This window comes from Sparus aurata, chromosome 3 (assembly GCF_900880675.1).
Source record: "Sparus aurata chromosome 3, fSpaAur1.1, whole genome shotgun sequence".
Classification (NCBI taxonomy): Eukaryota; Metazoa; Chordata; class Actinopteri; order Spariformes; family Sparidae; genus Sparus; species Sparus aurata.
In genome coordinates this window covers 13,872,373-13,996,162 of record NC_044189.1, presented here as the reverse complement: position 1 = coordinate 13,996,162, position 123,790 = coordinate 13,872,373, and the positions used below count along the sequence as shown (strand labels likewise).

General features: G+C 40.8%; 3 protein-coding genes across 8 annotated transcripts; 2 read left to right on the top strand and 1 right to left on the bottom strand.

Moving 5' to 3' along the window:
- Positions 1-5,272: 5,272 nt before the first annotated feature.
- On the top strand, positions 5,273-59,730 carry LOC115578458 (ras/Rap GTPase-activating protein SynGAP-like). 5 transcript variants are annotated; one of them, XM_030411421.1, is made up of 21 exons: positions 5,273-6,561; positions 11,463-11,560; positions 12,109-12,212; positions 23,353-23,441; positions 24,353-24,474; positions 29,894-30,047; positions 30,423-30,521; positions 30,667-30,927; positions 31,028-31,363; positions 31,471-31,615; positions 32,090-32,234; positions 34,512-34,748; positions 37,112-37,313; positions 38,936-39,126; positions 41,755-41,959; positions 42,740-43,321; positions 46,699-47,220; positions 47,457-47,612; positions 49,080-49,291; positions 51,525-51,597; positions 54,944-59,730. In XM_030411421.1, exons 3-21 carry the CDS (start codon positions 12,113-12,115, stop codon positions 54,980-54,982), a joined length of 3,870 nt encoding a protein of 1,289 aa, XP_030267281.1. In that variant the 5' UTR covers positions 5,273-6,561; positions 11,463-11,560; positions 12,109-12,112; the 3' UTR covers positions 54,983-59,730. The 5 variants fall into 5 exon arrangements, with proteins under 5 accessions (XP_030267281.1, XP_030267282.1, XP_030267284.1 ...); XM_030411423.1 differs by having other exon boundaries at positions 5,274-6,561; positions 30,688-30,927; XM_030411422.1 differs by lacking the exon at positions 11,463-11,560.
- Positions 59,731-64,051: 4,321 nt separating this feature from the next.
- LOC115579080 (relaxin-3 receptor 1-like) lies at positions 64,052-115,920 on the bottom strand. Its single transcript, XM_030412561.1, has 4 exons — positions 115,789-115,920; positions 114,271-114,345; positions 67,022-67,104; positions 64,052-65,681 (listed from the first exon to the last, which is right to left on the bottom strand). The coding sequence occupies exon 4, from the start codon at positions 65,551-65,553 to the stop codon at positions 64,345-64,347; it is 1,209 nt and encodes a 402-aa protein (XP_030268421.1). The 5' UTR covers positions 65,554-65,681; positions 67,022-67,104; positions 114,271-114,345; positions 115,789-115,920; the 3' UTR covers positions 64,052-64,344.
- LOC115579079 (zinc finger protein 516-like) lies at positions 72,326-92,707 on the top strand. Of its 2 annotated transcripts, none has more exons than XM_030412559.1 (5): positions 72,326-72,689; positions 83,439-84,980; positions 86,055-87,314; positions 87,441-87,505; positions 89,933-92,707. In XM_030412559.1, exons 2-5 carry the CDS (start codon positions 83,636-83,638, stop codon positions 89,981-89,983), a joined length of 2,721 nt encoding a protein of 906 aa, XP_030268419.1. In that variant the 5' UTR covers positions 72,326-72,689; positions 83,439-83,635; the 3' UTR covers positions 89,984-92,707. The 2 variants fall into 2 exon arrangements, with proteins under 2 accessions (XP_030268419.1, XP_030268420.1); XM_030412560.1 differs by lacking the exon at positions 72,326-72,689 and adding an exon at positions 72,715-73,042.
- Positions 115,921-123,790: the final 7,870 nt, after the last annotated feature.

Genomic DNA, 123,790 nt, shown 5'->3' with positions numbered 1-123,790 from the left:
CTCATTAAAGACAGTTTAAAAACAAATGATCAAATGCAACTTAGCCTCTGAGTGACACATTTGGAGGTAATATATCAGATTACGTGCATCTTCCTCTGGGGACCCAAAAGGCTTTATACTCCTTTAAGCCAACATTATTATTTCAATGGGGACCTCATCAAATGCTGTCACCTGGTCACAGGTGTAGTATGTAAACAGTAACTGCTACTAACTGATGAACTGATCTCCTCAAAGTAACATGGTAGTCAGACGGGAATATTATAAAGACCAAAAGGTAACATTTAAATTGAGCACTGTTCCTTCTCTTGTGAGGCCAACGTTCCTGTAATTAGTCAGGTGTAAAGGTCAAATCTGCTTCCCTTCTCGGGCAGTCAAATGGTCTTTGTCATGACACAAGCTTTAAGCCGGTGAAGTGAGGCGCAGAGGCGGATCAACCAGCTGGAAGATTTCCTGGCGGGCTGTCCGACGACTGATCTTACTTGCTCTGTGTTTGTCATACGCCGAGGTGACAGTGACAGACCGATTGTTCTTCCTATTAATCATGACAGCCTTCTTATCAAATGAACAACTAACGGCAGAAGACCAGACAAAGAAAATCCCCTCAGACTGACATGAACAAACACACCAAATTGATTGATTTTTAAAAAATGTTTTATATTAGTTATGCCATCAGCAGCAAACTATGCTGCTTTGGCAGTTAAACAAGCATTCAGAATGAGATGAAAAGGCCCATGGAAGGATGGCTAAAAAAAGGAGAGGTGGGTGTAAGCAAAGACACATTGTCTCAAATAATCTCACTATGGTTAAGATATAATTTAGCACACACTGTACACAGTAACGCCCAGAGTCGAACTGCATTCAGCACACTGCTATCTTCAATCATTTGGAGGATACAGATAAAAAAAAAAAAAAACATGCTGCACAAAACCATGCATAAAGGTTTTGAGTTGTTATGGTGTCACTTTTCATTTACACCAGCAGCAGCAGCAGCATAAATTAGATTGAAAAAGAACATTTGATCATGCCTTTTCAATTCCATCAACCTCAATACTTGTTCTTTGAAAGCAACGGCTGCCCACACAGTGCGCCACTTGCTTTGGCGAAGAGAGAGGGGGGAAAAAAACAACAACAGCAACACATTAATTCACAAAAATAACAAGTTAGCCCTTAGAGCGATGGTGATGAATTCAGTGTCGGGAACCTCAGCCGACGTCTCTTGGGTTGGATGGACGGATGTAACGTATGCAGTCAAAAATGTTTAGCCTGTAGTGTTTCTTTTTTTTTTTTTGGAGCATTTCTCATATCATCTGCAACAAACAGGGAACACTGCAAGCTTTGTCTCCCACATGCTGCACAGTGCATATGGTACAAATTGAACAGTTTTCAGAATAGGAAGAGCAGGGGAACTGCATTATCACTCGTTCTAGTGTGGTAGTTGCCATGGAGACGAGTGTAGGTGGTGTACTGTGCTGTACTCTGTGCTGTACTCCTTCCCTTGTCCTCTTCCCCTCTTCTGTTGCCCACCCTCTCTGTTCTGCTTTCTGCAACGTAACTTTCATTCCTTCATATTCGCTCAGATCTTTCTGCTGGCTTTTCCTTTTTTTTTTTTTTGGATGTGTGTGTTTGTGTGTGTTTGTGTGTGTGTGTGTGTGTGTGTGTGTCCTGTTGGGTTTTGCACAGTGTGAGCCGCACATTGGCCCTGTAATCAAGCCCCCCGTCCCCCCAAAAAAAGCAACAAATGGACAGAAAGTAAAATCAGGTTGACGGCTCCTCTCTCCATGGAATCAAAAGGTTTGCGTTTGCGTTCAGTCTTGTCGTCACAGCGCAGACATTTCACCCCACTCGTCATATTCTGTGACTGACGTGCTCCGCTTAGATCCCTCAAATCCTCCTGGATTTTTCCTCTCTTCCACAAATTTGTTTTCCTGCTGACCATCCAATTTCTCGTACATGCTTTGTCAATCGTTTTCTTTTTACAGACCAGCTATTCTTTTATCAGTTTCCATGGAGATGTGTGTGTTTCTGCGTGTGCGAGTGTGCATGCGAGTGATCGAGGGGTTGAGAGTGAAAGAGTGCGGATGTGTCATTTCCAGTTTGTGTTTTCGTTTGTGTATTTTTGAGGGCTGCCTGTGTGCCGTCCAGTGTCCCAAGTTAGTTTTTCTGACCTTCGCTGACGTTTGCTTCCACCCCGTCCCCCCTTTCTCGTCGGCTGCGGCTGGATTACACTTTTAGCAAAACCTGAGCGAACCCTAATTACTATAAGGATGATAAATGAAGAAATAGTCCAGTGACTCTAGCGCGTGGTGCATCGAAACGTTAATCTGATTTCTGTTTTAATGCAGCTGGTTTGTCCGCAACACACCCAACCCTTTATGATTCAGAGGATTTTTTTTTACTAGTTTAAAAAGGTCATTGTCGTACCCACGTCTTGGTTTCTTAGCCACAGTTTCCCAACAATCTCATGTTATAGAGACAGAGGATATTCAAAAAAAAAAAAAAAAAGAAGGAAAAAAACGTAACCGGGTTAGACCTTCATTATACAGGATTTATGTAACGCCTTCTTGATATATGCCCACGAAATGATCTATGACACATTCAGGATTCAACAATTAGCAGCACACATTTATGTAACATGTTTACATTGCAGATATCAATATAAAAAAATTCTTTGAAGCAGAACAATAGCTGGTGCCTACACACGTCTGCACCTATGTGTTGGACTGGGATTTATTTTTTCAGTGACCAGAATAAAACTGATTACAGCCTATTAAAATACAAGTGAGTCATCCACAGACTCTGATTCCTCCTGTGTTTATGGGGCTATTTCGGTTTCTTTTAAACACAAATTAGAATTAGTTTGGGTTTGTGCCTCCACGCACCAGTCAAGTTGCTGTTCCTGAACTGTGGCGATGAATAATGCCCAGAACATGCTGTCATGATGTGAAGTTGACTTTTTGGATTCGAGATGGCATCGCTTCATCATTTATCCTATTAGAATTGGTGTAAATGTTGTTGTAATTGTTATATGAATAGTTGAGTTTGTGATGTCACAGTGAGCTTGGCCTTTTACATTTGGCCACTGAAATGTAATCGCTTCATCCTTGAGTCAAAGTGGACGTTTGTGCCGAATTCGAAGAACTTCCCTCGAGGCGATCTTGAGATATTGCATTGACAAGAATGGGATGGACGGATTGACAACCGCGACGAACAAACGTCACTGCAGTACTTTAAAGGATAAGTTCGCAATTTTTTTGTTGTTGTCTGTTTTTAAACAAGTCTCACATTTGTGCACTGAAAGAGTGACTGCTTTTGATTCTTCTTCTTCCTTCTTATATTACTGTTGGGTGATTCCTTCCTTCCTGTGACAACCGTGTAAGAAAATCCAGTCCTCATCCTGTGCAAAGATGTATTCTAGAATTCAGCCGAAGCTAATGAAGGTTCAGCAGACAGCGTTAGTCAAATTCAGCGTTCATTCTCTGAAGTTACGGTATATTAAGCACAAAATTGCCTTTTTGTGTTACTATTCCTCCAAAGATCAAAGAGGGAAAAAAGGAGGCTTCACGCTAAAGACTGCAACTTTGGAAATGACCGGCTTCATTTGGGTAACTCAGACAGCTGAACACTTGCATTAGCATCGGCTGAACTTTAAGGCACTTAAGACTCTCCGCGGCTTTTATATATGAGATCTGAAGCCCCACAGTTCCGTCATTTCTACTGTGGCTCAGCTTGAAGGAAGCAATGCGATACAGTTGCATTATGGGAAATGTAGGATCTTTAAACTGGCTGCCTTCTATGGACTACAGATGCAGCTTTAGCTCTTAATTGAAGTGCTGTATCGTAGGCAACTGGACTTTTTTCAGTGTCTCGAAGATGTTTCGCCCTCTCACCCAAGAGGCTTCTTCAGTTCTAACTAGCTGGAGGGGAGTTTGCGGGGAGTGCAAACTCCAGCTTCCTTCATTTATTTGCGATTGCAACGGTGCGGGCTAACGTCGACCCAATCTGCAGAATAAACGTTTGTTGGAACTTTACATTTCTTTACGTTCTAACTTTCGTTTCTTAAGGTTAAACTTTCTATTGTGTCTTCTGACAGCACTGCTTATAGTCTAGTTAGGTTTAGACCCAAAAAAAACAACATGGTTAGAGTACGGAAAAAGATCACGATTTGACTTAGGGTTAGGACTTCATGTTAAAAATATCCATCTTATGTCGCCACAAACCCGGCCGGAAAATGTCCCGAGGTCTTCTTGAACATATCAAGTGTTCGAGACTTACAAATGTTGAAGCCGTGTAGCAGCCCACACAGTCCCCTCCACCTCCCCCAGCAGCCGGGCAATGCCTTGTGGTAGCGTTGCGTTCCAAGGGACGAGGCGTTGTGTCGCCCGCTCTTCACTTGCATAACGTTGAGGTCTGTGCTACTTAATGCAAATCAGGGGCCGCCTCTGGAAAACACTCTTTCAATGCATGTTTAGACCTTTTTAAAAAATCTGAACCCGTCCATTAATATGTTTCTGTGGCAGGATGAGCCTTCTAGGGGAATAATTCCGATGATATATGACACAGTAATCTAGGAGTATGCATCACGTATAAGCACAGCATCCTCTGACATGTATGCACCCATATCCCAATAGCCCCAAGCAATTTTGAGTAGTGTACACTTCTGACACCCTGGTGACAAGACTGGGTCCCTCATTGTGTCAGCTGTCCTTTAATAGTGTATATTATGTTCCGCAACAAAGTTAGAATTATGTAACCGCCAACCAATTTCCTCCGCAGCGGATCTGGGTCTTTTTTTGGTGGGGGGCCCTGGGGACCTTGTTACCAGAAAATGTGTGGAGCCAGTGACCAGCTGACACAGACTAAGCTGTTGTCGTGCTTCCTTCCCCCCCCCCTCCATAAGTTCCCTGTCCACCTTGCAGCTGCTTATTAAGACACCGTCTACCTGAGGTATTGCGCGGTGCATGTTCCAGCCTATGAATAGCTTCGCATCCCCGCTATAAATAAGTTTTATGGAAAACGCTGTCAGGTGTGCACACTTGAGCCTCATTAAAAGTGTGTGTGTGTGTGTGTGTGTGTGTGTGTGTGTGTGAGAGAGAGAGAGAGAGAGACATTGATCCTCTGACTCTGCATCCTGAGTCAAGTAACTTAAATGAACTTTGTTATCCTCTCCACCCTCGTCCGCCCGATCCTAAATATTCGGCGCAGTGGGCGGCCGGCCGTCATCGTGTCGTTTTTTTTTTTATTAAATTTTTTATTTTACAAACTCCAGAGATGGCACGGCGGCGCGGGGCGGACTCGGCTGCCTTTTGGAGGCGTGGGTTTCTCTCCCTCCGTCTATCTTGCGCACTATCTCCGCCCTCCAGGGAGAGACTTCTCCGCGCACCGAGCACCTTTCCTCGCGCGCTGCCGTTCAATCAAAATTAGGTGTGACGGAGTGCGAAGAGCGCAAAAGAAAAGGACGCGGCGACGATTTGGCACCGGACCCCCCACCCCCCTCACTTCCACCTCCACCAACATCACCACCACCACCACCTCCTCCTCCTCCACCTCCTCTCCCCGATATGAATTTCTGGATTATGGGGACGTCGTTATGCCGCGCAGGGTGAACCACAGCCGCTTTCCAAGATTAAAATCACCGGAGCCGGGAGCGCTGCACGAATCAGATATTGCTCCGATGCTGCGCGCCGTCGGGATTTCGCCTGTAAATACCTTTCGGGATGTTTAATTCTGCGCGTTTGTGGCGTTAGTGCGCGCAGCGTGCGGCGGGGGGGTTTGCGTGCTGCTCGGAGTTGGCACGGCGCCTTCATAATTATCCCCTATTTTTTTTATTTTTTTTTTTTTAAATATCAATACCGGTTTTGATTGATCTCCGTCTCTCATCTCTGGTAGAGTGTTTTAAAAAAAAAACGCGAGCGCAAGTGTGCCAAAAAAAAAAAATGAAGTGAATTCTGTGGATCGTCAGGAGTTCGCGTTATTTTCCCAGAATACTGAGAGCGACGCAGGTTGCAAATCTGCTTTGAGGAGCAAAACAATTAAGATGACAACAAAACCCGTCCTCACGAGAGATTGTCTTGATTACCGAGGAAGCCGCATTGGGATCACATCTCAGTTCCTGGATTGCGATAGAGTTGGAGGACAGGGAGCGGAGAGGGAGGCGAAGCAGAGGAGGGAGGAGAGAGCCGGGCAAGCTTTGGCCTCAGTGATGGACTGAGCTGAAGGTTGACAGCACAGCTTTCACACCTGACGGAGGCATGTGTGGACCCGCTGGCGCAGCATAGGTGAGAACAGGAGGAGCCCTGCCCCACGTCGAAGTGCAAACACACTGATGATTGAAGCACAGCTGTCTTTGTCAGCGCTGGCCTTTTATCTGGAAACCCACTGTCTCTCAGGTCTGCACAAACTGCTTCTACCTTTTGTCCAAAAAACAAAAACAAAAAAGCAAGTACACCTGGAACCTCAGCACCTTCCTAAGTGCCCCCTTCACCCCGCGCCAGATTCAGTCCGCATCCACAGATGTGACTAAGTTGTCAAGATTTCTTCACCAGGAAGTTCCGGTTATTTTGGGTAAGTGTTGTACGTGTCATGTCTGGGGTTTAAAGGGAATGGAAGTGCCAGAGGTATCTTCAGCTGGTTGTCCTCCTCGCAGCCTGGATGTTCTCCTGCAACGCAGGCAGCGGGTCGATACAACCGAGGGGCCCGTCGGTGTCTTGCTGAGCCTTTTGAGATGATGCAGTGCAGGCCCGATGACCTCTGATGGCACGGTGGCGAGTTCAGTGAAAGTGAGACGTCAGCGCGCACGTAGAGACATTTAGTAGGTGAATACCTGGTGCCTTCCAAGCGTACATTTCGTGTGTTTTAGGAAAAGTTGTGTCAGTTTGACAGACGTTCAGATTAAAATGTGTAGGCTGTTTGAGAACTTTGACACGAAAGCAAAAATGAGCCACTGTTGGGATTTGCTCGACTGTACCGGAAGCGCCCCCTCCTCCTCCTCCTCCTCCTCCTTCACCCTCTAGCAGCATTGGTCTGATGGATGTTTGATGAGTAAATTGTGAAGGGTTTCCTTGTGAGAAGTTCAGACTGTGCACCCTGTTCTCTGCAGAATATGAGGCCTTAAAGGGACAGTTCACCCCAACATCCTAAATACATATTTTGTCTCTTTTCTGTGGTGCCGTTGTGCTATTGAGATTCTTTTACTCTGAGCTGCAGAATTTTGGAGATATTGGCCATGACGATGTCTGCCTTCTCTTGAAGATAACTAAACAAGATGGCACCTGGCTTGTTGTGTTCAAAGGAAAACAAATATGAATAAATTAATGATTATAATGGGAAAAATAAGTTTGAAAAACTCAACAGCGATGTCACCTTTTGGAGGCCATCAGCGCTTGATAAGGTCTGTCTGCACCAATTCTCATTTTGCCATAGAGGGAAAAAACGCTCTAGCTTGTTGTCTCTTTAAACAGTCACAGTCGTCTTGGGTGGTTATAAACCCCAAGGATGCAGCGATGGCGCCCCTGCAAAATAGTGTGGAGGGGAACTTGTTTCGCACATGGGGAGGCCATCCTTTGCATTAAAATGGCTGACTCCCAGCCTAAGAAAAGCTAACAGCTGCTAGCTTGTTCGACCGGATTGGTGTCAGAGAAACTTGCCAATTTCAGCCTGTACGTTTTCTAGCCGGCTAGCATTGACAACAGTAACAGGACTCCTGAATGCCGCCTGAAATAAGTGCCCAACAGCTGATTTTATACCAGCTGACTACAGAAGAGACGAAAGTATGCACCTAGTTTGGTCGAGAGGCTAACTCACTTAGCAAACCGAGATAGCTAACATTACAGCTCAGTCCAGGCAGACACCCAATGTTTACATCCTGCACTTTCTCAAGCACGAGCATCCCGTCCATGATTACGTGCGCGCTTACTTCTGCGTTATGGTGCGGTTGAAGGGTGTGGTTTGCTTGAAAGAAAATTGTTCTTACATGTGAGCGCTCGCTAAAGGGCCTGTGGATCATCTTGTGGAAGCAGGTCATGATTTTTGGAAAGTGACATTCATGTCGTTCATGGCTGAGTTTTGAGCGCCATGATTTGATTGCTATATAGTTCCGTGGCACTCGAGAGGGCAGACATCTCTACGGCCGATTTCTCCCAAACCAAAAAAATCCTACGTGGATGAACACCACTACAGGTGGAGGAAAGTTATGTACACGTGTTTGTGATTTGGGGTTGAACTGTCACTTTAACTATCACATGCTCAATTTAGGGAATTCCTTAAAATGCATTTTATGCCAGCGAAATTATGTTTGCGTCCCAGGGGGTGCTCACATATTTTCCCTTGGAAGGCCAAAACTGAAACCTGGGCCAACGGTGGGGCCAATTGTGTGTATTGCATTGCTTAGATGCAAATGGTGCTAAAATGCCAACCCTTTCCTTAATTGATTGACTTCGGCATGCTCATATTATGAACAATTATAAATAATGAAGGGTGCTACATATTGAAAAAGTGTTTTACAAAACCAAAAAACCACACAAAACGGCATTATAGATATTATTTTTTCGCTATCCGGCCAAACTGAATCATACGATGGCCTAACTTCGGCCTTGCTTTGGGCAGCTTTGCATTACTCAGTAAATTTGTATGAATGCAGATTTGTCTGCATTTTTTTGCTCGAGCTATCTGCAAAACTGGCACAATGCTGCTTTCATGAGGTGTCACATTAGTTAATTTCGCTCCACATGCTTGATAATAATTGTAATAAATGACACTACATCTACCTGTACCTGCTTCTTGATTGGCACTCAGCTTCTGCTAACTTGGCCGCGTTATTTTACCATTCCGCACTGATCTCATTGGTACCTGTAGTTCGCTAATTAGCCATCTCTGGGTGTTGCACATTAAACACCTGCACAGACTGCGGGGAGGCTCCGCGAGCAGGGATATGCAAAGCAGGTATCACGAACTCATCTTTTTTCTCTCACTAAAATAGAATCAGCGCGAGCGTATTTGCGTTTGGGTAAGATAACATTTGCGAAAAGTGTCCCACTTTCACTGGACTGGTCCGTGTGTGTGTGTGTATTTTGGCTGAATAGATGAAAAATTCAGATACGCTTGCGTGGATTTCTCCGCTGTGACAGTTTTCCTCCATCTTGGCTGGTGAAAGCAGAACGCCTTCTTGATGTTTGGACACCGTATTGTAGTGCAGGTATGATTAGAGGCCACTATCTTTACAGCCCATGATATTGCACTGCAGGCTCTTGCATACGGTTCCCTTTCTCGACGAGAAAAAAAAAAACCCTAATGCAGCAGAGGGAGAAGAGCTTCAGTTAATGAAATGTCTGAGGCTGCACACTTGATAGAACAAGATAAGTCCGGCTCACTCTGACTCACTGCCCCTCGCAGGATTTCCTCGTCCTCCTCCGTATGAAATGCCTATAAAGATCTGAACTATCTCATACATCTCGTCACAGAACCGCTTTGGGTTTGGAGAGGCGAGAGTCATGACGGTCTCTTAATCTATCTCAGTTCCTTCGTGAACTGTTGACGATCTCGACTCGTCGCCCCGCTCTGCCACAGTTGCCAGCCGAGAGCCTGACAGCCGGCAAAGTGCTGACTCTACTCCAGCACCAAGTTTCCGTCATGATTCTGCGGCTCTTCATTCAGCCATCTTCAGTGCATCGCTTGGAGAAGGGGAGGTGGTGGGGGTTTCTCTCCCTGCCAAGGACAGAAAGGCTGTGACAGTCTGTCTGAATGTTCTCTAACAAAAAAAAAAAAAAAAAAAGAAGAAGCAGGAACTCCTGACAGCGAGCTCCCGTCCTGCAATCTTCTCAAATTGTTTTACTTTGCCACGGGCTGTGAATTTCTTCGCCATCCTCATTTTTTACCAACAGAGAAAACACTTTCACCCTTTGGTAAATCTTCTCCATCCCGAGCCTCTGTTCTCGAACATTTGATCTCATGATACTCACCTGTTTTCTCTTTCAGAACCGCCTAACAAACCTCCCCTCATATCCCCCTCCTCTTAATCTGTTAGCCACCTCTGATTTCTCAGTGAAGCAGGCACGCTAACCGGTTAGCATCTCGCACAGCTGTGAGCAACGGCACACCACAAACTGGGGTAGGCTAAATAAATGGGAGCGCATTGAGTGTTTTCCACGTTCATCAACATTCTGTCCCACCTTTCCAAGCGCAGAACACGGGATAGATTCTGAAGGAGTAGATGCTGGAATGAACACGCTGATGTGTCAGTAGGAATGCTTATCAATTAATCATAATAACAGCTTGTGGTTGAGCAGCATCGTGACATTTAGGCTACAAAGGGCAGCTATGATGGGTTGAACGTTGCTCCTGATGCGATTTACTGTGGGCTGCAGTTTTTCAGTTTTTTTCTCCGAGGCGAGTGAAATGAAGACGGGAAAGACTTTTTTTTTTTCTTTTTTTTGCAATAATCTGATTTCCGTCACGACCACGGACAAGTTCCTGAGTAGCCCATATTGTGCCTCCCATCTATTATCACTGGCGATGTTTACATGCACACCATCAGCAGTCTGGTAGGCTCAGATAGGGTGACATCACTTCACTGAAACGCAGCATTTAAAACCAGGAGAAGACAACACTTAGTTTATATAACTAGGGCTGCGCGATTTTGCCATAAAATCATATTGAATTGACAGATATTGCGACTGTGATATGATTCTCTGTCGGTGGGAATGATCATTTTTCCATCCCAGTCTTCATTTTACTTGCAGAATGAATTAAACTCATGATGTAAAAATTTTTTTACACATTTTTTTTTTTTTACATCCGGAGAGCAAGATTGATTGGCCAGAGCATCTCTGCAGCACCACAGTACTAATTATAATGCTGTTCGGTCACACATTTTACCTTTATCAGAAAAAGGCTCACTTCTTGTGTTTTTAGTTGGATTATGTTTGGATTGTGCACTGTATCACTACAACGATCTCATATCACAGTTTACCCCTCTTTGCCTGTTTGAGCTCAGCTCAATGCATTGCCCAGCAAACTGTTTGCAAGGCTCAGGTAGAGATGCACACCTGCTTTTAAACACTCTGAGAGACTTGGATATGAACAGATTTTGAATATCAAAGATGGTTGAACAAATGAAAGCAGGATGCTGTGTTTGTTCACTGGAGGACGCACGGCTGCATTTAAACAGGAACATGATTAAATTAGATATTTCTTTTCATACCCATTTAAACAAGAGCGCAACTCAGGCCGCGTTCCTCTGTCTAAACCCCGACTGAGTCTGACAGAGTAGTAACTGAGCCTGAAACGAACTCGACCGGCGTTCTGTTCTTTTAATGTCTGGACCCGTCCTGAGCCTGATGCGGTCGATGTAAGCTCATGCACTGAGTTTGTGTTAACCTGTCGTGGAGCTGTTGCCACGGTTACAGCTCGCTTGTTTACACTGGTATCACATGTCACTGATTTGAAACTATATCTATTTTCATCAAAAGGACTTGATGTGAACCGATTCCGGCCCCTTCCCTGGAAATCATCTCTACATTTTTTTGTCAGAAGCCGGCCCGGCGCTGTCGGGTCCCATCAGGTTCAGGTCCGTGCTCTGATTTTATACAGCTTAGCAGGAATATTATCTCTCTCAGAATATAGACAAAGTGCATTTGAGCCAAACAGCTAAATATCTTTTTGTTTCTGAGGCATGAATCCCAGATGAGTTTTGAGAAAACACTCAGACTATCATTTATGAACAATTAACTGCTGATTTTCCAAGATCTTCATCATCATCTGCATCTTTATTTCCCAAGTCGCGCCTCTTTTTACATATTCCAAACCAGTCTTGTAGCTGGATGTGATGTTTCTCTTTGCTTCATTTGTGAACCAAAATCATACCGTTGAGTTTCCACCTTTGGTGATGTTTGAATATTTTAATGTTTTCATCCATAAACACATGAATGCGTCTGTCTTACACAGTTTTGATTTAATTTTCCGTCCTGTTCGTCTATATTAACGTTAACTTTCCTTTACTCGTTTATTTCCATGCACAGTAATGTTTATTTTTCCTTTGTGTTAAAGTGTGTACTGGCCCGTCAGTCTTCCGAAACTAAAACCTGGCAAAACTTTACTTGTGTCTGTGCCATATAGCTGCATGGACACATCTTCAAAGACGTGGCTGCCGCATCAGAGTCAGTTTGGGTTGGTTGGTCAAGCGGAGGTTTGCTGTGGCGGACCTGGAGTTTTAACCCCAAGTGAGTCAGTTTAGCCCCCACTCGGGTGGAAGTGTCCTTCTCACGTCTGTCTAACCCTCACAGCCTCTCCTCCAGTCTGTCGTGGTCCAATAAGATTTATCTCTGTCATATATATGTTTTTATATGTTCCCCTTCAATGCACTGTTTTAGACCCCAAATGTTTTGCAAATATAACCAGATTTAACATACGCTTCGGCCTCTGCTGCGCCATTCTGCTCTGTATCCTCTGCCATGGCTTTTCCAGTCCTTTTCTCAGCTTTACAAAAGTATCTCAATATGCTGAGGATATCTCACCGCTCATTCCTCCACCAGAGCATCGCTCACCCTCTGAGCCCTGCTTTGTCGCACTCCCAGAGTTTTATTTTGACATCCTCCAGGTTTGATAGCGCCATTTGCCTTTTTACTCCGGCTTTGATTCACTCCAAGTATTCCTACTCTATGCTCTCTTTACTCTCCCCCCCCACCCCCAGATGAAAGCAGCCATTTCGGCTCCCTCCAGGGACGGGAAGGGAAATAATTTTTTGTTAGTTAGCGCAGCGTGTAAAGCTGTTGTTTCGTTTCCAACGGTAAGACCTACAGAGCGATCTTTTGAAGCGGAAGAAGAAGAAAGGTGGCTCACATCGTAGGGGGAGCCTTAGTCGAAAAAATCACCTGTGATACGTGTTGACTTAACTCAGGAGTGTCGGTGTTACGAGCCTCAAATTGACGCTCGATCTCTGAGTTCTATTTTACAATTCCAGCTGTTTCATTTGGCTCCTCTCATTTACAACCGCGGCACACAACAATGCCTCTAAATACATTAGTAAAAATGAAGGTGGTTTGACGGAGAGCAGTGCACAGGCAGCAAACATGTTCCTATGGTAACTAGGCCACACTCCCCTTGGCTAGCTCTCTCACTCACACACACACACACACACACACACACACACACGGGCAGAGGGACAGGCAGGAAAAAGAGACGGGAATGCTGGATATCACACGTGATGGAGAGCAACTTCAGATTGTTTATTTAGGTTAACGTTTGGGAAGCCTCCCTCCACCTGAGAAAAAGGGTATTCACGTTACAAACAATACAAGCGGCCTCGAGAAACGGCGGTTACATTCGCAGAACGTCGGAAGTAAACCTCGCTCTGCTCCTCCAAAAATAACCGTCAGTTCTGAAGCCCATCTCAGGTTCTTTCCCGTGGCTCCCTAACGCCCACACTGCCCCTGCTTCCTCAACCCCTCCTCCCACATCTGCTTTCAAATCCTGCAGCTCTACCTCTTCTGTGCATTTTACATTTACTCGATTGCAGCGCTGTTTCTAAACATAGCACACCAGGAGTGGCGCTGGACACAGTCAGAGGAGTCACTTGTCCCGTTTTCTTTTCTTTTTTTTTAAATTTGCTCGGCTTTTCTTCATAAAAAAACTTAAATAAAGCTCGATCTGAGCGTATTTTTAGTGCCATCATCTTTTGAGTGTATATGCAGGGCTTATGATCTAATTTGAATAAAGTTTGGCGTCCTCACTCAAAAGCTCGCTCAGCTGTATTAAACATCGACCCCGGCGTTTATCTATTCACCTTGCATATGGAGTTTATTCCATCAAGCGGCTGATTGTGTGTGTGTGTGTGTGTGTGTGTGTGTGTGTCTCCGTGTGCTCGGCATCTCAAATGTCATTCTGCGTTTTGTAAATCACTGCTCACACTCAAATCGTGTCAAACCTCCCGGGGCGACGCCGCCGGCTTGTCAAAGAGCCACAAGGTTGATCCGGTGAGGTTCGGCTTGTCAGTCACGCAGGCTGATTGCCGGGACAGCTCGTCGTTAGCGAACGGCATCAACTTTCTCCACACACTTGCACCGCAAGTGTTTTTTCTTTTTAGCAGCTGTGGCGCTGTGATGAATTTATGATGGCAACTGTCTTTTGACCAAGTGTACTTTTGGCAGTTGGCATATGGTGTTTCCAAACAAGCGTTATTTTAATGGTCCAGTGTGTAAAGTTTAGTGTCATCTAGTGGGGAGGTAGTAGATTACAACTTTACATTTCTTTAGGTTCAATTTTTCAGTTTTACCTTGTGACAGTTGTGTGCTAATCCTCCGGTTAGCTTCAGGCACAACCTTTTTTGGTAACGTGTGAATACTCCCCATCCATAAAAACAAAAATGTATTCAAATCCAGCATGCAGCGATCACAGAATTGCTAGATCGTTTCCTGGAAAAGCTGCTAGTGAAAGAAAACACTGAAGGCTGACACAAGAATGTGGGATTTACTAAGTCCCATAAATTGCATCTAGTTTCACATTTCCCCTTAAGCGCGACAACAAAATAAATTTTGCCTCCTTTGTATTGACCTGCAGAGGGAAATGTGAGAAAATATCTCAGAACCTGGGAACATGAAATCAAGACTCTTTGGCTACGTAGCATTATGGGTACAAAACAAAACAAAACCTATTTTAATGTAATTTACTTAAATTGAATATGTTGTGTTGATATCACAACAGTGTTGGCGCTGACTGTGAAATAATAAAGGAATAAAAATGAAGTGATTATAGCTCCGCTGTTAGTGGATTTCTGAAGCAGAAATCAATATTTAATTAACGCTGTCTTTTAGAGTGATTTCGAGACTTTGCAGGGCTCTTCAGGAGATTAAGTTAACAAACTCTACCTGTATAAAACAAAAGTGTCAGAGGGAAACTCACAGCTGTATTTCAGAAGAAGTTTGGATGGATTATTGTTAATTTCAGTGGAGGATATCAAGCTCAATTTTATGGAGGGAGGCTGGGAGAGTCTTTGTAGATTTTTCATGACACCTGATCATAAAAAAGTAAACACCTTTTGGCGTAAGATTAATTCAGAATTAGTTATTATATTTGGGACAAAAATTATATTTAAGTGGGATGAACTCCTCTTTTATGTTCAACGTCTACAAATATCAAAACAAAACACTCATTTGGAATCCTAAGTGTTGCTGCTAGAAAAGCAATTACAAGGAACTGGCTCCAGGCGGATGCCCCGTCTATAGAGAACTGGTAGATATTATTTATGCGTCTTACAGAGTGATGAAAAAATGAGAACAACGTAATAATATTCATTCATTTAAAAGCACATGAAACATAGACATTCTTGCAAGAGCTGCAACCACATTTATCCCAAGCAGGACTTTTTAGACACACTGAGAAGGTGTCGCCTTGTTATTTCTTTACTGCAGTTCTCTGCTGGTTATTGGTCCACACCGACATACCTGTGATAAGCTGCAGGTATCAGTCAGATTAATTACTGGTCTTGCTGTCATGCTGATGGAATCAAAAACTGGTGATTTGTGATCTTCAGTAAATAAAAGTATTATTTTAAAGCAGCCAGGTTTGTAAAATAACATATATGTGTAATTTTTTTTAACAGCAGTAGACGGCTGTCCAACAACTTTCATTGATAGAAAATGCAAAGATCTGATATTTATAGTCTAAATGTTAAAGGTCCACTTTGTAAGCAAGAGTCTCATTCCCGGCTCATCAATTACTGACGCTTTGGGACAGCAACCGACCCGACCTACAGTCCCATAACGTCAGTATCTAACCAGCTGGGAATGAGACTTAAATTACTTTCTTACAAAGTGGACCTTTAAGCAATTAAGTTTGACCCTTTTGAAACAGATACATGTAGTGGAATCTATGAACTGGCAGAAAAGAAGAGAAACTACTTTTAATAAGTTTAAAAAAGTTCACTCTTAATTAGTACACACACACACACACATATATGCACACACAGGCTGGAATACACACATTCATAGACCTGCAGTTGTTGGGGAGTGATGTCAGAGTGATGGGGCACATCAGAGGGTAGGAGTTTGGTCTGGGGCACCTCAGCAGGGCCCCGCAGGTGAACTGGCACGAAGAGTGCGAACAATGAGCGGCAGGGATGATGTATTTTTGAAAACTAACCCGAAGGTTAGCATTTCTCTGGTTCCCTCAACAAAAAGGGATGGATGGATTTTTGATTATTGCAGAAACCAAGCTCTGTGGCAGACACAACTGTAGTGATACTTGTTTTTCATGATAATCTTCACAGGTGAACACAACTTTTGTGATTTATTTTTTTAAGCATAAATGCAATTATAAGAAGTGAAAAGCTAATGTTAGGCTATAAACAAACTACGTTGCGGTGGAATGACTTCAACATGACCACTGAGCTTCCTTCTTATGGATCAATCTGCAAGTTATTGAGTAAGAGTTGTAATAGTTTGCAGCTCCTTTTTCTGCCTGTAAAGACGAGTAGATGAGTATCCATGTTTGGGTTGAAGACGTTTCAAGTACCCGAATATCTCGGTGGTCTCACTTAACCGCTTGTTTTAAGACCTGTAAACGCTTTCAAAATGCACAAGTAGGGTATATACTGACATATATTATGTGATGGAACAAAACGTGAACTTCTGTCCGGTTTATGTTAACCACAGACTTTATTCCAGGCTTACAAGAAACAGAAAACCCTTTAAAAAAAAACTGACTTTAAGACCAGAGAAAATGCTTACTCATGTCTTGATTTAAGGACCCCAGAATGCAGTACTCTATATCAGCTAAGATGCAAAGAAAACAGGTAAATGTACCAACAATCCAAAAACATAAAGTTAGCAGTAGTGCTACTACTATGTGCTGTATGTGCAATATTGAATCTCAGACTTGAAAAGTGTGAAAAGAAGGGACAAATAAATGCTTCAGCAATGTATTACTGGTTGCAGAAACTGTGCTGTGATATATATGGATGATCTATATGGATGTCAGTTATTTGTTGAAATTTAGTAAATCTTCAATTTAATATTAATATGTTCCCTCGGCATTCAACAGCTTCATGAAGGGCAGATTTAGCGGGATCACAAAGGCATCAAATTAAGATTTAATCAGTGTACCTTGATATATTGACGGTATGTTATTGACATAATGCAGCAAAAAAACAAAAACAAAAAAACCACAAATTCCCATCTATAATTACCAGCTGGTTGTTGACATGAACAGTATTTACTAGTTGGGAATGTGGCAATTACATATGACATGAATGCGACATCTGCCCCAGCAGGCCGGTCTGTGAGTCACCAGAGGATCCTTGTTGTCAGATGCTCCAGACCACACATAACGACATTGTGTGTGTGTGCGTGTGTGTGTGCGTGTTTGTGTGTGTGTGTGCGCAAGAACTATCTGTTACTGGAAACAGTGTCACTCCAAGATGAACTGGACTGTGCCATCAGCACTGCAGACAGCCACAATCAAAGGCTCCGCTTTAACCCTCAGTAAATGACTCATTAGACATAGTAATGAAGTTCCATCAAACACTGAAGAATGCGACACCTGTCGGAGAGCCCCAGGTGAACAATACAGATTCTCATCATGAGGGACAATGACCAGAGGTGCTTCTGTTTCTCAGCATAACCACATCGGCACGATTTGCATTTAAAACTGCGCTGCCGAACGCATTCCTTTGTGTAGCCATGCCGAAAAAGTGAGAGATCTGAGGTGTTAAATCCAGTACATAACACGAGTGTAATGACTTTCTGCATTATGCTCGTGTTCGGCCGCAGTTCGGAAAGTCACTGTAGTAGATAATATTCCCACCCTGACATCTATACTCCGTCCCAGCAGTATCTCCCCTGTGGAAACTTGGGCAATGCACTCATAGCCATGTCCTCCAGCAGCACTTGAGAGGACACAGTCGAACTTAAAAATAACTGTCTGAACAAATGTAACTGTGCCCGGCTGTTAACAGATTTTGTAATATGTGTGAAGACTTTCTCACATTGAATCTTGAGCCTTTCTTGTGAGATGCACTTTAAAAAGAGGAAGGCTCAAGCTACAAACAGGCACCAGTTAGGACTGTTCGGTATATAAGGATGCACAAATTCAATATTTTGATCTTTAGATACTGCAACTCAATTTTATATTTTATTTATAATAAATGTAATGTGTATACCTTCACTGGGCTGGCTACCTTTATGGCTCGATTGACGGCAGGGTAGGTCGGTCAGTCGATGTGTTGGTCCACCACTTTCATCTAGATAATCTTCACAACTTTAATACAGATTGCCTTGAAATGACATACAGACACTCATCGTTCCCTGAAGATAATTTCTAATGACATTGGGTATCCCCTGACTTTTCTTCTAGCACCTCTGTGAGGTTGATTTTCGAGGTTCTGAGTGGAATGTCCATTGGATTGATTGATTTAATTCAGTAAGGACGTAGATGTCCCCCTCAGGAAGACTTCTAATAACTTTGATGACTTTTCATTGAGCATCGGGTCTAGGATTTTAATTTGCCTGTGTCCAAATTTGATAAATATACTTCGGGTCGTGACAGAATGTTTGCAAAGCTGATGACATTTCCCATCTTCCTCAGCTTAAGCATTGCCGAAAGTGATAATTATGCAGCAGGCGAACACACTTAACTAAGATAGCGACCAGGGGAACGAATATCATTTGTGCAAGGTAGAGGGGCTAGGAACAAGGTAGAAGCTAACAGGAAATAACAGAAATCAAGCAACGTCAGATGTCAATCAAACTAAAACTTTTTTCACTGCCAGTGTGATGTTACGAACAGAAAGCAAACTGTCAAGATTGAATATTTTTGTTTCTCGACATTTTTCTGGAACAGTTACACCAACACGCATCATTTACTATTTTGCATGCTGCTAGAAACTCCACCCTTTCCTTTTTTCATTGCATTGTGGGAGTACAGAATCCATACACAGCACACTATAAATATACTATATATTTAATCTGCATATTGTCTCGCTGACCAAGGTTAATTTTTTTCTACTTCCAACTAGCTCAGGAGCAGTTTTGATTTGGGACTTTCTTTGTTACCAGCCTGGCGTTAGCATTTAGCTCAAACCTCTTCACCACTTAAAGCACTATGGAGCAGTGTTAGTGAAGTGTTGCTATGTACGGTAACACGTCCAAAGGGATAGCTATGGTGCTAAAAAATCTGAGTCGGTAGCCCGCTAGGACTGAATAAATTGACAGTGCTGATAGCAAATCCATCGACTGGAGTAAGTGTTGGTGCTGATACTGATCCGCTGAATCAGATCAGTGCATCCCTAATCGTAGTTTTGGTAATGATTGTGTGATGGTGGTTGAATTAAAAGTTGGGGTTTCATTAAGTGCATCTTTTTCATGATGAATAGCTGCTGGGAGATTTCGCGGTTATTAAAAAAACAGATGGATAATTTGAATCTGATAGGGCTGCTTATGTTGTGATCACTTAGTTTAAGAGATGGTGCGCTGTATCTCTACACTGCATCTGCCTTTTGTCAATAACAAAAAAAATCCATCCTGTGAAAAGAGTCATGATTTAATTCAGTTTATTAAAAAAAAGAGACGCATTCTCCAAATGTGTATTAATAGAGAGATATATGCTAAAGGTTGAGTATGTTTCTCCGACACCCACTCACAGTCTTCCTCTTTCTGTCTTTCTCTCCCTCTGTATCACAGTTAGCTAGAGGCTGTTGCCACCCACACACTCCACACACTTCATCCTGACAGCAATTTACATTCAGAATAGCCCATGCAAACGCATCCATGTGTTTTAATATGTCACGTTTACTTAGAGCAAGACGCGCTGCAGGTGACTGTTATAGTGGCGGTGGTGTCAAAAAATTGGAAATATGCTAAATATTCCTCTGCAGGGTCATTTAGTCAATTCACTGCAGCTCTGCCTCTGAGGTGCGTCAGGATTCAGGCCCTGCGTGAGCCACAAAAGAAACATTTCCTTCGGTTAAAGAAGATTTCCCCCGTGGGCAGCCGATAGGTCCGATCAGTTCACTCACACGAGTGGTACCAGAAACACAGTGTTTTGCAGCATGTAACTTGGTGTTTTTCATCATCTTTATTGTGCAGTTGTGTGCCAATATCTTCTCCAGTTCAAGTAGAAGCCCTTGGAGTTGTTTCCATGGATACCAAACAATTCATTCGATTCAGAATAGAACCTGGAGAGTAGCCTATTTAAAGGCTTTAGGAGTGAGGAAATCATAACGATGACAGTGTCTTGCTACTCTGTTGCAAAGTGAAAAAAAAAAAATCAGCTCCTTTGGGTAATTTTCTGCAAAAAGAAAAAAAAATTTGCTCCCACAGATCAATCACAGACAAAAATAGAGGAGCAGAATGAATATCAACCGGAAACACGATCACGTTCGGTGAATCAATGAGAACTGACGCCACACTTCAAAGGATCAGATGCATGGTTGGTGGTTTTGATTACACAACCTGCTTAAAAATGCATAAAATCCTGACAATGTATGAAGATAAAACAGAATGCGGCTCTGGCTTTAACCGAGGTGCCACATTTTCAAGGAATCACAGCTGCCCCCTCCTTCCTCCATTGCATCACCTCATGTATGTGCATACCAAGGCTCTCAATACATCATAAATATTGCAAATTTTCCGACTGTTATGACTGGAATATGATTCACAGTTAGAAGGAATGATCATTTTTGCATTACAGGCATCATTTTCATTGAAAAAACACTAAAAATCATGATGATGTGACATCTGTTGGGGTCTGTCCCAACTAAAAATGTTTTCTTCGATCAGTATGCGGTGTTTGAAAGGACAGGTTCAACAAAAGACCAAAAAAAACAAGTTGTCCCAAATTGATTTGAAAGTATTTTATTTACTCCCTTTTAAGTCAAAATCATCACTCTAGCTGCTAAGCTAAAAGCAGCCTGTATGAAGTGCTTGCACAAGCTCACCCGTGTGCTGAGGATGCACAATAAAAAAAAAAATGGAATCAATTTGGGGCCTCATGTTTATTTTTTGGTAGTTTTATTCCACTTTAAAACAGGTGGACTATAAAGTCGGCTTTCCATTGGTTTGGGGTGAGTGGAAGATGCTCAAAAAAATGAAGTAGATGACCAGCAATTTACTGCATTTTGTTTTTTCTTCTTTAAATCTCATATTGATATTGTTTTGGACTCTTCAATATACTAAAAAAGCAAAAAAGAATTTCTGTTCAAATTCTGTTGTGGCATTGATCGATCCCACGATTTTCATTGGCCCCATCTGACCACCCCAAGGGAAAGTTTAAGTCCATGTTATCTGATGTCATTTTAAACAAGGGGGTATTTTGTCATGATTTGGCCAAACCCCCCCCCCCCAGACAGAAAGTGAGATAAAAGCTGCAGCAGTTCCACGTATTTCATATACTTTATCATCCATTATCCTGCCTACCTCTCCTCTGATTAACCCCTTTGTTTCTCTAATGGCGTAAGAATCCGTCGGTGCAGGCAATACCAGACCTATTTGAACAAATTGGACATGTAGGCGGCGTTTTCACAGGGTTAGAACCAGGCTTAAAAAATGAACGGAGGGAGTAAATTGCATATAAAGCTTGTACATTTGGAGATTTGGAGTGACACATGGCAAATTTTCCTCCATTCTGCTGTTTTTAAAAACCTGTCTTGCATTTTCTGTTGTTGTTTCTATAAAGAGACAAAGAGTTTTCTGAAGTTATACTAGGAGGCTTCTCCTCCTGTGTGTCGGCCCTCGTCTTTCTTAGGCAACAACACAGTCATGTAGAGAGAGTATCAGATCTGATTCCCCACAGACGGCTGTCTATACTTATATAGATCCACCACCATGTTCCAGAGTTTGCACAAGTCAGACGAAAACAATAGGGTTTGAGATGACTCACTACAGCATGTTCCTTCTTCCGACTATATACGGGTCCAGTTTATTCTCACATCAGGTTTCTGCGTCATTTTCCAGTGGCCTCGGTTGCAAAAATTAGGGCCGATAAACACCGTCTAAGTGTCTTTCAAACTGTCATAATGTTATTCATTGTGGCTTTCGGAGGCTGTAGCTGTCTGTCCTTGTCGGTGAGCTTCACTAACAACTCCTATTCTGCATTGTGGATGTGTTGATGGCTTGTTTGTGATTATTATGTGTTGTGTTGTGCTTTTTGGGTGCGATTTCCCTTCTTTGTATGTGACTTAAGCAGCTGCAAGACACAATGGCACAGGCTATGAATATAACATTGTGATAACTTGTGAGGATTTGATCAAATGTCCCTCTTTACTGATTGGAAATTAACTTTGAATTCATAATCTTGAATAAATTAAAGGGAAAGTTTAGAGTAATTCAAGTGGTTATATGACGACGAACAATATTGTCACTTACTCTGGTAAAATGTTTGACCTGTTATCAAATAATCATGCCGTATTAAAGGGGCTTGATTCTTTCGCGATATCGTGTATATATACTGTTTCTGATCTCATGTTGTTTTAAAAGTACCGCTGACAGAAACAGAGCAGCTGTGCTTGATAAGCCTTTACATGCCAATCTAGCTGCTAGGCATTAATTATGCAGATATGTGACTCTGTGACATAGTGTGATGTCACAGAGTCCCAGAACTAAAGGCAACACTACCGACAAGGCGTTTCAGGAGCTTCTGTTGGTGAAGACGTTGACCCTTTTAAATTTCAAAATCTTTAACGTGCACAAGAATTTATATAACACACTGAATTGATGGAAAAAAACAAACAAAAGAAGCATAATAGGTCTCCTTTAATATGATGCTTCCGGTTGTGCAACTATTATTTAATCCATAATGCACCAGCTCATGTCTGACTTGACACAGTTTTTCAACACTTCTGGTAAATTTAGCAGCAGACGCATTTGGCGGAGCTCAAAAAGTTACTCATTTGTTTTCTGATTCGATTCCATTATCCCTTTTATTGGCTGCCAAAGTAGGTGTGACCCGTTTGATATTAAAATGTCATAATCGTTGAACGCATTGTGTAATTGCTAACTAATTTAGATGAGCGCAAACACAGATAAACTCTAGGCGGTCTTACAAACTACGATGGAAATTTACTCAGCAACAGCCCTACAGCAACATGATAAATTTAAATGGCTCTTACTCGGCAGCCAGTTAGTCTGACTCACCGACAGTTTGCACAGTTCGTCGTGAAAATCCTTATATTCACCGCATTTTGCTGTAATCTGAAAGTTCGAACAATCTTTCATGATGCACAGTGTGTTATGATCGATTCAGATGCAGGAAGAAAAAAAAAATCAAAGAAGGGCAAAGCAATTTCTATTTTTAGAATATAACATTTAGGGAGTTGAACATCTGCCTTTGTTGACTGTATAATGATTTAACTGCTGTACTCTTTTCTCACAGACCAATCACGCAGGGCAAGCTTTGCCTCTGTAAGGCAGTCAAGCATGGAAACGCCTCCGAATGCCACCCCACAGCCCTTCAGACAGCCGGTGAGTACAGTTAAAGGATAAGTTCACCCAAAAATGAACATCTAGTCATTATCTACTCCCCCTCTCCATGCTGATGGAAAGTCGGGTCGAAGTTTCGTCGTCCACAAAACATTTCCAGAGCTTCACAGTAAAACAGCGTTGCAGCATTTTTCTAAATAACTGAAGTAGATGGAGACTTGGAAAAAAAAAAACAATTATCGGCTCCGTACAGATTGTTGGGTGTAATCCAAGTCTCTGGAAGCCCCGGGATCCCAAATTGATTTGGAAAAGTGTTATTTACATGTTTTTTAAAGTCTTCACTGTAGCTTCCTAAGCTAAAAGTGTCACCGGTGCAAATAGTGTCTACAATTTGGGATCCGGGGGCTTCCAGAGACTTGGATTACATTTGACGAGCTGTATAGAGCCATTTCATACATTTTTGTATTCCTTTTTGGTTGTTCTTTTGCGATTTTTAAAACAAGTCCCCGTCTACTTCAGTTGTTTAGGAGAATGCTGCAACGCTGTTTTGCCGTGAAGCTCCAGAAATGTTTTGTGGACTGCGAAACTTCACCCGACTTTCCATCAGCATGAGGGTGAGTAGATACTGACTGAATTTTCCCTTTTTGTGTGAACTGATCCTTTAAGGCCTGTCACACTCTCCTGATGCCAAGTGTGTGGCACATGTAAGCTCTGTGTTCTCAAAGGGAACAAATACATGTTGGATTTTGTTTTTGGGCCCAGGCCGAGATTGTAAATTCCCGCCAGAATGTGATGCTTGAAAGAGCGTTTTTACACTTTTATAGTAGATACATTTTTGTTCAATAAAGTTTTCTAGCTAAACATGCTAGTAAATGCTAAAATTATATGATATGAATATATTTTTTTCTGCTCTTGTGAACTGTATTTTCTTCTCTCTCCTGTCAAATCCTCAGAGTTTTCTCAATCGGAGGCTGAAGGGCTCCATCAAGAGGGCCAAAAGTCAGCCCAAACTAGACCGTACCAGCAGTTTCAGACAAATGATTTTGCCCCGGTTTCGCAGTGCTGACCAGGAGAGGTAAGTAACCTTTACCACATAAGGCCTTTGTATAATTCAAAGTAATACCGACTGTTTTCACTTTCAGATTCAGTGTCACGTGGAGGTTGGAGCCTGCCCCAGCATGTGTTGGGCGAAAGCCAGGAAAGCACTGCGGCTCGGCTGCCAGTTTCTCACAGCTCTAACAGATATATTCCTGCTTATGAGTGTTTCCTTTGATCATAACAGTTTTCACATTTGTTTTCTTTTTATCGCAAGTACATTATATGTTGCACGTGTGCATTGTACGGCAAGATCACGCAGTTATTATGCGATCAAGGCGAAATCACAAATTGGATTAATTGCAGCGTTCTCCTGGATCGAAGGCTCGGGCTGTGGGAGGGGAGCCGAAGCACCCAGCGAAAACCCACACAAACCCGAGCAGAAAACGCTAATTCCACTCAGGAGGAACTGAAGACCGTCAATATTTCTCAAGAATATTCGTGTTTGCATTTGTGGCTTTATTTGACTGCTGATAGTGCAGAGCCTCGAGAGGAAAGCGGAGTGAAAGAGAACATTGTGTTATAACCACTTTTCACTGTGAGGTGATCGTGTTCGCCACACTTCTGCCAAACGTCACAAAACATGACAAACACAGTACATCGCAACTTAAATGAGCTTATTTATGCACTTAGATCGGGGGGCAGCTCTGAGCTCTGGACTCCATCCGTCAACGATCCAATCTGTTCTTGCTCGGATGGCTGACGTGCCGCTCGGTGCACTGGGTGTTACTTTAGCGCCGCGACTACCTTGGAAGCCTCTCCACTCTTCTTTGCGAGCTGCAGCTTGAACGTTGCCAGCCTCAATACCTGGCTTCAAGGTTGTTCAAAGTGTATGGTAGAGCTCGTGTAATTATAGCGCTCCGTATGAAAGAAGAATGTTTCAGTTGTCACTGAGGGTATTGATAATGTTCATGACAACTGTAACATTCTTATTTTAAGTGTGAAATTGCTTTGTTAGTGCACCTCACATTTGGCTCGAAGAAGGACAATCTCAGTCCTTCAGTCGAATACTTTAGATTCCATTGAAATAACTTTGAAACTACTTGAAGTGAGACTAAGTAACTTAAAGAATGATTATTACATTCTTCCTTTTAAAAGGCTGAATTCACACGCATTGAAACACAACCTCGATCAGTGCAAAACACTCAAGATTTTGAAGTAAGCCTAACTTGTTCCGACAGTACCACTGGATTATTGTGGATAATGTTAGTAAATGCTCGCAAACTTGCGTTAGTTACAGCTGCGTATGGAGTTTGCTGACTTTACTTTATACTCATGGGTCCGCTCACATATCTATGAGGTTGTCTTTTAAGTCACATGATGCAGAAGTAAGAGTTTACTTTGCTATACTTTGTTATTTTCAATTTATTTTTATTTTTAATTTCTCTCTTTTTTTTCCTTTTTTTTTTCTTTCTTTATGACTGTCCAATTAGTGTATGATAATTTTGTTTTTTACATATTCGAAATAAACTACCTAAACCTAAGAGTGACTTAACTAGTGCCCAAAAATTACATGAATGTTGTGTTTGATACATTTATGTAACTGACCCTGGGAATCAAAAATAGCTGATAAAAAATGTTGTTGTTTTTTTTAAAACAGAAAATAAGGTTTTGATATAAAAAATACTTAAAAAAATATAAATGAACAATTAACACAGGAGTAGAAATTGAAAAATGTCTTTAAAGCAACCGACTGAGGAGAATCTTGGGGAATGTAGTGAAATCCAATTTTCACAGCCAGTCTCTATATCTACAATATAGCACTTAAAATTATACTGACTTATCCAAGCAGGGAAGGTGCATGTCTAAATAACATCATAATGCCCACTACATTCCACTTAGGAGCCGGCTTACTGGGCTACTTACATGGAGGAACCACTGACAGTTGTTTCGAGCAATACATGAGCTCCTCCCGCTGTGACAAGTCGATGTTTCTGCTGGGAAAATTGCTACTTGTGGCTCCACCAGCTGCTTTAGAAAGAATTGCATAGGCTTGATTTCACAGCCGGCCATTGAAATCGGTAGATGTCCTTGGATGACATTGATTAATCCCCGACTTGTCATCATACGCTTACATGTTAACTGATGCACGTTAAGATGATCTCTTCCTTGATATGCTGACGTGCTAAAATTAGCATTTGCGTTGTCTTGAGGGAAGATATGTTTAGATTACTTCCTTAAAAAAAAAAAAATAACCTAAAAATCTTTCACACCTCTATTTTTATGTGGATGAAGCAAAAGGATAGAAAGAGATAGATCTCAAACTGCCCGAGGAGCTCACCTGACACTCTTCACCTGAACTGTGGCTTCTTATCAAGCACTCTGACAACGGCAAAGCCCCGCTGGATGAAGGGCACTGCCTGTGGTGATACAGTCATGGATGGCATGAACTTTTTTTCAGAGCTCTCAGGCAGAAACCAAAGACATTTATTTGATTGATATTAATAGCAGCACTACAAAACAATGGTTTGTACTTGTGTTGTTAATTGTTTACAGACATTTGTCGCCCTGAGCTGGATCGACGGTTAATTGCACTGGCCTTCATAAAGCCTCTCATCCTATTGGCATATGACCTGATCCAACATGGAACAAAGCCATGAATATTTAAATGATTTGTTGGTTTGCAGTTGTTGTTGAATCGGGATCAGAAACTGTATTGATCCCCGAGGGGAAATCACTGTTGGATGGGTGTTTCTCTTTTCATCTGTGACCGACCAGAACGATCAAAAACCTTCAGAAATGTCATTTTGGTAAAGGATCTTTATGTCAAGGGTCCATTGGGCATCCTGTAGTATTAATGAGAATTACTTTCTGCCTTCCTTTATCATGTTTTGTGATTTCTGCTATCCGGACGGTGTCAGTGCGTGGCAGCCCGCAGCTCTAGAGGCACTCGTGACAGCTTTTTCTTGTTTTGTGTTCTGACTTGAGGTCGCATCCCGGATGATTCCGGCTTGCATTGTGATCAAAATTTTATGCAGTCCTCACACAATCCAGTCACGATGCACATATGGGAAATGTGAGGATGTAGAGAGGAGGCGGCAAGAAAGCGAAAATGTATCGCTGACTGTACACTTTCCTTCAGCCACAAGAGATGTGTAATGGACATTTTTAGGGCAGGTGTGGATGTCCGATGCTCGGAGATGTGAAAAGTGGCGATTAGCAGGGGATGTGAAAATCCTTTTGTTCTAAAACGCAGAGTGAGCGCCAATGCAGAAAGCCGGTTCAGATGCTGAAATGAATATCAATCCAGGGGGGATCTGTGGAGGCAGCACTGAAGGAGGTGGTGGGGGTATCTTAAGCTCAGTTATGTTGGGGTTAAAGGGACTCTCAGCCTCAGTGTACTTTCCCCTCTAACCTCAGCCGTCCTCCGGTTCCCACCGCTGCCGCAGACAGCTGCCTTCGCAGCCTGCCTTGAGTTCTGCCCACACACACTTAATTCACTCAGTAGTGTTAGGTTGACTTTGCTCTAAACCCTCGGCGTCCAACTTCACACTCGAGCTTTCCAACGCAGCTGCTCTACCTCTGCTGCCAAGTCGGTTTACCAAGCATTTTTCATGTACTTCATTCTGCGATGGCACTGTCAGCTCCTCGAATGAGACGATTCATTGCTCCTCTCGTCGACATTAACTCTGGCCTTAAACTGCTGCTCCTTTTTACTTCATGTCTAAAGCCGGTGTTAATAATGCAGCAAGCTAGCAGCTCCAGTTGTACAGCGCAGATTAATTCTGAGTTTTTTTAAAAGATTAGTTTCAGAATATCTCCAAGGAATAATTCAACATTCAGAGAACAAAGCTTGTTTAGATGCTCGCAGAGATTGAGATGAGAAGATTCACACTGCTTTCACTGTAGGCTAACCTGCTAATTACGAAGCTAGTGCCAGTAGCCTGTCAGCTAAGTTAGCAAAAAGATGGGAGAAGGGTTAAAATGACCTGTTGTGTTAAGTAGTGAGCCTTAGAGGTGCTGGTGGACTGATTTGTTCTACATTCCCATAGAACCAGGCTGTTTTCCCCCCACTGTGAGATAACCGTCTCATGGCTGTAGCTTTGTATTAAAGCGACAGATATGAAAGAGGTTCTCTGACAGAAGTTATTTCCCAAATGTCGTACTGTTGCTTCATCAATGATGCAGAGACCTAGTTTTAATTTTCAGTGTAGATAAACCCAGCATTTTCAATCTTTTCATCTTCAAAGCTATCTTAAGACACTATTAAATTAATATGTATACATTTAAGAAAAAATAAGCTTCTTCTCTTTTTTCCAGACAGTTAAATGAGAGGATGAATAGCATTTGCATGAAGCTACAGTCAGCAGCTTAGCTCATTTCGCTACAGTAGCTTAGCTGAGCACACGGATTGGAAGCGAAGAGAAAACAGTTGCCTGGCTCTGTTCAGAGGTAACAAAATACCCAGAGCAACTTGTCACCTTTATTCAAAGGTTTTTTGGTTGAATTAAACAAATGAGATATAACTTGTTGTTAATGAGCTTTGAAAAGTGCTGGTAGGTAGATTTGATTACCTTTGGACAGAACCATGCTTAAGTTTAGCTTATGCTAAGCTAAGCTAAACTCAGGTGTTGTTTGTTGTGTTTAACAGACAAATATGATGATGATGATGATGATGATGAATGTGATCTTCTCACCCATATCTGTCAAATGTCAAACTATTCCTTTAACTACAATGCATCAAGCTAGCTTCAGCTCGTCAGAGTAGATAAACTCCATTTTCAATTCAATCAGTTCTTGGTATTTTGGAAAATTATATTTTTGTACCTTTGGATGGAACCAGCCAGCGTTTATGCTAAGCAATGCTAATCACCTGCTGGCTCCAGCTTCATATTCAGCTGTAGGGCACAGACAGGAGAGGGGTATCAGCGTTTTCCTCACTGTATGTTTTTCCCTGGCCTACTGACCATGCTTCACCTGAGAAACAGCCTTTGCCTCACCTTCCTCTTCCACCATCTCTCTCCATCTTGTTGACAGAGCTGCCCTCCTCTAAAGGTTACGCTCTGATCAGGCAAAATCTTCTGTCTACAACTGCACTGCCCCACTGAACCACTTATCTTGGGTTACATTAACATTGAAATTCTTGTGCATTTTTAGGCAAATGTAAGAATTGAACGGATTCACTGTGGGACATTTCCTAACACGCAGCGTGAGTCACACGTGTGGAGTCAACACGCCAAACTGCGAACGCCAGAGCTGAAAATCTGGTCGTCTTAACTTTTCCTTAAACTCATTATAAAAGGATCAGATCTTGAAAACAAATGGTACTGGAATTGCAGGAGTGACTCATTTTCTGTTCTACGCAAACCTTTCTGGGTTGTTTCTCTAAATCAATATATAAAGACTATTGATTATCTGAATTCCGACAGTCAGTAAATCCCTTCTCCTTCTCTCACCAGGACACGATTGATGCAGAGCTTCAAAGAATCCCACTCCCACGAATCCCTACTTTCTCCTAGCAGCGCTGCGGAGGCTTTGGACCTAGTTTTGGATGAGGAGGCCATAATCAAACCTGTCCACTCTAGTATTTTAGGACAAGAGTACTGCTTTGAGGTGTGCTATTGTCATTTTTCTTCCTGGCTGTGTGCGTCTATTTAATTGAATTTTTCCCGTGTATGACATCAAATCAGGTACTACTACAAAGCCACTTCTCACTTCTCTGTGAATTAGATAAACGAAGCGATGTAGCGATCTTGTGTATCAGGAGATTCTCCGTTTCCAGCCAGCCAAATGTGAGAATTTGCTTAGTCCCTCGTTTCGTATGCCTGTAAATTATTTATCTTTGAGTTATGGACAAAACAGGCAATTTGTAAACATTACCTTGGGATTGGACACACGGATTGTTAAGGAAAAAACAAAAACAAAAAAGAACAATTAAAAGTAAATAGAATGGTTAGTTGCAGCCATATATGTAATATTTGTCTGCAGGTTACCACCAGTTCAGGGACAAAATGTTTTGCCTGCCGATCAGCTTCAGAGAGAGACAAGTGGATTGAAAATCTGCAACGAGCTGTCAAACCGAACAAGGTAGACACCACAGATTTTTCTTCACTACACTTCACAATAACTCAGGATGAAATGACGGGCTGTTGGCTTGTCATTTCATCGTTCAGGTCCAGGGCTGCAACATTAAGAACACATGTGAATAAGGACTGTTATAATGCAGTAACAGAACTCCTCGTTCCGCTTCCAGGACAACAGCAGACGGGTGGACAATGTGCTCAAGTTGTGGATCATCGAAGCCCGAGACCTCCCCGCTAAGAAACGCTACTACTGCGAGCTGTGTCTGGATGACATGCTGTACGCACGCACCACCAGCAAACCCCGGACTGACACCGTCTTCTGGGGCGAGCATTTTGAATTTAACAATTTGCCTACCATTCGTAGCCTTCGTTTGCACCTCTACAAGGAAACGGACAAAAAAAGACGCAAGGTAGTGTATTCCTAAAAATAAAAACCCTAGTCCTGAGTCCAGATACATTTTATTGTCCTACAAATATAAAAAATAAATTGTTTTTTCCTCTGTATTACAGGAGAAAAGCACATATCTTGGCCTTGTCAGCATCCCCATCACCAGCATCACGGGCCGGCAGTTTGTCGAGCAGTGGTACCCGGTGATACAGTCCAGCGTCCTGGCAAAGAGCGGCGGTGTTGGAAGTACCAAAGTGATCAACGCCTCGCTACGTGTCAAGTCTCGCTACCAGACAATGAACATCCTGCCGATGGAGCTGTACAAGGAGTTTGCGGAGTACATCACCAACAACTACCGAACACTGTGTGCAGTTCTGGAGCCACTGCTGAGTGTGAAAAGCAAAGAGGAAGTGGCGTTCGCTCTGGTGCACATCCTTCAAAGCACCGGGAAGACAAAGGTAAACACGGAGTCAGGTGTGATGTGTCACCGCTGTTCACGTCTCTGTATGATCGTTAGCTTTGTTTCATCACCATAAGTCATACATCGTTTTTTATCCTTTCTCAGGAGTTCCTGTCTGACATGGCGATGTGTGAGGTGGATCGATTCATGGACCGGGAGCACTTGATCTTTCGCGAGAACACGCTAGCTACAAAGGCTGTGGAAGAGTACCTCAAACTTATAGGTCACAGATACCTCAAGGATGCTATAGGTAAGGCTGCCGTAGACGTTCCCCACAGCACATCACTGTGTTTAATCTCCAGCCGCCTGAATGAAAAGAGGATTTGAAGCTCAGAAGGAAAAATCTAATACTTTGAATAAGTGTGTCAGACAAGGCTAAATTCGAGCACTGTTTGATGCTGAGATTGTTTGATATATATTTGTGAAATATTTATGACATTTTTCCCAAATGACTCCTCTTCATTGTGGTAGCAGCGTTTTTTGTTTTTTTTCTTAAACGCATTTGTATACTTATATTCACTTCCTGATTTTCATACTCTGTGGATATCATCGTCCCCACTACCTTAATGACATATTTTTTTAATTTAACTTAAGATAAAAAAAAAGAAAAAAGAAAATCAGTATATGCCCAGCTGTCTCCTCCTAATCCACCTGCTTAAGAACTCTTTAAATATTGATGCATTTTGGGGAAAAACCTGAAGACAGTGTGATCTACAACCTGCAGGTGACTTCATTCGAGCCTTATACGAGTCTGAGGAGAACTGCGAGGTGGATCCAATGCGTGTCCCGCCGTCAGTCCTCGCTGACCATCAAGCCAACCTTCGCATGTGTTGTGAGCTGCTACTCTGCAAGATTATCAACTCTCTCTGGTCAGTTTCCCGCTGGTTATATCCCGTAGAAGACATTGTGCATGTGTCTCCCTGTCTGCATAATTTACACGTGTAAATATTCGCCTCCAGTTCACTTCCATCCTAATAGAGCAAAGGGGCGGATAAAACGTTTGCACATTTTGCATCTTGGCTCTGCGTGGAGTTCAACACTGGTGAACTGCGATGTGTGTGGTTGACCTCTCGCATGGACTACACATGGTATTGAGTTGTGTGTGTGTCTCACATCCTGCACTGCACAAATTTCAGCACCAGTAGGCGATGGACATTCATCTGCATTCATGCGTGTGAGAAACGTGCCCTCCTCGCCCTTCGCCCTTTTGATCCCAGCGCTCCGTGATTAGCAACCAAGAAGCACCGACAAGATTTGAAGCTAAAAACACAAAATCCCACTTTTGCAATGAAACATTTGTGAAAATATTTTTTTATCGGGCAGAGGAACGTATACAGTGTTTTTAAAAAGAAGTAGCAGCAGAAAGTTCCAGATTAAATCACAAAAGCTTTATTATAGTTTTGTGATGTTTAGAATTTAAGCTTTTAATCTCGTCTCCCCACATGATGAAACATCTGTAGCTTGTTGCACCAGCTGTCGGCACTGCATGATATTGATAGAACACCGACATCGTGTTATTTTCTTTTTCTGCAATATATATTGTGATACAGAAGAATACTGACATTTTCACCGGCTCAATAGACCATATTCACACGGCAGCCATTTTCCTCTGACATCTGAGAAGCTTGAGTGCTGGCACAGTGTTATTCTGCTGTGTTACAGGTCGCAGGTCCTATGAACATAAGGATTCTGACAGATTTTCATCATTCCTCCACATCCCAACTGTTTCAGGAACTGAAACAATGATAGGTAGTGAAAAGTTGGAGGGATATTGTTCCATATTTTCATGTAAAACAAAATATATGATGCCCTTCAGCTAACGTTAGCATTCAACCAGTTCCTAGCTAACATTAGCCTACTGTTTGATTGCATCCAGAGTGTTTCACTTCCAGTGTTGTGTTGACACAATCAAACAGTAATGTTATGCTAACATTAGCTGTTGGCTTACGGAAGCTAATTGGTTATCAAATGTGTCGTCTTAACGTGAAATATAGGCCGATGTCCCTCCCATTTTCATTATCCATTCACTTTTGAATGGCTGATCAATCATGGAGCTGCGAAATGATAACAATTTGTCAGATTCTATATGTTAATTGGATTTAAATAGCCGCCGTATGAATATGGTCTGTGGAGGCTCTGCATGTGACGCCACATTAAGTCAACGTGGTTACAACCACACTAACATCATTAATATTTAGGAGGTGCTGCAATCTTAATGTCCAGCTTGAATACAGTGAAAACACATGTAAAGTGTGAAAGAGTTGATTTGCCTTAATCAACATTGCACATCCTAAAAAATGTGGGTGTTCCGCATATCGACGCCAGAACAACAAGCTGTGTGTGAGTTCAAACTTTGTTCAGTCAATCATGTCAGTCATAACTTGTGATTTATGCATCGCTAAAACATAAGCAGTTGCACTAAGGAGACGAGGTACAACATAACTCTTAAGCAAGGACCTGATGGGAGAACATGCCTGCAGGGAACCGTGGGCGTAAATCATAAAATGGCACAGAATTAAACGCACTGGAAACAGCAGGTTTTCTGACACTCAGCACATTTTCCCATTAACTGCATACCGTTTTGTTGCAAAGTCATCCAGTAGAGATGTCATTTATTTTTTTGATATAATATTTTAATAATGTTCTAGCTGTCTACAAAGTGGGATGATGCCATTAGGCTCATGCTAGACAGAAAGCTAGTGTGCAAGTTACCTTGCGAATGAAACTCTTACCTTGGATCGCTGAGTGGCCGCATGCCTGAGCTGTGACCTTACATCCAAGCTAGGAATGGACCAATACTGCTGCAGCCAATTCGTCTCAAATGAACAAAAATATGAAATCTTTCTTTTTGCACACTCTGATATTTAAGTAAAAAAAAAAAATGACTCCATTAGAACATGACACTCGTCTATTGAGCTGTTTTTTTCCCAGTGATATAATTGGTAATATCATCAACATGATGTAAGACGGTTTCAAAGCTGGTTTCATCAACACTTTCTCCTCTCTGAGCGGTGTATGGTCCAGTAGTTTTCTGTATGTTTCTGTCTCCTGACCTTGCAGAACTCCTGCGTGCTGCCGTTTTTTTTTTTTTTTTTATCTCGCTGCTCTCCTTGACACTGGATAATAAAATCATGTTCTTGTCTCAGCATATTTCCGCGGGAGCTGAAGGAAGTTTTCGCCTCATGGAGGGCGAGATGTGCTGAGCGCGGAAGAGAGGATCTCGCCGACAGCCTCATCAGCTCCTCCCTGTTTCTTCGCTTCATGTGCCCGGCCATCATGTCCCCCTCCCTGTTCAACCTGATGCAGGAGTACCCCGCCGAGCGCACGTCCCGCACGCTCACGCTCATCGCCAAGGTGATGCAGAACTTGGCCAGCTTCAGCAAGTGAGTCCCCGTCATCGCCTGCCCTCTCACAGCTCCTTTTATAGTTTTGCAGACGTCGGGGCTTATGTGCGGCGTGTCACAGAGGAGCATCCCGGAAACAGGCCTGCCGTTTTTGATGCGGGGCTTTAAGCTGTTACTCACCCACAGTGAGCTCCAAGGCTTTAAGCCGTGACACATTTACTCTTACCTCAACTCTGTGCTCTTTACCGACACTCTTCAAATATTAAAACAATTCAACTGGCTTAAATAGACACCTTTAATTCAGATTTCAAACAAGTGGCGGCTGTTCAATAGGCTCTACATTTTGGGAACACTGGAAATGCTTGATACAAAAGAATGATCAGTATTACACGTGCAATCGGATAAACAATTAACTGCAATTAACCGCACTTGACATTATCTAAGGCTTGTGCTGTTTTCATTGGAAAAAAATCAGTTGATTAGTTCATCGCCAAAAATTTGATTTAGCGAAAACCCCTCTGTGTTTTCTGACATTTTATGAATGATTAGCTGCAACAAAAGGTTAAAAGGGAATATTAACTAAAATTGAAAACAGTTTTCAGTTTTACCCACCAGGTAGATGTTGCCAGAGATTTCAGCCACTCGTGACAGGAGCCAGTGGACGGCTGTAAGAACCTGAACACAGGCCGTGCACATCTGTTGCCAAAAACTGTGAAAAATGGGCGTTCCAACTCGTCCCCTCATATATGCCCATCTGTTTTATGTGACTGAAATTGTGTACGTTTTAAATTGAGTCCACTCCAAATGCTGATGAAGGCTGTGAGATAGAGTTGAAAGCTAGTAAGCCAACCTTATGTCAAACGACATGATATATATGATATGTAAGAATTCTGCTTTAAAATGCTTAAAAAACAACTTGATCTTTGTTATATATTTTGTTGGGGTTCGAGAATGTTCATGATTACTTATTATAGAAGGTCACCTACGCAGATCCAGTGACGGTTCTAGACCAGTTTTCATAGGAGGGCCAGGTTGGGGCCGGCTTTTTTGTTAGGGGGCACATACAACTCGGGAAAAAGGATAAATTCCTCATCCAGACAAAACAGTGTTTACAATTTCAGCGATTTTGATTGGGTAGTAAACTGCTGAGACACTTTATTTCTGCCTTTCCCTTCAGAACAAAATTATTGCAAGAAATCTGTCATTGTATTATTAATGCAGACTCCCTGTCAGGGGGGCCACAGGGGGGTCCAGACTCAGAGTTACGTGAGCACTGGCCCCTGTTGGCCACCCCCTAGAACCGCCCCTGCGCAGATCGCTGCTGCAGTCGGGTTGATACATTTGAGTGAAGATATCGTAAATCTGTAAAAAATAAAGTTAATAAGTCATCTCTGAGCTCTCCTCCTGTCGGCAATTTCTTCCCGGCCTTCCTCCCAATATTACAGTCTGTAAATCTATAGAGAGCCCCCTTGTGGCAGAAATGACATTGTACCTCTAAATCAGTCATCTGGTATCCCAGTTACGGTCACGTCATTGGAGTATCCGGGTCACATCCGCTGTACCAGAAACCTGGATAAGCTCTCATATCCTGATTTTGAGAAACCTGTATATTCTAGCTGTAGCACTCTGAAAGAAAAACTGAATACTGTGACATGTAAACATCATCAGGTTTGTAATGATTCTGTGTTGTGTACACAGGTGTAAGTTACTTTCCATACAGACTAGAAACCTTTTGAGGACCAGGGTCTTAATTAAGTTCCAGGGCAATTACTTTTCTACCAAACAAGTCCTAGCTCAGGGCGTAGTCTTTTCCAAAAGTACTCGTGGTTGGGTGTCGTGTGAAGTAACTGCCTGTGAAACCGAAACATTTCCCGATTAAGCTGCTTCCTCGTAAAGTGCTTCTTAGTAGTTTCTGGCTTTTTAAATAACTAAATGCCGGGGGACTTCTCAACAAGACGAGCACGTCATCAATCGAAAACACATCTTGGAGCAGGTAGCCCTCCCTGCTGTGCTGCGCTGAAAGTGCAGAGAAGAATCGAGCCAGCAGATTTCACGGAAAAGCCCCAGTGGAGTTACAGAAGAAAGTATGCGACAGATGGACTGACAGCGCCGTTATATCGCCGCCTAATCTTCGCGGGTCTTCAGACCACAGTGAAAATGCAGACAACAGCGGGCTGAATGAACCTCTTAGTTCCTCGAAAAAGCCATTCAGATTCCCGGTACTAGAGAGCAGAAGAATATGATTGATGCTATAAATTCAAAGAGTGAAAGACAGAGCTGCACCTACACAGACAATCAATAGTATTTCTATTGTATAAACAGTGATATGAACAGCCAGTTTTGAAACATAGCTCATACTCTCATCTTGGCCCTCGCGTGTCCTGTCGTTGTTGCCTCTGCAGGTTTGGACCCAAGGAGGAATACATGTACTTCATGAACGAGTTCCTGGAGATGGAGTGGGGCTCCATGCAGCAGTTCCTTTACGAGATTTCCAACATGGATGCCGGAGGAAACGCCGGAGGGTTCGAGGGCTACATCGACCTCGGCAGAGAGCTGTCCATGCTCCACAGCTTGCTGTGGGAAGTCATGGGCCAGCTCAGCAAGGTAGGCAGAAAAAACACAACGGCGCCGCTCGAACGTAAAATTAATATGATTTCGAGAAGTTAGTTCTGGAAAAGGGGCTCCTGCCGTTTCTATCACGCAGATGCAGGATGAATATTATCTGAACTCCATTAGAACTGAGATTAGTATTTTAATATTTAACTCCAGTGTTTGCACTGTTGATTCATGGAAATGATACTGTAGTTGAAGCATAATGAAAGTTATAAATATTTTATGCACGGTGCTAAATTGTCTCATAGCTGGAAAGATGGGGCTTTTTTTTTTTTTTTTTTTTTTTTTTTTTATCCCTGGGTTCTTTGTTTCATGAGAGCAGTGTTTGGCCCTTTTATGAATGACATTTGAATTTTATGAATGAATTAGTCCATAATCCTGTGAATAGCAGAGGTTTCCTACCCTTGGGGCACGGACAAGTGCTGAGCCGTGACACATTTGCTGCTGGGCTGCGAAAAACGCTGAATGATAGTTTTATTATTAGGGATGCACCAAGCAGACTCTTTCTCTCCTGATGGAGACAGATACCTAAAATAAGGTTTTTACGCCAACACTGAATACTGATTCAGTACTGTGCTCTCTTACAATATGCTTTTTTTTTCAGCCAATACATATAACAGACAATTACCTGCTTCTTATGATCAAAGGCAAATAACTGATAATTTCAAATTTTGGGGATATTGAAAAGAGGTTTCTAACCTTTATTTCATTCACACCTGAGGGTAAGAATGACTCAGATGAGCAAAGATGGATGATTTGATAATCCATCGCTCTCATCAGGTCTGTTGAGGTGAAACAGACTCTTCCCTCCTCTCTGAAGCCTCACAGAACATGTAGCCCAAATTACAGTTGTGTCCTGTGAAACACGTCCACACCGGGGACATCATGTTTGACTCTGCGTGGCTCCACTCAGGTGGATGACGCCACAGGCACAGCGGGCTGCTCTTGTCCTCTGTGTTTGTTACACAGAATGACGTTTTTTGTCAGCATTTGCCAGCCCTGACAGATGCTGTCGACACCCTCTTCAAATTAAAAGGTGCAGTGATTATTATAACATGCATATTGACTGTATTTTGTTTTTCTTCTTTATCGATTTGATGGCTCGTGACTGAATGAGTTTTAATGACGATCAAAAGGCTTAAACTTACAACGTCAATGACAGAAATGATTGAGTCATCAGCACAATGCACAGTCCTCTTAATCAGGCCAGTATTGGTGCCAGTACCTGTCCACATGAATGGATCAAAGCATCCCTAATTAACATCATAATCATGTATAGTAATAATAAGCATATAAAATAATAATTTAAGCTCCCAGGCTGTTTGTGCTTTTACTACCTTGAGCTTGGCACAGTCTGCCTGTGATTAATCTTTCCTAAGCTTCCTGTCAAGCCCACAACAACAAGATAATGACTTTGAACTAAAGTAGGTCGTCAGTACACGAGCTAATCAGTTTCCCCTTCTGTTTTACCTTTTTTTTTTTCTGTCTTGCCCTCCACCGAGTCGACCGAACCGCTACAGCGTTGTCAGTTAAATAGCCCCTGGTAAAAAATAAATAAAAAAAAAAAGGTTGGGAACATTTTAAATAATCATGAACATCTTTCCCTACTGCAGGATGCTATTCTCAAACTGGGACCCCTGCCGCGGCTGCTGAACGACATCAGCGTCGCACTGAGGAACCCGCAGCTGCACATGCCTACAAATCACCAGCCGGACCGACCGAAGGACAGACTCTTCTCGCGGCCGTCTTTCAACCGCCTCATGTCGTCTGACTTCCAAAGCCTTATGATGCGCGACTTGAACAGGTATCTTGCGGTCTTCCTCTGTTTTGTATCGCACTCACTCATGGAACTCAATGTGCATGTCCTCAAAGAGTCACTCCAGACAGGTGCTAATGCTTTTACTTTTGAACTTCATCAAGACGAGGTGAATTATCATAATTGCAAATGTGCACCTATTGCACATTGACGGAGGAATTAGACTTTCATATGGTGTAATTAGGAGTAACGCGTCAAAAGGCCAAGTATACACAACAAGGGAGGACTTGGTGGCTCGAAACGAAACACTGGTGTGTTTCTAAGAGCCTGTAACGCTATTGCACCTCTTCAGGCTTTTTAACTATTTTATCAATCAGTAATTGCCAGCGCCATCTGTTCCCAGACTACCCGAAACCTCTTCTCTCCTTGTGTTTTAATTCATTTCAGCTCGCTGCAATCATCAAGAGACAGTTGCTCTCATTACAGCCTAACTGTTTAAATAAGAACTCTTAAAGTAAGACAAAAAACAGCAGTATTATCAGAGGACTACACCACACAGACTTTCTGTTTGCTGCTATAAATCCCTCCCATCGAGCGCGAGTCTGTTGAGTAGCAAATCTGCAGCAGTAAACATGCAACTGAATGGGAATGACTTAAATCCGCTGCAGGCGGGTGCGAGAGGACGGAGATCAAACGTCTGGAAATCCAAACCAACACGAGGAAGCATGCACCTGCCGCTCCTCGTAGCTATTATCCCCCCCCCCAACGCCCCCGAGGTATCAGACCTCAAGTGAGTGACAGGATGGAGTCACCGAGTCTCCACACGTTTCATTACGCAACGCTTACATAATGACACATGTGTACAGTAGTTCTCGCGTACCATAAAACATCTCGTAGACACGTGTGTGGGATCAAAATAGTGATTGACGGTTTGGATCTTTCACGTGTTTTCTTGTGAAGTGAGAATAGCAAAGGAAAGACACTACCGGTGTTTTGAAATAAGAATGTGTCTGTACTGGATTCTGTCTTTTCCCTCTTCATCCTCGGCTACCAGACGTCCTCGTTTTCCCTCTAATAACCCGTAGGAAATACCTACCACATCTTCATCAAATAATTAACAAGCTGCAGCTTCCTTAAGCACGTTTTCTGACCATATAATATTTAGGTAAAATACGTAAAACAGTAGGTGGAAATATTGGTGTCCTGGCGTCCTGTAAAGCAGTTGTCCAAAACCTCCACAAGATCTCCACCTGACACAAAATGTAGCGGGACCTGATAACTGGAAAATGAGAAGGACGAAAAAAACATTCTGATAAACAAAAATGTATTTGTTTCTGACTTTTCTCTCATGTTATATAGTAGTTGTATTGTTTAAATATAATAAAAGCTTCTAAAATCAATACAAAAGATTCGCTCTTTGATTAAACTGCTCACAATTGAAATCAGTGTGAGCAATGATGAGGCGTTGCATCTTAAAGGGACAGTGCACCCCTGAAAAGTACATATTTTCCCCCTATTGTTTCATCTAGAAAGTTTTGGTTCGAGCAGCTCGGTTTTGTGGATGTCGTCTGTAGATATGTCTGTCTTCTCTCCGATGTAATGCAAAAAATACATTCTAAAAAGACTCAACACCGATGTCTCCTTTTCAGAAAACTCACGACCCGGTTTACTCAAGACAATCCATAGAGCTTTTTTGTTAGCAGTTTCATGAAGGAACCATTTCCTTAAATCAAACTACACCCACCAGCCGTATCATCTCTCTCGTTACACTGGGGGTGGACATCATTGTCCGCACGCAGACAACGGCGCGGGTGTATTTTTATCCATTAGGCTAGACTAGGTAAACGTCCAAATTACCTCTGGAACCCTTCTCTTTCTAAGCTTACCTGGAGTTTTGACAGATTTGGGGTAAAATATTTTATTCATGGATAACTTGGAAATAGATCTGGAATAAGACAGATGTACTGTATATCTATTGATGAAGGAGGCATGTTTCTTTTTTCACGAGAGGCCACTGTCTTTAAATACGTGTTCTTCTGGTCTTTGTGATTTTTGTAAGTCGTGTTTTATATGCTGCCTTTTCTATGTTGTGATTCTGTACGGCTCTTTCTCTCTTGACCTCAATGGCACTTCCTGGTAAAATAAAGGCGGAAAAATGATTTTTAAAACATATGAAAACACAGGATGTTAACGTAAATGGCTTCCTCCTTACTGAGCTGTAACGTTAGCCAGCTTAGTTAGCTTTGTCAGCTAGCCTCTCGTCCTTCTGCAGGGTATTACAGCCTTTATCTGCAAAACTCGGCAACTCGCACTAAGGCAATCTAGATGGATAAATAAGGTAAAATGAAGTTTTACAAATGAACTGTGTCTTTTGGAATTTGAGGTGCACTGTCCCTTAAAGGGGTCACAAGCGAAAACCACAGGCTTAGAGGATTAACAGACCATGTGATCGAGGTGTCCTCAGTTCAGGTCACACCAGGGACCTCATCAGATGTCGTTCCCCTCTTCCTTGCCCAAAAATAGTCGGTGGGCACCACGTGTCCTGTGCTCACTTTTTTCTCTCCACACAGCCCACACTCAACAATGCAAAAATAGGATCACATGTAAAATATGTTTAAGATAGCCTAAATATACCTTTTATGGAAATTTCTCTCTCTCTCTGCTGTGTATCTGCAGTTCGATAGACATCTCCCGCCTGCCATCACCCACGACTGGAGTCTCAGCTGTAGAATCGCTCTCATCTAATCTGAACATGAGGCGTCAAGCAGAACGAGACCTCCGCTCGTCGAGGGAGGTGTTCTACGTGACCCGCCCGCCGCTGGCTCGATCCAGCCCGGCGTACTGCACGAGCAGCTCGGACATCACCGAACCGGATCCGAAGGTACGAGGACAAATAGTCAGTGTCACTCCGATAAAACCTGGTTTCTTTCTTAATGCTGCAGTTTTTTTTTAAGCCTTCTCTGCAAGAATCAGAACTGAGATTTTTGTATTAAATGAAAGCATATTTACATTAGAAGATACAGCGAGATGGTGTCACTCTGGCTTCATACGTTTATTGACTCGAGGTGAGCACTTCAGACATTCTTTGATGCTTTCTCCTTTTGAGCGTTGGCTCTGATCGAACTAGGGATCACAATAACAGATGTTAACTCTGTTAACTTGTTTTATCATCAAGGCCATTTTCAAGTCGTTACTTTCAGTCTAATTGAATTTGTTCGCAATGTGAGATTTTCCCAAAAAACACAACATGAAACATGGCATTAAGTCATTATCACCTGTCACCCCTGCAAAGACATTTTGAAATAAATAACTGAAGTAAAAGTTCCAGTGAGACGAGACATGGCCAGGCGAATATATTCATATAACACTAACATGACATGAGAAATTGAGGAAAACAAGGCAATAAATAAAAGCCATTATGGTTTTTAAAAAAGGATAATGGAAGATGAGACAAGCAAAAATGGAACAAAACAATACACAGAGGAGTCTCTCATAAGTATATAAATGCATTTAGCTATCTGAATGCATAAATAAAAATGACTATATATGACAGCAAAATGTGTTTAAATTACAACTAAAAATACACACATTAATGTACATTCAGAAAAGAGGTCAAATACATGCGTTGAATGAATCCATCCACTTTTCTTGTTTCTCTCAGGTCCATAGTGTGAATAAAAGCGTGTCCATGATGGACCTCCAGGACTCACGCATGAACAGCATCTCCAACCTGAACTCTGTGGGAGACATGCTCACCTCCTCTCAGGCCTCCATTGCTGGCCTGGGCCACAGCTTCGGCAACCTCTGCGGCCCTCTGCGTATGGGAGGGCATATGCCGGCAGGCTCGTCGGGCTCCGGTTTGAGGCTGAGCCAGATGGGCCACATAGGAGGTCCCACCGAATCCATCTCTCAACAGCAGCAGCAGGCGGCGGCGGCCATGCACTACCCCCTGTCTTTCCAGAACCCGCTATTCCATCTGGCCGCCCAGAATTCCCCGGCTCAGTCTCAGTCTCAGCCTCCCCCTCCTCTCCTCCTCGCCCCCGAGCCCGAGAACGGCCACCACGACTATCAGCCGGCTTTTGGCAACAACGCCTTCTCCCGCAGCGAGGACTTGTCCGGCCTGCGGTCGCAGAGCAGTCTGGTGCAACCGAGCATTGTCCACTCACACAGCTACAGTGATGATTTCACCCGGCAGAATCAGAGCAACGACTACGCCTGGCACCAGCTGTCACTGCAGGTGCAGGTAGGACTCTCCCCCTTGTCTTCACTCGTTGAATTATTGCAGAAGGACGCTCTTGTGTTCTTATTTTTCACAAATATCTGCAAATCTTACATAGTAAATATAGGAAAAAGGATCTGTGCGATATAGCTTCACCATTTTATCTATACAGGGGAGTCACATAGTATTAAAGAAGTGTGTACAGTTATATTAAATCTATGATATAGGTTCTGTTTAAAGCAGAGGACAGTGCAGTCAGATGTCATTTTACAGGCAAAGAGGGGAATTTTGTTCCTGCAGAACGTTCCTCTGCTTATTAAAAAAGAAAAAAAAAAAAGAATTAACACCTCCATCTGGACAGAAACTGGTCTTCATATTAATACTGAGGTGTCGGTGAAGTGCCAGAATGGTGTTGTATTTTAAAGAGCACCACCAGGTGGAGAACGTGTTGTTCACAGACACCTCATTGCTCATTCTGCTCTGCTCACTTGTATCTGCAGCAGTGATTTCTATTTCTCTGTATCTCTGTCTGTCTTTAATGTTTAAAATGAGTCAGGTCACACTCTGAATCTTTCAACTCAAAGGTCTGCTGTGTGTTTACCGCTTGGCACTGTCAAACTATCGCAGTGCACGCTCAGTTGCCCGTTAACTGCATTACATCATATTGACAGGTGGTTCCTTTTTTTTTTTCTTCAAGTAAAAGAAGATTCAGTCATTTGCTGTGTCTCAATTCAGGGTCTGCATCCTTCAAAGGACGCGGCCTTTGAAGGAGAGTCCTTTGGAGAGACATTGTTAACCGCATCAACCGTTGTTAAATGGGACGGTCTAGCCTTTGGAGTATTTCCTGGTTGCGTCGCCAGATCTTTTACCCTTATGTCATGATTTCTGCCGCCCAGGCCCGCAAAAGTGACGATCTACGCCACGCAATGTCGCAATTTTCTCGCTTTCTTTTTTTTTGGGGAGGGGGCGCGCGCAAATAATCTTGGGATATGTGAGGCCATGAAGGATAGTAGCCGTGCATCCTTCAAAAAGAGTGAAATGAAGGCCGCATTTCAAAGCCGAAGTTTCTGGAGCTTCACAGCCAAAAACAGTGCTGCAGCATTCCCCTTAACAACTGCAGTAGATTGAGACTTGTTTTAAAAACATTAAAAAGAATAAATACATTTTATTTTTACATTTTAAAATAAGTCAATTGTTATGGAGAGCGCTACAACGCTGTTTTGCTGTGAAGCTCCAGAAATGTTTTGCGGACTTCGAAAAATTCAACCCTCTTATCGGCGTAGTGGTGTGTAGATAATGACTGGGTGAACTTTTCCTTTAAACAGGCTCAACCAAAACTAAACATGTAAATCTTCATGATGGTAGGATTTATTGGCAGAATTGCTTATAATCATCTTTAACTTTATGGTATAAAGTGCTCGTGTTCTCAGATGAAGAGGAACCCTAACGCAGATTATACTGAGGAGCAGATATCTCTGCATGAATTGCTCAAACCTGCACATTTTTAGACCGACTTCACTGTCGCGTGTTGCACGTATCAGTGGATCTCCTGGCTTATCGCCCTCACTTTTTCTTAGCAGTCACTCGATATAAACACAGTATTATCTCCACCGGATCTAAAAATGTTGCGATGAGGACAGCCGTGGATACATTTCCAGAGTTTTTCTTAAAAAGACCTGGATAGTTTTTCGCTACCTCGAGCCAAATTGTCCAACAAACTTAGAGCCCTGTCACTTATTCTTAGTGCTATTTCCATGCCGTGATTGTGCAACAAAAATGTCTACGTGAATTCAGATCCTGATTCATGTTGTCCCTTTCTTTTACCGTGTATTCAGACCGATTGCAGAACAAAGCTTGCGTCTCAACAATACAGAAATTGTTTCCAGGGTGGGCCAGCTGAATATGCAACTCTGATGGTTAATGTGAGGGACACTCGCTGTCTGCTGAGCTGAACTCTGTAGGGTGCTCGACATCAATCATACTGTGTGCGCGTTTTTCAGCAGAGAGATAGATGGATAGAGAGAGCTAGATTTATTTAACATAGCAACCTGCATTGTAACTTTCATTAAATTGTCACATATTTGATAGGTTCCAGGTTTATTTTGTTTGTTTTGTTTTTTGGCACTGCCTTTGATGAAGCCATGGCTTTAAATGCGCTGATCTACCACACTGATAAGTTTACTACAGCATGTCTGTAAAATTAAAGTGTTTAATGAGGCAGTCATGTAGTCTTGAGCTATTTCTGTCCTGCTGCGTGGGCCTTAATGGAACAAACATCACCAGCCTCCTGTTTATTAATTCAGTGTCAGTACAAAGCTTTATCCATCCATCTCTCATCTATCTGTCCTGTTATCCAGCCGGCAAGTGAGCACTAATGGTTTAGGGCCAAAACACATCTTTGACCATCCAGGCCTCTCAGGTCAACTGGGGCAAGTCTTCCCACTGTCCCCCGAGTCAAAACAGAGCATTTGTTTTTTGTGAACCACATATCTGTAACAAACCCAGAAAGCCTGAGGTCCCCTCCAACTCCTCTCTAAGTTAAAACTTTCCTGTTTGCCGCTACCTTCCAAATGTTCCAATATGTTCACGACAAAATTAAATTTGTGATTTTATTCAATGCAATGATACGTTTCATTTGATCGCCTGTAAATTGCGTCACATCTCCTTAAAGGGCCCGGACACACCAAACCAACAACAGAACTAGTGACGGACGCTGATTGTTGCGTCGCCCAACGTCTCTGGCAAAAAAGCTGCACACAACACAAACAATTACGATAGAGCAGCATTTTGTTTTTCTGGCACCATATCGCTAATACAGCCACTTCTAATCAATAATATGTCTGATAAAAAGTTGCAAATGGCAGTGTTGAAGAGGTGTAGGCGATAAAATGAGGAGAAACTGCACTTAGTGGATGATATAAGAGATACTAAAGTGACAGGCTCACGGGGTTTCCCTTTGTTTTTCTGTTTCCCCTCTCACACTAATTCACTTGAACAGCCAATCAGAGTGATTCCTCTCACCGGCGTGCTCCGCCGACGCTCCTACACGCTCAGTCTGCCAAAACGCCACCAACAAGTGCCGGTGTGTCAGGGCCCTTACCCACTTTCATAACTATAACCTCCAGTAAAAAAACTAAAAAACACCAGATGATACCTCAGAGAGTTAGAAAGGAAGTAGGCTTAGGCCGATATTAGATATTATCCAATATCACCATATTTGCAGTCATTTGACATTGTATTTCTTTAAATCATCTTGATGTCCTTGAAGCTCATACTCGTGAAGGGGTAGCCGTGTGCGCTGCCTTCGTATCTTATTGGATTTTACCGCAGGGACTTCCAAAACAAACTACAAAGAATCTACACGGTTAACATTTGCTTCATTTTCTCTCCTCTCTCCTCAGGAGTCTCTCCAGCAGCAGCATCTGGCAGGTGTCATAGCTCAGACTGCCACTGGGACGGGCACCCCCGCCTCTTTGGCCACCCCACCTACTACAGTTCACCCTGTACGCCAGTCATCCATCGCCGCGCCTCAACACCTCAAGTCACAGCGGTCCATTAACACTCCAGCCACCGCCACACCACCGAAGGTCCGCCCGCAGAGCAGGAACCTCCTACTTGACTCTTCTGACATGAACTTCAGTGGCAGTCAGCCGAAGCAGCGCCAAAGTCAGCAGCAGCCGCAACAGCAGCAGCAGCAGCAGCAACAACAGCAGACGCAGCAGCAGCAGCAACAGGACGCACAGCTGTCGGTGACAGACAGTCCAGCTCCTGGGCTCCCGTACCAGACAAGCTCCGCCAAAGAGAACCAGGGCCCGGCAGCAGCCGCAGAGGGGTCGACGGACACCCCCACGAAAAACACCAAGAAGTCTGCACAGGGACAGCTGCAACCGCCACAGCAACATCTGCTTAAACCCAATAAACAGGTTTGTACGACTATCCTCACTGGATTTTCCAAAAATGGCAGGGTTCTAAAACGGCATCATTACAACCCCATCCACACAAGCCTCACAGATCTACGCAATTATATGATCATGGAGCATTGTCAATCCACCTATAGACCTTTAATGTAAAGATTCGCTTTGGCAAAGGTCAAATATCAAGGCTTTTCTACTATGAAGATGTAAATTTGAAGCATGACTGACCTGTGTTGTTGTTCCAGGGATCGTCCTTGAGCACCCCGGCCCTCAATGAACGGACAGTCGCCTGGGTGTCCAACATGCCTCATCTGTCTGCTGACATCGAGAGCCTGCGGCCGGACCGTGAGGGCCAGCTGAAAGAGTACTCCAAGAGCATGGATGAGTCACGACTAGAGAGGGTCAGCACATTTTTGTAGTTCCCCGCCTTTATATTATGTATTTAAGTGAAAGCAGAGATGCAAAACAGGAGTAACATGAATTGGCGGCCTTACAGCGTGAGAATTATAGAAATTGTCAATGTATCTTAAACACTGAGGATAAAGGGTCCGGCTGTGTGTTTCCTAATTTGCTCATTAAAATAAAAACAAAATGCAGTCGTTTGCAAGCCAACTGTGTTTACCGACAACAGATTCCTTTATATATCCTTCAGAGAAACAGCCTTCCTTATGAGCGATGCCCCTTCCAAAGTTCAGAACATTCAGTATTGTCTTTGCACCGTTTTCAATTGAGCATACGTCAATGATTAGCATGTGATCAGATTCTGTTTCATTTACAAATTATAATGACAAAATTACATGATACTTTACTATCCAAAGCCTGTTTGTTTGTTTATTTATTCCAGATGCCCATCATGTTGGTAGCTCCAAACAGCTGCAAGAGGCAGCTGATTGATTTAATAAGGAAATATCTGGTACTGGATCAGTAATATGCTCTTTTTTTTCTGTTGACAGAGTGCTTGACTCTGGCTCATAGGAGCACTAATTCTTGATTCAGTATGAAAACTGATAGCAGCATCCCATGATAAGTCACTTTGGACACCAAACTATCTGATATCAACTCGTCGGTGTTGTTCCTAAAAAAGATCTTGTTTAATGTTGTTCTGACCCATCCTTTCTAAGTACAAGAAAGTGACAAATTGTGTTACAGTTCACTTGCTATTTTCAGTTTCCTGTCGCTATTTGGTTAGGTTTAGGAGAACATTATAATATACCATTTAAAGGCGCTTAACATGTGTTACAAAGGATTACTCCAAAATAGTTTCCTGTGTCATTACAAAAACATGATTGGTCCGTTGCAGTAATGGTCCTGGAGCGACGTTAGTTATGGTGTTCCAGGAACGACGCCAACAGCACGGCGATATCAAATTGTGCCCGGACAACGACTGCTTCATCAGACATTTTTCAACACAAACCTGAAATAACAATTTTATTACTCAGCTTTGACAAACTATCGTGAGCAGTTGATTATGAACCAAACGTTTTAGTCATTCCGTGCATGTGAAACCTATGTTGAGCAAAATCTACATGCGGATGATCTGACGCTCGTTCAAACTGTTCTGCTATTATGAAACTTTATATCAGAGCTTTGACAGAAACATACATGAGCTGTTGGCTGTTGTTCTTTTCCTGTGAAGAATAACTCCCACACTTTCGTCTATATTAGAAACACGCGTCTATGCAGTGTTCACGCACAGCAGTGAAATATGTGATTGCGCACTTTGAAGCTTGTCTGCTCATTTATTTTATCCTACTTGCAGCTTAGAGAATGCTGAACCACGGCACGATCTCTATGTTGATAATTACTCATCATTTCAGGAATATTTCTGAACGCCAGTGATGACGTCAGTGAATTTATTTTTATTTCAGGTCAAAGAGTACGAAGAAGAGATACATTCCTTGAAGGAGCGGCTGAAGATGTCTCATCGTAAGCTTGAGGAATACGAGCAGAGACTCATGTCGCAGGAACAGCAGACAAACAAGATCCTAATGCAGTATCAGAACCGGCTGGATGACAGCGAGCGACGTCTAAAGCAGCAGCAGTTGGAGAAAGACTCTCAAATCAAAGGCATCATCAACAGGTGATTAGTGTTCAGGTCGAACCACAGCTGGCAGAAATGAGGCTGTGCCAGTTACTTTTTTGACTTTCTCTATTGCATTGAATTTGTCACACACAAGTTGCCACCAAGTAAATGAATAATCACGATAATAAAAGAAGCTTCTCAGTAAAACCTAAAATACACTATATTTTTATTTAATTGTATGCCCTTTATCACGATCTGTCGCTGGTACACACACTCATGTAAGAGCCAGTGTTTGAGTGCGACAACAAAACGATTCATAAAAGTAGCTGAACACAGCTACGGTGCAAGTTCATTCAAAGTGAAGGTGGGGACCAGTGATCCAATAAACAAAATATAATTAGGTAAAAGTTGAAGTTATCCACTGAGAAACAACAGTTTTGGCAACACGCTGATTTGCTTTCTTGCTGAGAATTAAACAATCATCTGTGCTGGAGCAGTTAGCATAGCTTAGCATAAAGACTGGAATCGGTGTGGGGGGGGGGGGGGAATGGCTAGCCTGCCTCTGTCCAAGTTTTAAAAAATAACCTCAAACCTTTAACCTTAAAAGCACAAATTGTTGTTATTACATTTCTGTTTTCTGTATAGATTAAACAAACAAGGTAAAACATGTCAGAGAGCTTTAGAAATATTGATAGTCTTTATGCTAAGGTAAGCTAATCATTCCCCAGCTTTAGCTCCATAATTAAAGGTGCCCTGTGGAGTTCTCTTATAAGCAAACACACTTTACATTGACATGAATTTGTATTGTGTTACCCAAGTCGATGCATTTAAGTGCATCACTATGTGCGTTTCCAACCTTCCGCCCGTTTTGATGTGCATTTTTAATTTGTGTATCGTGTAAAAAAAACTGAGAAAATGCAAAAAAAAGAAAAGAAAAAAGACTCCTCAAAACCACCACAAAGCAGATTTTATGCTTGAGTGAGGTGAAAAAAATGGTGTATAAGTACAAGCAAAATGCAGTTAAAGGCAACGAGATGGTAAATCATGAATTACATGAGATTAAATGTGTCTCAAGCTTTGCTTCTCTAAAGAGACGAGAAAAGAAAAGCATCGGACGAAAGCATCAACTGTGTGGAGTGATGAGGAAACTGCAACCTTCCACAGTAATTGAAAAAAAACTTGAACATTATGATGTCACAGTGAAGTTGAGTCTGACCTTTTTGGATGTAAAATGTCATTACTTCATCATTTTATCCAATTAAAAATTGTGTCAAATTTGGTTGTACTTATCATTTGATCATATGAGAAATGGCCAAAGATGTGTTTTGTGAGGTCACAGTGACCTTGAAGCTCTGATCACCAAAATCTAATCACAAGAAAAGGACGGATGTACAGATGGGAAACCCAAAAACATAATGCCTCTGGCCGAGATATATAATTACCATGACTCCATTAAGTTTTTTACATTTTTCCACCGTTTTGGGACTTGACCTGTGCTATTTCAGTTACCTCATCTCATTAAACCCTCTTCTTCTGAAATGGTTTAATTGCACCTTACTGAAGAATTTGAAACACCAACTATTTATCTCTATATTTACATAACGGTAGTTGATGGAAACACACATTAAGTAGAAATTTAATTTGCATTTTGGACGACATTTGAATCGAAACATGGCTGTTGTCCATTGCAAGTAGAATAAAAAGTTGTGCTCAAAAACTGCACAGGGTACCTTTTGATACAGAAACATTGCAGTGGTATTAATCTTCTGATCTCAGAGAGAAAGCAAATAAGTGTATTTCCTAAAATGAGGAACTATTCCTTTAAATGTAGCTCATTTAAATGTCACAACTAATGGCAAAAAGAAAGAAAAAAAATACATACAACAGGCTCATACTTAATATGAAACACTTAATGAGGTTATTCATGAGAATTGGTTTTAGGAGGAAAAAGGAAACCAGGCAAGATTAATTCTGACTGCAGCTACTAAGGGAAATTAATTTGATGGAAACGTTTTAATGGAACAGAAGATGGGTGCACACATTTCTATCCCGCAAACACTCATTTCACAAGTAATGTATCTGAACAGCTGAATTTGAACTGCCTGACTTTTCTGCAGGCAGCTCGGATTCAGCTTCAGGAGGCTCTGAGGATAGCTGAATGTACCCAGAACATGTCAAGACCTTAATATCATCATATGGCCACATAATCCTACAGTAAATTTCAAGAACACCGGCTTCATTATTCTATTTTTGTCAACCGGTATGTTTGTTTCTATTTCCCTGTTGTCAGACTCATGGCTGTGGAAGATGAGCTGAGAGGGGGTGCCATTCCTGATATTAAGCCTCGAATCCTCACAGACCAGGTTTGTGCCTGTGTCTACGTCTTTTATCATCCCTATTTGCTAAACCAGTCATGTCCTAAAACAGTTTGCATCATTCTTACATCATATCCAAAGCTTTGCCAAAGCCAGTGCAGGGGGAAAAGTTTGCGGCTGTCATGCACTTCACCTATTACCATCTTTCAAAAGTTCGTTTATGTCACATCTGAAACAACATTTCATCATTTACTGCACACGCCTGAAGGGAGAATGAAAACAGTGGTGATCATAAAAACCGAGAGCTGGATGGAGCTTAAAGTTATGTTCAGAGGTTAATCTAGTTTGTCTGAAGGAATAGCAAGTCGTCAACACTGATATTTTATTAACCACAAAAACTACAATTGCCGTTATACCACAGAATGCATTCACGATTCGAAAACCTCAGCTGTGACTCACCAGCAGCGTCACAGTTATTCTGCAGGGCTGCAGCTTCATGAATGCACCATGTGGGCTGGATTGTGACGCAGGTGAAGAGGCTGTGTGTCTGTTTGTGTGCGTCGTCTTTACGCCAGAATAACTCCGGAGAAACAGCATTTGCCATCCTTGAAATACAGTCACCTTTTTTCAGCTCTCAATATCAAGAGCATATCCAAACAATTGCCTTGTTGAAATCCAGACCATTTATAGAAATATTTCTCTACTGGGTCTCTTGTGAGATTGTAGTTGTTTCCTTAAACAAATACAAGTGTGTGATGAGAGCAGACGTCTAATCCTGTTTTTCTAACAGGAGCTGCGTTACTAGACTCTAAATGTGCTGCAGAGTTATCTTCCTTTTTGGCCCTAATTCTAATCATAGCTCTAAAAACAACACTCATTATATTGAGTGTTTCAGTTAATGAATCCCAATAAAGTAGTAAGTGTTGAGAAATGCTATTCCTTCAGATTTGGAGAGTCTTGTTAATTTCTGTGTGCGAGTGTGTGAGATTTAAAAAGGAATCGTTTGACTTTTTGGTAAATACGGCTATCTGCTTTCTTGCTGAGAGTTTGATGAGAAGCTTGATAAAACTTTCAGGGTTTATACAGTGTAGCTGTGGCCAGCAGCTGGTGAGCTTTGCTTAGCTTAGCACAAAGACTGGAAATAGGGAGGGCAGACCAAGCATGGGTCAGTCCAAAGGTAGGTGCAAAGGTTAGGTAAAAGGACAACCTATGTTTTTTATGCGCTATTTTATACCACAGTTTTGCACCCATCACTATAGCTATAATCACATACAACAGACAGATAATTATGTCAGTCGGATTCACGTGAGAAACCTTTTGCCTACCTGACGTCGCACAGTCCTAAAGAGCGACAACAACAAAGAGCCTGCTCAAGAGGTGCAAAGCATGTGAAAAGGCAAAGGATTAGGTGTAAGGAATAGGCAGAGGATCACATACCCTTGCCAATATCCTACTAGCCATCAATACAGTTTCTACAGAAGAAGCTGGATGACCTCAAGGCCAAAATACAAGAGAGACAGAAGGGACTGGAATATCCATACCACGCCATCTGGCCAACAAATATGCTATTTGTACAAGGCAATGACAGAACAGCAGCGTCTGGAAAACCAAGGAACTGGTCCAACAGCAGAAATGCCATGTCCCTCACAAGCTCCTGTCAGCCCAGCCTTGAGGTCCTGATCAAATGGCGTCTGTTCTTTCTTCAACAAAACTTCGCCTCCGGGAAATAAGTGGACGATACTGTTCCTAGTGTCCATTAGGACCTTTCACAATCTGAAAGCAAGCACCATCCTTAACAGTCTTTAGGCTGGCACAGGCGTTAACACCACGAGGCTTGTAGCTGTGAACTTACCTTGCGAGGCAGCTGAATTTACAAGGTAGTGAGGTCATGCAATAACCTATCTTACCAGGCTTTGAGTTACTTGCTTGTGACCAAACCACAGTGGTTAGGACCAATTACCAGAAGGAATATCTGGACACGATCTCAGAATGGCTATTGACCAAGTGACACCAGTGTTCATGTTGGTGTTCCCACATGCTTGGTACTGTCGACAGTAGTCCCTGCCTCAAAGAAACCTCATCCCAGTTGCCTGCATGACTACCAGCCAACAGCTCTGACCGCCTTGGTGATGGTATTTCAAGAGGCTGATCATAGACTTCTTCACCGTGTCAATACCTACGACAATAGACTTCACTGACAATGGCATGAATCCCCTCATTCACACTGCCTAGGCCTACCTGATTGGGAGAGTTAATTATGTTAAAATTCTTTATGTGGACAACAGTTAAGTATCTTTATGCCATCATCGCCGCCAGACATGTCATGAAGCTTGAAGACCTAGGACTCCAACTTCGTGACAGGCAAATCACAGGTATTGAGGGGTTCCCCAAGGATGTGTCTCTAGCCCCCTGCTGTACATCATGCCTGTGTTGCAATGTCTGACTCTACCACAATCTAAAATGTGCAGATGATAAAAGTCCTGCTCGGCCTGATTTGCAATAACGAAGAGAGGGTCTACCTAGAGGAGATGTCTCACTTAGAGAACTGGTGCGAGGAGAACAGCCTCTGTGAAGACTTTGGGAAGAAGCCGAGGAAGAATTACCAAAAAAAGAACTTCAGATAATTGTCTGCTTTACAATGGGCTTACCTTGATCATCTCATTCAGAAGAAAGCCAGTGAGCGTCTTCCTCACCTCAGATGCCTCAAGGACTTTAGGCTGCCACTTCAAGGTGCTAAAGACTTTCTATACCTGCACCATAATGAGTGTCTTAAAGGTCAGAATCTCCACCTAGGCCTTGCAAAAGGCGATGCAGTGAGCAGAACAGAAATTCTTAGCCCTGTAGGACATCTACACCAGTAGGTGCAGGAAGAAGACATTAGTTTCCTTGACAACATACTCTTCTCTCTCTTGCGGTCAGGGAGGTGATACCATTGCCTGACGGGCAAGACAGAGGATGAGAAGGAGTTTCTTATTCGGCTCCTGAACCAGTGACTTACAGATACAACCCATAATATATATTGATTTGATTTGACTATTTCTTAGCTACTTGCAGTGACTTACTGGAGTGTCGTCTGGTTGTGTCACTCTTGGCCAAATACTCCAGCACATAACACATAACAGTCATTTTTACATTTTGTTTGACTATCTAATCTTCAGATTTTGTTACCTTTTGCCAGAGCAAGATCAGGCATTTCCTTCTTTCTTAATACTAAGCTAAGCTGGCTCCAGCCACATATTTTCCACCCAGCCACGAGGGTGATCTTCTCAACCAACTCTTTGCAACAAAGTATATAAAGTTATTCTTCAAGATGTCTTACTGCCTTTTAAATGCAGCCCTCATGAAGCTGTAAATTGAAGTAAGTTGTAATATCACCTGTTTTCTCTCCCTTCAGTCTATCAGCCAGGTCTATGGTGGGCACCCCGGATCCTGACTGTCAATACCCATGTGACCAGAACTCCTGATGGTCACTCGGGTGTAAAACAAGAAGACCGATCCAGATCATCCTACAAAAACCCATGAAGAGAAGCTCTGCAGTGGATCCAGCAGGACCACTCCAGTTCTTAAGAAAAACTTTGCACATATTCAAACTTTGCCTGAACCAGAACTTGACAATCACATTAGCGTGAGGACCAATGTGTGCAGTGAATCCTCTGCATAATTTGACTGAAATATAAGCCAATGCCACAAAAAATGGCAATACTGAACCTAATGAGTTTCTTTATTGAATGAGAAGAAGTGAGAAGATGTGTAAAACACTGGGGATGAAGATTGGAAGATGGATTAATGATTTTCCCTGCTGCATGCAGCATACTCGCTTCTCAGTTAAACAGCTGCAGACAAAATGTAGAAAAGGCTTTTAACAAGCACAATATCCCCTCATGGTGACGCCTGTGACTGACAACAAGTGTGTTGTTAAATCATCTATGATCCTCGGATACAGGGCCCAAGCAAAGACTGATTCCTATTTGGTTCCGATCAAATCATTTAGAAAATTATTATCACTTCAAAGGTGGTTATCATTTTGATTTTTGCATCCTCTATAGTACAGCCATACCATCAGAAGAGATGCCAAACAAGTCCAACAATCAACTAAGTGCTTTAAACACAATCAAAATCTTCTTTGGTCGCGTTTTCCTCCAGCACACGGTGTGAAGCCAGAAAAAATCCTGACTTTCAGTGTATAGATCAAGTATTTCTCAAAGTAACGAAATATTTTTAATCATGGAAATACTTCACGAAAATAATCTAAGATTATAATCTGTTTTGTTCACTTTGTAATAATAATATTAATCATTATAACGATAATACATGGCATTTCAAAACAGTGATACAAAGTGCTTATGCTAATGACTCATAAAGACCTGACATGAAAGAAAAATCGTTCGAAAATGTTAGATTTAAAGGGGCATTCCTTTGATTTTTATGCAAGTCTTTACTGCAAACTAGGGGCTTGGAGTTCGATAGTGATGTACATCAATGAGGCAGGAATGGGTGAAAAGATGCTAAATTGCATTATTGGAAATGTAGGATCCCATATTTAGGAGCTTCACTCATACCCGGCACCTAGGTCCCATTTACAGCTGGTTTTAGCATGTGATCCGTTTCTGTATAATCACATCCAATACATGGGCTTTTTACAGCTTTTATCCATCCCATTTTGCAAGGGAAGACTTGCTAGCCACCACTTGCGATACTTAATAGTTCTTGCCGGGCTGCTTAAAGAGACAGTCCACCCAAAAATCAAAAATACACTTGTCCTCTTCAGTGTAGAGGTGTATATCCATCTACGTTGTTTCAGTGTGAGTTTTGGAGATATTAGCCTTTTTGAAATTTTTTGCTTTCCCTTGAGTACAGCTGAACTGAATGGGTCTATGGTGCTCAAGGGGCCATAATAACACATTCTGAATACTCAATAGCAGTGTCTCTTTACAGGAATCATGCCCCGTGCAGCAGTAAGCGTACATCCACTCATGGATGGGAGGTTCGTGCTCCTAACGGCCCAGGATGTAAACTTTAATGGTGTCCTTCTCGGCTGAGCTGTAATTTGAACTAGCTTAGTAAGCCAACATCTCATCCATGACTAGATGCATTCTTCCTTCTGTGAGGTGACACAGAAAGACGAAAGGCTCCGTAGCTTATGTTGAGGAACTGGGTCGTGTAAGAAATGAAAGAGATGAAAGTATTTTTTAATGCATTTTCTGTTTTGCCACTGATCTGATCACAGTGTGAGCCTGAGCCCTTACAGATGTGGTGTTTTTCTCGCAATAGGAAGTGACATCCAGAATACAGCTTGCATGTTAATTAGAAGCGTAAATGGGGTCTAAGAGCTGCTGCCATTTAAATTTTGACCTTTTTTTTATAAAGTCCTCCAACTTAATGAAATGCAGTTGATTGAATCACTGGAATGCCCCTTCTGTCGTTCATAGAAAACAAACTACACCATATCTATTTAACATTGTCCCTAATAATGGATATACCATTAGAAATTTCAGAATGATGACACTGACAGCTGTAGCTTCTCAGACAGGACTTTTCTGATAGCAACAGCAGGACTCCAGCTCATCTTTAGTCTGATGCAGTTACATTTTGAGAGACTGTAAACTAATCGAGCCTCGAAAAGTAATGCCTCAGCCTGACAAGTCTAAAAGTCATGACCTGCAACGTTTTTATTTTTTATCCTTTTTGCCTTTTCACGTGTTGTTGTACAGCACTTTGTAACATTGGTTTGAAAAGTGCCGTATGAATACAATTTTAATAACTATGATTATAAACATTATGTGCAACTGGAAACAACTCATATTATAGCAAGTAGTGAATTACTCATCTGTTGTGTTTAATGTTTCTGAAGCATAGATGTGCAACAGTTCTGCATGTGCTTTTTAAAATGCGAGGGCGAGTAAGTCGATTTGTTGTCAGATATTATTCTAATGTACAAAAAAGAAAACCGTTGTTGACATGGCTTTCTCATTGGAAGGCCTCTTTTTTTAATACAACCTGCTGACTCTTCCGTTTTTATTCAGAAGAGGGTTGGTGTTCAGCCTTTTGCATTATACAACATGAAAGTACTGAGAGAGATGAAACCACAGACGAACAAAAGGAGAGACAGTGAAAACAACCGAACAATAAAGAGTTTCCAAGCAGGGATATGTAGTATATGTGCATAGGATATGACTGCCTTACAGTCTGTGCCACAGGGCCCAAAATAATGCCAATACTAAAAACACCTTGTAAACTTTGTATATTAAATGTCCTTTTTTTGTAGTCAGGTGATGAATTAATAAGCAGTGTGTTGGTTAACTCTGTATGTTAGTCAGACTCATTTATATTACAAATTTCATGGTTGATATAATTTATCTTAACCTCTTGCCTTTAAAAAGACATTTTCTTTCAAGATAAATATCAATGATAGAAAGTTATATGTTTATGTTACCAGAAATGTATAAAATAGCTTAATGTATATTTATTCTTATATGTAAAATGTATTCAAATCAAAAGGGTAGGCCTTCAGGCATGTTGAACTTGTGGTAAAAAAAAAACAAAAAAAAAACAACTGATTCTTATATTATTAACTCTTAATGCTGCAATCCAGGAACTACAGTGCTATGGTGTGACTGCGTTCATGGAATGAGAGCTGTATAATTTCCCAGCATAGCACATTTCTGTTCTGTGGATTAATGAGACAAATTTCTTCAAAATATCTCGCCTAGGTTTGTGTAACCAAAATAGCAGTGGTGCTTTTCAACAATACTGGATTGCAGTTTTAAGTAATCTTCTTTTTGACGTTTATTTATTTGGCCTGCGTTGCAATACAGTATTTTGAAATGTTATACTGCACTTCTGTTTTCATTTTTAGGAGAAGCTGCAATCCGTAATCTGACAAATGTTTATAAAGACATAAGAATATATGATATACCCATGTATCCTTGAAACTCTCTGTATTAGCTGCAGTGGTACAGTGTGCTACCTCTGAGATCATGCCCTCGTCTCCCTTCTCTGTTGGAGTTAAAGATTCTTATTCTGCTTTATACCACAACCTGAGAGGATACTTTATCCCTTCGTTTATTTAAGACACAATGCTAACAAAAGTTTCTTTCTAACCAAATGTGAAAGTCGGGCTTAATTTTCCGTTGCTTGTTCATTGCTATTTTAGAGTTCTTATATATAACTTTTACCATCACAGGGCCGTTTCTAAAGATTGTCCTGTTGTATTTAAGTGCCGTTACCATTCTGTTCATACGAATCTCCTTTCAATTACGACAGGATGAGATTGATTGTGTTCCGGGTGTTCGTCAGACTCTCAGGTGTCGCGAGGAACACAAAGATATTTGGTAACAACAACTTTTGTTATCTCAAATGCACAAAAAACACACAATCGCAGCCTCTAAATACAACTCAAAAGCACATGAAAATGAGTGGCAACTAGCGTGCTTTTATTTAGGTTGAGTCCTGGCCCTCATCTCATCCATATAAATAGTTTGATTTACACCTTCTCTTGGATTATTCGTTACATAAAAAGGGAACACGAGCTGCTCTTCTTGTTCCAAATGAAAAACGTGACAAATGCTCCTGTGTAATAAACTTGGCGAGGAATATTATTGACGCTACTGTTGGGAGAAGTGCTTTATGTTTACAGAATTACGACATTTTAGAAGATGTATGAACCTTTGTCGACCCAAGGGAGAATAACTGCCGCTTTGCTGCAGCTAAAGCAGGACCTAATAAATGAAATGAGATATCTTGTATATTTTGAATAAGGGTATTTAACATCTATCAACATATTTATGTTTCTAAAATGGATGTATAACAAAGTATTTTTCTTGGCAGCTATTATTCTGCACAATTGATCTACTGTGTCACAAATATATAGTTGGTGGGATTTCTGACTTGAATTGGGCCTACTGGATGTAATACCTTAATTTACTTGACATTTCTTTTGAAATAAGCCATGCCCCCATGGATAAGCCATACCCTCCAGTCCCCCTGATGTTGTATGGTGGATGTTTAATGTTGATAGTTTTATTTATAATGGTAGTTATTGTAGGTATGATTGCGCTTGTAATTATTATTATTAGTGTAAGTATACTTGATTGATATGATTTGTTTTGTTTGAACAAAGGGAATGTATTCATTTTTCAGGTGATTTTTCCGAGTGATTTAAATAAACTAATAAATCCCTAATTCACGATCTTTTATTTTAAGTACCTCAAGTGAGCTACTGTAACATTAAAGGAAACATGTTCAATTTTATTTCATTTTGTGTCGATACTAGACTAGGTTTACATGCATAAATGCTCAAAAGACACATCTGTTTTCTCAAACTGTCCAGTTCAACAGCACTTTGCTCCCCCTCTGTCAGAAACGCTCTGTTTTAGCGCCTGTCTCTTTAAGGCCTCCCTCCCAAATACCCAGTCTGCTGCGATTGGTCGGCCAACACACGCCTGAGTGTCTCCTGTTGTGTCTGTTGTGTTTTCAGTTAGCTTTGTTGCTACTGTCAATATAGGCACAAATAATGCAAATGTGTGACATAGTGTGATGTCAAGATGTCATGAAATTACAGGCAGGACTAATGACGAGGCGTTTGAGGTACAGTGTTTTCTGTGGGAAAGAGGAGCTTCTGTTGGTGCTGACTTTGGGCTTTTTAACTTTCAAGAACTTTTACATGCACAAGAAACAATATTACACAATAAAGGGAAGGTAAAAGACAATGCCAGGCTTTTATCTGAAGCAGGCTGATATTAAAAGGCAGCCCACGCACCCAGCACTTCATGTGAAGAAAGGAAGTTTAGCGACCCGTTTGCGCCAATTCTTTACGTTACCAAAACGCGTGCTAAAGTGGCCTCTTGGGAGCCAAAACGTGCGTTTAAGTGCCCTCTTGGTTGGCACAACACACTAAACTACCCCCTTGGCTGGTTAAAACATGATAAACTGCCCTCTTGGGTGGCAAAAACGTGCGCTAAAGTGCCCTCTTCAGAGGCGAGAAAGCGCTGTATTTTCGCCCCTGCCCTTCAGAAAGTCTGTGCATGCCACTGCTCTGCTATGACTCAAAACCTCTTGTATCTTGTTTCAAAATAAAGGCCCTCTGGCAGAATCCCTTAATGCTTCACAAGGCTTATATTTTTAAAAATGTCATACTTCCATTTTGGTACCCAAAATATAGCTGCTGCCATCTGGTGGCACTTATATGTTACGATAAAATGTGGCACATGTATACCTGCAGTTACCGAATTAGGGCAATAACACTTAAGTTATCTAAGAGGTGTTGAAAGTAGCACGATTCCACTGTTGAATTTATCCAATTAAAGCAATGGAAATTGTGCATTATGCTTTGTGGGAGGGCACATAACATAACAAAAAATAACAAGAGTGGATAAACCCTTAATAGCATTGACTACTGGCTTTTGTTTGATGAAATACAGTAGCCTATGTAAGGTATTTACATCATTTCTGGAAAAAAAAAAAAAAAAAAAAAGAGAGAAACAGCCGCAGAACATCCTCAGTCTGTCAGTCATTGTGGAGGAGGTGTAAGGTGCAAATCTTGAATTGCTGGATGTGTAAACAGGAAGCTGTCTTAACACATTCACATATCAACTTTATTAGATAAGAACGAGATATAATGCCAGATGTTGTGTTTTCATCTAGTTCTGCTGCTCCTGACTGGCCAAAAATATCCATTTATACTTACTTATTAAATTGACTGATGTTGACTAGAAGATGTTAAGTCAAGGGATACATAGACAGCACCGGGATTTATACAACAAAATACTGTTTAGGATTTCAGCTTGATATTCAACAGTCATCTTGGGCCCCCTGCAAACCAACTACATATCACCCAGTCAAGCTCTCCCCAGTTCACCGACTGCACAATCTGCCGAATTTGACGCTCTCCACACGATGGTTGACTTCCACAAGCCTCCACAGCTCTTTCTCCCAAATATACCAAAGAGATGCTCCAATCCAGTCCAGATTCACCACCAAAACAACGCTCCTCCAGCCAATCATAGTCCTTCCCTCTCATGTCACTCATCGTAATCTGGCTAAGCATGATCGTCCCGTGTCTCTTGAACGGCTGAACGGGTACCGAGGTGTCAGCTGGTCTCCATCAGAGATCTGCGTGATGCCAGAGGACTGCAGACATCCACCTGCCTGTCACCCTGCAACAGTCAATTTCACAGCTCTTTCAGCTTCTTCTCAGTCCCCATCACACTCCTTTCATGAGTCATGAATTATTTTAATGTATTTATGCTCAGTCTCTGCTACATGTTGGGCTCTGCTGTTACAAAAATGTGAAACTGTTTTATTCCCGACTGTAAAAAAGAGAAGTAAAGTAATGATGCTCCCCAAATTCAAATCTTTTATTACTTAATTTTTTTCTTCAAATATTTAGAATAATTGATGATGGCTATTCTTTAAGATGCTTCCAATGCCTGAAGAGTTTACTGAAGCATCTAATGATTAAGATATAATTTAGATAAGAATCAGCGTGTTTTTGAAACTGTATTAGATCTCTTTATGATGGGAATATTTACGGGACTCAAACAATCAAATCCAATTATCCACTGATTTATAGAAGGACCCTCGAGGGATGTTTATCCCTGTCAATGTGTATGGGTTCAGTTTTTGGGAGTTGATCAACACCACCATCTTGTGGAGAACTGGGAGGCGGAATAAGCAACAGGAGAGGATGATAAAGATTATGTAACCCTTGCCCAAAACAGTATTAACACAGAATGGTACATTTCAAGATTTTATCCTCTATTCTTTAGCCTCCATTCCCCATTTCTTCTAACTTGGTTCTCTTTAGTCTTTAACGTCTGAGATCAGTGTTGTCCAGTAAATTACAACATATAATCTGACATTTTATTAAGTCACAATTAAGCATGATCATTTATATTACCTCCGCCGAGGTGGTAATGTTTTTTCCCCGCATCATTTCGTTGGTTTGTTGGTTTTGTCAGCAGGATAACACAAAAACTGTTTTTTCCACCACATTTAGACGGAGGACTGGTCTTGGCCCACAATGGACCCCATTAACTTTTGGTGCGGATCTGGATAAAGAGGTCGGATCCAGGGATTTTTTTTCTCAAGAGGTTGGTTTCATTTTCAACAATTTTCATTGATTTGTCAGGGAACAATGCGTGCATCTTAATGAAATAAATCAGGCATGTTTAGGTGGCTGCAGTCTGTGAGTGAGAACAGAAGGCCTTGGAGGATGCGTGTGCTCTACTGAGTGCTATTCCAGTTACTCTCATGAAAGCATTCTTGAGAACGGGTAAACTCTACACTGAAGAAGGTTCAGGAGACTGTTGAGTATATCATGCTGAAATGTTTACTGACCACTTCTTGAACAGGGAGTATTTAACTCTTAATGGACCCACGAGACTTGCTAAGTGTCCAAATAAGGTTACTCCTCACTCAAGTGTACAGATATGAGGATTCTATTCCGTACTGTGTTTACTTACTTACGTTGTGTGATCTATAGGTCAACATGTGACTCAGTCTAACCGGAGACAGTCTGTCTGTCTGTAAGAGCCTAAAGCCCAGTACATCGTATCTGAAGGCCTTGGTTACCCCGGAGACAAAGGTGGTGTTATCAGAAGAGCTGCTCTGACTGCTCAACCTGAGGAGACATAGAGTTGAACCCGCTCCAGAGGAGACTGGGAAAGAAAATTCCATCACGGCTCTGATGAACTTCGTAACAAAACTAAACATGCTGCGTGCAGGCGCGGAGCCAGAAGCACCGGGTTTTAAATACAGCACAGTTTCATTCCTCGTGTCTGTGTTTGCAGCTGTGCACTCCAATCCATTTCAATCTGTTAAGCACATTAAGAAAGCACGGTTGCATTCCGAAGAGTGATGGAATGTAAACCAAGTACATTTACTCAAGTATACATTTACTTTACTTCCAATCTGCTACATAGTTTTTACTCCACTACATTTATTTGGTAATTTCATTTGATTCAGACAAATCAAAAAAAAAAAATGCAGATAATTGGCCAGATCAGTATATTAGTCGACGCATAGTATAAATACAAACATGTAAATATATGTACAGTGTAATTCTACACATAGTCTTGAAGGTGTTATAGCAAGAAAAATACTTCTGATTAATTATATTTGATATCAGATATTTTAAGACTTTTGTCCAAATATTCCAACACAAAATCTTTACTTTTACTCAAGTACGCCTTTTGGGTACTGTTTACAACACTGCCTGAGAATGTATGGATTTGTTGCAGCCGGTGTGTTCAATCACTGTCTTCAATTACTGACGACTATTTTAGGAATTTATATTATGTTTATGCACATTATTATTGTGCAAACTTGTTGTGGGACTGGGTGACATGCAAGAACACAATAAGTGGCCTGAAGTGAAGTGTCGGAACAGCTTTATTTATTCATTTCTATTCAAACAAACGACAAAAATGTGTCCACACCTGGACAAGACAACCACGATCCAGATGTACAGTGATTAGAAATAAACATTTTTACATCCGTTTTATACAATATCAAACTATTGCACAGTATGTCGTGTCAATAATACAACAATATGAGGAATATGAGGAGGAGGAGGAGGAGGAGGAGGAGCGGTGACGTCTCTGACACTGTGGTGATAGACTCAAGTCATACAGCCAATTCAGATAGCTGAAACTGTCAAATACAAGACCCACAGAAGCTTCAAATGCGGTTTGTTCATAGGAGATCTGAAGTACACATACTGTACATCTTTAGAGGAAACATTACACCTCGTCATGTAAAACTAAAGTACGCGTGCAGAGAATTCGAGCATTAGTGTTAGATGGTGGAGACCTCTGTTGGCAGTGTTGACAGAGGTACATATCTCCTTGTGTCGGTTTGGCTCGTCTGGCTGTACATGTCATTGAGTGGGATGGCGTGCTGCCCGGCCTGCCCCGACCCCTCCTCGGAATTGATGCCATAGGGCATCTTGGACATGATGGCCAGGCTCAGTTTGAAGAGCACATTGTGGAGAGCCAAGCGGTACTCTTTCCTCACCAGGCAGTAGATGACCGGGTTGAAGCAGCTGCTGGTGAAGGCCAGGCAGTTGGCCAGAGGGAAGAAGTACGTCTGAGCGAAGTAGAACGAGTGGCTGTAATCGACGATGTCCAGTTGGATGAGGACGCTCCAAAATGTGAGGATGTTGTATGGGAACCAGCAGGCGCAGAACGAAAGGACCACCACGGCTACAGACTTTGAGATATCGGCCGTTCTCCGAGAGTTAGTGCACCTCAGTTTGTGCTGACAGAGGAAGTGGAGAAGGAGCAGGTAGGACGCGGTGATGATGGCGTAGGGCAGCAGAAACCCCAGCACCACTCGCAGGAGCTGGTTTATCCCGAGCCAGGCTGTGCCATCCGGGAACCGGAGCAGGCACGCTGTATCGCTGTCTCTGCCCACCCTCGTCAGGTCAGCAAAAACGGCTCTTGGTGTCGCCGCTATCAGCGCTGCAGCCCAGATAGAAGCTGTGACCACCAGAGAGGTCAAGGAGCTACTGCAGAGGGACTTGCTGCGTGAGAGAGCGGTGGCTACGTAGCAGTACCGGGTCACACTCATAGCTGTGAGGAAAAAGCAGCTCGCATAGACATTGAGCCCAGTGAGTAAAGACACGGCCTTGCATGTGGCCAAGCCGAAAGGCCAGCTGTAGTCCAGGATAAACTCTATGGCCCAGAACGGCAAAGCCAGGGAGAAGAGCAGCTGAGCCAAAGCTAGGTTGAACACAAAGACATTGATGGTGCCCGTGGTGATGGTGTGAGTAGAATAGAGCAGGAACATCACTAACAAGTTCCCCAACACGCCGGCTGTAGCCACAATGAAGTACACAACCGACATGAATATTCTCAGACAGGGGGATCCATCATCGAGGAACTCCAGCCCGTCCATGCTCGAGTTGTGGAGGATCAGATGTGAGTTGTTACAGAGCAGGCCGACACTGCAGCCATTCAGGATTTCACTGAGCTGCTCAAGGGCCTTGGAGTCGGCGTCTGACATGTCGCAACCCTGAGGGGAATCCTGAGGTCGTCCAGCTGTTACGTGAAACGTTTCTGCTCGGCCTCCCTGTGCCAGTAATGAGCTGAAAAGTTCTGGTTGTCTGTTTATTGCCTGACAGTCATCGATCTCTGCAAGGAAAGAGGAAATGATTATTACATAATAGGCGCTGCAGTTTATGGCTAAATAAGTTCATTAGCGTTGTCAGATAAACAAATTACACCCAAGTGTTAGCCGCAGAGTTAGATAATCCAATTGGGATCTCAAAGAGTCAAACTTCTCTGTGGAGGAAATGTGCATAAAAAGATGAAGTGCTTAAACGAATTAGAAAGTGGAAAAGCCTGTAAAAGGTCCTCCAGAGTTATTTTTGTTACATATTCAGCATCTGCATAATCTGTAGATGCATCATAATCATAAGTGTGCCAGCACTGATAACTACAGAAACAATCTAAATAGGAAGAAATAAAGCATTAGATGTTTACTAGTAAAACATAGCAGATAGACTTTTCAAAATTGGAGTTTGAGAACTAATGTGAAAGGACGAAAATCCTTTTTGCAGTTTAAATGATAAGCATCTGGAAAATTAAAAGGATCTGATGGATTAAACTGAGTAATTCAGCAGATGCATTATAAAACACCAATATTCATAATGAATTATTAGACCAGCTACTTGAACCTCTCCTCAGATCTTGAGTGATAAGGTGGTCTGCGACAGTCATTTTAAGCAGTCTTTGTTCCAACAATGAGAAATGATTCGACATTTAAGTGCGCCTGCATCATCACTAAACCTGCAGTGTTAGTTACTATGATTGAGAGCAAAGCAAATAGGTAAATAAAAACTAAAGGTTACAGGGTAGAAGCTGTGTTGAAAATGATTGAATTCAATGGTGGTTAATTCTGACCTTCAGTATTTATGCAAGAACATTTCTCAAACAAAAATGGGAACAACTGCCTGATCTTCAGTTATTAACTTTAAACAGAACGATGACATTTTCGGCTAAATGTGCCAGATTTTATAGTTGACATGTATTTGTCTTATTCAGAATGGATCATTTCAAATTTTATCTTATTTGTTGGATAACATTTCTTTGTGCAAGCTATTTGTCAGGAGATTTTAAACATGCTACAAATGTGTACTTTATGCACTTTTTTTTTACAGGCCTATTAACAGAAATAGTGGTCTTGATATAAAAAACAGGCTAAGAGGTTTTGATTCTGCCAGCCAGACGTGTATGTTTTTGTCTGCAAACATTAGAACAAAACTGGCTAGCAATGTGAATTATTCATGGTAACACTGTACACCTTTAAAAATTGTGGGGTGGGGAAGTCCCCAGCTTCCCTCATGCAAATGACACCTATGCAGGTATAAAACAGCAAAATTTAATAAAATGAATTAATAAAAGGATGTTCTTTTCTCACATTTCTAAAGCCTACATACATTCACACCTTTAATGTAGAAGGAAAATCTCACCTGAATCTCACAGAGGAGGTCAATTTTACAGCTTTCAGCAGTTTTCTTGTCACCACCAGCTCTGCTGCACCACAGGAAATTCTCTTGAAGGCGGACAACAACAACAATGTGGATGTCACCCACCCTGAATTCATGCTCCACCCCGTCATATTTTTCACCCTGCGCATCCAGACTGGAAATCTCCAACAGAGAGGAAAATACCCAAAAGAGAACAGCTGCTGCTATCAGTCAAATTTCTGGGGAACATTGGGGCTGATGCCAAGGATCATGTGGGTTATTAGTTTTTACTGAAGATACAAGTGAACTATATGGCATAATCTGCCTGGACTGAGAGAGATGGCTTCTTCTCTTTTTCTTTGATTACTTTCCTCACTTTTTAAATTATTTTTTTTTTTTAATGTTTTCTACGTTAGATAATTTATATTTCAACACTTTTTGGTATATAACATGGCCATCATGCATTTTAAAGTACATTTTAACACATCTTATGTACATCTTATGAGCAAGTACATTTTAACACGTACTCAAAGCAGGATATACAGCATGTTCTCCAAAAATCATGACTTCCATTGCTAATCAGCAGGATAGTTAATCTCTGTGTACTTTGATGCAGATCTGGAATCAGGTGCAGATTCAAACTTTTTTTTTTTTCAAAGAAAAAACACAAAGCAAATTTAGATGATTACTCTCTTCTAAAGTATGTGCTCTTTGTGATCCGACCATTCTTTCTTGCAGCTTACTGAAGCTGTGACCTGCTGTTTAATACAGTTAAATGTTTATTCTTGTTTTATTTTTGGATTTTGGCTACTTATTATTTTTTTTTTTTAATTGGGTGTTGAAGAGTGCTGCATGTATAAATCAATAATAATAATAATGGGCCAATTTTGGCTTGTTTAATTCATTTTTGTATAGAAATCCATTTATTTCCCAATTAAAATAAAAGTAATCCTGGTTCAACCCACCAAGTTGAATGTTTTTTCTTCACTAGAACATCAAATCCAGTTTAGAACTGTTTGGAAAAGGTCTCTCTCTTTGCCTCTGCATGAGTTCAGTCCATCACATATATCCATTTCTTTCTCCTTTAACAGATCACATTAAAGGATTAATGAGGCGAAGGAACAATATGCTGCACATATCGATGGTGGTGTTCGAGGCATTTGGATTTACCAGGTGAAGAAAATTACGAGACTTTGACAGAAAATAAGAGTTTGTTTGAGGTTTTATTTTATTTCTATTTATATCCGGGGCATTGCTTGAAGATTAGATTGAGCTGCATCGATGACTCTTCATTATGAGCTGTTGATAGTGGAAAGAACATCAGCAGTGAATGACTAAATGAAATTAGCTTGGAGGAGGCGGAAGAGTGGGGAAGTTGATTAATGCCATGCTGTCGAAACTGAGCCATCATCATAAACTTGCTGAACAAAACATGCAGCGTTGCCCGAGTGTTTTGATGGCCAGCAACAGAAACAACATGTTGATTTATACCTGAATGTTGTCCTCTAAGGCTTTATTTAAATCCTGCTATAACAAAGGGAAGACTCTACCGAAAAACCAAAGCTTGTATGCTACATTTGAGATGTTTTTTGTTTGCAGAGGTAGATGAGTAGCTTGGTAAGTCACAAAAAACTGGTGTAAACAACGAGTCGTAGCTTTACATTGGGTTATGTGCAGGATTTTTATTTTTTAGCTTTAAGTTGCTGGAAGGCAGATTTTGTGACCTCTGAACTGAGTCTTACACACTCTGAATGAGAATGCTAACACGGTGGCCGTAGCCCGGTATAGCGTTAAACCATTGTAATTTTGGCATACTAAAATTTGCTACTTAGCATTAAACACAACAACTGCAGCTGAGAAAGATGGGAATGATATTAGTTTAGTGGGTATTCAGTCATAAACTGACTGAATTGAAGTTTTGACTTTGATAATTACCAAGCAAGAGGAAATTAAGGCAGTGGTTCTCAATGTTTTTCATATGACGGACCCTAAATCGACACAAATTAGACCATAGACCCCTTTTTGACAAGATTTTGTCCCAGGGTCCCACATCTGTTAAAGTATGTGTATTAAACCCATGACCAAAATACCTATACATTATGTCATAGTGTCACATATGGATGAAATCATAGTAAAATAACTTATTCCCATGTTGGGGGCTCCCCTGGGAACCCAAGACCCCCGGAAACCAAAGGTATGTGGAAGCTTCTGGTAGGTTTACACTCAGGAAGTCAAACTTTTTTGACTTTGTGCACCACTGAGCAGCTTTCATTAGAATGAACTGGGCTCCGCCTACGATGCTGTGTCCAGATTCCCCTATTATGAGATCTATGCCGGAACCCCCTGAAGGATCGCTGAACACCATACTCCACTCCACTTAACCACTGGGTTAATGGGGGGATACATTTCTGTGCCACATTCAATAGCAAGTAATCCAATCCAGACTTGTCAGTTAAAAAAAAAGAAAAAATCAACTGGTTAGTAGCTGTAAAGTCAGAAGATCACCATGTTAGTGGGATTCATCTTGTGGGCACTGTGAATGTCTGTACGCGATTTAATCTTCATCAATCCAATAATTTAGGTATTTCAGCCTGGAATTAAGTGGTGGACCTTGCATGTAGTCAGTGATTTCAAAAATAAAAGTCTTGAATAATCAAATCAATTTTATTTATAGAGCCCAAAATCACAATCACATTGCCTCAATGGGCTTTACAATCTGAACAGTGAACAACATCCTCTGTCCTTAGACCCTTGATTCGAGTGAGGAAAAACTTCACATGTTAATGGAAAAAAAACCCTTTTAACAGGGTAAAAAAACACTTTTAACAGGGTAAACTCATCCCTGCAGCCATGCGGCTCATGTGGCCAACACCCCTCTAATAATCTAATACAGCCTCTTAACTGAATTTTAAAAAGGGAAATTAATTTTGCAAGAAGAAACAGACTGCCACTGAAGTGCTGATGTGTATATTGTTGTTGTTGGTGTGCCTATAGGTGGTACATGGGTATGAACACTGATTGCATTCTTTGTTCGGCAAGAGATCAAAGATTTCAATTAATTCTGCTCTGAGGTGGCACAGACATTCTTCAGCTTTTTGGGAAATGCAGTTATGTCTTCATTAAATTTAACAAGTATGAGCAACAAGAAGATTTAAATGTACAGTATTGTGTCTCTTTCTTCACTGTTGGGCATTGAACCCTTGACTCATTGTAAGTTTTTGACCTTCCCCTGCAAGAAAAAAGAAAAGCTTTTATTTTGTGTGAAGCTGTGTCAGATGTAAGTTGGTTGGACTATAATTTATAGATGCTATACAGGAATCTTTGTCATAGAGTTATTGAGATATCTTGGAAGGTGATACATTATCTACAATACCAAAAAACATAAAGACAAATATATCAGTTTAGTAGGATATCCTAATTCAAAACTGCTGGTGTCATATATTTACAGTGGGTGCATCTTCTCGTGTACCTCTTGAATAAACTACTCATATAGTTGGATTCATACTGCTTGATGCCACCATGGTGTGCGTTTTTGTGAGCATTAACCAAAGTCGTGCCACAGGGAATAAAGAGGTTTTGATGTGAGGAATAGTAGCAGTAGCAGCAGCAGCAGCAGCGTGGCTTTGTTGCCACCCTTTGTGAAATGAGAATACAACACTTGACTGTGTCAAGAAGAGGAGGAGGCCTGGAAAGGACTCCCTCCAGCATATTTCCTTTGCTAAAGTGAGCCCTCTGGTGACAAACATCTGATCCAACAACACACAGCAGGAGCCCATTGGCTTGATGGTGGAGGGAGAAGTTGCTCAGGGCTGGAATACATCATACATAAAAATGAAAAAACACAAAGCCTTACTTTGTAAAATATGCTATGGTAATTAAACATGCTGATGACACAAGCATCGACTTCCGGATTAGTAGTAATTGGCCGGTTGACCAGTATGAGACGAGGAAGGAGACATCTAAAATTGGAAATAAACTTATATTTAATTTGTTGTTTGGAGTTTTTTAAAATGACATGTAGTTTGAGTGTTCAATCCAGCTGTAAACACTAGGCAGGTAAAACAAGTGCAGTTGTTGATTTGGTGGCCTTGTCTTGTCTTGACATGGATTTGTGACTGTAAACTGATCTTAATCTTAGTGTGAAGGAATAACTAGGAATAATGCTAATGTTATTCATACTGCAGTCAAATTGTTGATGGGATGGTATTCATGATGATACACAAAGTGGAATCTTGTTTATATGTCAAGTCTGACCTATACTGTGTGCTCTCTCCTTGGTCCTGAAGTGATGCTGATGTTGTAGTCATTTGGCAGATTACTGTGAGGACTACTGCCGTGCATGACCTCTTTGTTTTTTTGTTTTTGTTTTTTTTAAGTATAAACTAATTGCTGAACTCATAGTCTAAACAAATAGGGGCAGCTTATCACCAGAGTAATTTACTGCTGCTAAATGTATTCTGTTTATGATTGAAGCCACTATTAGCTTGTTAGTTCAGATAGCCATGCAGCTAGCTGGAGAGTTAGTGTTTGAACCAAAGATGTTATATTACATGGAACCTAATTCATCCCTATGGAAGCTGCCGAGGGGTGTTTTGAAACCAAAAAAAGCTCGACTTCCTGGCTATGAAAATATATGGATCTTTTGTGTTGAGCGCCCCATAGAGTGGACGAGAGACTTCTGCCAATACACAAAATTGTATTTCAACTTATTTGCAAAATAGTTTTTCTACTTTATTCTCGACAATAGGACTTTATTCCCGATATTGTTTTTCTACTTTAATCTCGACGACACAACTTTATTCATGAAATTGTACTTCTACTTTAATCATGTGACTGTATTTCTACTAAATTCACAAAATTGTATTTGTACTTTATTCCCCCCATTATGACTTTATGCACGAAATTGTTTCAACTTTATTCTCGACAATACGACTTTATTCACAAAATGATATTTCTAGTTTATTCTCCACAAAACGACTTTATTCACGAACATGCATGATAAAAAAACAAACTTCCTCCTCTGATTGTTTTTCTCACCCCTTGCCTTAATTGTCTCATAATAGTCTTAATAGAGATATGATACGAAAAATAAAAAATGTTAAGTGAAGTGAAGCAAATCCAGTAATTTGGTCAAAAGCCGTCAACTAATTATTTCACCTCCACACAAGGTTAAATTGAATCTCTCTTAGTCTTTGTGTGTCCATTGTAAACTACTAAGAGAGGCTGCTGCTGGAGGACATCCACCTTTGTATTTTTACGCCACCTGACGTCAGTCCCTAAACTAAATGTCCCGCGCGCCCTCCGGTCACTTCGGTGAATGGGGCAGAGCGCGCGCACGCAGAGATCAGCCGTCCGTGTTATTAACGTTAATAACGTTATCTCTCGCGTCACTCAAGTCCCCAACAACCACGGTTGCTGCTGCTGCTGCTGCGGAGGGGGAGGACGGGACTGCGGTTCAGGTGCACCGCTGTGATTGAGAGACACAACAGTGAAGTTTGAAGGCTGCGGAGGAGCAGGAGGTGAACCCCGCCGACGACTCACGGACTGCGTCCCGATTTCAAGTGTTAATCTGTCAGTTCGCCATCGCTTTTTTTGTGGTTGTTGTTTGGTGATGAGATTCCTTCAGGAGGAGCGACCTGCCGCCTAACAACACTCCCCCCCCCCGTTCAAGGTAAGGAGTGAAGCTAAACGACGGTCAACTAACAAAAGAGTGTTTTTCCCGCAGGAGCTGCAGTTTTGTACAAGTGTGGCTGCTCTGTTTTTTAGGAGTTTTTGAAGCCAAAGTTAACTGCAGCGTGCCGTGGGGTTGTTCAGTCAGTCATATGGATGTCAGTTATCGACAAACACTCGACCAAGTCCGGTGAATCTAGTGTCGGAGCAGGCTCGCTGCTAGCGACTGACACAAGTCTCCTGACAACGACGTCCCCCTCGTTATCGCCGTCATTTACAGCGCCATTATCAGCATCTTCTCCTGCGGTTTCGGCGCAGCTGCTAGTGAGCATTGTCAACGCACGCAAACTTGTGGTAAGTGAGTGCAAAACGGGACAGACAACAAGGCTGCCATTGTACCGGATCAGCGGCGGATTAACGGAATTCCTTTTCTCTGAATGGCCTCCAGTCTCTTTCTCTCTCTGCTCGCCTGCCTCTGTGGGTACAACATCTTGATTTCTAGCTGCTTGCACCTCTGGCACTTGTTAGAAACAGTAAAGTAGAGAGACCTCACAGCTAGCAGCAGAGGCAGCAGCAGCCCAACCAAGGGATGTCCAACTGGGCTGTTGTGAAACATGTGGAGGGGGACTGTGATGGCCAGTTATTGTTTTCATTGCTTGTGGCTTTAAAAGGTGATTAGTAAACAGTAGGGCAGCCTAGTAAATCCATAAAAAGTCAGAAATTGTGGGAAATGCAAGTTGCCCAGAGCCCGAGGTGGAATCTTTAAATGTAGTTTACAGTGACATAACGTGCAGAAAGGCAGCAAATCCTCATAGATGTCCGTCATTTTGGCTTGATAGGCGACCGAAATGCTGAGAGGGTTCTCAAAATTGTTGGGCGAAATCAGCTGATTGTTTTAAGCCACTGGCCTCTAAAGCCCAGGATGTTCAGAGTCATGAGCACATGAGGGCAAATACGTGGCAAATAGGTCTTTGGGGTGTTGTTTGTCTGTTGTCTCATGACTGATCATCTCTGCTAAAGATTGCGTTGTCGGCTCAAAAAGTCTTAACTACATCCCTCAGGCTGCGGGACACGATAGAGGTCGAAGCTCTTTTATGTTCCGAGTGCTCAGAGACAATAAACAAACACAGATTTTTTTTGTATTTCTTCCTCCTCCACCCCTCCCACCCTCCTTACACACACTTGCACATCATGCTCAACATGAACCCCCCCAATCCCTCCCCACCCCACCTCCCCCCTTGTATGTGGCCAACCAACATGTGGGGAGGTAATCCCAGCTATTAGGGTAATCTCCTCAGTATGACGATCAATAGGGGAGGGTGTGTGGCGACGACCAGACAAGAGTAGCGGGGGACAAAATTTGTGCTAAAGAAAAATGATTTAATCATCCAGATTAGGTCAGGAGACTGGGGTCTGGACAGGGGCTTGTTGCTGGAAGGGGGGGAGGGGAGCAGACAGAGCAGACAGGAAGATGTGAGTGGTAAGGCCATCTCCACTTTGGGCAGCTCCCTCGTGTCGTGTGACAATGGGCTGAAACGTTTTGCCTTCCGTAATGAGGGGCAAACGAAAACAACAAAAGTATGGCCTCAGAGTTTGAAAATTAATCAAGTGGACAGTGCCAAACCCCATTAAGGTGCTTATAGAGTGCAGTGTTAGAGCAAATACACTGACTATTTCAAAAGACAAGTCTCAAAATCACCAACCAAAAAATACCCCATTTGGTGTAGGTAACAGCTTTAATTAAACATATTAAACTAAAAAATAACCACAAGAAATTACAAGGACGACTGACCAACAAATGCCCACTCTGTAAATGAGCAGCGCGGTACTTCAAGGAGAGGATATCATAAAGCAAGGAAACCTCAGGAGAATTAGGTGGATCAAAACAGGTCCGAGTCATTATGCTGTTGTTCCTGTGAATGCATTGTGAAGCAGTTAAAAAAGCATCATGTGATTAAGGCTCACATCCCAAATATCTTGTATAGGTACCTCTTTAAAAAAAAAAAAAAAAAATTGACAAGGGCTACAAGTAATGATTATGTTCATTGTCACTTATTTATCAAGCAGTTGTTTAGTCTATAAAATGTCAGAAAATGAGAGAAAGTCAGCATCCTCAAATGTCTTGCTTTGTCCACAACCCAAAGATATTAACCTTACTGTCAGAGAGAAGTGAAGAAACAAGAGACTATTCCATTTTAAGACTCTGGAATCAAAGAATTTGGATTTTTGTTTTTATTTTTTTTTAAGATATACTCAACTGATTTGTTGATAATCAAAATAGTTGACAACTAATTTAATAGTTGATAATTAATTGATTAATTGTTTAATCTTTGCTGCACTAAATATTAGCTTGAGAAGTCAGACATCGCTTACATCAGTAGGGTTGCTCTTGAAAACAGTATGTCACCCGTTCCCGCCAATGTCTCAGAAATGTAATTTTATCATGGTTATTATAAAGCACTTGACTGCTTTAACTGCCAGGGTTTTAAACTTATATCTAATCTTATATCTATCTATACTTAAATATCTTGATTCAAGTAGTAAGAAATACATCTTAATGTTACTATACAGGGCCACAAGCCTGCAAAATATGGAGATCTGCCTCTCAAATAGTGTGTGCAAATACCTGTAAATGTGCACATTCTTGCTGAGCGTGCATTCTCGCCTCTGATAACAGCAGAGCATACAGATGGACCACATACTGAATTCAGTGCAATTCTAACATATGCTAGCTGTCTCTTCCATGTTGTCTTTGTCTGCATGGGGTGTGTTATTCAAGCTACCTGGATCTCAGGGCCCATAATAATATTAAACAACGTAAAGTGACTGTGATCTGTTCACCAGATGGCATGGGAGAACTAAAAATATCTTTTGAAAAAACAAGAGAGGAAATACACAGTTGCTGTATTATCCTATGAAAAGAAAAAAGATTTGATTTGTGCTGAAACAATAAGTCGGATCTGTTGGCTGTTGAAGATAATCAGGTTCAAACCTCTTATGTGAACTTGGACGGCAGTAAACTGTAATGGACATTTTTCACTACTTTCTGTCAATTTAAAGCCAAACGGAGGAAATTTGCATTTTAATCAATAATGTTAATTATGCATACAATTCACTTATGTTAGGATCTATCAGTAGATACCGTCAAAATATAACTAAATATTAGTTTTAAATGTGGGAAAAAATAAAACATTTACTGTAGGATCTACTTCACTGTACCCGCCACTGATAATTCAAATACTGCTTGTTTTAATAAAGAGGATTGTAGTCAAATGGAAGTAAGGACTGGTTTAATGACATGCACTAATCCTGAGTTTGTTAACAAATCGCAACCAAACCAAATTTAGCAGAAGTAGGAACTGAATATGTTTTTGTGATGACTCAAATAGGTTACTGGGGGGAATAAAGAACTTGCCCTTTAAGTCTCCAGTGGAGGAACTGGAGTGCAAACACCGGCGAAATGTCCAGATGGAAGATGGGAGGGATGAGTAAGGCGTCCACAGATCCCTTCTGCTTGGCCCCATTGAGACAGAGGGAGACGAGATTGGATGGGTCTGAGGGAGTCAGGTTACTATCGGCCCATTCTACTCCAAAGAAGCGGTGGTGTAAAAGATGCAATACCCCTATGGGAAACCTAATCCAGACCCTGCTGCCAGCTGTCATTCTTTTGCTCCAGGGTAAAATCGCTAAGCAGGTATCGCCTTACCCTTCAATCCTTACCTTAATCATAGCAGGAAATTACACACATGTTGTTCTGTACTACAAATCAGCAGTACCTTTGTTATTTGCGAATTTTGATCTGCATTGATGAAGATCCACATGACACAAAAGAGTAGTCCCGCTCTTGGACATGAGATTTTGCTGTAAATTCATTGAAATGATTTATTCTTTTTTTTTTTCCAAACCAACAAGTATTTAGTTTTGGCATTTTGAAAAACGCAATGCCAGATTCTTTTCCAACTAACCAAGGATAAATAAACAAATCATTCACTACAGTATTATCACACAGAAGGAGTATTACACTGCATTTTGTGTGTGAAGAAATTCTTACAAAATATTTGCCCTTTAAGATATTTTAGCATAACATTTGTCTTACATTTCTTTAAGATCAGTCAGTCAAAAGTCCACATTGAAGATGTTTAAACAATGCTGTAATTAAATTAATTCAAATCTATTATCGAAATTCAAATTATGTTCTTTTATTCAACCTATGAAGATGCAACGTTTAAGGTTTGATAGGTTTAATACTTTACTGCTATGTAAAGATGAAACAATTACTAGGTTAATTCTTTAGTCGATTGAAATTGGCAATAATAACTGTCAAAATTCACTCGTTCCAGCTTCTTTATAAGGCTTTAGTGTGAGTATTTGCTTGTTTTCTTACTTTTCTCACATGGTAATCTAAATACTTTTGGTTTAAATCGTACAAAAAAAGATATTTTTCTGTCAAACTGAGCTCTGGTAAAATCTATTTTCTAACGTTTTGTTCACCAGGCAGTTAACTTTTGTTGGTCAAACAATTTAAAGCTGCAGATCTATTTCAAAGTCAACCTAATTTATAGGAAGTGTGCTTGCACATCTTGGGTAGAAATACTGCATAAGTGAAAAAGTAGTATAAAGCCTTTTGTGGCTCCAGAGAAATCTGAATGCAATCTGATAACAAATGTGTCTCAGTGGCTTAGTTGCATTCTGGGTAATGTAGGCGCTAGGTTTTTAAAAAGCAGCCTGGTAAATCTGGTCCAGCATTGCACTCATATATCACTGTTTGTAATCAAATGTTAAAAATCGGTACAGCAGGACTAGAGGTACCGCCTTCTGTATTACACACATTATCTTCTGTCCTTTGATGCATACATTACCCACAATGCAACTTTTCCACTGAGTAACATCACTGGAGGCAATTTATCAGATTACATGTGTGCAGTCGTACTCCCCAAGAGTCTGTAAAGACACTTTCATGCATTGAATTTATGGTGTTACCTTTTATATTTGAAATCATTGACATGTCTTTTTCAAAGCAAAACTCAAAGCATTGTACTACAATGTCCTTTATACAGTAATTAATCTGTTTTAATCTGATAAATTTTCCTCTGCCCTGGCAGCGTGATCTCTACTTGGGCGCGACTGAAATGAACAGTGTTAAAATTTACACATGTCACAGGTAGCAGGTAGCACAAAAGATGTGAGGAAAAACCGATCAAGTTAAAAGACAGAAAGCAGAGTGATAGAGGGACATAAAGGGAGACAGAGCGAGTCTGAGCTGACCTTGCCATGGTAATCTAATCCCTGTCGAGAGTGCTTTTTTTAGAGAGCAAGTTAATACCAGCAGATTATACTCCAGTGTCTCCCACACTAGCCAATCCAGACTGAAAAGAGAGTGGGTCCATAGTGGATCCCTCAGACCTACCACAGCAGCTAAATTAACAACAGTGATATAAGGCAAAATCACAAGAGTCATAGTGTCTGTAGAAGTCACATCCCTTCTGCTCTCAGTGGCATCCTTCAGATAGTTTTTGACATCTGCATTAGAGATCTCATCGCATGATACCTCATGTGTATGTTTTTTTGAGAGGTTTTTCAAATTTCCACAACAGGTACAATCTCTGTCAGGAACCTCTCTTCTCTTTGTCACGTCCCCATTCCCTGTGTGTGCTTCGTAGCACTGAGGGGCATCTACGATAAAAGGCCACTCATCGAGCAGCTCATCTCATGCTATGAAGAGTAATCCCTGTATATGTTGTGTAACCGAGTGGAGGGTTGGACAAGGAGGGGGATGGGCACGAATGTGCGCAAGTTTGTCCATGCTTGTGACTGTTGAGCTCATGGCTGTCTAATCTCTTAGGTACATTAGGCTGTTCGCCCACAGTACTGCGCCGCTTCACTGTTGTTCATGCAGTCAAGTCGTTCTAGGAACGGTCTTGAAGACTATCTCTGAGTTAAAAGTCAAGTTAAATCTCATTGTGCTCATTATATTGGCAACATGTATAACACAGGACATTGTGTCCTGAGCTAGGAAAATAGTTCAAGATTGTTTGTTGTGATGGGAGTGACATCCCTTTTGTCATATTCTATGACTCATTTTCTGTTTCGTTTTTTAGCACTTGCTCTAACGTGGTTGTTTTGTGGTTATGGGGGTCGCATCCCGAAAGGTAATTATTTTAGCCATTTTGTGTGCTCTAAACAGAAGATTATTTTAGCTTACCCTAAGGTGCACTGGACCTGAACGTGAAACATGCTTCCTTGTGTTCGATAGTCATTAAACATGTCATCTGATGTAAGCACCTGGGAGCATGAGTCGACTCCTCTACATCTGGAAGGAGTCATCTTCAACTGCATCAGCAGTGAATCAGCAGAGAACACTTTTTCTGCATACTTGAGTCAAAACACAAGTAAAGGGATGAAAATCCTAACCATTCTGTACAGGTGTGCAGTGTAGCTTACTGTCAGGTTGTTGTTTTTTATTTCATAAAGAGAATGAATTTCAGTATGACTTGGTGAGAACGGAATACAGATATCAGAAAGTTGCTCAGGTGTTATTGGTCTTTTAGGTACAGTACTGGTAAATTTGCAAGCCAGAGCTTAATGTATGTGTTTCAGGCACCGTATATAAAAGATTTACATTAAAAAGCAGATGATTGAAGAGTTTTTTGGAGTTTGCATTTTACCTTTATATGTATTAAGATATTGTTAAGGGCTCTGGACTGATTTTTCACATTGGTTTCTTTCGCAGTGACTTTTCAGTAGGGATCGACAGATTACACTACAATAATGCATAATAGTTTTCCATAGGAGTTGATTTATTTTATATTGATAATTAAATCTGTGGCTTTACTTGTAACTTAAGTGATCAAATAATTCAACTTGAGTAAAAAGTACAATATCTGCCTCCAAAATGTTGTGAGGTGTATAACTAACATTTTGCAGGGAAATGGAAATACTCAAGTAAAGTACAAGCAACTAAAAATAGTTATTCTACAATGGTACATGCTATCACGGGTTACTCTAAAGTTGGAGACTTAGATTTTCATTGTTGCTGTATATGTGGTCAAAAATATTGTTAAATGGTCTCCTTAATTGCTAATAATATAAATTGGCCCTGAAAAATCCATATGCATATAGAGTTAAATATGCATACTTTTGAACAGACGGCCTCAAAGAACTTGGGTTTTCCATTTTTGTGAAAATATTTTCTATAATACTCTGATAGCAATAACAGAAACATTAACTAACAGAAAGAAATTAACAGTTTTGGGAAAACTAATACACATCTGAAGATAAAGGGAGATTGCTTTCCTTTGTATGTCGCCTAAATTTACTCAGTTTGTATATTAGTTTAGTTTCATGCTTCAGTTGTGTTTGCAGGTGGTGGAAACAGACAGGATTATTGGACACAAAACAGTAGATGGGAGCTGAGGCTTAGCGAGTGACTATGGCTTTGAACACTAGCATAAGGACAGTCACATGCTATCTCCAGTCAGGGGTATGCTGGCACAGGCTTGTTGCTGGTTGTTGGGAATATTTGGATGACTTCAGCACATACACGCACACACTCACACAGGCATCTATACATGCACAGTCATGGGGTTGCAGAATTTTGCCTATATTAGCTATAAGTGGAAATTTCTTACTTACAAAAAAAAGAAAGGTATTTGAGGATTTTGGTGTGTGGGATGCTTTTGTATCTTGCAAAGTGAATTCAGGGGAAAAGCTATTTCCAGATCCTGGCAGGAAATTACCCACAGTTTCAGTGCAGCAACCAGGCACACGGGCGTTGCAACACACACACACACACACACACGCACACACACACGACACACTGACAGTGGATATTTTCATGCAAGTACACACACACACACACACACACACACACACACACACACACACACACACACATCACAGCACACAGGCTCTCAGCATCAGTGGCCTGACCATAGGGAGTTTGTGCTGAGCTGGTTGGGACGTCAGGATGAATCAATGCGAGGACAGCTGACTGGACATGCCTATTCATCTGCCAAAGAAAAGAGAGAGAAAAAGGGAGCGAGGGATTCTAAAAGAAATGAGTTGAGCCCTGGAGCAACATGTTTGGCTATCTGCATTACTTTACAGATCCACCAAAGGGCTCTCAGTATTTATGGGATGAAAGCAGAAGAGGTGGAAAAGATAAGACAGAACACTAAAATATGTTAGAAGATTCATTTTTGTTGTTAGAAATGCAGTTAACATATTCCTCGCTTAAAATGAACGCCACAATTGACTTTTATGATTGAGCCAAAGTAGGATATTGCAAATGCAAATATATAGCACACACTAAGTAAGCACTTTGGCTGCTTTGACAAAGGCATAAGCTCATACTGTAGAGGTGGCTCGCTCCATACTGATGGCCCGTTTATTCCCATCTGTTGCCCTCAGCTCTCTGACTTTATCCCCATTGTGTTAACTCATTACATTCGCCTTAACCTTAACCCCTTAATTGCCACCCTCCAGTTTCTCTTGCACAGCCTCCCCCCTCTTGGAGACAGTGTGCCACATTGCCCGTGCACTAATCTGACGGCGTCTGCCTACCAAACACCTGCCATGTCCGGGAAAACCTCAGAAACTCCTCCCATATTCCACATACAGCACCCATTCCAGCGTGAGCGGATAAGCACACATGACCGTGAGCAGGCAGGCAGGCATGCATACAGACAGATGCGACCGTGGATGCAGATACAGATAATTAGAGAGACAAGTCTTGTCCCCTGAAAATCATACCAGAGTCAATCTCTTTTTCTAGCCTTTATGTGTATGTGTGCACCTAGTTTTTCCTCACATTCAAAAGACTGACAAGACAAACAAGAGTCGTCTTTTGTGCCGCCTCTTTGCCCAGACATGTATTCGAAGACAGTGACGTGCAGGCCCAGGCCTCTTTGCTTTAACAATACCTCTCTCGACCCCCCAATGAGGGGTGGAGGGCCAGACATGAAGCGATGTGACAGTTCTGGTGCGGCTGACACAATAGCAGGTTTTTCTTTTGACTGCCTGGCTGGCTACAAGCCACAGAGAACTTTCTTTCACTATTAACAGTCTAACAAATAGTCAGGTTTGCCCGAGGAACATGTTTAACGTGCGTGTGCTAGTTTTCACATAGATTAAAAAATGCCTTTTATGTTCCTGGATGGTTTTCTTAGTCAAATGTTAACTATGAGAGGCTCATATATCAAACTTACCTTCCTGGCCGCTGAGATCCTTTGCCTCAGATTTGTGAATGTTTAATTCTGTGATATTTCTCTAATTATTTAAATAGTAATATTTAGAAATGCACCTTGTTACCTTTACCCATAATCTAACGTGAGCATTTACCCCAGAATCTAGGTTGTGTGTTCCTGTATGTGAGCTTCTAAAATCAAGTTTGTTGATAATGGATTATTGATCGTGAATTAGAGTGGACCGCCCCTCAGGGCTCATCCTGGCTGGCCAGGAATGAATACATCTCTTCATGCTCCACCTCACACACTCAATTTAGGCATAGGAAACCAAAGGACCGACCCACACACGCATGTTGAGACACTGACCCGCGCTCTAATATGCACAGACAGCCATCGCTTATTCACTAAGGGACAAAGGTTATTCCTAATTCTGTGTGATGCAAATGGTCTCAGTTGGCTGTCTGTTAGTCTGTGATTTGCAGGTTTAACTACCTTAAATATACGCAACTTCTGCTTTCACTGTTGGTGTATTCATAGCATCGCTGGAAATGTTCTATTTACAGTCATGCAAGCATAAGGAACAAAGAAATGTGATTTCCGACAGCCTTTTGAACCAAAAAAGTATACTGGCCATCTGGCAGTTCTTTGATTAGGGACACCAAAATAATGTTTTTTAAGTGAGGTTGTCACCGTTTAATGATTTAAATATCTAAAATCTGTAGATTATATCTACAGAACTATTTAATAAAGTCTGCTGAAATCTATTTAATTCTATTTAAATCAAATCACATACTTAATTTCCTCAAGTCTGCCCAGCACTCTGGGTTCGTAGGACAGCAAGCCAATAAAAGAACCAACAGTCCCTTATGTTCATTTTTAAACCCTACTACTTTAAACCTTACAGGGATGACAGTGACACCATATATAGTTCATAAATTGTATGTGTGTCACCACCTTATCCAAAACTACATATAAGTTTGATGCTCTTTGCTAAGCTCCAGCTTTTACATGTATTTCAAAATGGTGGTATATATTGCTCTGAGGATTGTATGTTTTTTGCATGCTGAGGTTTTATAGATGTTTTGTTGGTCTAAAATGTTTTTACTGTTAAATATATGAACTAGGCATGGGACAATATGATATTTTCTTGTCACGATTATCTGGGCCAAAATAGTTTTGATACACAATATTATCCCAGTAATCATTAAAAAATTATTACATTTTCCTACCATCCTGTCAAGGAACAAAATTAATATTGTATCCCCCTTGTGGCAATTCAAAATAAAGCAGAAAGCTGTGGGATTATTCATCAGTAAAATAGTTCATTTATTGAAGTCACTAACTTGTTAGAATATTCATGATTATCCTAATAAGGTAATGACTCTTTCTTTAATTCATAATTATTAAACATTTTGGCTGAGCTGTATTATAATCTCCTCTTAAGAATTGTTTTAATCTTATATATGGTGATTGCCTAATATCTGACCTTTTTGATGTAATTTTGTGAAATTGGATCATAGGTGTAATTCTACAAAACCTTTTTTTTATTTCTTCTCTATTTATAGGTTTACTCGCCCAAACGACATGCAACCTGATCAAGAACATCTCTTCAAAAATCCAGGATGGACACTAAATCTTTGTTTTGCAAGTTTTTGATGAACATTCTGAGAACTTACTAATTGCTGGAAGATAATCTTTGCACAGTAAGAGGATCTATTAACACAGCTGCGGTTTTTGAAATACTGGTGCTCTGAGAAAAGTAATGGAGACAGAAGAGAGAGAGGATGTCTCACAGAAACCCACAGCTAATATAAAGGCAGAGACAGAGGAAGATGTGACCTCTGGCCACACCTGTGGAGTGTGCGGCCGCAGCTTTCCCCTTCTCAGCTCTCTGTCCCAACACATGAGGAGACACACAAGGGAGAAGCCGTACAAGTGTCCGTACTGTGAGCACAGGACGGCTCAGAAGGGCAGTCTGAAGGCCCACATTCGAAGCCATAAACTGGGTCTCCTCAGCCATAACCTCGGTGACAAGAACGGGGATGGAGATCAAGAGCAGAAGGATAACATTGAGACTCCTGACCCTACTGAAATAGTCACCCACTCTGACAAAGCTCATACAGTCAACGGAAAGGTGAAGAAGAAAGGAACCAAGAAAAAAGTGAAGGGTAAAAATGTGGTTGAGCTGGATGATGAGGCTGATGGTGTGTCCTGTACCTGCACCATCTGTGGCCAGGTTTTCGCTCAGGTAGTACTCCTTAAAAATCACATGAAAAGGCACCGCAGCTCCCAGGATCATGGTTGCCGGATCTGTGGACGCCGTTTCCGACAGGCATGGTTCCTCCAAAGTCACATGCGCATTCATAGGGTCAAAGCTCAGCTAAAAGGTGGCAAAGGCAATGAGCTTCCTGCCACCATCAATGGAGTTCCTCAGGACCCAGCATCGCTGATAAATGAAGAGTGCCTCTATGAGCTCTGTGCTGGCTGTGGTAACTTCTTCTTGGACCGCAAGACACTGCGATTACATGAGAAGCTACATAAACTCAACCACAGCCGAACACAGACACAAAATGCAACACAGGAAGACATTGAAGCCCCTGAGCCAGACATTGCAAAGAGGAATTTTATGAAAGCCTTGAACCTCACATGTGTTGGGCTGAGCGAAACCTCTGAGGAAAAAAGCCCGGGCAGGCGAATCCCAGAGCTGGATCCCATTTGTAGTTACCAAGCTTGGCAGTTGGTCACAAAGGGACGATTGGTGGAGGTCACAGAGAAATGTCTGGGATGGGAGGAGAGGCTAGCAGATGCTGAGGTGGCATACGACACAGAAAAGGGCGAGTACGTACCCCTGAAGCAGGAGAAGAAGAGGAAGCAAATCGACACCTCCAGCAACAACAATAAGAAGATGAAGGGTGACACAGGACTTGATCGGACATCAAATAGCTTGGCTCAGGCTAAAGGTGGTGACAAGAGGATTTGCCAGAAGGATCGTGTCCTGTTGAACGGGCTTGGTCATGCGTTTTATGAGGCACTGCAGACTAAGAAAGTCAAAGATGTTCACGTCACACCTAAACAGACCAACAGTGCCAGGAGCCAAGGCCAGGAGGGTAAGCCACACCACACTATAATATCTGAGGAACAGTTTGGATCAGACTTTTGTTCGAATTCCCTGAAATCGAATCAATTACTCAGTTTTTGCTGGGGACAGTTGTTGGATATTCAACCCTTTTTGTCTTAATTAAGGAATCAAAGGATGTTTGTAGACATGCAGATGAGCTCTCTGATAAAAACCTGCTGGTTTAGTATAGACAGGCCAAAAGTCTTTAAGTCTGATACTGCTACAAGGTGTGGAAGTGTGGATATTCAATACTCGATCACTGTTATCGGTGTATAACACAGTAAGAATTTACTGTGGAAAAGAGAGACCTCTAGTGACTTTATAATTGAATTACAGCAACTGGAGTTTTTCTTGTTTATACAAAAAATACTTGCTCACCCATTGGTGAGCTTTATAAGGTTTTTAAGGAAAAGATAATCCTCATATGTTTAAATTAGCTCAAACAATAATTTGTTGGCTACAACTCATAAATACGCAACAATGTAACGTAGCTCTCTAGTCGGCCAGAGTTCTGGTGGTTCTGAAAATCTCTTCATGTGCTTTATTTCAAACTTGAAATGTGTTTACTGACAGAGCAGGTGTCATTCTTTAGTGGGGCAATTTTTATTAGAGCCCAGCTGATACAAAAATTGACCAATATTCGTACAGTTTATACACAGAATGTAGACATAAACACACGTTTTGCAATGATCCTTCAAATTAGATAAAATGTAATGAAATCAGAGCACTGAAACAGTAAAGTTCAATAATATGAACTTTACTAATAATGAAATAATAAGTTTAATAATTAGAACTATATAGTTCTAATTATTAAACTTATTATTTCATTATTAGTAAAGTTCATATTATTGAACTGTACAAACACACATACATACACACACACACACACACACACACACACACACTATATGTATAACGCAACCATATTCTCTGCATCATCTGCAAAAAAATAAAAGGAGAAAAGGATACAAAATCTTATCGGCACGTACTGAACAACTTATACGCCCATAGCGAATAATTATCTGCATTCCTTTACATTGTTTTTTTCCGCTCTCACCCACAGATAAGAAATCATTCTTCTGCGAGCACTGTGATTTCCAAACTGTCGACGCCTCACTACTCAGGTCTCACCTGCAGCGGCAGCACCGGGGCCTCCTGGGTCCCTACAGCAAACACAGCACCATTTTGGACAATGTTTGCCAAAGTGGTTCAAAAGCCTCAAGATACATGGACTACCTCAGAAAAAGGAGTGTGTTGCTCAGTCAGCCATTCTGGAATCCTTACACATGTACGCCTGGCCATGGCTCGGCACAGTCAAATATTAAAACTGAAAAGTCAGATGAGGTTAAAGGGCATGGACATGCTACTACTGATGCGGGAAGTCTCCTTAATCTGTCCTCGTTGCCCCTTAGTGAAGGAGAAGGAACTGTAGATGATCCAGTAAAAACAGAGGGTCAAGTGAGACATCAGTGCCCGTATTGCACCCACACTACCACCTACCCTGAAGTGCTGTGGATTCATCAGCGGGTTGCACACAGGGTGGATGGCAGCAGCTCCATGGCACCCAAGTGGGCACCCAGCTCTAATAGCCCCAAGAGTTTAAAGGCAGGTGGCACCCAGTGGAGACGCACAGGGCCTCCTCCATTCCTCGAAGGCAAGGACTGCCCTGCTTTGCCTGCACCAAGAACTCAGCGCACACAGCCTCCAGGTTGCACTTCCCACAGCAGCAGCAAACACTCAGCTCCCAAGACCCAATCAGGTGCTCCGAAGTCCAAGCATCAGTCACACTCTTCAGATGGTACACAGTCTAGTGGGAGGATGGGACTACCTCAAAAGAAGTCTAGTGAACATAAGCGGGCAGATGAGGGTGGAAAAAAAAGCTCCAGCACCCCTCAAGCTACTTCATCGAGCAGTACTGTGCACAGCAAGAGTGCCCCCAGCTTCCAGCCTACAAGCAGCCCCAAACACAGAGGCCACAGAGCTGCAGTGGAAGCAAACTTCCCACAGGAGGGTTTGGGTTTTATGTTGGCCAGAAATCATGGCGGGACTTCAACCAACGTAGCTGCAGATAGACCCCATCCCCGCAGGCAGTCATGTGACTCCTCCTCAGGCCCCAAGGGTCCTGAACTTTGGGCTGCCATGAACATGTGGGGTCACAAAGCTTATTTAGAACCACTACATTTTGCTCAGGGAAAGAATGAATCAGCAGGAGAAATGCCGATGGACATTGACATTTTAAGTCTCCTGAAAAACTACAGTCCCCATGACCTAGCTGCTATTTACCAGCACTGGGGGTTTGTTGATCCCAGGATTGATCCACAAGGTGAGGAGGAGCTTTGCTTTTTAGTTTAATTTACTGCAAACGGGCAGATGAATATTGAAATTAAGTATTTAACTATAGTTACCCATCGGCATGACCAGAATATTCACTCTTTCTTTGCTTTCACAGCACTGTTGCAGTTAAATGGAAGTTTTGGAAAAGAAGTCCATTCCACCTCTGAAGCTTCCAAACAAGTATGTTTTATTTGCAGCAGCAACTGCTATTATAGTTTTCAGACTCAGGGATGAACTGAGTAGATTTTGGTGTTCAAAGGTCACTGTGACCTCACAAACATTTTTGGCCATTACTCAACAATTCTTATGATACTGATCACAACATTTTCAACAGATGTGTCATAGGGTAAAACGATGTTAGTGTTTCCTAGTGAAGCTGTGACACACTGCCTTAAGTAGCACCTTCACTCACAACATACAAATTGAACACATTAAGAAATAAAACATTAAAGTAAACAAGAAAGAGCTGAGATGCTATTTCACACAAAAGGTACCATATATTTAATTAACATTTACTAACTAACTAAATTGAGTTTTAGATGAGATCTAGGTGGTTCACCACCTCTGTTGAACAATTTCCAGGGAAAAATGTGTAAAGAATCACTAATGTAGACAAACCTTCATCCTGTCTTAACTATAGGTAACCATTGTTAATAAATGGTACATTTATAGTTAAAGTTATATTTATTAGGCAATTATTTATGGTGAAGTTGCAACTTATGGTTAATAGTGTGTAGGTCATCAATAAATAAAAAATAGCATTTCATTGTTAACAGTGAAATAAGTTAACTAAAGTTTAATTTACTAGAAATGTGCCATTTATTAATGATGGTTGGTTTGAAGTGTTATCATCTTAAGTGTTGTACTCAACAAATTGAAGTCTGAAATGGGTCAATACTTTGTTTGCATCAGCGAATTTGTTTTAATTACAGTTCAGCTGAAAGGAAAATCTCTAAAATCAGTTAACTGTGAATGTGATCCATCAGCTTTCTAAAATTATTAACAGCATAAAAGTCCTTCTCTATCTCACAAGTATGTACTGTACGTCTTCACCAACTGTGAGGACCTGTTCTCTTGTCTGCACCTTGTCTGTGTCTGTGTCATTTCTGTGCATACGTGCGCCTGCGTGTTTTCATGTGTTTGCGTGCGCGGCTGTCAACTTCCACAACCTGGCTGTCTCTTCCTTCTTGTTTCCGTAAGAGAGGCTGACAGGGATGAGGCAAACACGTAATAAAAAAACATTGTTGTCCCCCTCAGGGTAAAACTCGCCCAGCGTCTCCATATGGTGTGTCATCAGCCTGTCAGTCAGGCCCACCCTGATGCTACCTACAACTGTTCTTGCTTTCTCCTCTTTCCCCTGGAGTAATGTGTGGGCAACTTTTTAAACACTAAAGATGGGCAATATCTCAGTCTGTAGGGGTGAGGATCACAGAAAACTAATATGGATAACACTGAAGGATGCTCATGAGTAATACTGGAACATATCTCTTGCTATAGTAGATTGTTTTACATGTCTCTTTGTGTTTTTAAACTTTCATTTTCAAGAAGGAACCAGCTTCAATTTGATATTAATTTGTGACACCTTGTCAGTAAACTATTAGATGTTCCTTAATCACATACTGTACAAATATATTTAGATTATATTTCATTAAGGTCATTAACCCAAATGAACAAAATTAATACATTTAAAATAAAGCGAAAATAAGACTTTTGCGTCCGAATATATATGTAAACAACTCAATGTACATAGTTTTGTTGTTTTAATTGAGTAGGTTTATATATAGTGGTAAAACTGTTATCCAGTGTTGCTGAAATGCCATCAGTGCATATTTAATTTTGCAAATGATAGAATAAAACTAGTGCATGCTATTTGGTCATTAGTTATGGTGGCCTGTGAACTAGCCTAAGTAAAATAAGTAAAGTAACTGACGAATCAGTGGCATTTTCGAGGCTTAAGAATGTTAGCTTAATGGGCTCAGCAATAATAGTAGTGTTAGTGGCATTCACTCCATAAAGTTGCTAACATATGTCTTCATGAATTAATGATACGCCATAACAATCGCTCAAGGCAAGTATTAGTTACATCTATCATTGCACTGTTACCATGGGAAAGGCCAGAACTGGTTAGGTCGAAGGACACACTGGAAGTCACGACTATTATTCACTCAAGGTTTCAAAAGGGCAAGTATTTTTTTGCTGAGTGGTTGTTAACATGAGGGGGACAAACATTTGGGGGGGAAAAAAAAAACAGCCAGTCTCAAAAGTACTAGCCCAAACCTATTTTAAACTTAATAGTTTAAAAATATATAATTATTCACAGAATAAAGTTTAAATTAAGGATTTAAGTTGTTATTCATCAGTTAAAAATATCCTTCCAAAATAGTCATTCAGTATGTATCTCACTATTTGATATCTCCTGTTCAATGTTGTCATTGAATGGTTACTGGGTGGCTGAACAAAATAAAACTCATCATAAAACAATCATAACTTTATGATTCCATTTGACAGTGGGCAAATACATTATTCACTCACACACACACATATAAATTCCCTCTCAGCATTGTTAGAAAGGATCTAACTGGTGTGCCTCACACTTGTGTCTTGCAGGTGAACAGCCGCTCCACTTCCTCCTCAGGGTCTCTCCATAAAGGAACGTGAACATACGTCGCGTTCCTGTTGGCTTCCAGCCTGCATCGATACAGCTGAACAAAGAGGCCTGCTGTTCTTCAAAGGAACCAGCCATAACTCCTAACAGGACAGAGGCACTGGATAATGCACAATATATGCAAAACAATGAGGTGGACTCTATTATTTTGTAACACAGTTGTTTCATTTGAAGTGTAATGCATGCTTTTTGTTTGTTAAGAGCGTAGATAATTTAGGTACCAAAACACACATGAAGATTTCCTTTATGGACATGAGGTAGGATTGTTTGAGCTTATTGTAATAAATGCTTAGCGGGGGAGGAGGGGAGGGGGAAGTCTAGATGGAAATTAAAATTAAATGTGAAGCTACGTTGGCAGGGATAAAGAGGACATCATATGAGGACATCATATTGGCTGAAGGCCCACAGACAGCAGTGGAAAAATGAGTGGTGAGACTCAAGCAAGAAAAATCACCAAATCTTATTATTTTTAAGACTGGATGCCACTTCCAACTGTGATCTGAACGTTTTACTTCACTTTTACCTCTTTATATATGTTTTCTTTATGGGCTACACTACTGTTTTGGTTTATTTGTTTTAAGTTTAGCACTGGTCTCAACATTCACCATTGGCAACAATGCACTTAGATAAAAATTGCAGGTCCAATATCATCAGAGATTTATTCAAAATTGTGATGTAAGTTGTCATCAACACAGAAGAGTCAGGCAAAGTGCTCAGACAGTTTCTCTCTTTTCAGTTTAACTAGCAGATCTTCACTGAACAAATTCATGGTCCCACTGTAATGAACTAATGGGTGGCAAAATGCAGGCTTTAGCATTATCAGCTCATTATCCCATTCAGATGCAGGGAAACGGGATGCACTGGTCATTGTTCTAACACTGCGTGTTGATATCTCAAACTTACTCAGCCCACAATCACAAGAAGAAAATGTACGCAAAAAAACCCTGCAAAAATGTGTCCCAATGACACCGTTTATCAAATCCAAATCCTTTCCATCACATGACAATTGGAATTCTTTGTGTAAATTCCCTCTTGATGTACATTAAGTAGAGATGTCGATTTGTCGATGAAAGAAAGCTAGCTGCCAACTATTTTTATAATCGACTAATCGTTTAGTGCTTTTCTTTGCTTTTTATGTAAGTAAATGAAGTGTCTTTAGATTTGGGATTTTGTTTGACAAAAGAAGCAATTTGAAGACATCACTTGGGAATTTTGTAGAATTGAGAAACAAACAATTACCAATCGATAGTTTGTTGTAGCCTTACTTCTCCAATACAGCCACATCCATTAGTGCTGAAGGGCATCAGTGCATCAGCCATCTTCTATCTTTTGCTACAATCTGCAGTGCCAGTGACTAAATTTACTTAATTTCAAAAGAAAACTATTTGCCAACAGAATTCATATTGTAAACACTCATCCTTGTGTTTTTAAATTCTTTTCAAGCTAAAATGTCATACATTTGCTTTATCAAGATTCTTAAAATATAAGGGTTTGTTGCTTTTCTTTGTAATTTACCACCATAAATGAAATGTTTTGGGGTTTTGGACTGTTGGTTAGACAAAAGATGATATTAGAGGATGTCACATTGGGCTCTGGGTAATTGTGATTTCTCATCTTGTTTTTGGACATTTTAGACTAAGCAATTAATACTTAATTGTGAAAAGTTTGTTGCAAGTTGGTTAATTAATTCAAGTCCATAGCTAATGCCAAACCAAAGGTCCAGGACAATCAATTACTATGAGAAAACCAGAGAAAAAGACCTAAATTGGCGGCCATCATATTAGCCAGTTTTTCAGACAAGTGACAAAATGACCAGTTAACAATAAAACATGATGTCCTGCTTTTTAATTCTTTTGAAATTGAACTGCTACAGTGTGTCCTTTTTCTCCTCTCAGAAAGATGGTGTAAACATCTACACTCATTTCACATTGTGCTAGTGATGTAGCAATTTAATGCTGTGATTTTTTCTTTAGAAGTAGAAACTGTAGCGTAAACAATTTCTACTGACTTACATCTACCAGTCAAGCTACTGTACAGACTTTGAACTATTTGTTTTTTGAAAGTCACCTCGTTCTCGGTTTGTTTTCATGTGTTTTTCTTTTCAAGTTTGTTTTAGTATGTTTATATTTTAGTTCTGAGTCAGTGTATTCATCTCCCATAGAGAAAATAGTCTATGCATTTGACAAAAAGCCATCAACTTATGAATTCTTGGGAGATCTTGAGAATACATAATTTATTACTGGAGTATTGAGTTTGATCTGTGTGGAAAACTGTTTTTTATAAATATTGTAAATGATCATTTTATTTAATGGTCTTTTTTGTTTGCTAAGAGTGGAATTTTAACACTCAGAAGTACTTGATATTTGTAGTAACAAACATTGTAAAATGTTTTTTAACAAAAGGATGTTTTTGGGGCATGCACTCAAGGTCACAGTGCGGGGTCAGTAGGGATTTGTAGTCCTGCATGAGGTATTACTGAGCCTGTGATCTAAGACAAGACAGGAGAGACAGGAAACAGTGAAACAGGGATTTTTATGCGTGTGAACTTTTATGCAAACCTAAGCTAAGTTGAGCTCTGACTGGGTTCAGTTTTGGGACTATGTAAACATGTTTCATAGTTAATAATTATGTTGGTATCAGAATTTCTATTTTCACCAGTTCCACATTTTGTCTGACCGTAAAAATTCAAAAATAAAGTTGGTCAATGTAGATTTAAATTATAATTGTGCTGTTGTTATTATCGCCACAAACACACACAATTGAAGTCTTACCCTAATAATGTACATTTTGTGGTCCATCATTTTGGTACCCAGAAAGCTGCCGGACTCCACGCTGTGAGCAGGTTCTCAGTTTTTGGGAACCCCCCCACAAATAAAAACAAGACTAGACATTAACTCACACACACATTTTTCTAATACGGTACATGCTCTGTGCTTGTGATTTGCTGGATAAATTTACATCTCAAAATGCCTAAAAATGTCAGATAGACTGACCTGAGTCTGCTCTGTGGGTGAAGTCACGACCACTCCCAGATGCAATTTTTGATGAGGCATTGGGAGTAGTTATTCAATGGCCAAAAAGAGGCCTGAGAAACACAGACAAACTTAAATAAAAACCTTCTTGTAATCTCCATTTACTTCCCTGATTCCAAAAAGGTTGGGACGGTGTATAAAGCGTGAAACAAAACAAAAAGGCTTCTGTCTAGTAATATTCTTTATACCAGGGCCACACACAGTGGGGCCTAAGGGCTAATGCTTTACACAGTGTCTAACCTTTTGGAGATTCAGCGTGTAGCTGTTGCACTTCGCTTCAAATGATAATTTTCGTTTGAATCTTCATATAGAGTACATGAGGATTATTTGCTTAAATCTAGGTTTGGTAAAAAAAAAAAAATTAATACTGTGTGTTTCCTAACACTGAATAGGCTCATTCCACCTTTAAACAGCTTGGTGCAGTTCATCACTGTTCATCACTCAGCTGCTTTTCTTTACACATGAAAAATATTATAATCTTAATGTAAATGTATGCTGGTCCTCACAACCAACAAGAACAGAGCTATACACCTTCAGTTTTGTTTATTTTTACTTCATCTGAAGCTGTATATCATGTTTGTTTTCTGTCAAATGTATAAACAAAGCTCATCTAAGCACAGTTCCGGATTAGCTCTTATTACTGAATGAAGACATGCTGATCTTTTGGAGATGAGATTCTGAATTTCAATGGACATTAAAACTTTTTCTTTGCCCTCCCTAATGTGAAGCATCCAGGGTCTCTTGAAAGGCACTATACGAAACCAAGATATTATTATCATCATTATTGAAAGGCATATCTCACTGGATGGATTTAACTTAAGCGATTGAGTACTAGGAAGAGTACTAGGACTACTACTACAACAAAGGAGAAAGAATGATGAGAAAAAGGAAGATTCTTGCTGCAGTTAATTGTTTCTACCAGCAGATGGTGGGCAATGTCAAGAAATCGACGGGCTGCTTATTTACACCTCACTTGGTTATTTTACTTGCTGGCTATATTGCTTCATGTGGCATTATACGCTTTCTTTCAATCTTTTTAAAATCACTAAACCATTCGAATGTTGCCCTACAACTTCTCTAAAAGCCGTCCCTGTATACAGCCCGATACATTTCAAAGACATAGTTCCAAATAATGGATGAGGTCCTTGTTTCTCCCCAATTTCTCAGACAGATTTGTTTGCAAAGAAGTGGTTGAGACATTATCAGATGTGGTGAATCACAAACTTGGCAGAACTGAATCCACAGGCAACTTTTGAAAGTGTGAAAATGATGAGTCCAAAATAAGTCAGGAAGTCGCAGGAAAACCATTTGAATTCTAATATTTTTTGTGGCTGTCAACACATGTGCAGCAGACCTTATCTGGCTGCTTAAACCCAGAGGAGGGGAAAAAAAAAACACTGGATAAAGGTTGTACTTGCAGCATCTCTTGTCTTTCACATCGACAAGGCATGAGCACTTGTACCACTGTGTACGCACACACACACCCACACACACACACTGGTGCGCCTGTATGTCCTTGTCACAATGTGTTTGTCAGTGGGTCGTGTTATATCTTGGTGCAGTGACAGCATCAGTTAGCTGCCTGAGAGACATCAGAGATCATGTTCGCAGTGCCACCAGCAAGAGGGGCTGAGAGTCTGAGTCGGCCACAGGCTCGAGGAGTGGATACTGTCAGGCAGCTCGGAGCAGGAGGAATATGCACTGGCATATGTTGTCTGACAGGAAAACGCCTGGCTGTTGTCGAGCAGAGAGGAGTGACGGACTGGTGGCCGATGGGAGTGACAGCTGTCAGGACCCACTGTGTGTGTGTGTGTGTGTGTGTGTGTGTGTGTGTTGTTGTTGTACTCTGTCCTTAAAAGAACCAGGTTGAGCTTTAGACCTAACAAGGGAAGACTGCACTTTAAAGTGACTTTTATTTTTATTTTTTTTATTATATTGTATTTTGGGAGCAGTTTTTTACTCTTACGTGTGAATTAAATTTTGGCTAAGTGTCAAATGGTCATAGTTGTACTATTACTGCAAATTGTAGGGGTTGATCATCACATGGGGATGTACATATAAAAAAATCTTAAATGATTATTTGTATTTGTTTAGACTAAATTTCATTGTTTTTAGGCAAAAATCAACATTAAAATTAATTAAAATGAAATGAATGTGGTACTTTCCACCAGAGTAGCACAATGCATCATAATGTAGGGAGGTACTTAAGATTGTATCAAACTCGAGCCGTAAAACATGTCAGTTCTATAAACATACACACATTTGGAATCAATATTAACTGGGATTCTCTTAAATAGGTAGAAAGTTCTATGGAGTTTGGCAGGTCGCTTCTCAAACATGTTTTGTGTGGGTGGGATTCTGCGGGAGGGAATTGGGACTTCCTGCCTCAGGATCTCTAAAATTCTGGCTGCAGCTCTGCTTCAGGATGTGAAAAGTTAATGGTAGTTGGTTCAGTTGAACTTGGGTGTGAAATAACAATTGGGACTAGAATGGCACTCAGTAGAGCATAAGTCTCCGCCAAGCCCAAACAGTCTCCTTTAAATTCAATCAAGCCTAATCCAATATCAAACTCAATAGCCCTGTATCACTCTATATTCTAAAACACCCATAACTGCTTAACCATAAAATGAGATTACCAGACCTAGGATCACTTACTTATACATACCAGCCACCTATATACACCTGATTTATTTAATCAAGATCCATGCATTATTCTATTTTGTAGAAAAACAAAACATGAACAAAAAACACACTCTATCTCACAATGTTAAGGAAAATGAGAAACATTTACAGTACACTGTAAATTTTAAAGGTTGAATTTACTTTAACTGAATGTTCATGTAAAGCAGACTATTGAAATGAAGTTGTATGAACTAAAACACTTTAGCAATTTAAAATTATTATCTACTTTATTAAGACATTTCGAGGTAATCATGTTTTACATTGCATGTATTTATATTTCCATATAAAAGTCACGTTTAATGTGTTTAAAAAGTATATTGAACTGTCTAAGACACTGAGGCCCCACTGTGATGGTAATGAACTAGACAGCAGGCTAAAAGACTGAGCGTCCCCTCCCCTCAGACAGGTGGACGCTGGTGATAAGGAGATGTCCGGGCAGTCACAGTGGTTGACTGGAAATGACGGTCTGAGTACCTCAAGTGTTGAGAGCATGCCGTTTCAGTTGCCAGGGTCAGAGATATATGTAATTCCTACCAGCACCTTATACAGTACAATTCTCTAGCATGCTCCGAATAAAAGCCACCACAATATAAATGTATTTAATCGCAAGAAATACTTGAATAACTACAAGCTTAAGAAAAGGTAATTTTACCTTCAGTTCTCTTCCAGGTACCCTTGGATGGAAGCCCTATTACAACTAGAGGAAACTCCATTTAAAGAAAAAACAAATGAAAGAGGAAAACTATACCAAGGAAAATATTCCCATGGTAAATTATAACGACATTAAAGACATGAGATAGAAGAAGACAATCTCATGAGACGAAAAGACATAATTATGATTTAAAAAGTAAAAATTAAGAGATAAAACTCATAATGAGATAAAACCATGAAATTAGGAGATAAAAATCATTGTTATGATAAAATAATTACTATGGTACCAACTATAAAGTAATAACCATGAGATAAAAAAGCAATATTTACATATTACACATAATTATGACTTTTATCTCATAAGTTTCACAATGTTATGGATTTAAATCGTATTTAGGAACTTTTAAAAAATAATTATCGAATGTTTTACTTCATATCTCAAAATCCTGACTTTATTTCATCATTTTGACCTTTTATCTTATCATTATGACTTATCATGGGAAATTATTTCTTACATCAAGTTCAATCTTTAACTTATTTTGTAACTAGCAGGGAATAAAAGGTAAATTTACCCTTTGGAACTTCTTATCTCAATTTCAACTTTTTCTCTTACAATTATATGTCATACCATGCGGATACATATATTATTTTAATTAAGGCTATTTTTTTTTTTACTTCCAGCTGGCAGAAATGGTCTTTCATACATTTGTTGAAACTAATTTTAGAAAAACAAATTAAACCACAGCTACAACCAAGAATGAGACCTTAAAAGAAGTTTGTCAAACTGTCATTATGATGCTGCTTCAATCAGAGCAAAGATGAAGTGTGACAGTCCAGGTAGAGAGAGACACGCAGGAAGAAGAAGGCATATCCATCAGATTAACACACAGTAATGCCTTCCTGGTCTGGTTCCCAGCATCAGTGATTTATCAATGCAAAGCTAATAGCATCAATATGAATCTAACTAAAAATCAATATTTCATTACCTAATTGTTAGTGGGAATGAAGAAGGATGGTTGTGTGAGACAGAGTTTGAGAGCATCTGGAGTTCACAGAGACATCTGGAGGACAAACTCCAACAGTAACTGCGCACTCTTTTAAGGAAGAGGGAATAAAATCAATGGACACGGCTTTAATATGGTAAAACGCGAACAACAAACAGACAAAATCCAGTGATTTGTTGCATAATGCTTCAGAGAGGTTAAAACCATGTTACAGCCCTACATTTTATCAAATTCATCGCAGCCACACACACGAATTGTGGTCCGAAGAATCCATTATAAATACACAAAAAAAAAAAAAAAAGTTCGGCACAAACCCAGACAGGCATCCCAGAGCTCCAGCATCCATCACTTAAAATGTTGTTAAATAGAGTCTGTTGGCTGAAGTCAGTATTATGCAATTTGGTGACAAAGACACATGAAATACATTCAAGTTTAATCCCCTCAGCTACTTTGAAGTTGAGTCATCAGATCTAAAAAGTAAATCATATTGATCATCGCATTCATGAAACTTTTACAAGAACATTAATTATATTTTCAGTTGGATGTTCAGCCTGTCGAAGCTTGAATTGACCTAGAATATACTTATGTCTTATTAATAATTCACTAATCATTTGTCCAGCCAATAGTACTGCATGTTAACCATCTCAGCAGCGTTCTAGATACATAAGTCTATAATATTATTTACACAATATGTACTTTTGTACATTTTGGGGTGATTTCCTTCAATGAAGCATGTTCCGTGTGTTTTTTCCATGTCTGCCCTCCAGCTCTTGTATATTTCCTCGTGTCAGCACGGGGGAAATACAAATGAAATATGATTTAACCTGATTTAACCCACTTTTGGTTTTGGCCATTTCAGTTACATTTATTCCTCCTCTGTACTCTTTCAGTTTGAGATCAAATTATTTGCTTTATAATAAAACATAGATGAAAGAACTCAGTGGAAACAAAAACAAATGCATTTGGTAATAAGGTTGATCGTTTCCATTCCACATTGTACAGATTGTGTTTACATTGAAGTCAACTGCGCTCCAATGCATGAATTTGTCTCAAAGATAATTTTAACAATTGTGTAAAATGCTTACAAATTCAAACATGATGAATGTCAATAATACATGATACTGTAGTTATGCGTTTTCATTTCAAAAGACACCGCCCTACAGTATCTAGACATCCATATCTATATTCTTTACGTAATTGTGATGGATACGCGAGTAATAAAACAAAAAATATAACGCAGTATAATTAAAGTATGTGGTTGCACTCATGTTGTGAGTCTCAGCGACCCGAGGCGAGTTTAAACTGGTGCAGAAATTGATTTAATCTTGATCTTGAACTGTGATGTTCTGTAATCCACCATCTTCCTACACACATTACTTTATTTTGCTTTCTTCAGCAGTTCCCGTAAAAGGTAAAGAGGTGGACCAGTCGGGATAAGTTCTTAAAGTCAGGGACAACAGATAATTGAGGACGTGTGACATTGAGGAAGGCAGAATATCTTTTTCTGTGACACAGTTTCGAACAAATATGTGTGAGCTATAAATGGACTCGAAATAAGGGACAGTTTTCATCTTTTTTAGATAATAATTATCTGTAGAAGAAGGACGTATGAAAAGTGAAAAGGACAGACAGGTGTTTATCTATACACTTTCTTTACAAAAAACAAGTGTAATATATAATAAATCGCAAATAAAGTGTACATTTATGGTTAACCAAGCTTTATTTAATAGTTATATCAGTGTTAACAAAAAGGCATTCGCTTGTTTAGTCATTTATTAAGCAATGTTTGAAATTATTGTTTATCACTCTTTCCAGTTGGTTAATAAATACTGTGTAGCTCATCTATACACATTATTTGGATGGACATAAAGTTGTACCTGATGTGCTTTATAAAGTTTTTCTAAGACATTCGATTGATAACAAATTTACTTTAAATGTTGGATTTATTAATAGTGGTTAATATAAAATGTTACCTAAGCTACAATAGACGTTGCAGTCCCAAAACAGTGTGGATAGTCGTAAGTTAAAACATTGGAAACAAGGAGACCACAAAATACCAAAAAATACATGTAACATTAAATTTTAAAAAATAAGATGCCCAACTGGCAGAATTAAAACCATTAAAAGACTAAAAATAAAAATCCATAATTATTAACCAGCAGCTGAACAACACAAATATTAAGACATGTGTCCTTTAACCAACAAATCCAATAAAGTATGGATCTCCAGATATCATCCAACTTCCTTATGATTTACTCAGGACAATATCTACAACATGGAAGTTTTTCTAAAGCACAGCACTTTTTCTCCACAAGGGAACTCCAGTACAGAAATGCATTGGTTGCATATAATTGGGCCTTTAAAAGGAACAATATGAACAGAACCAGCATCTGTTGGGAAATAAAGAGTAACCTGCCTATGAGTATAAATATGACTGAGTCCGTGTGCGTTATTGAAGACCTTGAAGGTATCATAGTTACACCGCAGTTGTTAAAGATTATCTTGATGGTGCCAAAATAAATCTCTCAGGCAAAGGTATTATTTGTTGTGTCAAAGATCCCAGCCGCACAGCGACACTTGTTAATGCTTTTTGTAATTTATGAAATGGTTATTTACAGGCTTTGAATCTGTAGCACAAAGTGGAAAGAGGGGTTTTGGTTTAATTGCGATGGAGCAAAGTACACGACAAGGCCGAGGAACTGGAGAGGAGCCAGATCCCTCTGCTGTCGGCCACTAATAACACATCACAGTGACAGAGATGCGCCTCCTCTCTACCTTGCTGTATCGATCTCCCATCTCGCTGTTAATAGTGCTGTTAAACACCGGCTCCTGGCTCTTTACTGTGTCTAAGCCCACTTAACAATAAAACTCCCCCTCTGCTTACCTTTTAAAATGCCTGTGAGGTAGTGAGACAGCCGCGGGCAAAGCTGTTGGCGGTTGTGTTACGGATTCACCTGCCTGCAGGATAATAGGTTCACATTTGTACTCCCTTAAATGCGTCTTAATTAGTATGAAGCAAAAATGTGTTGCACATGTTGATTTGCAGGCAGGATGATCTACTCCTCTTGAGTTCATATATGCTGTACAGCAAGTCGCCTTGAACTAATAAACTACGGTGACGTTGATCATTTGGTTGGTCACTCACTTTATCTCAACAGCTATTGGGCGGATTTTCAAGCAATTTAAACTGCATAGTTTCCATTGGATAAAACCTACTGACTTCGGTAATCCATCATCACAACATTTATGAGCATGAAACCACTGGACTGCATCAACATTTGTGAACATGACACCACTTGATCACATGAAACCACTGAATCATGTCAACATTTGTGAGCAGGAAACCACTCATTTCTTTATTCACATCAGTTAAAAACAGGTACAATATACTCTTTTAAATCTGTAATAATCTTATGTGAAATGGGACACCCTAGGAAGCTTAAAAATTATTAAGAGGGGCCCAGGCACAAAGTAAATACAGGTACGATTAAACACAACATAAAAAAAGAAAAAAGGACAAAAAAGAAAATACATATTCACACATATACACATACATGTACACATAACACTCTCAACCATACACACCCAAACAAGAGTTACCCTAACCTAAGGCTAAACCTAACCTAAGCCCTACTCCTAACCAGGTCCAAGTGGTCACGTCACCAACAGTCCAAGAAGAACTATGCTGCAGTGTAGGAAAGAGAAATTGCCTCATCAGAATCATGACTGAGAGTATTTCAGCCACAGATGCCTCCTTAGTCTATTTTTAAAAACAGGTATAGATGGGACATGTGCATGTTCTATCAAGATTGTTCCATACCTGTGGACCTTTACAAACAATACTGAGGCTGGTACATTTGAGTTTCCCTTTTTTTCCCTTAATAAAATGCTTCTTCCTAGTCTGATATGAATGCAGAGGACTGAGGTTTTAGTAATAACAACTTTAGTAATATGTATATTCCCATAATCTGATCCATTCTTTTTATTTCTCTAATAAATATCATTTAGCATCTAGCATGGCTGTAGACTCTCCTAGTTCAACTATTGATGTCAAAATTTCATCCTCAGAAGGTTTTAGTGTCTCATTTTAGAACATCGTTAGAACAACAAATGACTATTGAAGCAAGTTTTGTTTTTCTAAAATTATTTTATCCTGCTACATTTAGCTTAAAAGGAAACACAAAGGAGTCAGATACTGTACAAAGCAGGGTTTTAAAATGAGAAATGGCTTACAGTGAGATTTAAACTATAATTTACATGAGCATCAAGTATTCCTGCCTGTGTTAAATGAACATGTTTAGGCCGTAAACAGTGCATTAAGTAATTGCCAGTGTGGGAGGAGATGGAGGAGTGCACGTCTGAGGCAAAACAATTGCTGCCCATGTAGCAGACGTCCGGAGGGAGTCCAAGTCTTTAGTCAAGGACTTGTATTTTATTAGTTGAACGATATAAAACATGACAAAATGCCTACTCAAAGAGAATCAAAGATTCTCAACCCTTCCCACGGGGACTTCTATATAGGGCAAGAGCTCCTCGCATCCCTCTCTCCCTCTCTCCCCTCTCTCTCCTGGGTGGTGTGTAGGCATTGTCAGAAACATGCTCTCAAACCTCCCCCATCGACAAACAACCACCACGAGCATTTGTAACAACACGGTAACATTATCCTCCATCAGCGAAACAAACTCCAGTCCGATCAGTCTAAAGTGAGTTGCGATCCATATTTATAGACGCTCCACATGGTTTAAATCTGAGTTCCGCACACACAGCGTGGCAATAAAATGACTTGAGCTGAATTCTAATGAACTGAAATCTCAGTTTAAATCCTTTGTTTCTGGTGCAACACAACAAAAACGCGGTAAATTCAGGGTAAAGTAATTTGTCATAATTGCCAACCTTTTGTCACAAATCCACATCGCAGAAAAAACTAAATCTGCGTGTGTCTGCCTTGAGCGTGCTGAGATAAGAAAGACAAAAACTGATACATTCTTACAGGCTGTGCTTTGAAACTTTTTTGATGGTGTGTGAGCATAGCTGCTTTTGAGCAGAGGAAGGAAAAAAAACATTTGAGTAACTAAACAGGAGCATAAGTGCGATGTTTGTTGTTTTTGATTTCACTGATGCCTCAGGAAGGAATTTCTAGCTTTGGTGGCGAGGCTTTGAAGAGAGTTTTCTTAAAAGGTGTGCAATGTTTTTTTTCTTGTCTCCGAACAGCATTTGATTTTTATTTATCCTGCTAATACCCCATATCAGGCGCAAACGCAAAATACACACACACACACACACACACACACACACACACACACACACACACGCACACACACACACACACACCCAGACAAAGTCAGATCAGAGAAATGTTAAAGACAGAATATACAGTGACACTGGGCCAGGCAATAAGATTGGAAACCTTCATACATGCAAATGAAGGCGAGGTCAACACGATTTTTTCAGTTTTTTCCAAACAACTTCACGTTATTCTACGTTACATCTTAAAATTTGATACCGCGTGTCATCCCCATAATCTCTCTCCCTTCATTTCCTGTCGTCTCCCACCGTCAGCTACAGAATAAAGGCATGAAAGAAAAGATAAAGTGATCCTACGTACTCAAGCTGAATCTAAAGACGCCACTTTAGTTCTTTTGAAAAATTGAACTTGGTTGAAAGCTACATAAAAGAAAATACAAAGAAAAGATGACTTTCTCGGGAACTTTGATCCAGGAGAATTAAAATAATATTAAGGCAGACCAGTCACCAGTTAATGTGTCTGAAAACCTTTGATCCGATCACATTTGTACATGTCGTAGGCTACGTACCATACTGACATTTGACAAGCATGTCATAACATGTTCACTTTACATGTACATGGAGAATCTGTTTCCATATCAGGTGGGGCAGATGCAGGTGAGAAGGACGTGAAGCCAGTGACCACTGTAGGAGCCTGTGTTTCAACATTATAAAGTGAGACAACACTGAATATTAATAAAGCAGCATTATGTTATTTTTTAAACTAAAATTACACTTTCAAAATCATTTGGATGGCACACCGACTTTATTAGGGTAAAAGTTATCTACATCAGTCCCACCCTACGCCCAAGTCGCTTGTATTTATAACTTGGTTAGGTGGGTAGGAGCTCTGGTGAGAGGTGGTTAATGCTTTACAGCATTAAGTCACACACCACCGACTATGCAGGTTTAGTTGGCTGTTGAGTTATCAACGCCTATATGGACCTAGTTATTTACTGAACTGAACATCAGACTCAGTTGGCTGTATGAACAGTGTTGTGTTCACTAATGACTCATGTACTCAAGTGTATTTGCACTGAGATGCTATGAGAAAAAAGAGGACAAACTACACAGCCAGTTGCTGCAGATGTTTGGACTGAACCATGCATAATGATGTTGTCCTTTCCATCTCTCTTCAGTGATATGAAAAAACAACATGGAAGCTGATGCCTTATGGTCAGCCTGCTGCCCTCCCATCAACCAGCAAAGTTAAGCAATGACTTATGTTGAAAAAGTGCCTGCTGGCATCACACCTTACACAATCAATCATAAAAATTCAACATTTATTTGTTAACGTCTCCTCAAAAGGACACAAAACTGTGTATTTGCTGTACATTCCCCTGCAAACATGTCCTTTTGACCCCGCTGTGGAACGCTGTTGAACATACTGTTTCCAGGAACTGCACAATAAACTGACATTTTTCCCGCTGATATGTGTTATTCATCACTTCGGTGAGTTCTGGCTGTAAAACTCAGGTGCTCTCGATGTGTTCATGTAGTGTTACCGAATGATTCATAAACTCTGCTGATTCTGCACTTTTGCCTGAATGTGGACATTTTTCTCCTCAAATGTTCACTATAATAGCTCCGCTCTGAATTACAGCGTTGCTGAAGGTGGCAATCATGTTGCCAAATTAATCATCCTAATTTGACAAAAAAGGGGAAAAGGACAGACTGACAACACGAGCTCCAGTTGTAGCATCTGTACGATTCTCTATGAATTTACTTGCAGTTTATTCAAAAGGAAACCCTGCAAATTTCTTACCGTCTTACTGAGGCACACACACCCACACACACACACACACACACACACACACTCAGTGCTCCTGCAGATAAATATAACCGGTTTTTAACTGTATTTCTATCAATACAGAATCTGTAGCGGCTGCAGTTTATCTTCGTTTCTTTATCGACTCAGCAGTGAGATGAAAGATAAAGTGAAAGATGGCTTTTTATTTCAGTATTCCTGAATGAACAGAACGCTGTTTGGAGCTAGAAAGGTGGCAGGGTCCGCCAAGTATAAACAAAGTAAAACAGTATCAAACTGTGTTGTCCTTTAAGGTCAGATCAGTTTGATGACTCAGCTTTTTGAGTCAAACCAATCAAAACAAAGACTTTTGTTTATTTAATTTGTTTAGTTATGAAAATAAATCTGTCTCCAAAACTGCAAAGCGCATCTTTAACAGATCACATGAAGACAAACACAGTTAAAGTAAATACTGAATGTCACAGAGTAGTGGCTTCAGATTGATATTGATCGCCTGTCATCATGTAATAAGTAACTGCTCTTAATAATAATCAGTTTGGTGTCAGAGCGGTGATGTACGGCAAACGGATCTATCCATTTATGTTGCCTGTTCACGTGATTCTACAGTCGTACTGTTGCACAGAAACAGGCTCGGATGGAAGAGCGTGAAGATTTTATAAACACAAGTGATGCTCTTGTGCCACGTTTTCGATTTGCGTCAGAGGAAAACCAGCAAAAGAAAAGTTAAACACAGCAAACGTTGTTCTTTTTCAACTGATATATTTTTGCAGTAAATTATAAATGTCATCTGAGTCATGCAGCTGTAACTACGAATGCTGACAAGTCAAGGATTGATGCTGAATAAAAGACTATTACTGTTGTCGACTGTGTGTGTGCTGCTGTTGTTTTTCGTCTTGCCCTGGCTCCGAACACAAAGCATGCTCTATCCAAGGGTCATGACCTCACAAAGCTTTTATGTATCTACTGGTCCTTCAAGCCCAACATTGATTAGAACGGATATGTCAGGGCATGTTGGATCAGTGTTTACCTTTTTCCCAGCAGCGTGAACTTGTTGCTTGCCATCGTTCAAGGTCTTCAATAATCTTTTAAAAAAACTGAGTAAGATTTGGGGGCTTTTAATATGTCCTGCAATGATAAATACAAAGAAGAAACAGGATGATCATGTTTCATCTTTAAAGTAGTAGATATCAATATACTGATATCTTGACTTTTATAACAGTTCCTGACATTAACAATGTTATCAATTCTGTTTTATCCAATCTGTGGTAAGCATGACGTACTGTTTCTTCTGCATGCCTCTGAGACAGCCAGTCACCAGTGCAATTAGATCTTGGCACAGCAAGCATGCTCCATGCTTACTGGCTCACTGATGGGATTAACTTCTTTGGTATTAGAATTTGGTATCAAATGACAAGTTCAATTCCCAGCCATACACACAATATCAATATTCAATATCAATACATAAACAGCGAGCAGCTCTCTGGCTTCATGGCTGTGCAGACTGCTGGACAGCAGCAGCCTGGACTGGGAGCAGACATAAACAAAATGTATACTAGTGCGGTGCAACACTTTGCTGTAGTCACATGTTGCAGTGAGTGCAAAACAAAAGCAGAATGTTAGGTTAACCTGTGGTTAGGTTTAGGCTCAAAACCCAATTTGATTAGGTTTAGGAAAACATAATGGTTTGGCTTAAAATACCCGTTTTGGTCGCCACTTTCATGGATGGAGATGGTACATCCTGTCAAAAATAGCTGGTTTGGGTCGTGACTAAAACGGCTGGAAATTTCTTCAGGTGTTCCCCGAACTTTGTCTATTTGGCAGCATTGTTTGCTTGGAATAACAACACCACCTTGCCCTCCACCTCCTGTTGAAACTGCAGCTTAAAAGTGAATGTGATATGCCTGGTTCCACTGGTTCCTTAGTTTGAGGGGCTTTGATTTACACTAAACGCACCATAGGCTACCTCTAGCATCTTTTTTTTTGCACAGTCCAATCTTTCATTTTCATTTCCTCCTTTTTGATTGCTACGACGGAAATCACTGGTGTAATGGTGCTTGCAGGGACTCTTTACATTAGTTTATAATATCAATTAATATATTCAGTGGACATTATAAATGTAATGAGTGATTATGTTTGGTGTGTACCACTAATAAAGTTCAATGAGAGATGTTTGCACACTATGATTATGGTTGGTATCACTGTGCCATTTGTGAATAGAGTCGTGTGTTTAGCTGCAACAGAGTTGTTTTCTCTTAACTTGTTTTTTGAGTTGTGTCTTCTCCACAGAACTTCTTATGACTCACAAGCTCCTCCATCTGTTGTGTATTTCATTAAACAAACACATCTATTGCTGCAGTGAGTAGACTGGCATTTGCTTTCAATGTTCTTTGAAAAGACATCAAATTTTATGTCGTTTTGGATTGTTCTTCTGGTTTTATTCGAACATGCAGCTTGTACCCGACACTTTTGCACAGGAGGAGAGTGGGTCTAGATGTTGTTGCAGTTCCTGCCGGTCACCGACAGAGGTTGATAAAAGTCATGGGTGACCTCATGCACTGTGAACCACATAGTGATACAGTGCTGACCACATTAAGGTAATATGATATCTGCAGTCTGTTGTGTGTCCTGCACTGATTCCAGTCTCTCTCTAGCTTTCCTTCAATTGTCTCCAGTTTAATTGCTTTACTGCCCCCTGAATACCCTTCTCTCTCTTCTGCATCTCTATCCTCTCTCTCGCTCTCTCTCTCTCTCTCTCTCTCTCTGTCTTTCTTACACACACACACACACACACACACACACACACACACACACACACACACACACACACACACACACACACACACACTTCCTCTGGCCCCGAGTCAGGCAGGGCAGCTGCAAAAGGCCTCACCAATGCAGGCTGACGAGAAGTGACAGCTCTCTGTATCACTCCCTGGCACTGACAACTGACAGATGGATACCACTCACACACACTGCAGGGGGAGAGAGGGAGGGAGGAGGGAAGGGAGGGAGGGAGAGAGAGAGAGAGAGAGAGAGAGAGGGTGAGAGAGAGCGAGAGAGAGAGAAAGAGAGAGAGAGATGATGCTCCAGCATTATTCTCTTTTCATGAGGCTGTTGTGCGATTGAGCACTGGGTAGAATAACAAGCTTGTGTCGTGCCAACCTTCAGCTCTCTGTTCCTCCCAGACACAAACATAAACACACACACACACACACACACACACACACACACACACACACACACACACACACACACACACACACACACACACACACACACACACACACACACACACAGGCCGAGAAAAGAAAACCTGCACATTGACTCTAAAACTAACTTCAAACAAAATCAATTTTTGCTCTAAAACTAACTGAAAGCGATGAGCACACGTGGCTGTGTTTGGGTGCTCAGATGCCTAAAACACATTTTAGGCTTAATGTTATCAATTGTCATACAACAACTCATAAAAGTAAGACTCCTGATTTTAAGAGTTTATTCTATTTGGGCATATTCGTGGAGCTCAACAACTTAAGGAAACACATGGAAATAGACCAAACTGAAGCAAATGAACAAAGGATCTTCACTAGTTTAACAGGATGCAGGCAAATACAGAAGCAAACACAACAGAAACAGTTTCAAGGGGAAATTTAAAAAATAATGGAAATGGCCTGGACACACTTGTTGTGTAAAGGGTTGACGATTATTATACCATTAAGATTTTCCGATCGATGGTACTGAAGTCTACCATATTGGTGTTACTAGGGGTATTACAGGACATCATATTTTGAATGAATTACAATAAAGACACCAAATAACTCCTGTTTTCATTCTGTAAAGTGTCATTGTAACTGATAATAAAAATAATAATAATACATTCATTAATGGAATAATTGCCAAAATTGCTGCTTATATGATATGTAACATAAACTAAAGTTTCAGCCTACTAATTTTCGGTCAATATATTATTTGTTGCCGTTTTCTTTTTTGTTATTAGTTTTGTATGTTGGTACAAGCAATGATGACTGAAATAAACTGAACTAATAATTGTGTATTACCGTACACTGTGATACGATGAATGTATTGTCTTAAATGGTTGTCAGACTGGTTGTCAAACTTTTATTCCGTTGCAACACTGATTGTTTTACTGAAAAAAAAAATGCCACAACTTCATCATTCACTTCTTAATGTCCCCTGGAAACTCTTTCAGTTGACTGTGCTGCTTACAGCAGTTGTGTATTTAGTGGGGTTTTCTGTATTTGCAGTGTCCTGTCAAGTACACGAAGACCCTTTCTTGATTTCCTCGTATGCATCTTCTTAAGCTGCACTGCTTTTAACTCTCATGGCCACCATTCACGCGCACTCACAAATGTGTATGTATTAGGTAACACACTTTGTTTTCTCGATCACTCACATGCCAGAAGTCTTTAACATGTTGTCACCGATGTAAATATGATGCTGGATTGACGCCAACACTTGGAGCAACTTGTGAACGTGGAGATGTTTGCAGTTCCCACTTTTGACACGTCGGAGGAGCTACAGGGATCCATCAGAGCCATTTCCCACTTGACAACAATATCGAGTTGTTTGACTAGATGTTCGTCTTTTTGACAGATGAGAGGCCAAATGTGCTATTTTTTTCTCCCTGCGTTGATGTTGTTTACATCTTTGCAGCGTTTCTGTATTTGATTGCGTTTAATAAAAATAGAATAAATTAACTCAGTGACTAGAGTAATGGACATAACAGATGTCCATGTTTGATTAATTTTAGCAAAAAGCACAACATTCATAAAAACATTCAACATGTACGGCTTTCTTTTCACAAGTACCATGTTTATTAGGAATATAATGTTTGATATTTTTACATTTTCAGTGGATTGTTGTCTGTTGGTGGTTTTGTTGGTGCAACTATTTTGAGTTATCTTTGTCCTACTGTATGTTGAATATAACTTCAATAAAGAACATTCATATCAACAATAATTGAAATAAAAAATGAAGATAATGGAATCAATGCACGAGTTTAAACCCAGCAGTATTAAACTTGAGATGGCATATTCTGCAAACTGTCTACGATGTAGATCTGGCGCGATAACACACTGAAAATCCGAATAAATTAAGGTATATTCATTTGGCAGATGTCTTTGTTGAGACTTTGAAAACACACACACACACACACGCACACACACACGGAGCGGATACAAGTTGTCAACGTTTAAAACAGGCCTGGAGAATTCCCAATCGGCCTGGAGTGTCCAGGCAGGTTTAAAAATGTTAAATCAAAGATGCGAAGAGACACATGAGGCAGCTACAGTCCCCTCGGAACCATCAGAGGAAATATTTCCAGAAGTGCACAAGAATGATATATGTACACATCTATTCCTGTTGCCTTAATTAGGGAAATGCAAATAACTCAAACAACTCTTGAAATCGCAAGACACTCTTTTGGATTGTTTATTTTTTTTCTGACTCAAGGTAAAAGGCATGTTTTATGTACGAAACACAGTGAAAAGTCTGTTATAAATGGAGTGTGTGGAGTCATGTGGAGATTACAGCCGGGACTAACATCAGACTCCACAGCCTGATTTATTACGCCCATCAGCCCCTACTTTTAAATGTGAACCGATAGAAATGAAACCAAAGTATAAAAGGTATTGATTACCAGATTTTTGATCTCAAGATTTGGTTACAAGCTACGAATTCTCACATGTTAAAAGCTACGATCCCAAAGCGTCAGCAGTTTCACCATCTCACCAACAGGAGCTTTAAAGAATTGTCTCTTCTTCAAATCTTCATTTTGGACAGATGAGATTTGTCCTCTGTGTTCATATTTTGTTTCGTGTAGAGCTGATCAACAGCCACTAGTCATTTAAATAATTTCTTTTAACCAAGCATAAATGTTCAAGTCATAGATTCTCAATTGTGAATACTTGCTGATAATCTGTTTAGTGACTTAAACTCTTTGAGACTGTTGGTCGGACAAAACAGCACATCTCATCATCTGGAATGTGACAATCTAAAACGATGATTCGAGAAACCAATTGGCAGCTTAATCAACGATAAAACAATCATTGTTGGTAGGTCTAGTTTGGTGCGCTTTAATTTTGTTAGTCAGACAAACAGGGAGTGGACTAAAAGTTGGGAACGCCGGACAACATGAGCACCTGAGATGAGATCTGCTTTGAAAACAGACGCGACGGCAGTTAAATCTTGACCTAGCCAGATGTCGAGCGGGTCATCAAGAAGAACAGAGACGCCTGCGGAGGAGTGATGGAGGTAGAGGACGAATCTGTGTTTCACTTCATCTTCCTCAATTTAGTGATCACGTGGTTTGTGGCACGTTTGGAGTTCTCTGAGAAACTCACAGACAAAATTTTGATCACCAAATGTTTTTTTTTTAAGGTCATTTACTGCAATCAGGGCTTGATCTGGTTTATATTCCAGTGGTTGATGCATTGACAAGTTAAAAGTAAATGTTGCAGATGCTCAGTGAGTATTCAAGAATTCAAGCCGTTTTTCACAGATTACAGTTAAAAAAAACACACACACACACACATCATGTGGCTGCAGATCGGAGCTTATTGCCTGAGTCACAAAACAAATCTATTTTCACCTCGGTTGTTTGGCTCGGTCGTATTCACATGAGAATCAATAGCCGGGCGGCGATTGTGGTGGCGACTGACTCAACTGTGCAGAAAAGTAGGGAGTGAGAAATGGGGAAGATGAAAGGAAATATTGTGGCGGCGCGAGGCAATCCCAGGGGGAATGACGCCGGGCAGACACAAATCAAAATCAAAAATGGACACCGTGGGTTCACATGACGACAGCAGACACTTGTGCCTCAGTGATATGAACAACAATGACAACCTCAGAGCTCCATGACTCCTGCAGCTCCTCGTCTTACCTAAAAATGCACTTCTCTCCCCCCCCCGAACAACAGAACATTAAATTAAAAGTCCTCTCTCAAATCCGTCACCGTGACTGCCGTAAAACCACCGCCGACTCTTAAGAAATCAGATTTTACACTTAGCTGTGGGAGCCACGCGTTGAAAAGTTGGCATTCGAGCGCTACATGCTTCGGTTTTGATTTTAAGTTGGCACACACTAAGCATCTGCGCTGAGTCTGATTGAACTAATAAGCTCATGCCTTGAAACCTTAAGTGACACTCTGAAATAGCGACAGTGTCAAGCCTCAAATGGGCGACGCCACACCAAGGCGACGATGACACGAGCATTGTGTATAGGAGGTGAGGAGTATGGTAATGTTGTCAGTACACCCCAGGGCCTCGAAGCCATCACACAGCAGAAAACAAGAAGCTCACTCGGCGATGCGCTGTCTCGTTACCGGCTGGCACACATTCTGTCAGTCTTCCTAATGCCAGACTGCTGCTCTGATTACTTCCTCTCCACTTCCTGCATCCCTCACAGGCTGCTTGACCTTTTGTAATCACATAGAAATGATATTTATTTTGCTCTTTCTGCAGGGTAAATCTCCCCAACATGAAAACTTGTGATCATGATAGCTGGAGTCTCATGTGATCATCACAGCTCCGGTCCCTCGTGAGCGTGATTGCTAGTGTGTTGATAGCTAAAGGCAGCTTGTTTTTTTTTCCTCTTCTGGAACGGACGGAGTCTGACGAGTTTGAATCTCAGCCAGGAGGAGTGGACCTAAAGAGGCCGTCTGGAAACCCCAACAACGTCTCATGAGTAGTCAGATCGCCGCTCGCGTTCGTTGCTCTTGTATCGAGGATGGAACTGGGTTGTTTCGGAGATTATTTGTTTTGACATTTTACGCAACAATACAAAGCGGAGAGCAAAGCGTGAAGGACAGCAAAGGAACGCTAAAGCGAGACAACATGAGAACACGACCGGAAGCGATCAAGTGGCCGACGCAGCTTGTGAGAAACAATAAATTGCGCCTCAGTCCAACTGTCTCTCATTTGACATTGATACAAACATCCCGACCCTGATACCAGAGCTCTTATCTCTTTTCCCCTCAAATGTAACGATTGTAACACAACATCACAGCCTCACCGAGTGGAAATCATTGGGATCATCCATCTTCAAGGTAACATGAAGCTGTATTGCTGACAATCATACATGTAATTGTCCAGAATCACAGATTTTAGTGATCAGACGCTCCCAACTGCAGGATGACACCATCTGTTTATGCCTCTGAAAACCCTTAAAGATCATTGAATATATTTTAAAACCTTACGCATAAGCACATTTTATACATAATTTTTAATTTTTGCCTACATTACCAAAGCAAGACCGACACTGTCACGTTATACTGCGAACGCCTCACACTGACCTCACATACAAAAGCGTTTGGGTGATGAGACAGCTGTTGGCATCAGCGGCGGCTTTACTCATTTTGATGTGACAAAACGACTGCTGTAGAAAACACTGAATTCTACAAAATGTAATTAATGTGTATGATTTCACGAGACCTGTACCCGGCCTGTTTAATGAGGTCGCAATCCGAGCCGAAACAGATGCAGCCCGTGACATCTGCGCGTCCACACCTTCACCCTAATCCACCGCTTGATTAATGTTCACCCAGCGGAGGAGACAACATTTCAACCTACAGAAAAATAAGACCAGCAGTTTCGTTTCCCACTCTGTCGGCGCCCAAACTGGCTTTTTTTTGTAGATCATCTGCTGTATTTATAGTGAATCTGTACATTTTCAGTCTCTAAAATAAATCCCTCCTACGCATAAACTCACGCAGGAACACACAGAAGAAATCTGCCATGAAACTTAATCACAAAAGGTCATGTTGGCGAGCGGGGAACAGATTAAATTAGCATAGTATTAGATATGGAAAATGATTTCTGTCAACTCAAACTGTAGCACAATTATTATATGTTAATTACTTATTTCATTAAGGTAGTTGATTGCAGTTCACAGATGAAATCATGCGGGCAGAGACACCTGGAAAGAGGTGATGGAGCTTGAAACCAGCCTCTCTCTCTCTCTCTATCTTGCACTCTCCCTCCAATCTGACTCCTCGCCGCCATCCTCGTCATCGCCTCTCATCTACTCTCGCTTTGGCTTTTCACGTAACGCATTAATTGCCTGAACGTGCCACGCAGAGACGCTTCAAAGGGGGCGCAGGACTTCTCATTTGCTCATCAAAGGGAAGATGATGAGTGGTGCAAGATCATATGACCTACCCACAATGCTCCTCAAGGGAACCCACGGAGGAGAATCGGCCAATGAAAACGTGATAAAAAAACAGGGGAGCGAGGAAACGCGGGGACAGGTTTTACACTGAGCAGGCTGGATAAACAAGATCAGATTCAACAATAATTGCTGCAACAACATGGAATTGTTTGTTATAAAAAGGGAATGTGATCTGTGGTTGTATGTTTATTGTCTTGTTTTGAGAGTAAAGAAAAATACTGGAATATGGACCAAAAAAAAAAATAATCATAATTTAAACAATTAACAGGAAGCTGCTCTTGTTTTCAAACGCTTCAGGAAAATGAATCAAACTGAGAATGTGATGATTGTTGACAATTTTCATTGTTTGGTTTTACGTTATTGAGCCAACACACGTAATGAATTTCATGAGTCTCTGTAGTTAGAGTTCACAAGATGAATTAAAAGACGTCTGTTACAGATTAATGTGCGGAAGAAATAAAGGAAGCAGTACATAAGTCAAAGTCTGAGAGAAAACAATCATAGCTGTAGCATTCGGTAGCTTCGGTTTTACAGTTCAGAGACCTTCTTTCAACTCATGTGGAAGTGATCTGTGTGCAAAGTTAATATTTGTGCATGTAATCCAAGTAGAAATGCAAGAAAGCTCAGCACAGCAGTAGCTGAAGGAGTGACCACGAAATACGGAACCAAACACCAACCTCAATGTGTCGTCTGCTGTCCAGGCCAGGGATTCCCAAAGTGTTGACTACTGCAGGTAGACAGCGGGAGGTCATCTACAAAAAATATAATAAAAAGTTTGTATTTCTTTAATCAAACAAACACTTTAAAAAGTCCTCAGAACTGATCAAACAAGGTGAATAAAGTGTTATTCTTCATTTATCTGACCTGTTTTTAAAATGGGTAACGCCAACAAATCACCTTCACCCACTGTCTTGTGGACTCTGATTATTGGATCTGATATTTAGCATTTTTCTGATTGTTGCAGTCTACGTTTTTTATTTCTATTTTTTCATTTTTGATCTCATGTCTGATTGCCTATATGATAGAATTGAATAATTTGGCTCCAATTTAGCATCGTCTCTCTATCTGTAATCGGCAGTCAGTATCCCGCCTACATCAGTCTGATTGATTACACATTGCCAGTAATAGCCTGTCAACACAGAATTATCTGAGTCTGCAAGTTGTGACATATGTGTGGTGGAGTAAAATGTAAGATATTTGACTCAAAAATGTATTCGAGTGGTAAACTAAAATATTCAAGTAAAGTGCAAGGACCTGCGATTTGTACTTTTATGGAATACTTGAGTAAACTGTTGGTAACGTTTCATCAGTGTTTATTATTAATCATGAGAAAACTCTGGGTCTAGCTCACCACGGTAGAGAGGAGGTCGTCTCCTGGATCCACACACTTTACATATATTAGAACTTGGATCAAATATTCTGTCAATGCAATTTGTAAACAGCGATTCTGTTGTTATGCTCTCTACACGCGACATATATGGCATGTCTGTCTGTACTGGGAGAGGGATCCCTCCTCTGTGGCTCTTCCTGAGGTTTCTTCCACCTTTTTTTTTTTTTTTTTTTGAGTCTAGTGATTGGAACATCTTACACCAGCACTCTACCTGATACAGTATTCAGCGGCAGCAGCAGGCGAATACACCGAATCAACTGTGCAGCACATAATTATGAATTTAATAAACTATAAAATAGCAGCATGTGACCATGACTACACGCACATACTGTCAGATTAAGAGTGGGAATGAGTGAGGCTGGGTTTAGCAGCAGCATGAAAGGAGCTCATCCGGTCGATGTATGGGGAATAATAAAAGCGAGCCGACACATGCTTTGAGTTTAAATGTTTGTATCGTGCCTCACTGAGAGGGAGGAGGAGGGGATGACGGGTAGAATTTAGTCACAAAAGTTTCCCAGGAAACAGGAGAAACAACACCCATATTTACAATCGCTAAATCCAACGGATGATTTCACTCCACTTGAGACCCGAGGTTGAATTGAGCCAATCAACCCATTAAGCACGAACACTCTAATGTCAGTTTTCATTTGCACCACAACAATTAAAGACCCTGAAGGCACCACAATGCAGGTGCCAAACAAAGAAACAATTCTGAGGAAAATATTTCACATTGCACACAGGCAGCGGCACTCTGAGAACAAGACAACCCACAAAATGCGTGTTAGCATAAACAGCAAGCACTTACCTTGTTGGGAGAAGCTGTAGAGTAAAGCCCATCAGAGGAAAACTCCACTTCCTGTTTGAAGCGTTTGTTCCACAAGGCCCCCAGCTGATTTCAGAGCCCGACCATTCGCTGTTTGCCGGTGAGATCCCCTTCAAAATGACAAAATGAACAGCAAGAGGCAGCGGCCATTTGCAGCAGTTTTATAGCACACCTGTAGCAACACAGGTGAGCGGCATGGCACGAGGGTGGGCGGGGCTTACACTGGGTTTTAAACAGACCGCCTTCAGGAGGGGTGCGCTGGATATGTTGCACGCTGCAGGGTGGAGGGTTTCTACTCCCAGTCTACACACAATTAAACATATTTGATCATATTTTCTGATTTTTCATTGATGCAGATGCAAATTTTGTATCTTGATGCAGAGATGAAAACATGTTTTTTTCGCATTTTTTTCCAACCGACTAAAATGCATTTAAAGCATCAACATGTCACAAAACACAAATTTTCATTTCAAGTTGAAAGAGAGATCACATTGATGAGTCTGGAGGTATTTCTCCAAAGTCAAATTGCACTTTTAGGTGAAATGTGGTTGACATGAAGATGTTATTTCAACACATTTGATGAACTCTATAGGATGTAAACTGCCAATGAAATCTTCCAGGACTTTGTGATGGGAGCAATTTCACACGTCAATGTAAAATAAGAGTGTGTTGTGGCTTTGACTGAAGTGCACAAGCTGAAGAAATAAATATGAGGCCTCGTGCTACGGGAGCATAAATGGCCACTGCGGCTCAACAGAAAGAGCTGCCGTTAATTCATATGAAGGGTGGAGGTTGTTATTAAAGGATCTGCTATAAAGACACCTGTTATTCTCTACAGTGCCTGTCTTCATTTTGGATTTCCTGTTGAAATATGGCCTCAATGTAAATGTTTAATCAATGAATATCCTTAAAATTGTGGCTGAAACAACAGCACTTTCCACTTCGCTTTCTCATAAAGGTTTTGAAATGGAAAAGTGCTCATGGGGATGTTTCAGACAAGAAAAGTGTGAGGTATTAATGACGTCAAAGATTGTGTAGAATGCAATACATTCTCAGTTGGTGTGTTTATGTTTCACATCCATGCTGCCTGGCTTGTGTGCGACACTTTGGGGTTGAATGTGCTGCACATCAGTCAGTCTCACCTACATCCCTGGAGCCTCCCAGTGGAGCTGCTGAGCTCTGTAAATAAGTGTCATGATGGGGCTCAACAGTAGATGTAGGTGAGATGTTGGATGGGCAGAACAAAGACCGGTCACATAACAGTAATGTTTCTTGAGAGTATTTGACAAAACAATATTACCTTCTGAAGCTTTCATACCACATCACATTGTCCTCTTACTGTAAATGTCCAAGTTTTCCTGAGTGATAGAGCTCAAATTAAACTGTTTGTGAGTTTTACAGTCTTTTTATACTATATCTACATTACATTTACTGCTAAATGTGTTTTTTTTTTCATACTTCTGCCCTTCAAGGTCCCCAAAATGGAATGAAAAAGTTTTCATAGCATATACACAATTTTTTTGCGAACAGACTTTACGGACTTCCCGTCATATTGAACTTTAAGCTTCATTCTTCACTTTAAAAACAGGAGGTGACCAAACAATCTCACCTCAACATCCATTTAGCGGCTGTTCTGGAGCGTTCGATCGCAGTGCGGGCCAGTGAGGACGCTCAGTTGCCATCTTTCCTCTGTAACATGTCTCTGTGTGGAGAAGTCCGTCAGTGCTGGAGGATTTGTAAACTCCATCCACCACAGCACCAACTTTTGAGCGATAAATCGCTCCACAAAGCCTTCATATTTTGCCAAATTGGATCCATTTCTGGCATAATTTATTATCTAATCAGTGGCCAGAAAAGTTTAAGCTGATCTGAAACCTCTTTGCCTGATTGAAAGACTGACACGTCTTGTGTGAGTTAGTGAAAGGCTGAAATACTGCGCGATGATGGCAACGCTAAATGACACTTGCCTCTGACAAGTGGCAAATGGAGAGAGGATTAGCATGAGCCAATGAGCTACAGAATGAATATATGTTCAAACCTCATTTGAAGTGGCATCTGTGACATTGCCATGCCAATTTAGAGAGAATTCAATCTGCCGGCATCAACTCTCTAAAACTGTGATTGGACTTGTGAAGAGACCAATTTGTTTCTAAATGTGTGCAGTCGGGCCGCTTTGTGATTATGATATGATAACTGTATTTATTCTTGAGCTTCAGCTGTATTCTCAACTCCATCAGCACTCAAATTAGCCTTTCTTATCGAGTATTTGAGGGGAGATTAGAACATAATACGGTCTATCATTCTGAGAGGCAGGGTTAATGTTTGCCAGGATGTTTGAGGGGTTATCAGCTGTCAGTACAAATTGCTCGAAAGTTGATGAAGTCTGTGTTTCATTTGTGACCAGCAGTTAATCCAATGTAGCAGATTTGTATTCTGGGATGAATTATTTTTGATGAGCCTGCCATCCCTTTCTCGTCAGTTTCATGCATGTTTCATGCACATCATAAATGTGACTGTCACCGTCGGGCTTCTGCAATTTTTTTTTTTCCCGCAACGCTGCTGCTTTCCAGATTCGTCTCAAAAACATACAGCAGATGCATCTTTTACAAATGCGATGGTACATTTTTCTCCACGATGCTCCTTTTTCTTTATCAGTAGTTTTGTTCCAGATCTACTGAGAGGATTCAAACTTCGAACAGAATAGTTTGACATTTTAGGAAAAATACACTTTTTTTTGTTCTCTGGCTGAGAACCGTATGAGAAGATTGATACCTCTCCCTCTCACGTGTGAACATGCAGTAAATATGTCAAAAGGTGATGAAATCCGCCTTCCAGCGCTTTACAAGCTCACCAATTAACACCTTGTAGCTTGTTTGTTAAAATCTGAACCAAAAAAAAGTGTGAGAAAGACTAGGTGCTGGCAGCAGCTATGTTTACAGGGACCTTAATATTCCATCAATAATCACAATAACAATGTCTCGTGTAACCAAGACTGATCTGATACGGCCTGATCCAAATGAGAGGGATGGTTGTTACCCTTGGTAACCCTTAAATCGGCAAATACTAGTGCCTAATAATCCAGTTGTTGCTTGTTGGCCTCACGTGGGGCCAATTTTTATTGTGGTTACTGTAACAATTGGGAGAATTTGGGGAAAACTGACACTTTTAAAGATGTGTTTACTTAACACAAACCTATCCAACCACCAGTTTTATGAGGCCATCAGCTCTAAATTGAATAGAATGCCTCAAACAAAGAGAGACATATTGATCAGATACTCTTGTCTAAATGAAGACTTTGACCTGATCTGTTTTATAGTCACCTTCTTAGTCCTAACATACAATCATTGGTTTTCCTTCTTTTGCTTTATCACACTGTTTGTATAAGTATTATGTGATTGGCCATTTTTAACTTAAATGCTGCATTTCAATGTTGGTTTCCTTTTTTGAGTTTGTTTGTCCACACTGCCTCAGCCTATGAGAGGACCTGTATTTATTGTGTTATGCCCCAGAGGCCAGAAAATAATGCTGCATACTCTCGTTCTCGCACACTTGCGGTGACTGCAATTATGATTAGTTTTCTGTGTGTCACTACACCATGAAGAAGGTGCAGGCCGTTGTGGTATGTTTCCAGCCTTTTACATTTTCCAAACCACCTTGAGTGCCTGGACTCAACAGTTTTTTTTTCTGTTGTTGAACACCTCGATGGTGGTAAAAGGCTCAAAACAACAATCAGTTCAAACATGTGTTAGATGATGACTGAAGCTGTAACCCACTATACCACTGACAACATCAAAAACCAGCTGGAAGAGTTTGAAGGTCAGGTATTACAAGTCTAAAAGTCAAAGGTGGTCTTAATCCAGCCAAACCCTCAAAATGTCAAACTATTCCTTTAGCAAATATGCCTTTATGATTGCTTCTAATGGAATCTCACAATAAATGAATACATTAAACAAACCAATGGACAAACATAATTACTATTTCATCTCTACTGACATCAAATGCAATCTGTTCACTGTGGATGTGTGAACTGCTGATTGAGTGTGGTGAAAAAAGACAAAGGTTTATACTTAAATCAACACACAACATTTTATATGAATTCTTCCTCAGATGGACCCGGAGCTTGCTGATACTTGCGCTCCTTAAAACCACCGTTTTTGTTAGTCAGATGTTGCAGGGAAGCCGCGCGAAATCCTGCCCGCGTCTCATGCTTTGATTACTGTGATGAATGATTATCATCTTTCTTGCTCTCACAGGGCAGCAGAGTCGAGGAATGACCAGTTTCTTAGACTATTATCTCTCATCTGTTTGTCCAAACGGCACTTTAATGCTTCAGAGGAGATGCGTCGGAATCAAATTAGAATAACTGGATGTGAAAGAGGAGGTTCACTCTGGTGGGGCCTGGTGTTAAAGCAAATCGTGTGTGCATGAGTGTGTGTGTGTATGGCTGGGGACAGGAGTCGTGTGTGTGTGTGTGTGTGTGTGTGTGTGTGTGTGTGTGTGTGTGTGTGTGTGTGTGTTATGTGTGCGGGAGAGCCTGTGTATGCCCTGTCACATGATAAATGTTCTCTCTCTTATAATCTATGTGCTTCAAAATATGATGTATGTGAGGATGAACTTTGAATTATAACCTAAAGAGTGACTCATTAATCTTCTGACTTTGGTGGGGACTGGACCAGCGGAATCCATTCTGCGTGTTTATGTTGTTATGAATAATGCAATATTGCGACTGGCCAGCTGGATCTGGGCAGCGGCGGCGTTCAGACGCATGGAAGTCGACGTACAAACAAACAGCTCTGTTCGCTGGGATGAACAGGAGGCGAGCGCACGTTAGCGTTCTCGGGGAAGGTCAACTGATCCGATTAGGGTTTCATTGTGTGCCGGAGCTGACCTCAGGTGTTGTCATTGCCGTGTTGATAATATCATGCTTAAAGCAAATGTACGGACGGCATCTAATTAGTTTTTTGTCTGATTATAAAGTTGAATGTGGTCAAAACCAAATCTGCAGCCAAAAATGTTTTAATCAGGAGAGCTAATTCAAGAGTGTTGTAGTCATATTTATTTATGTTAACTTTGGTCACTTGGGTAGAGACTGACTCATCTCAACAACTGCTGGATGGATGATTTAAATTTGGCACAACTATTACTACTACTTCATGGTCCCCAGATCACAATTCTTGACTTCAGTGACCCTCTGACTTTCCCTCTAGGGCCTCCATCAGGTAAACATTAGTTCATTGAAATATCTTAGTAATGATTGACTTTATTGATTCCCCAAAAACTTGGTATTCCACTCGGGGGCAGTGCCTGATATCCTGCCTCACACAGTGTCATGTGCCCAACCTGTTCGCTCTAAAAAATGTTCTCAGCGCGCGCCACTGCAAACAATTTTATGGTTAGAAAAAATGGTTAGGGTTAGAAAATAAGATAATGTTTTGACTTAAAATACCTGTTTTGTTCACTACGAGGCAAGATATGCTCCAAGTTCTCCTTAAAGGGGCACCGTGTAGTTTTAGAGAAAACATCAAATCTCGGAATTTTAATATTTACAATATTAATGAGCTAATAATACAAACTCTGAAATATTTATATTTTCCCTCATTAAATGAACAAGCTCTTCTCAGAGGAAAATAAGGTCCCCAGAATACTGTTTGAAGCTAGGAATGTGGCAGGGTCCACCAAATATAAACAGGGTAAAAGCAGTATGAAACTGTGTTCTCCTTTATGGTCAGGTTATTTATTCAGTCAAGAAAACAACGAGAGTTTGTCTATTAAGTTTGTTTAGGCATAAAAAGATATCAGTCAATGGTGATCTTTCTCTTGTGATTTAAATCTATTCCACAAAACTACAGAGTGCACCTTTAAAAAAGTGGTTTCACACTTTTCCCATGTCCCATGTTGACCCCCTGATGTTTCCTTGAGTGCCATCATCAGGGGAAATTTTAATTTACCCAATTCTTGTTGATACTTCCATTTTTCTTTACTAAAAATTAGCAATTGTTTGCTAATACACTAATTTAATGCTAACTAGTTTAGATGTCTAAACTCTTGAGAAAATCATGCAAGACTTAAGAATAGCCAGACCCAGAATTTACATCAGGGATGATTTCTATAACCAGTCATCTGCCAGCAAATCTTGATTATTTTTGTCTATAAAACATAAGAAAAATGTAGAAAAAGGTTGATTTCTTAGACGTTAAGGTGGCGTCCAACCAAAAGCTCAAAGCCTCAGAGATATTCGGTATTCTTATACGTATGACAAAAATACAGCAAATCCACACAACTGTGAGCCAAAACCAACAAATGAAATAATCACAAAATGGTTTTATTTCTTTCTTCCAGGTCTACAATATGACACAACTTGTAACTCAGATTTGCTTTACATTGGCGCGCAGGTGGTCGAGTGGTTAGAGCGCATGCCATAAACGCAGCTGACCCCGGTTCGATTCCGGCCGGAAGTCCTTTGCTGCATGTCACATCCCCCTCTCTCTCCCATATTTCCTATCTGTCTACTGCTTAATAAAGGTGTCTATGCCAGAAAAAATCTTAAAAAAAAAAGATTTGCTTTACATTGTTTAGTGAGAATCTGCAACACAACAGATCAGCCACAGTGAAACACAGTACAGCTGTTTAGATCATGTCTGACAAAAAAGCCTCGTTAAAATTTTACAGTCATTTGTGCATCTCCTGGATCAGTTATTGTTTTCCACAGGGAGTGCAAAGAAAAATGATGCACAATTGTCTGCGCTGCAATTTCAAATAGTCATTTAGGTCCCGAGGCCCCAGCGGTGTCCTCAACCTGAGTGACAAAATCCTTTTCAAAGGGAAATGTAAAAAAAGTTATCAGGTGAGCCCAGACACAATGTAAGAGGTGATTTACTCTGAGCGGGCTACATGTCACCAGGGCTTTCTTTGTGTCCCTCAGGTCTGATTTCAACTTAAATTGCTTCTGCGGAGACTCGGCTCGGCTTCTCATTATGTTGCCCCTCCTACTGCTCGCACATTAAGGAGCCTCGTGTGCTCTGCCGTGCCGTATCCTCAGATTGGTAATGCTCTTATTCTTCACCGCCATGTTACCTTCTGTTAAACTGCTGAGGAGGTTTTTATGAGTCCAGGTCATCATCAAGCTGACTGGAAGCAAAAAAAAGAAAAACTGGCCATATTACATTTCAAATATATTTTACGCTACACAGACTGGTGTTATTGTTGCAAAGACTTTTATTCAAGGGATTTCACTTTAACAGTTTTAACTGTTAGTTCTGCACTGAGCTTTATGACACATTGGTGAATGGTCACAGACTATAAGAGCTTTTTCAGTAAAGGACAAGTGTAACCATGGCTGCTTTGTTTCTGATTTTATATTCTTTTTCTATAATTTTGGTTAAAAATATTGACAATTCAGCATTTGCAATACATCTTTGTTGTGTGCACCAAACGAACCAAATAAATATTAAAGACCAGAAGACACGCTTGGTATTGGATTAAAAGGAATAGTTCCACCTTTTGAAAGTTTGCTTGATTGCTCTCTTGCTGAGAGTTAGACGAGAAGACTGTTGCCACTCTCAGATGTGTTCATTCACTATAAAGCTACAGCCGAGAGACGGTTGGCTTGGCTTCGCATTAAAACAACAGACACGGCACACTGACTTCCTGGGGTCTGTTTTCACTCTGAGGTTGCAGGGAGCGGCCCTACGCTTCCAAGTCTGACGTGTGACTAAGAATCAAGGTTGATGTCTTTTTAAATGATGTAATATAAGATACGTAGTGTAAGTTATGTAACTGTCTTAAGTGGTTGTTATTCAATCCCAAAATATGAACCTGAAATGATGAAACCTAACCGCATAGTTTAGAGCCTGAACCGAACCAATCTGTGACCATTTTACAATGTTTACAACAGTCCTAAAGTCATAATATGCCATAATGTTTCAATTGTTTGTGAGCAAGCTTTATTTTGAAAGACTAACCAGACATTCCACATGTTGCAGCT

Coding starts and splice junctions, on each gene's coding strand:
- LOC115578458 (XM_030411422.1), top strand. CDS start 12,113: ATGGACACATCTTCAAAGACGTGGCTGCCGCATCAGAGTCAGTTTGGG. Junction 30,928..31,027: donor CGGACAAAAAAAGACGCAAG/GTAGTGTATTCC, acceptor TCTGTATTACAG/GAGAAAAGCACATATCTTGG. Junction 34,749..37,111: donor AACTTGGCCAGCTTCAGCAA/GTGAGTCCCCGT, acceptor TTGCCTCTGCAG/GTTTGGACCCAAGGAGGAAT.
- LOC115579080 (XM_030412561.1), bottom strand. CDS start 65,553: ATGTCAGACGCCGACTCCAAGGCCCTTGAGCAGCTCAGTGAAATCCTG.
- LOC115579079 (XM_030412559.1), top strand. CDS start 83,636: ATGGAGACAGAAGAGAGAGAGGATGTCTCACAGAAACCCACAGCTAAT. Junction 87,315..87,440: donor TCCCAGGATTGATCCACAAG/GTGAGGAGGAGC, acceptor TTGCTTTCACAG/CACTGTTGCAGTTAAATGGA. Junction 87,506..89,932: donor CCTCTGAAGCTTCCAAACAA/GTATGTTTTATT, acceptor TGTGTCTTGCAG/GTGAACAGCCGCTCCACTTC.